This window comes from Akebia trifoliata, chromosome 1, assembly GCF_017979445.1.
Source record: "Akebia trifoliata isolate Shusen 1 chromosome 1, ASM1797944v1, whole genome shotgun sequence".
Lineage (NCBI taxonomy): Eukaryota > Viridiplantae > Streptophyta > Magnoliopsida > Ranunculales > Lardizabalaceae > Akebia > Akebia trifoliata.
In genome coordinates, this window is record NC_141375.1 from 28968524 (window position 1) to 29092773 (window position 124250).

At 34.0% G+C, this 124250-nt stretch overlaps 10 protein-coding genes and 1 long non-coding RNA gene across 13 annotated transcripts; 4 read left to right on the forward strand and 7 right to left on the reverse strand.

Annotated features, from left to right (window-relative positions):
* Positions 1-2707: 2707 nt before the first annotated feature.
* Positions 2708-6780, forward strand: LOC147411522 (isocitrate lyase-like). Its single transcript, XM_086449481.1, has 4 exons — positions 2708-2930; positions 3849-4442; positions 4853-5861; positions 6396-6780. The coding sequence occupies exons 1-4, from the start codon at positions 2901-2903 to the stop codon at positions 6488-6490; spliced, it is 1728 nt and encodes a 575-aa protein (XP_086305607.1). The 5' UTR covers positions 2708-2900; the 3' UTR covers positions 6491-6780.
* Positions 6781-16945: 10165 nt separating this feature from the next.
* On the forward strand, positions 16946-19829 carry LOC147411523 (isocitrate lyase-like). The gene is given in 4 exon segments (XM_086449494.1): positions 16946-17207; positions 17210-17637; positions 18569-19577; positions 19692-19829. Coding segments are annotated over 4 exon segments (1692 nt in total). The 5' UTR covers positions 16946-17047; the 3' UTR covers positions 19787-19829.
* Positions 19830-20359: 530 nt separating this feature from the next.
* LOC147411524 (syntaxin-132-like) lies at positions 20360-26085 on the reverse strand. Its single transcript, XM_086449507.1, has 13 exons — positions 25946-26085; positions 25384-25497; positions 23368-23424; positions 22983-23031; positions 22616-22704; positions 22444-22517; positions 22301-22343; positions 22166-22226; positions 22037-22062; positions 21871-21948; positions 21534-21614; positions 21389-21454; positions 20360-20730 (listed from the first exon to the last, which is right to left on the reverse strand). The coding sequence occupies exons 1-13, from the start codon at positions 25961-25963 to the stop codon at positions 20569-20571; spliced, it is 918 nt and encodes a 305-aa protein (XP_086305633.1). The 5' UTR covers positions 25964-26085; the 3' UTR covers positions 20360-20568.
* A 9491-nt stretch (positions 26086-35576) lies between these two features.
* LOC147411525 (putative dolichyl-diphosphooligosaccharide--protein glycosyltransferase subunit 3B) lies at positions 35577-36967 on the reverse strand. Its single transcript, XM_086449516.1, has one exon. It carries the CDS (start codon positions 36890-36892, stop codon positions 35855-35857), a length of 1038 nt encoding a protein of 345 aa, XP_086305642.1. The 5' UTR covers positions 36893-36967; the 3' UTR covers positions 35577-35854.
* A 3826-nt stretch (positions 36968-40793) lies between these two features.
* Positions 40794-44955, reverse strand: LOC147411526 (disease resistance protein At4g27190-like). Its single transcript, XM_086449517.1, has 2 exons — positions 41971-44955; positions 40794-41189 (listed from the first exon to the last, which is right to left on the reverse strand). Exons 1-2 carry the CDS (start codon positions 44903-44905, stop codon positions 41152-41154), a joined length of 2973 nt encoding a protein of 990 aa, XP_086305643.1. The 5' UTR covers positions 44906-44955; the 3' UTR covers positions 40794-41151.
* Positions 44956-53719: 8764 nt separating this feature from the next.
* LOC147411527 (putative disease resistance protein At4g27220) lies at positions 53720-56875 on the reverse strand. The gene is made up of 2 exons (XM_086453562.1): positions 54165-56875; positions 53720-54050 (listed from the first exon to the last, which is right to left on the reverse strand). Exons 1-2 carry the CDS (start codon positions 56723-56725, stop codon positions 54023-54025), a joined length of 2589 nt encoding a protein of 862 aa, XP_086309688.1. The 5' UTR covers positions 56726-56875; the 3' UTR covers positions 53720-54022.
* Positions 56876-67928: 11053 nt separating this feature from the next.
* Positions 67929-68507, forward strand: LOC147411528 (uncharacterized). Its single transcript, XM_086432239.1, has one exon. The coding sequence runs from the start codon at positions 67929-67931 to the stop codon at positions 68505-68507; it is 579 nt and encodes a 192-aa protein (XP_086288365.1).
* Positions 68508-70087: 1580 nt separating this feature from the next.
* On the forward strand, positions 70088-71475 carry LOC147411529 (early nodulin-like protein 9). The gene is made up of 2 exons (XM_086449536.1): positions 70088-70468; positions 70781-71475. The coding sequence occupies exons 1-2, from the start codon at positions 70261-70263 to the stop codon at positions 71251-71253; spliced, it is 681 nt and encodes a 226-aa protein (XP_086305662.1). The 5' UTR covers positions 70088-70260; the 3' UTR covers positions 71254-71475.
* Positions 71476-72171: 696 nt separating this feature from the next.
* Positions 72172-90508, reverse strand: LOC147411530 (protein disulfide isomerase-like 5-4). Its single transcript, XM_086449526.1, has 15 exons — positions 90293-90508; positions 87302-87392; positions 86696-86790; positions 84605-84662; positions 83072-83256; positions 82891-82948; positions 81502-81542; positions 81286-81360; positions 79151-79207; positions 75079-75145; positions 74709-74855; positions 74194-74418; positions 72744-72905; positions 72568-72645; positions 72172-72479 (listed from the first exon to the last, which is right to left on the reverse strand). Exons 1-15 carry the CDS (start codon positions 90331-90333, stop codon positions 72402-72404), a joined length of 1458 nt encoding a protein of 485 aa, XP_086305652.1. The 5' UTR covers positions 90334-90508; the 3' UTR covers positions 72172-72401.
* An 8135-nt stretch (positions 90509-98643) lies between these two features.
* On the reverse strand, positions 98644-100044 carry LOC147411531 (vascular-related unknown protein 1-like). The gene is made up of 3 exons (XM_086453684.1): positions 99663-100044; positions 99506-99571; positions 98644-98802 (listed from the first exon to the last, which is right to left on the reverse strand). The coding sequence occupies exons 1-3, from the start codon at positions 100005-100007 to the stop codon at positions 98650-98652; spliced, it is 564 nt and encodes a 187-aa protein (XP_086309810.1). The 5' UTR covers positions 100008-100044; the 3' UTR covers positions 98644-98649.
* Positions 100045-106833: 6789 nt separating this feature from the next.
* On the reverse strand, positions 106834-117511 carry LOC147411532 (uncharacterized). 3 transcript variants are annotated; one of them, XR_015180328.1, is made up of 6 exons: positions 117350-117511; positions 116142-116530; positions 115873-116040; positions 109766-109981; positions 107264-107500; positions 106834-106848 (listed from the first exon to the last, which is right to left on the reverse strand). It is a non-coding gene; the product is annotated as an uncharacterized LOC147411532 (long non-coding RNA). The 3 variants fall into 3 exon arrangements; XR_015180330.1 differs by lacking the exon at positions 106834-106848 and having other exon boundaries at positions 107157-107500; positions 115873-116010; XR_015180327.1 differs by lacking the exon at positions 106834-106848 and having other exon boundaries at positions 107157-107500.
* Between the last annotated feature and the right edge of the window lie 6739 nt (positions 117512-124250).

A 124250-nucleotide genomic window follows, 5' to 3' on the forward strand; every position in this document is an offset into this window, starting at 1 on the left:
TACCGTTTGAATTTAAGACCAATATATGGGAAGGACCGATACAATGGTATCGGCTCATGTAACATGACACATTCCATTAAAGCTAGGGTTGTAAATGGATAAATTCGAATCTGATTTGAATTCAAATTCGAAAAATCGAATATTAATCAAAATTTTTGGATATCGAATAGTTTTATATATTCAAATCCATATTAGATACGATTTAGATATTAACATTTCGAATCCGATAATATTCGATTCAAAATAATATATAATACATATTATTTTATTTGATTAATCTTTTATATAAATAATATAATATATATTATTGTATTTGATTTATTTATTATATAAATAATATAATATATAATAATTTTTTTTTAATAATGAAAAATCAATTGGATAAGGAAAGATTATGTTTTTATTTTTATTTTTTATATACAAATTATTCGAATTCTAATTGAATATTATCCGATATCCAGTACAATAATTAGATTCAAATTCGTATATAATTTTAGAACATCCGTCATATTTGAATTCCAATTCGTATATTGCTGTATTTGAACCCATAAAGCATCCATTGACAATCTTAATTAAAGCATTGCTTGTATGATTTTAGATTTTGTCTCTCAACCAGATTTTTAATTCTACCGCATCCTTCAATTAAACAATACATTTGGAAATCAAAATTGTTTATTTATTGGAAGAGCCAAGTACGAAAAATACATCCCTTATATTTTAGAGTCACAATAAACCATGTGCACATACCACATCAAACGAGTGAATTTCGAGTCAGTATATATTTTAGGGTAGAATTCAAGTTTATTTGGTGAGTGAATTTCTTAGACAAACAATATAATTATACCTACTTTTTATAATACCTCAATCAATAACATTAGATGGAACTCATCAAATAATGACGTAGATAATAAACATTAATGATTTTTAAAGCTCTGATGAGACTAAGATTACTTGGACAAGCCATTCCAAAATCCAAACTCGAAGGGAATCTGGTGACATGCTCAATGTGAAACATCAACCACATTGATTTGTTTGAGATTCCGAAGATCCAAATTGACTCATCTCAGATTTTGAGATTAATACAATTAAGTTTGTGAAAATTTGTTCAAGTCAACAAGTTTTTGTGTTTTTGATATAAATAATTAAATTTAAATTATTCATAAATAAATAATTTTAAATTGTTGACAAATCCACTTTACAAAAACTATAATTATTTAAATAATTTTAAATGGCTTGACTCATCTAAAATGAAATGAGTTGGATGAGTGAACTCACTATTGGTTGGGCGACAATAGATGAGATTTCTGATTTTATATATATGATACATACATCATTTAATGTATAAACAAAATTTCCTCTGGGCCACTGTGAGGGCATTAGAATTCCCTCACTCACCTGGTGTGTGTGTTGCACATTCCCGGGGGAGGGTCCCATATGCCTTGGTTTCGTGCTAGTTCGTGTGACCTCCCTAGTCGGACATAAGTCTGGACACCTGTTATATATATATATATACAAAAAAAAAAAACAAATGTTAAAGAGACTACCCATATTTGTATATTTAAATGAATAAAATCACTGGGATTGAATGAATCCTTAGAAGGCATATGATACAGACGTGACTAAATTGATTTAACGCCATCAATTGGTCTATAATTTTCTGCATATTGATGTACGCTTTGCAGTGCTATGTCAAGTGTTATTTCAAATTATTTTAGCATTTTAAGTTCTTTAAAATAACATGGACCCACTTATTGGATTAAGGTCATACATCAAAATATCAATGTGACATTACAAAGCCCTTGGTTTGATATTCGAAACAAAAGGGAGATTCAAATCCTATACTTTGGTTTGCGATAGAAGTAAAATTGTTAAAAAAATTAAAATCAAGATCGTTACTAAACATTTATTTTAATATTATATATATATTGTTTTTGTAATTTTAGTATAATTGTGAAAATTTTTAAGAATCCAACATCATGGGACGCCCAAATGCAACTCAGCACTTATGATACTTTTAGAAACTTGGTTTTAAACAATTGAGTATGAAGTTCATACCATACATATATATCAATGTTTAGTACGTTATCTACCAAAATTCTATTTGAAATAAAGAGCGTTGATTGGAAACTTGGCCGAGTTGATAGAATTTGATTGGGTTCCGAGGTGACTCGTTCCTGATTATGATGGAAGCAACTCTTCGAATTAACTCGCCAACTCAACTCAGTCAGTTTGAAAATGTACCGAGTCATACCAGAAACTGTTCGAGTTATTTGGTCATCTATATATTATTTTGCAGAATATACAAAATAAATATTTCTATGTATTAAAATTTAAAATTATATTTTTAATTTTAATGTATTTTTATTTGACCCAGTGACTTGATTTACATGTTTCAACTTGACTTGACCCGATGGACATTTGAGTCGAGTTTTAAAACTATGATCAGGATCACTTTGAACAATTGGTATGTAACGGTTTCAGCGTATCGACCCATAATATGGACTTGCACCGGTGAGAACTGGGGAAGTTTCAAGAAACTTCAATCTAAATATAGAAATTTTGACTACAGACCCATATAAAAAGACAAATGAGTGATAATCACACCATGGCGCACGTTAGTGTTGGAAACCCCATCATCTAAATGCCTGCAACTGCAATTCCACTCGGCAAGCTTCATTATCTGAACTCTGAAGATAATAATGAAAATAAAATAGAAAAAAAAAAAGAAGGAAAAAAAATCAATTTTATTTTTATATTTTGTTTTTTTCCTTTTGTGAGAAGATGTGAATATTATCTCCCATTTGTTATAAATTGGGTAGCTTGGTTGAAGTGTTGAACCATTGCATGAGCTTCTCCTAGTTTCAGAAAAAGCTTAATTTCCTCTTAAGGGTATTCTAGTCATGGATGCATCTTTCTCAGTACCTTCATTGGTGAGTGATCAACAGGTTTTTCTACCATTGGTTTTGTCTCTCTTACACAGAAACATTGCTGTTCAAGATACATGCATTCTATTATTTCTACGATTTTGCATGAAATGGGTTTGTAGATTATTTTATTGGGTAAATAGTGCATGGTTCATTAATCATGGATTTAACTCATTCTTATATGTTCCATGAAATGGGTTTTTGTTTTATGTTAATGGGTATCTGATTAAACATTAAAAAAACCCATGGAATTTGAGCACTTCTATGGAAAATGCATGAAAGTGGGTTTGTGATGATCAATTAAGCATTCATAGTAGTCTTCATGCACTATGGATTTGATTGATCCTGAATTGTTTTGTTAAATAGAGACGAGATTAATTATCTCATTTTATTGTGCATTTGATGAAGGTTTTGGTGATTTCACCGAAAATTTTGTCTTTTTTAGAATGATATAGAATTCTATTTATTTATTTTTATGATGAGTCGTTAAAGAAAAGGAGAATTGTTAGAGAGAAAAGCCTTTCAGTATGGTTTCTCAGGAAGTTTACAATGAAGATATATATATTTTTTAATTTGATGTGGACTTATTCTCTGTTTGGATGTGAAGCTGACCACTAAATGCCACATCATACACTATTGGTTTATTAATATATAGTGTTTGACCCACCCTCTTGGTGACCACACACCAAAAATGGGCTAAATTCACTTCAGTTTTTCATGTAGCATTTATGGTGCAACACTCACTAGACCCAAAAGATGTCCCATTTGGATCCATCAAATACCAATTATTATATAAATATATATATTTTTTGGTATGAAATAGAACAAATATTATATGGAAGCAATTTACAAGGAATGATTAAACATCTTAATTAATCAGTTCTAACTATTGCTGTAATAATTTATAATAACTGTGTCTATCAGATAATGGAAGAAGAAGGGAGGTTTGAAGCAGAAGTTGCAGAGGTTCAAGCATGGTGGGGCTCTGAGAGGTTCAAGCTAACCCATCGACCTTATACTGCCAGAGACGTGGTCTCCTTGAGAGGTAACCTTAGACAGAGTTATGGCTCAAATGAGCTTGCCAAGAAGCTATGGATGACTCTTAAGACCCACCAAGCCAATGGAACGGCTTCAAGAACCTTTGGTGCTCTAGACCCAGTTCAAGTTACTATGATGGCTAAGCACTTGGACTCCATCTATGTATCCGGCTGGCAGTGTTCGTCAACTCATACTAGCACCAATGAACCTGGGCCTGACCTTGCCGACTATCCCTATGACACCGTTCCCAATAAGGTTGAGCATCTCTTCTTTGCTCAACAATACCACGACAGGAAGCAAAGAGAGGCTCGGATGAGCATGAGCCGACAAGAGAGAGCAAGAGCACCTTATATCGACTACTTGAAGCCAATAATTGCTGATGGAGACACTGGTTTTGGTGGTGCAACTGCAACTGTTAAGCTCTGCAAGCTTTTCGTGGAGCGGGGAGCGGCTGGTGTCCATATCGAAGACCAATCTTCGGTAAAGTAGAGAAATTTAGTTTTATTAATTCTGGATGGTTTTTAATAGAGAGATGCTAGTATCCAATGGTTAGCTAATTGAAAATCTTGATAAAGGCCTCTGAAAGGTAATTTTATTATGTCTTTTAGTAGTAAAAAAGTAATTGTCTTATTATCATTGTGCAATGATATTTTGTAAATAAAATTTTGAGGTTTTATGACATTTGCAAGAATGTATTGTAACACAATAACAGTAAAATATGATTTTCGAGGTTATCTAGCATCCAACGTGAGCATTTCACCTTATAACAACCATGAGAAGGATTTGAAGAGAGGAAATTAGCAAACAATCTTGATCTAGAAAATAATCTATCAAGATATTAGTACGGTTCTCAATCTCAAAGATCCTAACATTTGTATTTTCTCTATCAGGTAACAAAGAAATGTGGACACATGGCTGGGAAAGTCCTGGTTTCGGTCAGTGAACACATCAATAGGCTAGTCGCTGCAAGGTTGCAGTTTGATATAATGGGTGTTGAAACCATCCTGGTAGCCCGTACCGATGCAGTTGCGGCCACTTTGATTCAAACCAATATTGACACCAGAGATCATCAGTTCATATTGGGTGCAACTAATCCAAATATGAAAGGGAAAAGCTTAGCTACTATTCTAGCAGAAGGTATGGCTTCCAATAAGAACGGAGCCGATCTTCAAGCAATTGAGGACAATTGGTTATCAATGGCCCAATTGAAAACCTTCTCCGAGTGTGTTATCGACACAATTAAGAAGCTTAATATAGGAGAAGATGAGAAACATAGGCGATTAAACGAGTGGACGAACTACTCTAGTTACAATAAGTGTCTCTCGAATGAGCAAGGCCGGGAAATAGCAGAGAGGTTGGGACTTAAGAACTTGTTCTGGGACTGGGATTTACCTAGAACCAGAGAAGGATTTTATAGGTTCAAAGGATCTGTAACAGCAGCTATTGTTCGTGGATGGGCTTTCGCTCCTCATACCGATCTTATATGGATGGAGACTTCAAGTCCTGATATGGTGGAGTGCACCATGTTTGCTGAAGGTGTGAAGTCGATGCATCCTGAAACCATGTTGGCTTATAATCTGTCACCTTCTTTTAATTGGGATGCATCAGGGATGAGTGATGCACAGATGATGGATTTCATCCCTTGGATTGCGAAATTGGGTTTCTGTTGGCAGTTCATAACGGTAGCTGGATTTCACGCTGATGCGCTTGTGGTTGATACTTTTGCTAAGGATTTCGCTCGGAGAGGAATGCTTGCTTATGTAGAGAGGATTCAGAGGGAGGAGAGGAACAATGGGGTCGATACTTTGGCTCATCAAAAGTGGTCTGGTGCAAATTATTATGATAGGGTGCTTAAGACTGTCCAGGGAGGCATCTCGTCTACTGCTGCCATGGGGAAAGGCAAGTTATCGCTCCTTTCATATCGATATATATATATATGGGAGCGGTTCGGCAGCGCTAAAGTTTGCCAAGTTTGGTGCCAAACATTTTTTGTAAATCACTTTTGATGGGGTTAGAAGTTTTGGAATAGGCTGATTTTTTGTGAGGATGATCTCTACGGTGAAGAGATCATCCTCACAAAAAATCAGCTTATTTTGAAACTTCTAACCCTAGTTTACAAGTTGAAGATTCGTGGACCGTCCAATTTTTGTAAATCACTTTTGATGGGGTTAGAAGTTTTGGAATAGGCTGATTTTTTATGGGGATGATCTCCTCGTCATAGAGATCATCCTCACAAAAGATGAGCTCATTCCAAAGCTTATAACCCATATTTTGAAAAATGTTTGGCACCAAACTTGGCAAACTTTAGGGCTGCTGAACCGTTCCCTATATATATATATATATATTCTTTTTTATAGAAATTTACAGTATAGATCTTGGATACATGTACGTATACATCAAAAAAATTTCGTAAAATTTTTGGCTTATTTGTAGGTGTGACTGAAGATCAATTCAAGGAAACGTGGACTCGACCCGGTATTATGGAAGTGAGCCAAGGCAGTGTGCTGGTGGCTAAGTCAAGAATCTAGGAGAGCTGTTGCCTAAGGGCAATGGTGGTTCAGGAACTTTATTTTCTATTATGTGGATCTCAGAAGAATAATGTGTGTAATAATTCCTGGTGATTGGGCTTCTTGTTTTGGCATTTTTAGCCACAAAATTGATGACTATGGCTTATTTTAAATCTGCCAAGCTCATCTAAAACTACAATGAAGAGAAATGCTATGTCTTTTCCCAGAGGTTATCTTAGTATTTGTGAAACTAAGCTATAATCAAGTGTTTGTCTTAGTTATATTATCTGATTGGCTTTGTTTGTGATGAAGTTGTTCGGTGCAGTGCAACCAATCAACCCACAACTTTTATTTTTAGCTTATACTCAATAGTAGTTTTTCCTCTACTCAGTTAAATGAACTGATTAAGAACATAAGAATAGAATAGAGAATGAATTCCGGCTCCCAATCTACTTAACAGTTGCACCACTTTAGCTAATAAGTCAACATCACTGTTTGCAATCCATAACATTCTAAAAGAGTAAGAAGAAGACTAATTAAGATGTGAGTTGAGATGGTAAGAGAGAATACCAACATACTTGAATGCAGAAATTAAAAAATCATATATATAAAAAGAAATAAAGTACACTTATGAAAAAAGTTCGGTTGTTTAATTGCAACAATGTTGATGCCCAAGCGCTTGATTTTGTTTAACTGAAGCAGCGCGCACTCAAGTTCTCATGTTAATCTTCATTTGTTCATCTGAGAGGAAACAATAAGAAAATCCCAAATATTTAATTCACAATAGAAAATTAATTTTGTATAAATTAGAAGTCCTTGAATAATAGAAGATTCCTAAACAAATGAAGTGAAAACTTCAAAAAAAAAAATGTGTGGTTGTTCATATGTTATACTTAGAACAAATCTCAATATATTTTCTTTCTTTTCTGAATTAAAATTGATGTTTCTTCCTTTCCTATATCAAGAAGTTCCATAAATTAACTAGTTAGTAGGAAAACAACATAATTCAGTTAAACACAACATATCTGACGAAAATCTTAGAAGTTATGTTCGGAGCACTGCTTGCATCACCAATTAAACTATTTTTTTCTTTATATTTAGAGTACAAGAGCTTTAGTTACTATTAATGTCTAAAATAGATTGTGTGTATAATTTTTATGAATTGAAATAAGATCAAATTAAGGATTTAATCTTACATCTCGAGGAAAAAATCTATGGCCCATTGCCACGTCAGCATAAAGTTGAGAGCAGTGTAGAACGAAGTCAGTTTAGAACAACTCTATTATCAAATTATGAAATAAAAAAATTAATTTTTTTTTTAATTATAAATTCATAAAAACGACTGCCATAAACAGTCGTTTTTTTCAACTGCCTAGAACCGTCGTTTTTTTCGATGGTCTAACGCCGTTGTTTTTTCAAGTTTTGTCCGATTTTCTTTGGCAGTTGCATTCTAATCGCGATTCCTTTTAAAACGACTGCGTAAACGACTTTAGGGGAAGTCGTTTTTGAAAAAAACGACTGTTCAAGACAATCGTTTATCCCGTAATATGACGTAGTGACAACTCTCCCTATCCTCTCTTAGTATATGGAAATAAAATCCCAAATGATGGAACCAAATCCCTTCTCAATTTTCAGTTCTGAAATTTATAATCACATTTAGGGAGTTTTTTTGTTTTGTTTTTGTTTTTGTTAGGCACATTAGGGGGAATCTCATTGTGATATCATACTATATCTAATCTCTCTTTCTTTTTTTCCATGATAGAGTAATTAAAAAGTATGCATCAATCGAAAAACAACAAATTTAGAAAAAAAACACACATACCTGATGAGATTCTTAGTAGTGATGCAAAAAGTGTTAACTACAACACCAACTAAACAATTTCCAGTGATAAAAAATTCAATGTAAGCATATAAATTTTAAAAAGGAAAGACAACAATGAAGAACAAAACAAGTACGAATAGAGTGAACCAGCAAACCAATAAAAAAAAAAAATAAATTCGCTACCTCGAGGGCTTTAGATTCATTATAAAATATATATATAAATTAAATTCAAGAGAAGTTTGAAAAAATAGAAAATTAGTTATTTTTCTTGTAGATGTCAATCAATGTGGAAACAAAAGAAAGAAAACCTTACTCTGTAACGTGGGATGATTATGTATATTAAAGGGAGAAGAAGGTTCAGAAGATGAAGAAAACACAACAGATCATCACTCTGAGATGGTAACTGGTACAGATTGGTGAGGAAGAGTGGGAGACCAATCTCTTGGTGATTTCCTTCTTCCATTTTAGGGAAGATCACCATTTCGCTATATTTTTTTGTAGAAAATTAGTATGTTTTTGGTAACATTTTTGAAGTCTGAATGGAAGCGGTCCAACTTTAAAATTCAGACTTTATAAGCTTTATTTTCATTTGTTTCGATTTAGATTTCAGACTTTAGAAATAAAACTCAGAAGTTTTGAACCAACAATGCGGGGATGCTAGATGAAACTTCTTATAATAATAAATAAACATGGATAGAGAATTATTTTGTTTTGGAAAGACCTAATTTATTAATAAGATATAAACGGAATTTATTTACTTAGGATGTTTTAAAAACAATGCTTAATTCAGGACAAAGAAGCAAAATTTTTTTTTTTCCAAAATAAGAGTATTTTTATAAAGAGAAAAGTCTTATGATGAATTTTCTTTGCATATAGGTAATAATAGATTATTTTAAAGAATAATGTTGAAGTGACCTAAAGATTGGACCTCACATTGCACACCCTGACATGAAAGTATATGGAAATCATAGATGCTCATCCTTGAGGTATGAGTGAAAAAGCATATATGTTCCTATCTTCTTTCCCGTCAAGATGTGCGATATTAAGTCTAATCTTGAGGTCACTTCAGCATGATTCTATTTTAAAACAGAGCCTTTCTACAGTGACTGAAAACAAAACCTATGTGCAGAGAAACATCAATTTTTCTCCGGTGTGTAACATTGTATCCCGAGTAAAAGCATTTATATATGTTTCTCTGCAAACTCATATACACTCACAGTGCTACTTGAGTGTTATTTCAAGTCAATTTAGTATTTTTCTTTAAAATGACACGAACCCACTTATAGGAAAAAGGTCATAAGTCGTGCATCACTGTGAAATTCCAGGCCATTAGTTTGATATTAGAATAAAAAGAGCTATTCAATTAATATTTTTAGCTATTGGTGGAGGTATGATAGGAATTATTATATTTTATTTCTGATTCAGAATCCCTCTAGGTTGGTTTGCCATAGAAGTTAAATAGGTAAAATTAGAAGTTACAGCCAAGATCTTTACTGCAGTGTGTATTATTTCAAAATTATATATATACTTTGTAAGAGTTAATTGTGAAAAATTCTATGAATCAAACATCATGTGATGTCCAAATGCAACCCATCATTTTCTTATGAGTAAGACTGATACGAGTAATAATATTTCAAATCTTACTAACGCTTGTTGAGCTCTCCTTGAGGAGGATTAAAAACATGATCAAATGCCACAGGGTTGTAGGGGACAAAATTCTACCAAATTTGAAAAAAAAAAGTTATTTTTTACCATTGAATTTTAGTTATAGTTTTAAATTTGGGAATTGGGTGGCATTTGATAGCCGTTCATTTTGAAAACCTTGGATGAAAGGCATTTGATTTGGATTATTAATCTTGATTATGGACTGTCAAAATCAGATTATAAAAATTGATTTTCAGAATCCAAAATCTCGTTTGGCTAGCATTATTTCTAAAAACTGATTTTGTGGGAAAAAAATTATCCAATTACACTTATAAATACGTTAAGTTCAAAACTTTTTGGAGTTTTGATCTTATCTACTTGGGTTAAGGAATCACCACCATTCAATGAGTTTTGTGGTGTTGGCGTAATGGACACCACAAAAGAGTTTTGAAATTCTATTTAATGACTTATGGTGACTCATATATCCAAATAATAAGGAGAAGGTCTCTTAATGAACTAGGTAAGAAGGTTCAGTTAAAGGATAAGGAAAGTATTCCACACTTTATCCTTCCCATCCATCGATGGTTACCAAAGGTATAATTATAAAATGAAGCATGAAAACTATTGTGGTTAGGGGTGTCAATGGGTCGGTTTCGGTTCGGTTCCTAAGGAACTTAGAACCACAACCAGTATATTAGTTTATTTTCGATTCTTGTCAGTTCCAAAATAAGTGGAACTAGAACAACAAAAAATCATGGGTACCCATCGGTTCCGATTCTCAAGAATCGAATGAGAAAATAAAATATTTCAAATCATTATAAAAAATTTGCCTTTCAAAAAATTAACATATTATCAACAAAATTATTAACTTAGTTATAATTTGTCATACTTAAGATACAAATTAATTATTTTTTTAAAAAAATAAAAATTTATCTTTGTTAAAAGTAATAATTTTTCAGAAGAGTAACTCATTTTAAGTTTCAATCGATAATTTATATGAAAAATTGAAAATTTTTATATAATATGCATTTATTTTTGAAATAAAAAATACCTTAAATCATCTATAGTATGAAATAAATGACAAAATAAATCGATTCCGAGTATCCACAAGTACCTTTTGGATATAACTTAACAATTCCGATTCGGTTTCAATTAAATGGGTACCCATTGACATCCCTAGTTTTGGTTAGATCCCAAGCCACACATGCAAACAAATTATCAAAATTAATCCCTTCAAAAAAATCAATTCTAACAATCAAACCCTAATTAAAATGTGTTGCAAAGCAAGTACAACTAACAACAAAGAGAGTAGAAGAATGAACACAATCACAAAGTCTTGTGTTGCCCTTACTGAATTAACAAGTCATGAATCTTCATTTTTCATAATTTAAAATTCTTTTTTCATCAAATTTCTCCACATCAAATCGAATACTCGTCATTTTTCTTGCAAAAATCTCTTACAAGCAATTTGTCAAACACCTTACATATACAATCTGAATGCTCTGATACCACTTGTTGTGATTAGATCGCAAGTAACACACGAAAATCGATTATCAAAATTAATCCTTTCTAATACCAAAACAATCAATTCCAACAACCAAACCCCAATAATATGTTGCAAAGCAAATATAAGTAACAATAAAGAGAATAGAGAAATGAATAAAATCAAAACACAAGATATATATAATTCACCCACAATGGGACTACATTCACGAGTAAATCGTCAAATAGAAATCAACTACTCAAGGAAAAAATTCTAAAAATAGAGGTTTATACTTACCTCCAATTCATCGGGGAAACCCACAAAATCTCTATACACAACTCTAGTAAGAACCCAACAAGAAATTGATCACACTCATATTATCACAAACTCGTGACTAAAATATGAAGATCACCCTAAAAAATCTTGAGCATCTAGGTTTTGCAAGAGAAGAAGAATACCAGCATAGAGATTCAACATTTTCTCACATTCTCTAACAAAGAGAAAACTTCCTTTTAGAGAAAGCCTTTTTATCCAAAATACCCTTAGAACAAACTCATCAACCCTTAGAAACAAAAGATAATTATTTTATATCATCGAATCCAACAAAAACTTTGAAGATAAAGGGGATTATAGATAAATTATGGGAAAAATCGACTATAATTCCATTTACAAAATGGAGAAATCAAGGTAATGAGCCAATCACTACCTGAAGTTTATGCTTGCTGGATTTTTTTTGTGGGCTTAGAACTTTGGTGGAAATCCACTTCGATTCTATCATTTTGAGACTCAAAGTTTTATTTTATACTTATGTGCTCCCTTAGGAGTATTTATTTGTTGGTTTGGTCCATAAGTGATGTTCATAGATTGAACAAAATCATAGGGGAACCAAGACCTTAATTACAAATATGTTGTCCATTTTGAGACTATTTTTATTGGCTTTAGAGTTAAATATAGATTCATAAGAACCTACACCTTAACTTATAGCCTTTTGGAAGTTGAGAGTGTGTACACGTATAGACTTATAAAGATAAGATCACCTTTTAGAGGGTTTACTCTCTAGTTCTTAAGCCATAAAGAAAACAAGGAAAACAATTACTTTAGGAGTTTATATTGAAAGGAATTGAAACAAAGTAAATAACAACTATACTTATGAAATTAAAAAAACTCACTATGAAGCTTATTAAGGACTTATAGGGGAGATTACCTTAAAAAGAGGGATTAATCTCCACAACACTAGCCTTTAAACTAAGAAACCCAAGGAATTACATTACTAGAAAATTAAAATGCATATAGCAAAGAAATGACTGATAGAAGATGGAAGTTAGAAGGGGAAATTATCTACAAAGCACTTCCTTTTATTCTTTTTATTGATTTTGGATCCTAAAAAGGGTGAATAATTATTTGGAAAGAATTGCAGGGTATTTGGAGGGTTTAGAAAAGGAAATTTGACAAAGTTTTAGAGCTCAAAATTGTTTCCTCTCATTTACCTTGGACAAAGGTCATATTTATAGGCTTTTGGAAGCCCTTGAGAATAAACTTGTCTAAAATCCTAAATTTCTCAATATTTTCAATAAAACCTTAAAGAATAACCTCATTTGCCATCCATCATCTTGGCCTTGATGGTCTTTTATACACCTGTGAATCTTAATAATTATGATGATAAAAGGAATAAATAGTAAAAGTTCACAAGTTTCTAGAGAATTTTATGGGAATGCTAAAATTGTCTTAAACCCTTGACTTTGGGTCAACTTGAAGAGAATTAGGCCAAATAGAATATAATTTGATGCTTTATTTTTAGATTTTCTAGTCAATACACCTAACTAAGCTTCTAACAATCTAGAGATAAGAGTATTTTTGCACATAAATTCTAGAGCATTCTTATGGTTATAGACAAAATGGTCATGACTCTTAGAATATGGTCACTTTACAGAGAATGGTAGGAAAACCTTCTTAATGGTGAGTAAGGTTGGGGGTACTAGAGTAAATCACTTTAATTGGTTTTTTAACAAAATGAGGTTATTGAGGTAATTCAACTCATGTGGGGATCAACAATTGACTTGGATTCAAAATTAGACTAGGTGAAAGATTAAAAAGTCTATGCTTTGGAGTATGGTGGGATTAATGCAAGGGTATGGAAGGGAAGAATTATGATTTTCTTGAAGAATAAGCCATTGGGAAGGGGGTTTAAGGGCTCATTTCCCGTAAGTAATCTTGTGAACACATGTGCTTTAACAAATTCAGCTGAATGGATCTTGAGTGGGCGTGTTGGAATGGAATTTTTGCCTTCTCATTGGTTCTGTGCAAAAATAGCCTGGACTATGGGTGACCCACAACCCTAAAGGGAATTCCTCTATGTTGGATTTCGAGAGCTTTCAAACTTGGATCAAGCAAATTGGGGTGTCTACAACACTTTTTGAGATTGAAAATGTGAGTGAAACAACATCTCCAAGAGCTTGAAGATACTGAGTTTTTAGAGAAAAAAAATCAAATATTTTTGTAAACAGTTGAAAAAAAGATGTCATTTAAGTCATTGATTTTCTATTAGTTTTCAATTGAATTATATGTTAAGGAGTATGTTAAAATTAAGATTACCCAAAAGTTATGATTATTTCTTTTATTTTTATTTTTAAAACTATTATTATTATTGTTGTTGTTGTTATTAATAATTATAATTATATATTAATGTTAGATATTATTATTATGATTGTTATTTTTGTTATTATTACTAGTACTATTGTTATTAGGGGAAATTATATACATATAAATCATGGGAATAAATATTTATCAAAAATGTAAATTTTTTGTCAAAAGTACTTATAGGAACCCAAAACGCCACTTCAAGTGGCACTTTGATCCATTTACTAAATTACCCCTAGAAACCACCATTTGAATTGGTTTTTTATTATTTTTTAAGAATCGTGATAATCTGATTACCCTATGTGGCAAACTCAATCGACTACCTTGACGTGACAAGTTCGGGAATCGTAGATCTGCATTCCTCAGGATACATGGTTGCACTTCCCCATAAAAAAGTGCATTTCAAGGGAATCATATTTTTTGAGGAATGCGGATCTACGGTTCTCGAACTTTTCACTTCAGGTAGTCAATTGAGTATGCCACGTGGGGTAGTTAGATTATCACAACTCATTTTTTTAATTATAAAAAATGTGGGGATCAAGAAGCGAGAAATTGCAATAGCATGTCTTTCAGATCAAGGTCATTTGTTTTGAAAAGAGTACGACTAGCCTTACTAAGTTATTAAGGATTTCACCCTTACTAAGGGTCCCTGGCTCACCTTGTGGCACCAAAAATGAGATCCTATGCTTCAAGATTGTAGAGGGAAAAATTCTATAAACTTGAAAAGAAATGTTATTTCCACCGTTGAATTTTAATTTTAAATCTTTGAGTTAAGTGGAAGTTTGTTAGCTGTCCATTTTCAAAACCTTGGATTAAGTTATTTTTAATTTATTATTATTATTATTATTATTTTTAAAATTTTTGTTATTGTTTTGGATATGAATTTTTCAATGAAATGTAGAGGGATGTGGTGTTGGAGTTGGATTGCTAATGTGGTAATCCATTTGAGCAAAACAACCCTTAGTAGACTTAAAATCTTTACTACGTTAGTAAGGAAAATGTTTCTCTTTTGAATCGGCATAATCGTGTAATGTTGCACCGAAATCAGGGTACTTTGTTTCAACAAGAGTCCGACTAGCCTTACTAAATAAGGATTTCACTCTTACTAAGGGTCTTTATGGCAAAACCTTGGGAAGGTTGCTCCCAAGGTCTTAGGTTCTAACTCTTTCTCATGCTAAATGCTACTGTCAACCCACTAACCCCACCAATAAAAAAATAAAAAAAAAACTCACCTTTGACATAAAAACAATATGATAAGATGCTTCACTTTTGTAGAGGATAAAATTATATGAACTTTCAAAAAGATTTTTTAAAAATAAAATTATTTTTAACCGTTGAATTTTAATTTTAAATTTTGGAGTTAGATGGAAGTTAGAAAGCTATCTATTTTCAAAAACTTGGATCAAGCCTAAATTTAAAATTCAATGGTTAAAAATAAAATTTTTCTTCAAAGTTCATATAATTTTATCCTCTACAACCGTGAATCATCGGATCATGTTTTTGGATGTCAAAGGTGAGTCTAAGGACCCTTAGTAAAGGTGAAATCCTTACTAACTTAGTAAGGCTAGTTGAACTCTTTCAAACTACCGAACGCGATTTAATTACGTGCCAGACTCCGGTTTTTAAAATTCAAATAAGAGACCGGTTCCCATGTAAACAGGGTGGAGGAAAGCATCGTGATAATCGAACTACCCCACGTGACACACTGAATCGACTCTCCTGACGTGACAGATTTAGAACCGTAGATCTGTACGCCTCGGGATATAGACTGACCTTCTTCATAAAAATGTGTATCGCGAGGCGTACAGATCTACCGTTTCCAAATTTATCACGTCAGGAGAGTCGAATGAATGTGCCACGTGGGATAGTAAGATTATCAGGACTCATGCCAAAATCTCTCCTTTTGAAAATTTCGTTGGATGGTGACTTACGTGGCAAGTTTTGAGGTGCCGGAGGACGGTTTCAATCCTCCATCCTGTGTGGACAATGATCTTAACTCTTCAGAAATAGCATAAATTCCTCTGAACTCTGAAGTGTATTCTAGTCATGGCGGCATCTTTCTCAGTGCCTTCATTGGTGAGTAGTGATCAACAGGTTTTTCTACCATTGTTTTGTCTCTCTTACACAGAACCATTGCTGTTGAAGATACATGCATTCTATTTTTTCTAAGAATTTTCTTGAATTGGGTTTGTAGATTATTTTATTGGGTAAATAGTGCATGGTTCATTAATCCCATTCTTATATGTTCCATGAAATGGGTTTTTGTTTTATGTTAATGGGTATCTGATTAAACATTAAAAAAAACCCATGGAATTTGAGCACTTCCATGGAAGATGCATGAAAGTGGGTTTGTGATGATCAATTAAGCATTCATAGTATTCTTCATGCACCATGGATTTGATTGATCCTGAATTGTTTTGTTAAATAGAAATGAGATTAATTATTTCATTTTATTGTGCATTTGATGAAGGTTTTGGGGATTTCACTGAAAATTTTGTCTTTTTTAGTAAGATGTAGAATTCTATTTATTTATTTTTATGATGAATCGTTAAAAGAACAGGAGAAGTGTTGGAGAGAAAAATCTGTCAGTATGGTTTCTTTTTCTCAGGAAGTTTACAATGAAAATTTTATTTTTTTAATTTGATGTCGACTTATTCTCTGTTTGGATGTGATGCTGACCACTAAAGGCCACATCATACACTATTGGTTTATTAATATATAGTGTTTGGCCCACACTCTTGGACTTACACACCAAAAATGGGCTAAATTCACTTCAGTTTTTCACGTAGCATTTATGGTGCAGCACTCACTAGACCCAAAAGATGTCCTATTTGGATCTATCAAATACCAATTATTATATAAATATATATTGTTTTTGTATGAAATAGAACAAATATTATATGGAAGCAATTTACAAGGAATGATTAAACATCTTAATTAATCAGTTCTAACTATTGCTGTAATAATTTATAATAACTGTGTCTATCAGATAATGGAAGAAGAAGGGAGGTTTGAAGCAGAAGTTGCAGAGGTTCAAGCATGGTGGGGCTCTGAGAGGTTCAAGCTAACCCATCGACCTTATACTGCCAGAGACGTGGTCTCCTTGAGAGGTAACCTTAGACAGAGTTATGGCTCAAATGAGCTTGCCAAGAAGCATGGATGACTCTTAAGACCCACCAAGCCAATGGAACGGCTTCAAGAACCTTTGGTGCTCTAGACCCAGTTCAAGTTACTATGATGGCTAAGCACTTGGACTCCATCTATGTATCCGGCTGGCAGTGTTCGTCAACTCATACTAGCACCAATGAACCTGGGCCTGACCTTGCCGACTATCCCTATGACACCGTTCCCAATAAGGTTGAGCATCTCTTCTTTGCTCAACAATACCACGACAGGAAGCAAAGAGAGGCTCGGATGAGCATGAGCCGACAAGAGAGAGCAAGAGCACCTTATATCGACTACTTGAAGCCAATAATTGCTGATGGAGACACTGGTTTTGGTGGTGCAACTGCAACTGTTAAGCTCTGCAAGCTTTTCGTGGAGCGGGGAGCGGCTGGAGTCCATATTGAAGACCAATCTTCGGTAATGTAGGGAAATTTAGTTTTATTAATTCTGGATTGTTTTTAATAGAGAGAAGCTAGTATCCAATGGTTAACAAATTAAAAATCGTGATAAATGCCTATAAAAAGTAATTTTATTCTGTCTTTTAGTAGTAAAAAGTAATTATCTTATTATCATTGTACACTGATATTTTGTAAATAACCTCTTGAGGCTTTATATGATATTTACAAGAATGTATTGTTGCACAGTAACAGTAAAATATGAGTTTGGGGGTTTCTAGCATCAACGTTAGCATTCCACCTTATAACAACTAACTATCAAGATGTAGAGAAATTTAGTTTTATTAATTCTAGACGATTTATAATAGAAAGATGCTAGTATCCAATAGTTTGCAAATTAAAAATCTTGATAAATGACTTTTTTTTTTTCTACTGTCTTTTAGTGGTAAAAACTATTATCTTACGAGTTGTTCTAAACTGACTTTGTTCAACGTGGCAGTGGTAGAGAACTATAGATTTTTTCTCGCGACACAAGGAAAGAAGATCTATGATTTTCTACCCACTGCCACATAAGCGCAGAGTTGAGCGCTGTGTCAAACAAGGTCAGTTCAGCATTTTTTTCATCTTCTTATCATTGTGCAATGATGTTTAATTTGTAACTAACTGTTTGAGGCTTTGTGATATTTAGAAGAATGTATTGTTGCACAATAACAGTAAAATACTTGCCTTTTGTTGTGGGGTATTTTTTTAAAGAGTATTTATAAATAATAATAATAATAAAAGATTTTGGAGGTTGTCTAGCATCGAATGTTGGCATTCCACCTTATAGCAACCCTGAGAAGGATTTGAACAGAGGAAACCAGCAAAGCAATCTTAATCTAGAAAATAATCTATCGAGATGTTAATACGGTTCTCAATCTCAAAGATCCTTACAATTGTATATTCTCTGCCAGGTAACAAAGAAATGTGGACACATGGCTGGGAAAGTCCTGGTTTCGGTCAGTGAACACATCAATAGGCTAGTTGCTGCAAGGTTGCAGTTCGATATAATGGGCGTTGAAACCATCCTGGTAGCCCGTACCGATGCAGTTGCAGCCACTTTGATTCAAACCAATGTTGACAGTAGAGACCATCAATTCATATTGGGTGCAACTAACCCAAATCTGAAAGGGAAAAGCTTAGCTACTATTCTAGCAGAAGGTATGGCTTCCAATAAGAACGAAACTGAACTTCAAGCAATTGAGGACAATTGGTTATCAATGGCCCAATTGAAAACCTTCTCCGAGTGTGTTATCGACACAATTAAGAAGCTTAATATAGGAGAAGATGAGAAACATAGGCGATTAAACGAGTGGACGAACTACTCTAGTTACAATAAGTGTCTCTCGAATGAGCAAGGCCGAGAAATAGCAGAGAGGTTGGGACTTAAGAACTTGTTCTGGGACTGGGATTTACCTAGAACCAGAGAAGGATTTTATAGGTTCAAAGGATCTGTAACTGCAGCTATTGTTCGTGGATGGGCGTTCGCTCCTCATACTGATCTTATATGGATGGAGACTTCAAGTCCTAATATGGTGGAGTGCACCATGTTTGCTGAAGGAGTGAAGTCAATGCATCCCGAAACCATGTTGGCTTATAATCTGTCACCTTCTTTCAATTGGGATGCATCGGGGATGAGTGATGAACAGATGATGGATTTCATCCCTCAGATTGCGAAATTGGGTTTCTGTTGGCAGTTCATAACGTTAGCTGGATTTCATGCTGATGCACTTGTGATCGATACTTTTGCAAAGGATTTCGCTCGGCGAGGCATGCTTGCTTATGTAGAGAGGATTCAAAGGGAGGAGAGGAACAATGGGGTCGATACTTTGGCTCATCAAAAGTGGTCTGGTGCAAATTATTACGATAGGGTGCTAAAAACTGTCCAGGGAGGCATCTCATCTACTGCTGCCATGGGGAAAGGCAAGTTATCACTCCATTCATCTCAATATTTCTTTTTTATTTTTAATACAAATTTGCAGTATAGATCTTGGATACATGTATGCATACATCATAAAAATGTGGGCTTATTTGCAGGTGTGACTGAAGAGCAATTCAAGGAAACATGGACTCAACCCGGTAGTACGGAAGTGAGCCAAGGCAGTGTGCTGATGGCTAAGTCAAGAATGTAGGAGAACTGTTGCCTAAGGGAAATGGTAGTTCAGGAATTTTTTTTTTTTTTTTTTCTTTTCTATTATGTGGATCTCAGTAGAATATTGTGTAATAATTTCTGGTGATCGGGCTTCTTGTTTTGGCATTTTTAGCCAGAAAACTGATGATTATGGCCTATTTTTAAATCTGCAAAGCTCATCTAGAACTACATTGAAGATAAGTGTTTTATGTTTATTTCCCAGAGATTATCTCAGTATATGTGAAACTAAGCTATAATCAAGTGTTTGTCTTAGTTTTATTACTTGATTGGCTTTGTTTGTGATGAAGTTGTTCAATGCAGTGCAACCAATCAACCCACCACTTTTTTTTTAGCTTCTACTCGGTAGTAGTTTTCCCAATACTCAGTAAAATAAACTGATTAAGAACATAAGAATAGAGCAGGGAATTCCCCCAATGTACTCTACAGTTGCACCACTCTACCTAATAAGTCGACATCTCTGTTTGCAATCATCAAAAGGCATGTTTTGAACAAAATTGAATGGCGGAACCGGACTTGTTTAACCAAATCCATTTCTTGGGGATGCGGCCTCAAATTGATACCAATTCAAACTGCCTCTAATGAGTATTCCCATCATTTGAAAGCAATTCCATTATTAAGTTTAAGTCGAACAAATTATATTTTGGTCCTTGTGTGATGAACAAGAAAGTGATACAACTTCAAAATTTATTTCCTACATAACTTTGTATGAAAAACAACGCCAAAATAAGAGAAACGAAGTCACCCAAGTTTGGCTTCTCCTTTCTATTTGCTCCATGGTTTCACAATTGATAGTACAATGATAATTGCGATTATCAGAAGGATGATGATGGCTATCATCATGCATTTCCTTGATTTCTTCTGCAAGCTCTTTGCCGTTTTTAAGGCGTCTGTACCCGATTGCACATGGTCCACTGCATTTGTCACCTATAAACAAGAGGCAGTTTGAATTTGTAAGGATAGTCCAGAGTTAGATTTACGACAAATGTGATTTTGTGTAATGTTAGAGGACTTTTTCTTTGTGTATTTGAGGTGGCATTCGGATCTAACTATTAAATTTGATGTTACACCAACCAATAGAAGAATTTGCAACTCAGAAGAGTAAATTTTAGTGGTCACTACTATTAATAAAGAATTTCTGATAATTTGTTACATTTATTAATTGATCTCCATTAAACCCCTTCACTCAATACACAACCAGGAATCGATCCTCCATTGACTCCTTGGAATCCTTTCAAGAAACTTTAGGAACCTTGGAATGCATAACATCAGATTGATTTTCAATTGAACTAGTGATTCCTAAGACTCATCCCAACCCCACTTCACGATGTGGTCAGCTGTTGGATAGCCAATCGAATATTAAATACTCAATTTCACTCCACTTAAACTTCATTTTGATTTTGGTCTGGTAATTCGAGACAAAATCCAATAAAGAATTTTGGGTTCAAATTTGGTATGCAAAAGTCATGGCAACAAAAGAGAAAGTAGATCTAAGTAATGGTGAAGCCGACTGCATTTGAGACGTCGTGAAGCTTCAATTAATGGTTCAACAAGAAAAAAAAAAGTGTAGTTCATCGAGTCAAACCTGAATTTCGATGTTGTCTAACAAGTCTCCTTGGGCCTCAACTAGAACTGCCATATCAAGGAAAATCTGAAAAAATACAAAATTGTAAATTAATCTGCAAATTTTCTAAACAAAATGTCAACCTTGATGCAGGAAAGAAATATACCTGATGCAAGTCAAGAAGCTTTTTCTCAATTTCCTTCACTGCATCATGTCTCTCCTGAATTTCTTCCACAGTATCCAGCATCTAGAACCAAAGTTCCACATTTCAAGTCTAAAAGCTAACAAAAAAACCCACAAACTAACAGAATTTTTCAATAAACCGAGTTATTTTCATCTCCAAAATCTCCTCCTCTCATCAGTAAATCCATTATGAAAAAACTTAGGAACTGGAGGTTATGAGAGGTTGCAGATTCCTTCATCACTAACTTTATGTTCAATGCTCCAAAAATTGAGAGACTTCTATAGGTTTATAATTAACATAAAATCTAACATAGGCATACCTGTCCCCTTCCCATTTCAAGAATCGCCTTGTTGAAGATTTGCTCACTGTTTCCAGTCTCTATCAGGTGGTCAATTGTCTTACAAAGTATTAAAAATAATTACCAATTAAGATGGATTCAATTATATCTTTAAAATGATATTAGCAGTTTGAAGATTCGGTCTCACCTCATCATCTGGTCTAGTCCCCGTAACTGTTCAATCATAATTGTGAAAGTCATCAACACAAAATACTGAAAAGAAGAACACTTGATTGGCCATAAACCCATAAGAAAATGTAGGTTAATGTATTTGAACCTGTGAAGACCCTTCTCTCGACCACCTCACGATAATCATCTTGAATATTTTGCCTTAGAATCTGAAACAGGGGAAAATTGTACATTAGAAGACAAGTCCAAGGCCAAAATACTAGCAAAATATTAAAGCCATTACCTGAAAATAATCCATCCGCTCCTTCAACTTCTTCTTTAAGGAACTACAAATTGGGCGAAGAATTAAAATATTTACTTGTTAATTCCAGAACATGAAATATAAAATAAATAAACTGCTATCTGACATTGGCAGTTACAACTCACGTAGTCATAGACATCCTGGATCGATCAACGCCCGACCCTTTCCCACAACCAGGCTTCTGTCGGCTGGTTAAGTTCTTGAAAAGGACAAAATAGAGTCAGCAAAACAAGTATGATCAGGTACACTTTTCACAAAATAAACTGCTATTTTGTGAACACAAGAAAAGATTAGTACATCTTTGTCTATTTCGTCTAGTTTTGCCTTTATGTTACGCGTGATCTTGATCACTTCATCAATATCTTTGGCCATTCTCTGCTTGATTGCTGAAAGGGATCTAAAAGTACTTTAGAGCTACTCTGCCAAATAAGTTAGTAGTGTGTACACACAAGGTAGAGCTATGATTTACTTATTTCGAGCAATTCTCTGCTACATTTCATGAATTCTACTGGAGATAGTAACATAAGAAACTAGTTTATGAACTCCACAAAAGAAAAATTACTTTGCCAAGTCACACTAACTTCCCTAAAATGTTAAGCCTTGGTTTATGTTGAATTTTGATTTTGAAAACCTCAAAGACAATTATAAGGAGTTGGAATCATACCTTTCATAGCAGAGGCTTTTGTAACAGACTTGGATTCCTCATTAGCATCCTGTAAATGATTTAACATTTTGAGTTTTAAAATTAAATGTGCACTAAGAAAATGAAAAATAAAATAAAAATAATTTGTTGATCTTAACGTAGCACCTATGGTTGGACATAGAAAGTACTTTCAGCTTATTACCTCAAAGACCTCTTTCATCAAGTTAAACTATGAACTACATAGCTGAGAGTTTGTACTCAGAATTTTGTAGAAGTGGAATTCACTATGGTTCCACGATCACTCAATTTGATTTTGAAGAGCCAGATCTTGATTCTGAACACCTTATTTCTAATTTCCTATATGGAAACTAAGATGACAAACATAATCATGGATGAGTGTCCATACCTGAAGGTTTTGAAGTAGCTGACTGACCTTGTCCATCTGTTTCTCAACCTCTTGTACCTAAATAGGAACAAAGAGAACAAGACTAACTGAGGAAAATGTAATTTTGTCATCCGAGTCCTTATATATCTAATGCATCAATTTCTGTTTTTTTTTTATAATCCCACAATGCAAACATCATTTGTAAAAGCAAACACTTCTATTTTGGTGATACCCTGCTTTATGTGCTAACAAGTTCATATAAATCTAAACATGATGAAGGGTAATAGTATTTCTAATAAGAAAATGATTTTATTGGTTTTCTTGAATGTTGATTAAAGGAACCCTAATAGGGTTTATGCAAAACAGTAGCAGCAAATTCTAACTGAAGATACGCTACATCTCGAACAAATCTAATCCTAGTCTTAAATCAATGTAGTCCTATCTTAATCTCTATCAAAACATGATTCAGTGTATCGTAATAGACCTTATTATTGCAAGGGGCGTGTTCGATTCAAAGTACCATCGGTAGGTAAATGAGAGACAACACCACCATCCAATCACACAAAGGCCCAACCAAAATGAGTGGGGATGACAGAGATCAGCACCTTTACCACTCCCTCGAGCTTGATTCCTAAGTGGCCACACTTAGGCCTACTGGTGAGTGGTTCCAGCCCATTGGCAGATTAACCAAGAGTGTTCAGCTGCAAGTACACCACATTACCACGTTCTTCAAAGGGAAGTACCCATTCTCCTAGATGCTTTCGAGCTCAAAACCATGTATCCACCATCTCCCTTGCTAATTTGAATGAGCAAGGAGAACGAAGCAACAAAGGAGAAGCTCAATTACATCGATCATCGTAAACTAGGTTCAGGAGCATGGCGTTTCACTTCTCTACTCTAACATCCTCAAACTTATGGTGATCAACGATCAACTAGAATTTACTGAAGTCAATAGTTTTCAAGAACACAATTGTTGATAAAGGGTTGTCAATAGCCAAGTGCATATGGTTATGAGATTATGAATGTGATTGACTTGCAATATGAGTCTCCGTTGAAATCTGCTTTGTCAAATGTGTATTGTTGATTTGGTAAATAATTGTATTGTGAGTGCCTGCCTGAGAAAAATGATGTATCCAAACGTGTAGAAGAGAAGGAGCAAATAGCTCAACCAAATGGGCCTAAGAGGGGACATGATCGGTTGAGGCTAGATCAAAATCTATTGAATTTTAATCCGATGATGAGATTAGGCTTCTATGGGTCAAGATGAGTTGATCATAAATGATTCATAGGCTCAAATAGACAGGAGGCTTATAGAATTTAGAGGCTATTTGGCCAAAAAAAAAATTAGCTTGATCAATGGGATTTAGAAGCTCAAATTGGGGAGCTTGACCATCATGGATACAGAGTCTATTTGGGAAAAAAAGTTATCTAATCCAACTAGGCTTTAAGTAATGGATTTTTTGTTCTTCTTACATAAGGGTAGGACTAAACCTGGTTTTGGACCAAAAGGGATCTAGAGCGATTAACAATAAGGGCTCTACAGAAATAGGTTTGGTGCACATCATAATGGTAGTGCTTTGTGTTAGAAGTCTTGCTGCATAGAAAAACACCACGGAAAACTTGAACAAATAAAGAAGTCTAAGATGGACATATGTCTGGCTAGTAGTGATGGTGTTGCCCGCCAGAGGACAATGTAACCAAAATCAACAATCAATAGAGCATAGGTCGTTGGATGACTTGCTCTGATAACATGATAATAAAATTGATTTTATTGGTTCTCTTGGATGTAGATTGTGGGAATTCCAATAGGGTTTATATAGAAAATGGTAGAAGCAAATCCTAACTAGAGATCAACTCTGTCTCAGACAAATATAACATATTCTTAAATCAAACTAATCCTATCTTATTCTCGATCAAAATGTCGTGCAATACTCCAAATTACAAATTTACAATGCTTTACACCTAATACTTTGACATTTCCAACTTTCAAACTTGAAACGTTGGAAGCTTATAGTAACTTAAACCAATGAGGAATACCTGCTTGAAGAAAGCTTCCATTCCCCAATCTGAGTTACTTGATTGAATTGCAATTCCCATCTCAATGTTCCTCTCTCTTGGAGGCTGATCGTTGCCTCCATCTACAAACGAATCCTACAAAAGGCAATGATTCTACAAAATTAAAAACTTCTTAGAGATTAACAAAAATAAATAAATAAATTGAAAAGTGATAACTTTAAATTGAACCAGACAACATCACTTAAACAAGGAAAATCCCATAAAACTTCAAATCAAAACAATTGCTCCACCAAAAACCCAATAGTTGAAAGTTTAAAAAAAGCTCAGAATTATCATATAAACCATAGATTCTAACATGAGTGATGAAGGTTAAAAAAAATTACTGAATGGGTTCCCTAAGAAATTCAAATCCACAAAAGCATTAAATTTGTAATTATTAATTCGAATCACCAGTTCTGCTACAAAGATGTGTATAATAAATTCAGCATAAAAATTCAATAAAAACATCTAAATGAAACGAAAAAAAAAAAATCAACTCATCATAAACAACACAAAGAGTTTTCTTGTAACAGAGGGGAGTTACCGTGAACAGGTCGTTCATCTCGATTGAATGAGAGAGAGAGAGAGAGAGAGAGAGATTTTAAAATGGTTGAACGGAGCAGAAAGCGAGTCCATTTTTGTACATATTATGATGAGTTGGCCGGCGGGAAACTTAAGAAAGACAAAACGACTAAAAACAAGAAAACTAAGGTGGGAGTTAACTTTGATATGGCATCCCAAGAATTTGACACGTGGTATTCCAGGTCAGCCTTACTTCATGCATGTTTGGTCACCTAATGTTGGGACCTGAATTAAATCCTGATTGGTGATTCTTCGTTTAAAACGAGCATGATTTAAGATGGGTTAAAATCCATCCATGGGCCATGGGCCTGGTCTAGAAGCCCATGTCTATCAATGGCTCAAAATCACCAATCTAGCCGATAGTAGTATGTAGGTCCCACCAAGATGTGGACCAAACATTCTTGGTTCATTAATCCCAAAAGTGTATCACGTGGCATTTCATGGAGGTGCTCCTACATAACGCAGAGGATTGATGCTTTGAAAAAGAAAACTGATTGGTGATTCTAGATTTCTAGTCACTTTCTAATACATGAAATTTCTAGTTTATTTAATAGACGAAAAATTAAGTAGAAATTGATTTAGATGAATTGAATATGTTCAACGAATAATTACAATCCCAACTGAAAGGAAAATTCAATTTCATGATTTTAAAGGAGTGAGCAAAGCGAAAAGAAAGAGAATGGGAACAGTGAAAGTGGACATAAAGTGGATTTTTAATAATAAAAAACTTAGCATTGGTATCTATATGATAAAACACAATAGTTTATCTTTTCTCTTATAAATTGCGAATTCATATTCATTCTTGCACGTATCTCAAGAAATAATTTTAATTTTAAATCTCTTATAGGTTTCAGATTTGTATTTTTTTTTTTTCATTTATTATTTCTAATTTTCGTATTCTATTTTCTTGGGTTTAAGCCATCGATTATAGGAATTTTTTTATAACCCAATTGTAAAGTACCAATGAATTGGCAAACTTTGGGCTTCAAAGAATTCTCATTTTGAGATTAGTGAAGTACCATTTGGTTCTTAGTGGACCTGCAAATCAAATGTCAGCCTGATTGGGAATTTATATCAATTGGATTTGAGGAGCTGATAATCCATTTCAGAAATATACCATCAGAAATTTGATGTTTTAAAATTGTGCTGTATCCAAAAGTTAAACAATTTTTAATATTTCAATCCTTTAAATCATTTGATTACTTAGGTACCGCACAAAAAATAAAAAAAATACATAAGTTGTAGTCATTAAAAAAAAGAATCGTGATAATCTGACACCCCCTCTTGACATAGACGCCCGCATCATAGAATCGAATGTTATTTGCCTTGGGATACATAAGAAAAAATTTATGATTCTGTGTATCCCAAGGCAAATGATCTACGGTTCTTTGATAGGGGTGTATGGCAAAGGGGGGCATCAGAAAATCATTATTCTTTAAAAAGAAAAAAAAAAAAAAAAAAGCAAAAATAGAAAAAACAACTAAACAGTACACTACATGTGTGATATTTTTTTTGAGTAGTAAATCTTATGACCTATGCTACCTGATTTGTAAGTTTGCGGAATTTGAATTCGCATTCATGGTTTAATAATTCATCTCAAGAATGAACTCGATGTTAAAGAGTAGATAAAGATGAGGGCATTTGAAGGTTGAAGTGATGAATAAAGTAGAATACAGAATGAAGATGGCAAATTTTAGAAAGAAAAAAATGCATGCTTTTTGATTTACAAGTTGAAGATAAAGGTATTTGATCGTTTTTAATCAATTCTTATTAATAAAAATCGAGGTAAAAAAAAAAAAGGCATGCTATCAATTTGAAATTTTAGGAGGATATCTCAAATATTTTCAACATGAGGAGTGAAATGTCAAAAATAAAAAATAAAAAAATAAAAGAAGGGTAAAAAATGATGAAATTTGATTGGTTCGCTGCATTTCAAGAACAAGAACACAATAACTAGTTCGATGTGCCTTAACAACGAAGAATTGGGTAATCCTGGTTGTGAGTGTATCTTCACCTATGTATAAGAGGTGGCCCGCATAAATTTTAGAATATTATTTTACTTAGAATAGGTGATGGCCGCCCAGCAACATACTCATTATTCAATCTTCATAATATTAATAAGTCCGTCCCCGTGTAAGTATATTTATGTTTTTATAAGTTTATAACACCATATATCATTAAAAAAGAAAATAGGATTACTACTAAACTAGGAGTCGAGTTGGACCAAAATCAAAGTTGCTTTCTTGGAAACATCATGCATTACTTTTCTTTTTTATTTGGGATATTATGAGCAGTTGGTGAACCCATTACCGAAACTTCTATTTTTTTTTTATTTTTTTCTAGGTAGGGGTCAGAACATGAACTTGGGTTCAACTGGTCTTGAACCAAGGTCACAGGATGTACACTCCACAGGCCTTACCAATTTAGTTAATTTGGCTACTTCAGCCAATTACAGAATCTAAATGAGTTCAAAACCGAGTAATAAGGTTAGCTAATAAATCCAATCAAGTTGAGTTGATTCGCTTGAGTTTTGATTTAACTATCGCAATAGCTCTCACTAGCTTCATGCCCTAATGGGGCACCAATTGAGTGAGCACCCACCATCTTCTCTCCCCACGTTGGAAGAAGACTATTTCTCTTTCCGTGTGGCCCAAGAAATGGAAATGAGAGCCAACAATCACAACGAATTCTTCTAAGATTGTAGACTGTGCGATTTAAAGAGAAATAACACGTACCTAGGAAAATCAAAGTGAATGTGAGGTGAGACCAAACTGAATGAGTCAGCAAACGAATAAAATCCCAATACATGATGAAGTCCACCGCCCATGGAATTCTCTTCTAAACAAGCTGCCCTATCTTTTGTAAATGATATAGTCCACCTCCCATTGACAACCGATTGGTGTTCAACCCAGTATGAGAATCATTGGGCTTGGTCTAATCCTCGACTCCCTGACGACATTGCCAGAATCACTGAGAGGAGGGCCATAAAGTGTGATATGTTCTTTCGAGTTTCTGCCTTTCAATTCTATTTAATTTAGAAATTTTCAGAAAAGAAATAATCGATTCCATTAAGCAACCGGGTTGGATAGATTTTTATGGAACCAATTTCAAGATACGACAGCAAAACCTCAAGATCCATTTAACTGTATTAGCAAAGCACCATTCCAGGACTAATATCCCTTCCCCAACAATCCGAACAGATCCCATACTTGAGAGTTTATGAAATTCAAATTTGATTGGATCGGGTATTACCATACCTTTTTAGGTAATATTAAAGACTTGACGGATATGATCATTCCATGTCTACTGCACAATTTTGCTTCACCAGGAGAGTTGTGGTCAGATATCAAGAACTTGGACGATAAGGATAGCTATAGTTCTGAAGCCTAAGGGACTTGCTTAGAAGATTCATAAAGGTCATACCGGGTAAATTGAGAATAAAAACAATGATGAGCAACCATCAAAACTAAGGTTTCAGAAATATCAGTAACACCATTGTTACTAAGAGAATTGTCCCCCACACATGCTTGAAAATCAAAGAAAAAATACATTGCACCCCAGGGAAACCTCCATTTCTACAGATGTCTTGGGCATCAAAATGAAAGCATGAAGTCTATTGTGTGGAACAGTCCCTGACTGCTGAACAACATGTATCAGAAAACTGCCTAGATGCTACGAAAGTAGAAGAAAGCCCAAAACAATGGAAAACAATTTACTTTTGAAGAGTATTTTGATTGGAACCTTACCAAGGTTCTTAAGTCAGCCTATATATACCCAAATAATCCAGAGAGTGCGAAGAGATAAGGCATATTATGAACAACATGACAAGTATTATTACCCCCTAATATCAAACAAGATACAGTTGGCTTTGTTTTATACGGCCAAAGAAGTCAACTTCATGGCAACCCAACACAGCAAAGCATCACTCAACTTGGCCACTTTATTTGTGGGGCTCAACCTGGTTGCACCTATCGACCCAAAATCTATGGGCACACATGACTAACTACTGTGCAAAATGGGTCGACACCATTTCGATGACTACTGCAAAAGAGCAGGCTATAGCCATCAAAGAGCATATCATCAGACACTTTGGTATACCACAGAAAGATATCTGATAATAACACATCTTCTGCCATTTAACATATAGGATAATCAATTGATACTTCAAGAAAAAGCATGGACACATGGTGTTATACTATCACAAAGGCAATGAAAAAAATTTAGGCAACTCATTAGATGACATTGCACATATGAAAAAAGGTGGGAAAAAAAAAAGTGCATGACCCCAAGAAGAATTGGCATGAACAGGTACCTTAACATGATTAGCAAACTCAACTATAGATGCTCAATAGCACCTCAACATTCTACCACCTGAGTGGTGGAGCAGTGGTTCAGTGACCTGGTTGTGTTCCCCAAGGTTGTGAGATCGAGCTTCCCCACAAGTGAGTATACCTAATATGCCTTTTTGTGGTGGCAGGCATATCCACAAGGGTAAGTTCCACTGCTAAAGGGGGTGGGGACACCCTGTTGCATTGAAAAGAAGAGCATCTCAACATTCTCATACTAGTGAATGGGCACCCAGACTATAATTCAATTCAAGATTTTGGTACGTTCCACCTGGGTAGCCATGGTGGGTGGAATCATATCTACACTCTTTGAGTATGATAAAGCAAAATCAGCTATTCCTATTTATCATATAAAGGCCATCAAACTCCTCGGTCTAGAATACAGTGACTTTAAGTAGAAGGCCAATGAGTGTCTAGACTCTAGGATCAAAAATAAGGAAAAGGGGTTGATAGGAAAAACTGATTTACAGAAGGCTTATGACCATGTGAGCTGGGAGTTCTTAGAATATATGATGGGGAGGATGGGTTTTGGCTTGAGGTGGATAAGTTGGATTATGAAATGTGTTACAACGGTTTCGTACTCGATTCTTGTCAACGGGAGCTCGGCTGATTTTTTTAGAGGGTCAAGAGGTTTGAGACAAGGGAATCCGTTATCTCCGTTTTTGTTTCTTATTGTTGCTCAAGCTTTAGGGAGGTTGTTTAGAAGAGCGGTCGATTTAGGTAAGCTCTCGGGGTTCAGGGTGAATGAAGAACAGTTGATCTCTCATCTTCAATTTGAAGATGATACCCTAGTGTTTTTGGAGCATTCTAGGGACCAAGTGAGGGTGCTTCGTGTGTTGCTGTGCTGTTTCGAAGCCATGTCAGGATTACATACTAACTTGCAAAAAAACAAACTGTTCGGAGTAGGGGAGGTAGAGGATATTCATTTGCTAGCCACTACTCTTGGTTGTGAGTATGGTACCTTGCCCACTACCTACTTAGGCTTACCGTTGGGAGGACCTTACAATAGTTCTAAAATCTGGGATGACGAGATTGAGAGGTTGGAAAGAAGGTTGAGTACGTGGAAGGCTAATTATTTGTCGAAAAGAGGGAAAGTGACCTTGATAAAAAGTACCTTAACGAGTATTCCGGTTTACTTTCTTTCTCTATTCACACTCCCAAGGTCTGTCGAAGTTAGATTGGAAAGGCTCATGAGGAACTTTCTTTGGAATGATAAGAATGATAAGAAGAAGTATCATTTGGTTAGATGGAAGACGATTTGCATGCCTAAGAAGAACGGGGGTTTGGGCATTAGGGTTCTTAGATTAACCAACAAAGCGCTTCTAGGTAAGTGGCTTTGGAGGTTTGGTGAGGAGAGGGGTAGTTTGTAGAGGAAGGTGATTAAAGCTAAATATGGGGACAGGAGTCTAGGTTGGTACAGCGGTGAGTCTAAAGTCTCGTATGGGTGTAGTGTTTGAAAAGGGATTTTGAAAGTTAGCAAGGATTTTGAGCAAGGGATTAGATTCAAAGCAGACATGGGGGACAGAATCAAATTTTGGGAAGATAGTTGGTGCGGCTCTTCGTCTCTGGCGACTAAATTCCCATCCTTATACACTTGTTCTATTAAGAATAACCATTCAATTCAGCAGTGTTTGGTTCGCAACGAGTCCGGTTACTTGGGATTTGGGGTTCAAGAGAAATTTTAATGATTGGGAGCTAACTGAGGTTACATCTTTCCTTGATCTCCTGCATACATGTCACCTCAATGAAAGCGATCAGGATAGGTGGGAATGGACTAGAGCGAAGGATTTGAGATTCTCTGTAAGGTCATTCTATAAGCAGCTCACTCCTCTTGTTGAGCGGGCCATCCCAAGTTCTATTATTTGGTCAAGGTCAGTGCCCTCAAAAATCTCCTTCTTTGTTTGGTTGGCTTCCCTTGGTAGAATTCTTACGATGAATAACTTAATTGTTCGGGGTTGGATCACTCCCAACTGTTGCCCCCTTTGCTTGTTGGAAGGGGAATCGGTTGACCATATTTTAATTCATTGTCCTTTTTCTTATCAAATTTGGTCATATTTCCTTGGTTTATTTCATATTAATTGGGTTCTTCCTCGTAAGTTTTCTTCCTTGTTGGATGAATGGACCAGTAAAATCTTTCACACCAGAAAACGTTACCTGTGGAATATGCTTCCTTCGGCTATTGCTTGGGGGATTTGGATTGAAAGAAATAACAGGGTGTTTAACAACAAGATCAGAAACTCTCATGTAGGTTTTTTAGAGATCTTGGGTTTATTATACCTATGGTCTAAGCAAAACATAGAGTTTGCAGGGACTTCTTTTGATGATTTTATTTTTAGATGGGACTCGTTATGTAATTAGTGTTTTTGTTTGTTCTTTCCTTGTTGTTCTTTTGAGGCTTTCTCGGCCTCCTTGTATTCGGTTCTCCTCTTTGCAATATATTATACTTATCAAAAAAAAAAGTAGAAGACATTCTGCCATCTTCTACCAACAAAAAACTTGGACATATGATAACATGGTAGTGTTAAAGAGTGTTCTGTGAATGTGGCTAGGACTAAGGGCATACATAAATTTTCTGAAGGCCAATTTACTAAGAAATTCAGTCCCAATGGACAGGGTCCATATATTATAAGAGGTAAAGCTGGACTGGACGTTACTACCTATCCTAACCAGACAGCACCCAAATGAACAATCTCATTATCATCAAAGCCTTATCCCAAAAATTTGGGCACAGCAGAACAGATCCTGTTACCCCATTCAATTATGCCACCCAAACAAACAATCACATAAGTAGAAATTGGCTAAAAATTTACTATCCACAGAATCTTTTGGAAGTCCGAATGATACTTTAAACAACAAAGTTAAAAAAATAAAAAATAAAAAGTAATAAAGAGTGCCAAATCAGATAAGCTAAATAACAAAACATAATTCATTATTTATTTTGATTGGTAAAACTATAAATTAATTTAAAATGGGCCAAAAATCAGTCAAAATTTTTTTTACAAAGGGCAGGGAAGACCCACATGCAAACCATTACACTAGTTGGGAAGGATCTCGCTAAGCCATCCAAGAAAGGCCTAAGAAGGAACCCTTCTACAATCTCCTTCCAGCTAAACATGAATTCATCAAACCAAGATCCCTTTAAGTCATCCAAGATTAAAGCTGTGGAATATGAGGCCTTTTAACATGGTATAGAGACTAAAAGGGATAGGACTATGTGTGGCTATGAGTAAGTAAAGTAAAGGGACAACAAAGGAGGGTTTGGTGAGATGGCCAGGCCCACACCTCAGCAAGCAGAGTACTGAGTTCGATTTCCCCCCTTGGTGACCACCCCCTGGGATTTATCCCAGTAGACCTAGACGTGTGGAAGGGGTGACATGCGTGCCCTGTGGGATTAGTAGTATGCTCTAAGTGGCCTGGATACCCAAGATATCAAAAAAAAAAAGAGTATAGGGACTCTCCATGGAGGTCCAAACCCCACAGCTTTGGTGAGAATCTATTTGTTCCACCAAAATGTTGTTGGTGAAACCGAAAAAGAAAAAAAGTGAGTGAAATATACTACTAAATTGAATTGGTCCATGAATCTAACAACAATTAGATTTTTTTTCCAATGGATTAGAATCTTGGTAAGTCTCTCTGTCAATTCAAAGATCCAATGTTTGGATTTGAAAGCCATTGGAAGGGCCAGTGGATCAGGAATCATATATAAATGAATTGAAGGCTTTTATATCTTGAGAATAATATAAGCTGTTTGGGAATAGATGAAGTAGTTGAAAAAACATAGTTATTTGAAAAAAAGACCCACCAAACCTATAACTACTGTACTGCAGGATAGAGCTACACATCGCCTAGCGAAACAAAAATCTATGCATCAAGTATATTACATATGATGAAGATGATATGTACACATCAAGAGTAATACAGTTTAGTTGACCACTTTTTCATTCAGCTTGTTTGGCATCCCTCTAAGATCTTGGAGTGCCCATGGTGGACATTACCAGCCAACATATTTTACCTAACCCCATCTGCTATTTACACCTAGAATGCAAACCTTGTACTCATAGAAGTTGGGTATTTACTTGCAGCTAACTCACTTTTCGTGTGCCATGTGGCAGACTCTTTGAACCCCACTGGACTATGGATGTTTGCCTCACCCCTTATTGGCGATTTATAGCCATTAGGTAGAGCATTTTTCATGACAAGCATTATGAAGAAAGAACATGTCCACAGGTAGTTCTCAGTGGCACACTCAAGTCAGTATTATCCAAAGCTCCAAAACATCGGATCTGTGGCAGTTTTGAACTTCAGATTCCTTCTGCAATCACTCTCATTATATTGTTGCTCCATGGAACTTGTAGGAACTCTTTGTAACAAAGACCCTCCATTTTCAAAACTTGAACCGTACTGGAAACCGAAACCTTAAGTGTTGGAACCAGTGAATAATCCCAAATCAATTTTAAATATAGAACATATTTCTTTAAACCTAGCTACTTATTTTATTTGTATGATTTTCATATTTAATGCATTATCTCAGTATAGTATACACAAAAATGAAACTGATCTAAAAATATCATCACCATAATTAATGGGTCATATCTTCCTGCTTTGCATTCCTGTCAAAGCATGTGCTCTTAAATTTTCTTCCATCTAAAATCCACTTCCTTTATTACCTTCCTCTTTCGAGATTTCAACTTTCACCAAAGTGCACCTTCTTACTGGCATATTATGTGCATTTCCAATCTAAAAGGCATTGATTTTTTATATTATTAATAAATCAAAAACTATATTAAGAAGCAAGGTTGAACAAGGAGACCGACCAAGCGAAAACAGGTACAAAGAGACTAAACAAAATTATAGACAGTAAACCCACAAAGTCTTCAAAGAAGACCCCTGTGAACTAAGGAAAAATTTTAGCCCAAAAGAATAAGAAACCAAGAATGCAGAAGACAATGGCTTGAGTCCCGAGCGATTTGCCTTCAAAATTTTACTACATTACACGTCCAACTTTTTCCTATTTTTATGCTCGTTTTAAGACGATGCAAATGCCCCCTAAGAAGAAATGTCATATTTTTGTGGTTCATATATTTCCCTCTATAACTCTCTGCATTGTTTGTATGTTTTGGATTCACTAACTCCACCATGTTTGTCAATGTCAAAGAGGATTCAAAATAGAAGCTTCAGCTTAACACACTCAAGGGGAGTCCCAACTCTCACAATCACAAAACATTGAAAAACCCAAAACACAACGTATAGCATCCAACAACTACCACAGTTTAAACAGCATAAATACTGAAAACTCATAAATGGAACCATGCGTTCATGCATTCTAAACTTACCTAGCATACATATTTCAAGCAAAATTCATACCATAATTATAAACAAATAAAAAAAAACTCAAACTATAGTACTTTTCCTTTAACAGAATTCATTCCAGTAAAGTCTAACATTCCTGAAAAGCTCGTTAAAATTACTTTCAATCCAACTCCTCACCTTGTAAGAGAGAATCACAGCAGCAATCCTATAGGACCTCAATTCCAACTCGAAGGCCAGTATCCATGAATACCATATCCCGTCTTCCAATTATCCAAATAAATAACCTTCTTCACAGCCCAAAACGAAATCAACAGCGCAAAAACCATAATCCCTCTCTGCACAGTTATGTTCCTCACCCGAACTAGTATATAAGTAACAAATGCCAACAACAACCCAACGATCGTGTACAAGAACCCCACAGCAAACCCTTCGGCTCCAAGCTGCATCCCCGATCCTTGATAAAAGAACACGATCTTCGAAGGATCATTACGATCCGCCAAAAACATCGGCATTTTCCGAATTATATTATGCATAGCGCCCGAAACACTGAAAAAATACACAAAAACTGAAAAGGCCAACCAGATATTTGAATCATGAAGCACTGTTCCCCCAGCGAGAATTCTCTTAACGAGGAACGGAGCCGATATCAACAATGCCGCAATCAGAAACCCTAATTGTTTCTTGGACACAACAGGAGGACGTTGGATGGGTCCAACGGTGAGCTTCGTCTTCGAGTCAACGAAATCGGCCATCGATTGGGCTAATCCAGAGAAATGGCTTTGGTCCATTGGATCCGAGTCTTTGAGATTATGGGTCTGAGGGCTTACAAGACGGATGTGAGGGAGAGAATTGACACCGAAGAGAGAGAAACTTGTTTGAGATTCTTTGAATTCGAGGTCACAGAAGAAGAGTTTAGTGTGTGAGGGGGTGTCTTTGTTGTTGGTGATGAAGGAGGAGGCGAGGAGATCGAATTCGAGGCGAAGATCTTGGAGATGGAGTTCTTGTTTGTTGTGGAGTTGAACTGCATCGAAGAAGATTAGGAGAGAGTAGGATCTAGGGTTTTTGGAGGTGAGGAAGCGAGTTAAGGTTCGGTCATCGAGATGGATCACGCCTGATTTCGATTGAGATTGGAGGTTTAGGAGTTCTGCGACTCGTTCAGAGTCGGAATCAGTGGAAGCTTGGAAGAGATTGAAGGAAGAAGAGATGATGAAGATGAGAAGGAGAAGGAGAGAGGGGTTTAGTGAGATTGGCATTTTTCGGAAAAGTTCTAGTTGCAGAGATGGGTTGACGAAAGAGGATGAAGAAGAAGGGATGGCTCGAGTCCGTAGACTTGTCTTCTTGGACTATTTAAAGAGGCTAGTCACGCCAATTTTACTAAGAGCACACCATAGATGTGCAAATTTTTTTTGATTAATACTAGGAGCACACCATGCTTTGGTTACTTCATATGAATTGAGGTGCACTTAGAAAAAGTTGGCGTGGCTAAATAATCTCTCACTTGTTTTTTGGCCTCCAACTACAAATACATAGAATTTCACGAGACTGACCTAATTTCTAGGGATCTTCTACAAGTCCAAAATTTGCAATCTCTAGGAATATTGTGTTGTCTGACACGTGACGTATTCCTTACCTGTTGAATATTAAAATTTTAATTAAATTGATAAAATATCAAATTAAATAAATCAAACAATTACATTAAAAAAACATAATCCTCTAGATTCAGTGAAAATATATATATATATAGAAGAAAATAGACTTTAAAAAAAAAAAAAAATTTACTCTTTAACCAAGTTTAGGAGTTACTCTTTTCATAAATATTTCAAAATGGTGGCTAATATTCAAAAAATTATCAGTTAAGATGGTTTAATATTCATTTAAAAAAAATACAAATAAACTAACATATAATTATTAAATTATCACATGTATGCTTGAGAAACAACTATCTCTGACAATTATATATATTAAAAAAAAAATCACAGAAAATCACACTCACATATAAAAATCACAACCCATAATGAGAGAGACAGAGAGTTTGAAGCCTAAAATCTTTCCTCTCTTGCAGTTTTCAAGTGGTCATTTTTTGGGTTTCAACAGTGGAGATAATGATTTAAGATGGCCTAATATTCACTTTTCAAAAAATTAAATAAATTAACATATAATTATTAAATTATCAAATATATGCTTGAAAAACATATATCTCTAATAATTACAAAAAAATTGTAGATATAAAAGAATCACTATCAATCACACTCACATATAAAAATCATGACTCACCTCTTCCCCAAATAAAAATAAGGAAAATGTTGGAATGGCACAAACGAAGATACAAAGGTGACAAAAATGATGTGGTGACGCGCACATAACCGTAGATGCTTTTTACTCGTATCTCGCGGAAAAGCATCTACGGTAATGTGCACAACACTATATTATTTTGTCACCTTTGTGTCACCCCAGCATGACTCTAAAAATAAAATGAGAGAGAGTTAAGCCTAGGACCTTTCCTCCCACCTACAATTTTAATTTGGTCATTTTTTGAAAAAAAGAAATTTAGATTTTGAAAATGGAGATGATGGTTTAAGAGAAATGGAGGGTGGGGTGGTTTTATGTATTTTATTATTATTATTTTAGCCTGAAACAATATCAAACTTAGGATGTTCCTAAATAGATCTAACATCGTAGATTATGTTTATGTTTCAACAATAGAGAAGATGATTTAAGAGAAATGGAGGGTGGGGTGATTTTAGGCAGTTAGTTGGTTTTGGGTAGTTTTTTTTTTTTTTGTTAGGAAACAATATCCACCTTATAATCTTCTCAAATAGATCTAACACTGTAGATTATATTTATGTTTCAATAATGGAGATAATGATTTAAGAGAAATGAAGGGTGGGGTGGTTTCACTTTCAAGTAGTTGGCTGGTTTTATGTAATTTATTTATTTATTTATTTGAGTAGGAAACAATATCCACCTTAGGATCTTTCCAAATAGATATGTTTATGATTAGAACAAAACCGATGTTTTGTATAATAGATTCAAATGATACATTTTGAGTCATATTAATTTTGTATAAGGGTCGTGAACTCACGTTGTGCCATCCAAAAATATGATCCAATCCCACAAGAATGTAGAAAATAAAATTTTAAAAATTATTTTTCATCGTTGAATTTTACTTTTAAATTTGGGAGTTGACTAGCTGTCATTTTCAATACTTTGGATAGAGCTTAAATAATTTAATTTTTTTTTAAATATACTTTTTTTTTAAAGCTTAAGAATAATAATAATAATATTTCTTTTTGTATTTGAATTTTAGAATTCATTGTGGATACTAAAGTGTCGAGGAATAGTTGAGATAGGAAGAGAAATATTGATTTCTCCATGGTCTCATTACAAATTTTTAGGAAACAATTTTTCAAGAAATCCCAAGAGTTTGTCTTCCTATCAAAGTGTATGATTTCCATGATTTTCTTATTTAATGCAAATAGTTAGGCTAGTGTTAATAAGGCTTGTTGGACTCACATGGTTGCCATATGCATGTTGGCAAAATAACACTAGAACACTATAACCCTTTAGTTTTTCATGGCTGAGATCAGATTTAAAAGAAATTCAATTAAAAACTATTGCCATTTATCCGTGATACATAGATCTAAATCGGTCTGCAAAAATTTATAACAACTAGATAGCATTGTGTTAGCATCAATGTATAATGGACTGTTATTAGTTCATTGAAAGTAGGGTGAATTATTATAAGAGGGTTAAATATTTTAATATTTATAAAAAAAACATCTTTTTTTTTTTTAAATTATCAAAAATGAATTAAGCCGTTAGACAGTCCCACGTTTTAAATGGATGCAAAATTGCTAGGATGCTACGTTTTAACCATTTGGAGGGTAGTTTTGGTAAATCAATGTATATTTTAAACACATTAAAAAACTGGACAGTCTGATGAGTTACTAAATCGCTGGACTCTCCAGTGACTTAATTACTTTATGATAATTTTTGAAAAAGTTTTTTTTTTTTTTTTTAAATATGAAAATATTTAACCCTCTTTTAGTAATTTACCCTTAAAACTAATATTGTCAATTTTATAGCATGTGGCATTTTTGGTGACCCACTAACCTTATGGATGTGTGGTCCATCCTTTGGTGAATCTACATACAAAAAATCAGTTTGATTGGTGATGTGCATCCATTGATAATATCATTATTTTAAGAATGATTTCTAATTGTTGGATTTAAATTCAATTTCAAGAGATTAAATCTAGTGGATACAAGTTATCAAACACTGATTTTCGATATGTAATTCACGAAGGGATCAGTGTGTGGGTCTCCCAAAATGCCATGTGACATAAAATGGGATGCCAACTGACCTTGTTTAGGAATGGCACAATGTGAAAAAATCCTATATTTGACAGCCTAAGGCTGTCGAATTTCATAAAAATTTGACAGACTAAGATGTCAAATTTTTCATTGTCAAAAATTTTTTTTTTTTCGATAGACCTAAACCGTTGAATTAATGGAGGATGGGAGAAATATGATGGCTCTAAACCGTCGAATTAGGGATCATTAATTTTTTTCAACGGCCATAGGCTGTCAAAATTTGTTTTCTAAAATTTGTGGGCTTTTGGCTTGTTAAAATTTTCTTGTCAAAAATTTCAATTTTCACATAGTGCGAGACACCTGACTGGATCCCAACTCTTTTATTAAGGGTGGAAGAGGAGTAAAAGGCCATGGTCAATGGTATACTCAGAATCATGGCGTCTTCCACAGGAGAGCAATATAATCTGAACTTACTGACTCCTTTCTCCAAGAAAAGGAGCTAAGGAAGGCAGGAAATCAGTGACACAAAAGGCTAAATGATTGTGTTGTTTTACATTGCTTAAAGAAAAGAATAAAAACAGGATGACAATTTTATTTATATGTAGGAAACATAATTGAGGTTGAGGTGGATGTCCCCAATTGATCATTATCGAGCTGATAATATGGAACATTAGTGAATATCCTTGCACAGAAATATAAAGGGGTAGCAGTAGTCCTTCATAGTAATAACATGTGATGAATAGTGTACAAAATCAAGTGTGAGAAACAATGATAATAAAGAAAAAAGAAAATACATAAAATCAGAAATAAGCGAGCGCACAAGACAAAATTTACGTGGTTCGACAAGATTGCCTACGTCCACGAAGGGTGATGATATCCTTTCACTATTTCCATGAAATCCAGGATTACAATATTTGAATTGCACTTCTTAAAAAAAAAAAAAAAAAAACTAAAATCCATCATAGAAATCCTAATACAAAGTTGGTTTTGAATTTAATTATAGTCTACACACAGTCCATCTGCCAATATAATACCACTGACATAATACAAACCACAAACATAATAAGTAGCTTTTACATACCAAATATTAACAGATAAATTATTTAAATGCTTTGATGTAGAGCCAAAAGTGCATGGTTTGCTAAATTATCTTCCATTCTACAGATGCCAAAGAAAGGGCAGCCACCGAAGTCATTGTATCAGCTTGCAGTCCATTGAGCTCTAAAGAGTTGTGTTGCTGTGAGATAGTGTTCAAGGCACAATGGAGTTAATTTTAGATCCAATTAACATGTAGTGTGTGACGGCGATGCAAAATGTATGTTACGCAAGGACTATTTCAATGGGTTGGGGTGGCTGGCTCTAAAATTATGACACATCCGATTTGGTTACAAGTGCTAACACAAGGCCCAGAGTGGAATCTAAGCAACCTTTTTTGTTAAAATAAAAAAAATGTCTATTATTTTGGTTGGTTGGGTGCAGGTGCATCCAAGTGACTAAATAGGAGTAAATGAATAATTTTATATTAAAAAGTTTTATAATCATTTTTTAATGTGCCATCTCAGTGAGGTGGTGAAGTTTATGTGTCGTAATAACTGATATGCGATCAAAAAAATTAACCCCTTCTTCATACATAAACCTGTAACAAAAATACGACCAAGTTGCCACAAAATCAATAGAAATAACTTTTTACAAAAAAACATAAACAATAGGATAATTAATTTTAGGGGTATTTAGAAAACAAATATCATTTTTAAAATTCGAAACCATAGTTTTAAAATTCGAAAACTCAACTTGATTCATACATCTATTGAGTTTTGTATGCGAGCCACCTCAAAATCCAATGGAATGGAGTCGTCTCAGCCAAGTTTCGAGGTGACTAGATGAGTTTTAAAACTACGATTAAAACCGACGGAGAACTGAACCCTGCATGTTGTTGAAGCAATATAACCGACATATAAATACTAGCTATCATTTTTTCCTATTTATTGTCGTGATAGAGATAGTATTAGAGGTCGTACCTTCAAATTTGGATTGTAGTCTTGATCTGATGCTATCTGAGTCGTCGTCATCCGCCCACTCTAATCCTTTTAACCATTCTTCTTCACAACCGAAGTAGTGCAACTCAGGTGCGGTATGAGGGCCAAAGGGGAGTCTCTTCAGTTTAGGGCATTCATATATTTCAATGATTCCCAAGGAAGGAAAATCAAAAAGCATGTACCCTGACCCTCCTCTTCCTCCTCCTCCTGAGTAGAAGCATGTTAGTTCTGATAGAGAACCTAACCGCAGTGTCTGTAACTGAGGAAATAAAGTCTTGCACATCTTCAACTCTTCTTCTTCTTCTTTAATCTCTTCTTCCTCTTTCTCGTCATCCTTTGAAATTAGCTCTTTCATGCTCTTGCAATTCCACACTTCTAAAGTATTAAGTTTATGGAGCCCTCCTGCTAAATTCAATGTGAAGAGATTCTTCAACTTGTCGCACTCTTCGATCTCCAACTCTTGGAGGTTAGTAAATGCGGCACATAGTGCTGGAACCTTCTTCTTTTCAAAGTTAATGACATATTTCATTTGGTAACAGCTTCTAAGACAAAGATGTACCAAACAATTGGAACCTACAAGATTTACATCCAACTGTTCAAGACTTTCAACATCCTTGCATTCCTCTAACTGTACCTCCTCTGTTCTTTCCAACAGTACCTTTACCCAATTCGCCAAATTTGGACTTGAAATACCACAAAGCTTCATTTTCTTTCTCACGTCAGTAGAAGAAGGGTTCGACGACACTTGTCCCACTTGAATGTCAAATCTATTTAATTTTCTCCAAGGGCCACCTTCCATATCTTGAAATAAACATTCCCCTCTTTTAGACTCCGCTTTTAGATCTGTCAAACGATTTAACGATGCCATCTCAGCAAAGCTAGCTATTTTTCTGGAGCCATTTTCTTCAATATCATCCCATCTAGAAAATCCATTTCTCATGTGCAGTATTTCTAAACGAGTTAATTTTGATATCACCCCGAACGGTATCCTTTCAAGTCTTCGCATCCTTTTCAGATTTAAAAACTTCAAATTGGTAAGTCGGCATAATTCCAATGGCAACTCACGGATCATCACACAGTTTTGCAGGTTAAGTATTTCAAGTTTTTCCAGCCCTCCAACTAGAGATACATCTTGTAATCTCTTGCAATGTTCCATACATAATGTCCTTAGGTTTGTGAGGCACGACAACGATAGTGGCAAGGATTTAATCCCAGTATAGCTTAGATCCAGAACTCGAAGAGAGGGCATCCATGTGAAGAAATTGTCTGGGATATCCTTCAGATATATATTTCCCTGTAATAACAAAGTTTGGAGTTTGGGACGTTTTAACTCATCAGGGAGCATCCTAATGTTATTGTACATCAGTGAAATTCTCTTATATTCTTCATTGCCTTCAGACTCTGGCCACTCTTCTAACTGTACTCCAGCCCTTACAAAAAAACCATGCCCATCTTTCATTGCAATATACATGGCAGCATCTCTTACAACATCATGCATTTTCACCTCCTCCTGTTCATCATCACCATCCAATAACAAGCCAGAATCTTTTAATCTATGGGCAAAAAATATTCCTTTATTTGATGCATCTTCCAATGTTCCTTCCACTTTCAAGAAATCTTCCCCAAAACCGTACCAAAATAGCCTTTCCAAATCAATGTCATGATCTTCAGGGAATAAACAACAAAACAAAAAGTATAACCTGATACGCAGATCCCCTTCTAGAAAGTCATAACTAAATCGTAAAGATGAAATCACTGACGAGTACTCCTCAAACTCTTCCAGTTCAGTCGGTACTGAACTTTGTAATTTCCTCAGTGCTTCTCTCCATATAATTTTGTTATCAATCTTTTTCAATGACAATCCCACTGTCACAATGGCCAATGGCAAGCCTTTGCACTCTCTCATGACCATCTTCGCATCATGTTGCAATGTGGGTGAATCAACTACTTCTCCTGCTTTCGCTTTGAAGAGAGCCCACGAATCCTCATCAGACAATAATTCCATTTTAATGTCCCTGTTTGTATCCATTTGGATGCAAACACTTCTCTTCCGAGAGGTCAAGACAATTTTGCAACCCTTATGTTCTGTTTCACTAGGGATCCCCACTTGGGATACGTCTAATTTCTCCCACAGATCGTCTAATATTATAAGAATTGTTTTCTCCTGCTTCAACCTATGTGACAAATCGTAAGCCCTATCAAAAAGACTATCCTCATCCCTAAGCGTCAAGCCCAGCCTCTTAGCAATATCATCTTGGATTCTTTTCAAGGCTGGGTATTTGGATACAATTACGAATATCACCTTCGCAAAGATTTTCTTTTCTACAAGTTCATTGTTTAGTATATACATTAGAGTAGTTTTACCCACTCCCCCCATTCCATACACCCCTATGGCTCTAATATTTTTTTCTTCAAGTAACTTCAAAAGCTGATCCTTTGCCTTTTCTATGGGTTCAAGGCCCACGACATAATCACCAGGTATTGGTATGACACTTGGAGGAGGCAAAACATGTGACACCGTACTAAACTCTCCTTTTTCTCGGTGTTCCTTAACCATCGCTTCCATTTCCACTGCTTTTTTACTCGTCCTATAACGAGAGCACCAATCAGGACACAATCCCTTGACCCACCTCTTGTTCTCACTCACTTCTCTACTTATTTCTTTCACAACATCTTCAATCTCATTTGCTTGTTTGAGCCACCGGGTTACCTCTTCATAGGGTTCTTCTAATTTCCAATGGGATTCTTCTACACGATTTTGCACAGTTTTCTTCTTTGCTTCTAAATCTTCCAAGTGGTTTCTAAGGTTTTTAACATTTTTTTTGTAATTGACCAAATAATTGATTTGACGCCCAATGCAACCCAATAAATGTTTCCCCACTTCAGTTACAATTGAAGTTAAAATTTCCATGGCCATTTTGGTGAAACAAATTTTTATCTATGTATCGTAGAGGCAAAATTATGTAAGCCAACGAAGAAAGAATGTCTACCTGTTCTTCCTTGATTCAATTATTGATTACTAATTGCCAGTAGACGAATTCGAATAAAGAACATTAATTTGGAAGAGAACCTGTGGCCAAGAAAAGTAAAAGAAAAACATATCAATTAAATGTCATTGGTAATTGGCTGGGAGGAACGCTTGCAAGTGATGCCTTATAGAAGACCATATATTATAAATCTCTTTTCCCAGTTAACTACTACATTTAAATTAAAATATTGTATTATTTGACTGGTATATGTTATAAGGCATTGTTTGATAAATTTTGGATAACTGCAGAGGACATCAAATTTAAACACCTGATAAGTAGAAGGACTGTCTTATTTATAGTCTACCAACAACATGTACAAAGATTGGGTAGAATCCATTAATCACGAAAAGAGAAAACGGATATTAAACTTCATTGTGTTGGAATGTAAAGAATTGACATTTTTATTCAGAATTATATAAACAAAACTACAGAATGGTCTTCTTTATAAGTGTTAATATAATGGGAATGATTGCACAGAAGGGTACCATTAGCGAAGACTAGCAAATTTGAATTCTTATTTCTTAAGTTCATGCTAAAAAAAAAATCAGAATTCTTAAGAAATCAATATAATGGGACTGGTGGTTCAATATGATTTTCTTTGATAAAATTCTTTATTGATCAAACTTCGATAGAATAGGTTTAATGTTTTTCTTCTTTTATGAAAATAAATCTACTTGAATAAAATATTCTTGATCTCTATTTATAATCTATCAAAATGACAATTGAAAGTCTGTTTAAAAGATTACGAAAATTACTTCACCCTAAACATGAGAAAATACAAACAAAAAGATTATTTGATCCAAGAAATTATAGTTTCCAAAGTGCTAATCAGACATATTTATAAAAATAAGCTAATATATGAAAATCAGTCCAATTAATGGTTCGGTTCATAGAAATTTCTAATAATCATTCACAATATTTAACAGGGTAGAAGAGGAAAAGCTATAAAATTAAAAAGTATTCTTGAAAGGTCAAAGAATAGAAAAAACAATAAAATTAAAGAGCTGATATTGGCACCCCAACCTTTAGTTGTTACACCCCACTTAAAATAAATCAATCAATGGTGAGAATATGTAAAAGTTGGACTGCCAATAGAAACTCATTTGTGTGTGTGTGCGTTAAATTTCTAATTGCTAGATTTAAGATTTTATGAGTCTAATCCTAATTGTAAATAACTATCGAGGTTGTTTGAATGTGTTATATGCTGTATAATATTTGATAATAACTTGAACCAAACTTTTGTAAGGTTCGAATGGTGTGTTTTATGCTTTAAGTAGGGAGTGGTAAATAATTTACGAAATGGGTGTAGTAAGTAAAAGTTGTGGTGCCAATAGAAGTTGTCTAAAGTTATCCTATAGATATTTTTATATGGTGGGTAAACATTGAGACAAAGGGGAGGGGACTACCTCCTTTATAAGTTTGGGTTAAGGAGTAGTTGAGAAAAGGCACTTGAGGTGGAGGGGTTTTGTTGGAAAAAGGGGGGAGAGGAAAGACAACAAAGTTGGATGGGTCTTGGAGGCATATTCATGGAAATGAGGAGAAAATGAAATAAAGTGCAGAGAGTTATCCACATGATTTGTGGGGGAGATTAACTAATCCCAACCCTACTTATGAGGAGGATAATAAACATTAGGAAGAGGGTAAAAGAGGAAAGCCAATAAAATTGTAAAAATATTATTGGAAAATGAGTAATAGGGTAAAGGGAATAAAGTTTGAGATGTATTGTCGAAAAGGGTAGAAGAGAAAATGCAATAAAGTTAATGAGGTATCCTTGAAAAGAGACGAGAGAAAACATAATAAAATTAAAATTACTCCTTGAAATACGTGCAAAATTGAATATGAACCACTCGTTGTGAGGGATAAGCATTGGGGGAAAACAACCATTTTGTTTTATTATACATACTAGAGTTTGATTGTGCCTCATCTTTTTTTGTGTTAAGGAGGTAAAAGAGGAAAAAATATAAAGTTAAAGGGGTATTATTAAAATTAATTTTTGGGGTTAAGGTAAAAGAGGAAAATAATAAAATTGAAAATATAGTAAGAAAGAAGGAAAAGAAGAAAGACAATAAAGTTGAAGGATCAAATATTAAAGAAGGGTAGAAAAAAGAAAGAAAGAAAATAAAGTAAGGGGTATGTTTGAAAAAAAAAAGAGAAAAGATAAATAGATAAAACATGTCCTTGACATATATTATTTATGTGATATAAATCTTGAAACAAAGAGAATGTGATCTTATGTTTTATTATATAGATTTATACTAAAGTTTTCCAATGCATCATTATCTTTAGGTTAAGGGATAAAAGAAGAAAAATAATAAAATTAAAGAGGTATTACTAAAAAAGGTTGAATATGTAATTTTCAAGCATCTTCAACCTACATGGGCTGTAATGTCTTCCTAAAATATGAAATTTAATTTACTTGCATTTTTGGTCAATTTGCACTGTAAGAAAAAAGATTGTAAGTTAAAAATTTGGAAATAGATAGAGATTACTGCTTCCTTCGTCAAATACTTTAAAGTAAGTTCTAAAACAATTAAAATGTGGGCAATACTTATTATTATTTCGGAAAATTAATTACACTGCTCTAACGATGATTACAATCTAAGATGATACAATAATTGAATCTATTCAAACTACAGGGAGAGGAGGCCTCTGATGCACATTTTCCTCAAATACATTGATTTAGGTGATTTTTGAATAAAATTTTAAATATAAAAAAGAAATTATAAATGGTGTAAAATTCTTAAATATAAAAGAAATTGGTGTTATTTTAAAAAGCTGAAACAACCATTTTACTTTTCTCGGCTTTAATTTTAACAATATAATAATTCAAGTTATTAAGAATTTTAAAATAGAGCAATTATAAATTTCTAAATTGAATGGAATTGGAATATCTCAACAGAGCTGAATTATGGATTTAAATTAAGGAAATTTTAAAAGATATATAGAAAAGAAAAACATTTGTTCAAAGATGTTAGAGGGAGAACATTTGTAGTGGTTTCTATCTTTTAAAACAGAAGATTATGAAGAACGTATTTTCTTATTTAGTTACAATAAAGATTACTTTACCCTTTTAACCTATTATGACAAAGACTACTTTACCCTTTGACAATACAGTCTCATACCAACTTAATTTCCTACTACACAACTTGATCAATATTTAGAAAATAACACCACATATCTCTTATTTATTAAAGTGAAGAAATATATAATCCTTATAACTATTTTACTTTTATCGTCTAATTTCATCCAAATTTGTGAAAAAACACTCTATATAGCTTCCAATGTACTTCCATATCATTTCATTAATAAGGTCATAACGAACATTTTTATATAAAGTATGTAACAGTGTAGAACCAAAAAGTTCAATAAACATTAGCAACCATTATAAGTTTTTATTTTTATTTTTTATTATTAGTATTATTATTCAACACTAGTTATTAGTTTGGCTTACATGTGCAAGACATGTGTACTATTAAAAAAAAAATGACTTAAAACCACTTGATTTTATTTTTCCAATTATCTTCAACCTCTTGGAGATGAAAATGATTCTAGTGACGACAATAGTAATGGTCATGGTGGTGATAATCATGACTATAATGAAGACAATGATGATAGTAATAATGAAGAATAGAGGAAAGCATTGAGATATTTTTCTAGTAGTCTATAAGAGAAGACCAACGTCAGGGGGCATGTCATCAATTTGAAAATGTAAGAAAACTATGATGATGAGGATGAGGAGTTGATTCAAGCCATTAGTGCTATAATTTAAGAAATGTCCCTTTAGGTTCTACTGAATATTTGAGATAAATACTACATTTTCAAAATGGGGACACGTCTCATGACCTCAATCTTTGAAGATTATTGAAAGATAACTTTACAAATTAAATCATTGATTGATGATGATAATGATGATATTAAAGATCATAATGATGATTATGATAATGACAATGATGATGATAGCTAGTGATAAAGATGATGAGGCCATTCTTTAATAGTCTATAAGAGAATACCAAGGTCAAGGGGTAATGTCATTAGTTAAAAATATAAGATGGTCTCTCAAATATTCACAAAACCGTACACCATGCATGTAATAATTTCGAAAACCTAAGCGTTCTTGGTGGTAAAATAATTAATCAAAAAAAGTAAGGAGGTATCTCAAATATCCACAAAAAATAGTAGGGGGCATGTAATTAGTATGAGAAGATGAGAGTAATTGTTGATTAAAAAAAATTATTTGGCTGAGGTAAGGTATTCATTGATAAAATAAAAAATAAAAAATAAAATTTTGATAAAGGTTAAGAGGAATCTCAAATATTCAGAAAAATAGAGAGAAAGTGTGAAAACAAAAAGGCATTCAACACGTTGATTGAAAAAAATAATTATTTTTCAATTGGTGGATTTAATAAAACCCGTCCAAGTCCATCGGATTCCTTTAACTTGTGCTACAAATAAATATTTTCCAATGATTTAATATTTACGATTACCTGGTTAGACATCTTTTCTCAGTCATGGATGAGATCACGTCATCTTAGATGCGAAAAAATTGTTTAACTCGATTTACCATTATTTATTAATATATATTTATATACAAATAATTATTTTTTTAAATAAAATAAAATAGATTATAAGATTGGTAGTCAAAAGACCATAAATATTTAAATTATAGAAGAATTTATTATTGTATTCAATAAATATAAAATCCTAGTTGACTCAGCTGAATTTTATTGACTCGGTCAAGATTTTCAAAACATTATCTGAGTCATCTCGTTCATCAAAGTGTGAAACAGTTTTCATTAAAAAAAATTCTGGCCAATGACAATACCGAGATAACTCGGTGAGTCATCTTATTCACCTATAAGATTTGAGACCATGATGATATCAGGGCCATGTAATCAATTTTAAAACACAAAAGGAACCAAAAACCAAAATGTAGAGATAACACTATATCTCTTCCCTAATTATTTTAATATAAGATAAACACTATAACTGGAAATCTTCTTATCCACCATATTTTATATAAAAAATTATAATATTTTTATTATAAATATATATATTAAAAGGTGATTCTTCCCAAATGTTGTCTAGTTTGATAAAACTCTTCTAATTTAATAAGTATAATTATAAATCAAGTTAAATGATTTATCTCATTCAAGATAGGCGATTCAGCCAATCTACTTAGAACCAGTGGAAGATAAGATGAAATAGAATATCAAATTTTAAAACCATGAGTGATGATAATAACAATGATGATGGTAGTACTTAATGGGTTGGATATGAGTATATTAATATCTAGATCTGAATTTTTTATGTGGATCCGATTAAGATCCCATTAGATAAAATCATGTCCAACCATTTTTCCTTCTCTAAATCCAAATCTTATCCGATCAAATTACTTGATTCGGGTTGTATAATATTGGACTGTTAAACATTTTTTTAACTATATTTCTTTTCTAATTTCTATACTATTCTATTTTATCATATAATTCTTTTATTTTATAAGAATGAATTCTTATATTAAAATAATAGGGAAAAGATATTTTGAGCAACATAAAATATATCATTCGGATCTAGAAGTATATAAGATGGATCTGTAACTAACCCAAATCCAACACGGATCAAGGGATATCAACCTATATTCGACCCATTTTTATCCTGGTATATTCTAAGGATCCAAACTCACTAAATTCGAATTTGGATCACTCCAATTTCAAATAAAATCAAACTCATTTTATGCCCTTGGTGATAGTGATGACGAAGAAGAGGACTCCTCTAAGGTCTTTAACCATTCATCTATAAAGGAAGACCATGGTAAGGGGGCATGTAATTAGATAATAAAATCAATGATGGTGATAGTGGTGACGATGGTAACAAAGATTGTGATGTAGATGAGGAGACTAGTGATGATGATAACACCGGTGATAGTAATAGTGATAATGATAATGATAATGATGATGATGATGATGATGCTAATGATAATAAAACCATGATGGTGATGATGCTATGATGAGAAGGAGAACGAGAATGAGGGCATTGAAGTCATTTTTTGGGCTAGCCACAAGGGGCATGTTTGTCGTTACAACAATTATTTCTGCCATTTTAATAGTATAATAATGATGATTTTTATTTTAAAATTTAATAAATCAATTCAACCATACACTTATAATTCACAAAAAACCTCATAAGCAACGTCATTACTTACAATTGATCTAAGTGAAAATAATTATAAAATGAAAAACAAAGATAATGAAAAAATTTCCATACCTTCAATTTTCAGAAAAGCTGATTGCTATCTCTTAAAACAAAGAAGAAAGATTCAAACTTGTTTGAACTCAATGATGAAAATGAGCGTTTTGAGTGCATATAAATCTGGTGAGAAGGAAGCACTAAAGGTAAATTTGATTCATACCTTGCTTGGAACTTTTCTCTGGACTTCTAAAAAAATTGTTTTATATGTAAATAAAAGTATCTAAATGATTTATTATTGTAAAGATCTATTGCACGTATAGAGTTTTATCAAAAGTTAACATACACATTAATAATTATGGTATTATTCTTAAAAATGGAAATAGAATAATGAATAAATAAGATTGGTTGGAACAGGGTATTTTATCAATTTTGTAGATTTAGACAATTTAAAAAATAGTTTGGATTCTTTTCCTCAATGCAATGGTAAAGTGGCATCTCATGCCTTGCTTAACATAGTATTTCTCTTTACTTCATATCTGGCTTTAAGGGACAATGTCATTCTGTTTGAACCACACCTTTATTTTGCAAGGCAAGCAAGTAAAGAATATTAAAAGAAGTATTTACAGAGAGATTAAGAGGTATAAATATAACCCACTAAAGATTTACATATCAGGAATCCAAAATTAGGGAAGTTTATGAGCTCTCGTACTTATTTATGTATATACATATACGAAAACACAACTGTGGTTCCCACTCTAAATACCTATAGTAGAGTGGGTCCACACTTTCCCAGTTTATGACTCCAACTGATCCCTTACTAGGCCCTTTCTCCACCATCACCCAAAGAACTCGAACAAGCTCAATCAACATTTAGCTTAATATGAGCCTCCCTTGGAGGGTTCCAACAAATCTTCAATAGCTACAAATTGATGTCTAATTTTTGCAGTTGGTATGGATAGTCAATCTCAAATAATTGTTATCTGCATTAGGGGGCTGAATTGAGGCCATTTTGGTTACTTGCCTTGTCACATGTTCAGTGCCTTATGATTTGTCACTAGGGGCATCTATTTGCATACATCAAAATAGCTCATTGAACTCACTTTAAATGATTTAAAAAGAAACATAAAAAAAAGTCTAATTACCTTTTTACCCTTTTGTGTTTACTCAATACACCCACCACAATCTAAAAAAAAAACCACTTCTAAATACTACACCGTCATAATGTGGCTGATGTGGCAAGGGCACAGAACCATAGATCTTTTTCTTAGGGATACACAAGAAAAAAGATCAACAGTTCCCTGCCCTTGTAGTTTCTAATTTGGGTAGAGGCAGGGAACGTCTTGAAAAGAGTGACCTAGACCACACCTCAATCCAGTTAATCTATTTTTTCTTATTATTATAGATTTTGTTTCACATCAAGTTAAAAGCCATTTTTTCAAGAAAAATCGATGTATTTTTCCAATTAAATTGCATTACTTCCCAACAAACTTAGTTGTGGTACCTTCATAGCTTGTTCCCTGGTTGATCATTAGCACAGGAAACTAGACCATGCTTCACTTCAGGTGCCCCGTTCCTGTTCCTAACCAAGGTCAGGTGGCATCCAATTTTATATCACGTGGTATTCTTGGTGACCCCCAACTGTATGGATATGTGGTCCATTCTTTGGTGAATCTACACACAAAAGATAAGTTTGATTGGTGATGTGTATCCATTGATAATATCATTGTCTTAAGAATGATTTCAAATCATTGGATTTAAATTCTATTTCAAGAGATTAGATCTAGTGGATACAAATTATCAAACACTGATTTTTGGTATGTACTTCACCAAGGGATGGACCACACATCCATATAGTCACTGTGTGGGTCCCCAAAAATGCCATGTGGCATAAAATGGGATGCCACCTGACCTTAGTTAGGAATGGGACACCTGACTGGATCCCCTACTCTTTTGTATTAAGGGTGGAAGAGGAGTAAGAGGCCATGTCAATGGTACACTAAGAAAAGGAGCTAATGCACGCAGGAAATCAGTGACACAAAAGGCTAAATGGTTGTGTGGTTTTACATTGCTTAAAGAAAAGAATAAAGAGTAGTGCTGGGGTGACACAAACGGAGACACAAAGGTGACAAAATGATGTGGTGTTGCGCACATTACTGTAGATGCTTTACGAGTAAGAAGCATCTATGGTTATGCGCGCCCCACCACATCATTTTTGTCACTTTTGTGTCTCCATTTGTATCATTCCAGCATTTTCGAAGAATAAAAAAAGGATGGCAATTTTATTTATATGTAGGAAACATAGTTGAGGTTGAGGTAGATGTCCTCAATTGATCATCATCGAGTTGATAATCTGGAAAATTAGTGAATATCCCTGCACAGAAATATAAAGGGGTAGTAGTAGTCCATCATACCAATAACATGTGATGAATAGTGTACAAAATCGAGTACGAGAAACAATGATAATAAAGAAAAAAAAAAAGAAAAAAACACAAAATCAGAAACAAGAGAGCGCACGAGACAAAATTTATGTGGTTCAGCAAGATTGCCTACGTCCACTAGGGGTGATGATATCCTTTCACTATTACCATGAAATCCAGGGTTACAATAATTGAATTGCACTTCTTTAAAATAAAAAAACTAAATTCCCTCATAGAAATCCTAATACAAAGCTGGTTTTGAATTTAATGATCTACAGTTCTGTGATGGAAACGTAAGGAGGTATTTGTCGGAGGGGAGCATCATATTATCATAGTTCATTTATATATTGAAAAAGAAAAGAAAGTATTTTACCTGTGAGAAAAAACCAATCTCCTTTGTTGTCACCTGAATCGCTGTATTGGACTATTTCTGTTTTCAAGAGTTTAATTTGGTAAGGTGGAGAAAGAGAGAATAAAAAGAAATTGAAATTGTTAATTATATATATGAGTGATAGATAGATAGATAGAGTATTAGAGGTCGTACCTGCAAATGGATTGTAGTCTTGATCTGATGCTATCTGAGTCGTCGTCGTCATCCGGCCACTCTAACCCTTTTAACCATTCCTCTTCACACCGGAATGTTTTCAAATTAGGTGCGGTATGAGGGCCAAAGGGGAGTCTCTTCAGTTTTGGGCATTCATAAATACAAATGGTTACCAATGAAGGAAAATCAAAAAGCATGTTCCCTGACCCTCCTCCTCGTCCTGAGTAGAAGCATGTTAGTTCTGACAGAAAATATAACTCTAGTTTCCGTAACTGAGGAAATAAAGTCTTGCACATCTTCAACTCTTCTTCTTTAATCTCTTCTTCCTCTTTCTCGTCATCCTTTGAAATTAGCTCTTTCATGCTCTTGCAATTCCACACGTGTAAAGAATGAAGTTTGTGGAGCCCTCCTGCTAAATTCAATGTGAAGAGATTCTTCAACTTGTCGCAGCCATAGATGTACAACATTTGGAGGTTAGCAAATGCGGCACGTAGTGCTGGAACCTTCTTCTTTTCAAAGTTAAAGACACATTTCATTTGGTGACAATTTATAAGAGAAAGACGTACCAAACAATTGGACCCCACAAGATTTACATCCAACTGTTCAAGACTTTCAACATCCTTGCATCCCTCTAACTCTACCTCCTCTGTTCTTTCCAACAGTACCTTAACCCAATTCGCCATATTTGGACTCCAAATACCAAGCTTCATTTTCTTTCCCACGTCAGAAAAATAATTATAATTCAATGCCCGCACAACTCCCACTTGAATGTCAAATCTATTTAATTTTCTCCAAGAACCGCCAGACATATCTTGAAATAAACATTCCCCTCTTTTAGACTCCACTTTTAGATCTGTCAAACGATTTATCGATGCCATCTCAGCAAAGCTAGCTATTTTCCCGGTAACATTTTCTTGATCAATGTCATCCCATCTAGAAAATCCATTTTTCATGTGCAGTATTTCTAAACGAGTTAATTTTGATATCACCCCAAAAGGTATCCTTTCAAGTCTTTGCATCCAGCTCAGGTCCAACAACTTCAAATTGGTAAGTCGGCATAATTCCAATGGCAACTCACGGATCATCACACAACCATTCAGGTTAAGTATTTCAAGTTTTTCCAGCCCTCCAAGTAGAGATACATCTTGTAATCTCTCGCAATATTCCATACATAATGTCCTTAGGTTAGTGAGGCACGACAACGATAGTGGCAAGGATTTAATCCCAGTATAGCTTAGATCCAGAACTCGAAGAGAGGGCATCCATGTGAAGAAATTATCTGGGATATCCTCCAGACATCTATTTCCCTGTAATAACAAAGTTTGGAGTTTGGGACATTTTAACTCATCAGGGAGCACCCAAATGTTATTGTACATCAGTGAAATTCTCTTATATTCTTCATTGTCTTCAGACTCTGGCCACTCTTCTAACTGTAGTCCAGCCCTTACAAAAAAACCATGCCCATCTTTCATTGCAATATACATGGCAGCATCTCTTACAACATCATGCATTTTCACTTGCCACTGTTTATAAGCGCCATTCAATAACAAGCCAGAATCTTTTAGTCTATGGGCAAAAAATTTTCCTTTATTTGTTGCTTCTTCCAATGTTCCATCCACTTTCAAGAAATCTTCCCCAAAACCGTACCAAAATAGCCTTTCCAAATCAATGTCATGATCTTCAGGGAATAAACAACACAACAAAAAGTATAACCTGATAGGCAGATCCCCTTCTAGAAAGTCATAACTTAATCGTAAAGATGAAATCACTGACGAGTACTCAATCTCTTCCAGTTCAGTCGGTTCTGGAGTTTGTATTCTCCTCAGTGCATCTTGCCATATACTGTAGTTATCCTTCTTTTTCAATGACAATCCTACTATCACAATTGCCAATGGCAAGCCTTTGCACTCTCTCATGACCATCTTCGCAACATGTTGCAAGTGGGGAGAATCAACTACTTCACCTGCTTTCAATTTAAAGAGAGCCCACGATTCCTCTTCAGACAATAATTTCATTTCAATGTTCCTATTTGTATCTATTTTGGTGCAAACACTTTCCTTTCGAGATGTCACGACAATTTTGCAACCCTTAGGGATCCCCACTTCGGATACCTCTAATCTCTCCCACACGTCGTCCAATATAATAAGAACTGTTTCCTCCCGCCTCAACCTCTCTGACAAATCGTGAGCCCTTTCAGAAAGAGAATCCTCATGATTTAACTTCAAGCCTAGCCTCTTAGAAATCTCATCTTGAATTCTACTCAAGTTCGGGTTCTTGGATACAGTTACAAATATCACCTTCGCAAAGGTTTTCTTTTCTTCAAGTTCATTGTTTAGTATTTTCATTAGAGTAGTTTTCCCCACTCCCCCCATTCCATACACCCCTATGGCTCTAATATTTTTTTCTTCAAGTAACTTCAAAAGCTGATCCTTTGCCTTTTCTATGGGTTTAAGGCCCATGACATAATCACCGGGCATTGGTATGACACTTGGAGGAGGCAAAACATGCGACACCATACTAAACTCTCCTTTTTCTCTGTGCTCCTTAACCATCCCTTCCATTTCCACTGCTTTTTTACTCGTCCTATAACGAGAACACCAATCAGGACACAATCCCTTGACCCACCTCTTGTTCTCACTTACTTCTCTACTTATTTCTTCCACAACATCTTCAATCTCAGTTGCTCGTTTGAGCCACCGGCTTACCTCTTCATAGGGTTCTTCTAATTTCCAATGGGATTCTTCTACACGATTTTGCACAGTTTTCTTCTTTGCTTCTAAATCTTCTAAGTGGTTGCTAAGGTTTTTAACATTTTTTTTGTAATTGACCAAATAAATGTTTCCCCACTTCAATTACAATTGAAGCTAAAAAGTCCATGGCTATTTTCGTGAAACAAATTTTTATCTATGTATCGTAGAGGCAACAAGTATGACAATAGTGTACTAGCTATCAGATAGCAAAATTATGTGCGCCAACGAAGAAAGAATGTCTACCTGTTCTTCCTTGATTCAATTATTGATTACTAATTGCCAGTAGATGAATTCGAATAAAGAACATTAATTTGGAAGACAACCTGTAGCCAAGAAAAGTAAAAGAAAAACATATCAATTAAATGTCATTGGTAATTGGCTGGGAGGAACGCTTGCAAGTGATGCCTTATAGAAGACCATATATTATAAATCTCTTTTCCCAGTTAGCTAATACATTTAAATTAAAATATTGTATTATTTGACTGGTATATGTTAAAAGGCATTGTTTGATAAATTTTGGATAACTGCAGAGGACATCAAATTTAAACACCTGATAAGTAGAAGGACCGTCTTATTTATAGTCTACCAACAACATGTACAAGAATGGGTAGAATCCATTAATCACGAAAAGAGAAAACGGATATTAAACTTCATTGTGTTGGAATGTAAAGAATTGACATTTTTATTCAGAATTATATAAACAAAACTACAGAATGGTCTTCTTTATAAGTGTTAATATAATGGGAATGATTGCACAGAAGGGTACCATTAGCGAAGACTAGCAAATTTGAATTCTTATTTCTTAAGTTCATGCTAAAAAAAAAATCAGAATTCTCAAGAAATCAATTTAATGGGACTGGTGGTTCAATATGATTTTCTTTGATAAAATTCTTTATTGATCAAACTTCGATAGAATAGGTTTAATGTTTTTCTTCTTTTATGAAAATAAATCTACTTGAATAAAATATTCTTGATCTCTATTTATAATCTATCAAAATGACAATTGAAAGTCTGTTTAAAAGATTACGAAATTTACTTCACCCTAAACATGAGAAAATACAAACAAACAGATTATTTGATCCAAGAAATTATAGTTTCCAAAGTGCTAATCAGACATATTTATAAAAATAAACTAATATATGAAAATCAGTCCAATTAATGGTTTGGTTCATAGAAATTTCTAATAATCACTCACAATATTTAACAGGGTAGAAGAGGAAAAATAATAAAGTTAAAAGGTATTCTTGAAAGGTCAAAGAATAGAAAAAACAATAAAATTAAAGAGCTGATATTGGCACCCCAACCTTTAGTTGTTACACCCCACTTAAAATAAATCAATCTATGGTGAGAATATGTAAAAGTTGGACTGCCAATAGAAACTCATTTGTGTGTGTGTGCGCGTTAAATTTCTAATTGCTAGATTTAAGATTTTATGAGTCTAATCCTAATTGTAAATAACTATTGAAGTTGTTATCTTCCAACAAAAAAACTATGGAAGTTGTTTGAATGTGTTATATGCTTTGTAATGTTTGGTAATAATTTGAACCAAACTTTTGTAATGTTCGAATGGTGTGTTTTAAGCTTTAATTAGGGAGTGGTAAATAATTTACAAAATGGGAGTAGTAAGTAAAAGTTGGAGTGCCAATAGAAGTTGTCTAAAATTATCCTAGAGATATTTTTATATGGTGGATAAACATTGAGACAAAGGGGAGGGGGACTACCTCCTTTATAAATTTGGGCTAAGGAGTAGTTGAGAAAGGCAATTAAGGTGGAGGGATTTTGTTGGAAAAGGGGGGAGAGGAAAGATAACAAAGTTGGATGGGTATAGGAGGCATATTCATGGAAATGAGGAGAAAATGAAAGAAAGTGCGGAGAGTTATCCACATGATTTGTGGGGAGATTAACTAATCCCAACCCTACTTATGAGGAGGATAATAAACATTAGGAAGAGGGTAAAAGAGGAAAGCTAATAAAATTGTAAAAATATTATTGGAAAATGAGTAATAGGGTAAAGGGAATAAAGTTTGAGATGTATTGTCGAAAATGGTAGAAGAGAAAATGCAATAAAATTAATGGGATATTTTTGAAAAGAGATGAGAGAAAACATAATAAAATTGAAATTATTCATTGAAGTACGTGCAAAATTGAATTTGAACCACTTGTTCTAAGAGATAAGCATTGGGGGAAAACAACTATTTTGTTTTATTATATATACTAGAGTTTGATTGGCCCCAGCCTTTTTTGTGTTAAGGTGGTAAAAAAGGAAAAAATATAAAGTTAGAGAAGTATTATTAAAAATAATCTTTGGAATTAAGGTAAAAGAGGAAAAATAATAAAATTGAAAAGATAGTAAGAAACAAGGAGAAGAAGAAAGACAATAAAATTGAAAGGTCAATATTGAAGAAGGATAGAAAGAAGAAAGAAAGAAAATAAAGTTAGGGGTATGTTTGAAAAAAAAAAGAGAAAAGATAAATAGATAAAACATGTCCTTGACATATATTATTTATGTGATATAAATCTTGAAACAAAGAGAATGTGATCTTATGCTTTATTATATAGATTTATACTAAAGTTTTCCAATGCATCATCATCTTTAGGTTAAGGGATAAAAGAAGAAAAATAATAAAATTAAAGAGGTATTACTAAAAAAGGTTGAATATGTAATTTTCAAGCATCTTCAACCTACATGGGCTGTAATGTCTTCCTAAAATATGAAATTTAATTTACTTGCATTTTTGGTCAATTTGCACTGTAAGAAAAAAGATTGTAAGTTAAAAATTTGGAAATAGATAGAGATTACTGCTTCCTTCGTTAAATGCTTTAAAGTAAGTTCTAAAACAATTAAAATGTGGGCAATACTTATTATTAGTTCGAAAAATTAATTACACTGCTCCAACGATGATTACAATCTAAGATGATACAATAGTTATTTGTTGAATCTATTCAAACTACAGGGAGAGGAGGCCTCTGATGCACATTTTCCTCAAATACATTGATTTAGGTGATTTTTGAATAAAATTTTAAATATAAAAAAGAAATTATAAATGGTGTAAAATTCTTATTAAATATAAAAGAAATTGGTGTTGTTTAAAAAAGCTGAAACAACCATTTTACTTTTCTCGGCTTTAATTTTAACAATATAATAATTCAAATTATTAAGAATTTTAAAATAGAGCAATTATAAATTTCTAAATTGAATGGAATTGGAATATCTTAACAGAGCTCAATTATGGATTTAAATTAAGGAAATTTTAAAAGATATAAAGAAAAAGAAAAAACATTTGTTCAAAGATGTTAGAGGGAGAACATTTAGTGCTTCCTGTTTATCTATCTTTTAAAACAGAAGATTATGAAGAACATATTTTCTTATTTAGTTACAATAAAGATTACTTTACCCTTTTAACCTATTATGACAAAGACTACTTTATCCTTTGACAATGCAGTCTCATACCAACTTAATTTCCTACTATACAACTTGATCAATATTTAGAAAATAACACCACATATCTCTTATTTATTAAAGTGAAGAAATAAATAACCCTCATAACTATTTTACTTTAATCATCTAATTTCATCGATACCATGATTATTTCCAAAATAACCTCTTATAGCAACGTAATTTTTCCCACAATTTCATCCAAATTTGTGAAAAAGCACTCTATATAGCTTCTAATATACTTCCATATCATTTCATTAATAAGGTCATAACCAACATTCTTATATAAAGTAGGTATACAGACCACATCCATCAATATTATTGGAGGAGTTTCCAAATGGCAGCATATATCTATGCAACAATGTAGAACCAAAAAGTTCAGTAAACATTTGCAACCACTGTAAGTGTTTTATTATTATTATTATTACATGTGCAAGACACGTGTACTAATAAAAAAATGACTTAAAACAACTTGATTTAATCTTTCCAATCATCTTCAACCTCTTGGAGATGATAATGATTCTAGTAATGGTCATGGTGTTGATAATGATGACTATAACGAAGACAATGATGATGGTATAATGAAGAATAGAGGAAAGCATTGAGATCATTTTCTAGTAGTCTATAAGAGAGGACCAAGGTCAGGGGGCATGTCATCAATTTGAAAATGTAAGAAAACTATGATGATGCTGATGATGATGTTAGAGATGATGAGGATGAGGAGGTGATTCAAGCCATTAGTGCTATATTTTAAGAAATGTCCTTCTAGGTTCTAATGAATATTTGAGATAAATACTACATTTGCAAAATGGGGACACGTCTCATGACCTCAATCTTTGAAGATTATTGAAAAATAACTTTACAAATTAAATCATTGATTGATGATGATAATAAAATAATGATGATGATATTGAAGACCATACTGATGATAATGATAATGATGATAATAGCTAGTGATAATGATGATGAGACTATTCTTTAATAGTCTATAAGAGAATACCAAGGTCAAGGGGTAATGTCATTAGTTAAAAATATAAGATGGTCTCTCATAAATTAACAAAACGGTAGACCATGCATGTAATAATTTTGAAAATTTAAGCGTTCTTGTTGGTAAAATAATTAATTAAATAAAGTAAGGAGGTATCTCAAAAACAAAAATTAGTAGGGGCCATATAATTAGTATGAGAAGATGAGAGTAATTGTTGATTAAAAAAAATTATTTGGCTGAGGTAAGGTGCTCACTGATAAAAAAAAATAAAAAATAAAAAATAAATTTTTAATAAAGGTAAGGAGGAATCTCAAATATTCGGAAAAGTAGAGAGTGTGAAAACAAAAAGGCGTTCAACACGATGATTGAAAAAAATAATTATTTTTCAATTGGTGGATTTACTAAAAGCCATCCAAGTCCATCGGGTTCCTTTAACTTGTGATAAAAATAAATATTTTGCAATGATTTAATATTTACGATTACGTGGTTTGACATCTTTTTACAGTCATGGATGAGATCGTGTTGTCTTAGATGAGAAAAATTATTTAACTCGATTTACCATTATTTATAAATATATATTTATATACAAATAATTATTTTTTTGAATAAAATAAAATAGATTCTAAGATTGTTAGTCAAAAGACCATAAATATTTAAATTATAGAAGAATTTATTATTGTATTCAATAAATATAAAATCCTAGTTGACTCAGCTGAATTTTATTGACTCGGTCAAAATTTTCAAAACATTGTCTGAGTCATCTCGTTTATCAAAGTGCGAAATAGTTTTCATTAAAAAAATTTCTCACTAATAACGATACCGAGATGACTCGATGAGTCATCTTATTCACCAATAAGAATTGAGACCATGATCATATTGGGGCCAGGTAATCAATTTTAAAACATAAACGGAACCCAAACAAAAATGTAGAGAACATTAGGCGCTAAGATGGACACCTTGACAAAATAGATTAGTCAACATGAAGCATGCAGGACATTCTTCCTACATGTTGTCTAATTTGATAATCGAGATGGTTTGTCACCTTTAGGTGGAGTCAATAAAACTCGTCCAAGTCAACCGGATTTCTTTTAACTTTAATAAATAAATAAATATTAATCATTTAATGTTGATTTTCAAATAAAAACATGATTCTATGGCTGGAAATCTTTTTATCCACCATATTTTATATAAAAAATTATAATATTTTTATTATAAATATATATATTAAAAGGCGATTCTTCCCAAATGTTGTCTAGTTTGATAAAACTCGTCTAATTTAATAAGTATAAGTATAAATCAAGTTAAATGATTTATCTCATTCAAAATGGACGAGTCAGCCAAATCTACTTAGAATCAGTGGAAGATGAGATGAAATAGAATATCAAGTTTTAAGACTATGACTGATGATAATAACAATGATGATAGTAGTACTTAAAATGGGTTGGATATGAGTATATCAATATCTAGATCCGAATTTTTTATGTGGACCCGATTTAGATCCCATTAGATAAAACCATGTCCAACCATTTTTCCTTCTCTAAATCCAGATCTTATCCGATCAAATTACTTGATTCGGATTGGATAATATTGGACCGTTAAACATTTTTTTAACTATATTTCTTTTCTAATTTATGTACTATTCTATTTTACCATATAATTCTTTTATTTTATAAGAATGAATTCTTATATTAAAATAATAGGAAAAAGATATTTTGAACAACATAAAATATAATTTTCAAAGCAATATATCATTAAGATCTAGAAGGATATAAGATGAATCTGTAACCAATCCAAATCCAACTCGGATCAAGGGATATCAACATATTCGACCCATTTTTATCTTGGTATATTCCAAAGATTCAAACCCACTAAATTCGAATATGGATCACTCGGATTTCAGATAAAATCCAACCCATTTTGTGCCCTCGGTGATGGTGATGACGAAGAAGATGAGGACAAGGTCTTTTACCATTAATCTATAAAGAAAGACCATGGTCAAGGGGGTATGTAATTAGTTTGAAAAATATAAGGAGATGATATTAATATTGATGATGCATTGATGCTAGTGATGATGATAAAGCCAATGATGGTGATGGTGGTGACGATGGTAATAAAGATTGTGATGTAGATGAGGATGCTAGTGACAATGATAACATCAGTGATAGTGATAGTATGATGATGATGACGATGCTAATGATAATAAAATCATGATGGTGATGATGCTACGATAAGAAGGAGAATGAGAACGAGGGCATTGAAGTCATTTTTTGGGCTAGCCGCAAGGGGCATGTTTGTTGTTACGACAATTATTTCTGTCATTTTAATGGTATAATAATAATGATCTTTAATTTAAACTTTAATAAATCAATTCAACCATACACTTATAATTCACGAAAAATCTTATAAGCAACATCATTACTTACAATTGATCGAAACGGAAATAATTATAAAATGAAAAACAAAGATAAAGGAAAATTTTCCATACCTTCAATTTTCAGAAAAGCTGATTGCTATCTCTTGAAACGAAGAAGAAAGATTCAAACTTGTTTGAACTCAATGATGAGAATGAGCGTTTTGGGTGCATATAACTCTGGTGAGAAGGAAGCACTAAAGCTAAATTTGATTCATACCTTGCTTGGAACTTTTCTCTGGACTTCTAAAGCAAGATTTGAATTACCGACCTTTTATGGTTATAACAATTGAAAGTATGTCTAAATAATATGCGATATACATAAAGGATAAGAGTCGAGCTGGAGTGACCTCAAGCTGAACCTCATATCCCACTTCTTGACGTGAAAGTGTATGAAAACCATAGATGCATTTCATTGAGATACGAGTGAAAAAACATCTATGGATCATATCCACTTTCACATCAAGAAGTACGATATGTGGTTCCAGCTTGAGGTCACTCCAGCACGACTCATATATAAATGATGCCACACTGACATCTTATAAATGTAAATAGTAAGAAAATTATTATTATATTATTTTTTAACCTTAAAAAAACTAAGTTCTAAAGGTATTATAAAAAATAAAAATAAAAATTATTTTATATGTAAATAAATTATCTAAATGATTTATTATTGTAAAGATCTATGGCACATATAGTTTTATCAAAAGTTAACATACACATTAATAATTTTGGTATTATTCTTAAAAGTGGAAATAGAATAATGAATAAATATGATTGGTTGGAACAGGGTATTTTAACAATTTTGTAGATTTAGACAATTTAAAAAACAGTTTGAATTCTTTCCCTTAATGCAATGGTAAAGTGGCATCTCATGCCTTGCTTAACTCCTCTTTTGTCCATAGTATTTCACTTTACTTTTTATCTGGCTTTAAGGGACAATATCATTCTGTTTGAACCTGACCTTTATTTTGCATGGCAAGCAAGTAAAGAATATTAAAAGAAGTATTTTCAGATAGATCAAAGGGTATACCTATAACCCACTAAAGATTTACCAATCAGAGAATCAGAAATTGGGGAAGTTTATGAGCTCTCCTACTTATTTACATATATACATATAGGGTAGCGTTCAATGGCCAACAGTTTGGCAAACATTTTGGCAAACACATTTTTCAAAACATGGGTTAGAGATCTTGGAATGGGCTGCTTTTTGGTGAGGATGATCTCTACGGTGAGGAAATCATCATCACCAAAAATCAGCCCATTCCAAAACTTCTAACCCCATCAAAAATGGTTTACAAAAAATGGACGGTTCACGATTTTTCAACTTGTAAACTGGGACTAGAAGTTTTGGAATGAGCTGATTTTTGGTGAGGATGATCTCCTCACCGTAGAGATCATCCTCACCAAAAATCAGCCCATTCCAAGACCTCTAACCCATGTTTTGAAAAAATGTTTGCCAAAATGTTTGCCAAACTGTTGGCCATTGAACGGGACCCATACATATAATAAAACACAGCGGTGGCTCCCACTCCAAGTACCTATAGTGGAGTAGGTCCACACTTCCCCAATTTATGACTCCAAATGATCCCTTACTAGGCCCTTTCTCCACCATAACCCAAATAACTCGAACAAGCTCAAGCTACATTTACTTTAATACAAGCCTCCCTTGGAGGGTTCCAACAAATCTTCAATAGCTACAAATTGACGTCTAATTTTTGCAGTTGGTATGGATGGTCAATCTCAAATAATTGTTATCTGCCTTAGGGTGCTGAATTGAGGCCAATTCTACTGGCCATTTTGGTTACTTGCCTTGTCAAATGTTGAGTGCTTTATGATTTGTCACCAGACACGTCTATTTGCACACATCAAAATGGCTCATTGAACCCGCTTTAAATGATTTTTTTTTAAAGATTAATTACCTTTTTGTGTTTACTCAATGCACCCACCAAGACCTACTAAACAAAAAAAACAACTTATTCTTCTTCTCTCTCTCTCTCTCTCTCTCTCTCTCTCTCTCTTCATATTCATCTCTTTTGAGTTCTGTGAGAAGTTGAATCAATAAAGATTAGGGTTTAGGTTTTTATTCATCAAGTTATCTTATTTCTTTGAAATTTCTTTTATATTTTTTGCATTTAATCACCAATGAAGATGAAAAAATCATTATTTAAGTCTCTAAAACGATGATTTTGGATCTAAGAGCTCAAAGAATTTTGACAAATTTTATTTGGTAGGTTAAGACATAACTTGTTTTAGCAAATTCGGAAGGTGTATCTACGGAATATTACCAAGTAGATTTTGTAGGTACCTACCAAACAAAACTTCCTACTAAATATTACAAAACTTATTCTGTAGGTACTTATTGAACATCATAAAATATATCCGGTAGGTACCTAAAGAACATTACTTTCTCATGTAAATAGCTTCAACTCTATATAAAAAAATAAGTAAGATCAAAGCTTAAAATCTCATTGAAATCTTTCTAGATGCAAAGAAGAAGAAGAAGAAATGAGAGAGAGAGAGAAGAAGAAGAAGAAGAAGAAAAAAAAATTCATTTGGTACCTATAAGGTGGGTGTAATGAGAATTAGACAAAAAATAAATGAACTAGGTATGTGCAATTAGACATTTTATCTTTTAGGTGGGTATCACGAGTAAGTGAGTACAATAAGTCATTTTGGCATCGGCTAATAGAGCTATCTTTTGCCACTAGAACATATTAAGTACTAAGTTTTTACATACATCTTCAAAATATTTGAAAAAAAATCTTGAAAATGACTTTTTATTCTTTCGAAATGGAATCAACAAAACTCGATTGGAAAGTCGAAAATTCAATTTTTTTTAGACGAAAATATTAGGTTTAAATAGTTAAGGTAGTTTCAACATTTTAATCGTAAGAAGCGTGGCATGGAGAGTAGGGTTCATGGACTAATTAGAAAGAAAAGTTTTACTAAATAGACAATTAAGAGGAGCCCTAAAACTTAGGGACTAATTAGAAGGAAATCCCTCCATCAAGGTCTTTCAAGTAATTTTTACTATATCTTATGTACTATAGTCCATACATCTAAACTTAGGATTTCAAAAAATTAACCAATTTTGAACTTGTTTTTGGCCAAGTCAAAACTGCAAAGAAGTCTCTCCAAGTCCGTTCTTTTTTACTCACCGATTCAACTTAGATTCAACCAAATCTTAAAAACATGGTGTTAAAATTTAGACATGACCCTCCACATTTTGGTTAGTATAAGAAATAGCCCTTTGTTTTTAAACTGAGAAGATGCCCCCCTTACTAGGGTTTTGTCTTAGAAACAAGAAGAAATGACCAAAAAGCCCTTGTCATCAACCTCTAGCCATAAGCCCATATAACCCTTAATGTTTCTCTTAGAAAATGCCATCTTCAAACTGTTAAAATGAGGTTTTCGAATATAAAAAAAAAGATAAATCTATATAACAAAATACAATGATGGATTCACTTTTTTGTCTCAATCTTTGTACCCTCACAAAGAAAATATCACAAGAATTCTTCTCTCTTCTCCGATTTTTCTAGTACACTCCATTTTTATTGTCTTTCATTTTTATTCCGTTTTCAAAAAAATCATTTTTATCACCCTTTTCAAAAATATTTTTTATCGCCTTTCCTCTTTTCCCCCTTTCTTTAATAATACCCCTCTTAAACTCTAGTTAATAAATAAAGAAGAAAATCATATATAAACGTCAGAGGCATATAACACAAGCCCACACATGTCAGCGGCTGAGACTGTTATGGAAGGGGAAAAAAAAAAGAAATAAATTGGTCTATACATATGTAAGACAAAATAAGGAATTATAATGACTTCGGTTAAACCATCCCCTAGGCTCAAACAAACAAACACTACATCCACAAAATCCTGAATCAAAATAGATACCTTTAAGCGTCCAATAACACAAACCATTCCCCTTAATACAATGTTATATGATCCATCCTAAAACCATAATTCACCTACAAACAATCCCCAGGTCCACTTTATTCTTCATCTTCAACAACAACCTGGTTATGTAGCTCGATCAAGTCGCTCCGGGTTCAATCAGATTCTAGAATTGTGACTTGATCTTGCACCCAGTGGTGCGGTCGGCCTATTTACTTGTTAAGAAATTCTGAGAATTCTACTCTCAATCCTAAAATAACTACATTCCCAACAACCCAAGATGGTGTCAACTGGTAAAAAATCTCACACAGGCCTCAAAATTTGTTGTGCAGTTACTGCACTTGTATTGGTTATTTTCTTAATAGTTTTGGTAGTTATGCTCCTCACCATCTTAAAGCCTAAACAACCCAAAGTCATTGCACAACCAATTATCCTCAAAGAAATAAAAGTCGAAATTTTCCCTGCTCTAAAGCTAAATGCGTCATTAGCACTTGTGGTTACAGTTAACAATCGAAATTATGGAAGCTTCAAGTATGTGGACACTAAGGCTTATATTAAATACCGTGGGGAGGTCGTAGTGGAAACTCCTATTGAGGGCAACATGATACCCGCTCGTCGGAAGCACAATATTAGCGCTACTATAGAAATTATTGGTGATAAGTTGACATCGAATCATTATTTTTGGGATGATTATGATTCGGGGATTTTGAATTTTACATCGTTGACTACCTTGCATGGAAAAGTAAGCGTGTTTAAGATCTTGAAGATGCATGCAAATGCTCATTGTATTTGTGACATCTCTGTGTTTGTTCAATCTCGGACGGTGGATTCTATATGCAAATCATATATTAAGTTGTGAGAATTTGTATTTTTATTAAATTTTTCATGAGTTAATGTAAATTATAGGCATTTGAATGGGAAATTGTTCCTGTCAAAATCATCATTTTGTTACTGATCCATTCACCCACTTGTATGTGTACTGGTAACAGTTATTTGAGTAGTTTTATCAAGCAAATAAATGTGTATCCTGTTAATCAAATCCTGATCCATAATTCCATACGACCCGATAAATCATCGAGTTGCATTTGGTAAGCCTTATACACATAATATATCTGGTGTGATATATTTATTGAACCTATTATTGATTAGTCACCAGGAAAAGTACCACACACTTGTGTTGTGTAAATGTCTTGTATTTTGTTAGCGGTATGCTTAGTTGCAAGGGTGCAGAGCCCCTGCCCCGAGTTTTGTAGGATTATGAAAAAGGCATTTATGTTGAATAATTTATCAAAACGGTACAGTTTTCAAAATTAATTATCAAAACGGTAAATTGTAGCATTTAATTTTGAAAACGGTAATTTTACCATTTTTGAAATTAATATTTTTTACCAAAACGGAAAAAACAGTAAAATGTAAATTTTTTTTACCGAAAATACCCTTTTTTGTTTTACATATGTATTTACCATTTTAACCTTAGAAATAAATTAAAATCCAACTAAATCTTTCTTTTCTTTTTAATCTTCCCAACACTAAATAGAAATATGAAAGAGGAGAGGATTTTTTCATAATTTTAGTCGAAAAATAAAAAAGGGTATTTTCGATAAATAAAAAAAAATTCTATTTTACTGTTTTTACCGTTTTGATAAAAAATATCAATTTTGAAAATGGTAAATTACCGTTTTCGGAATTAATTGCTACAGTTTACCGCTTTGGTAAATAATCGAAATGTGGTGCATGTTTTGGTAAATTTGCCTAAGAATTTTCTAATTTTAGGGAGAGACACATTTTAGCAACTCCGGATTTTATAAATAGAGATATCTAAGACTATAAAACTTACACACAAAAAATAGTGATTGTTCTTGATCTAATTTTTGAAAGTAGGCACACTGCCAAACCACATTAATCCTTGGGTTTTGTGCAGTTTTTGTCCTCTTAGTTGTTTTGTTATTTTTCACATCTCATACCTAAATTGGGTGGTGCAGGCAGGGCAATTTTGATATTTCGTGTTGAGAGAAGTCTTGGGAGATCCCTTGTGAAATCTTTCTAAAATGTTCATCAATCGCTTTCATCTCATCTGTGGAGAATCATGTAGATTTTATTGTGTTTTCCTTTCTTCTTCTTTTTTTCTCTTTTTTTTATTATTACTTTCGTGGTTTCATTTTAGTTTGTCGTTCACAATACCCAATAAACCCGAATTTGTAGTACCAAAGCCCTGATTCATTTTGGTCGGGTTTTTTGGTTTATCAGATTCAATCTCCATTTATCTGACCTGATGCACAAGGCATGAATATTATTAACATGTCCAAGAAAAGTATCTCAAAGACTTGTAATTGAAAAAGATTGAAAGTAGATGCAAAAGCACACCAGAACAACCCCAGCCGACTTCATGAAATGGCTATATACTTTGCGCTAGAAACTAAGGAAAGAAGGAAGAATAACAAAAAGAAATAAAAGCTTCACTATCACAAATTTTAAAGTTCATGTAGAGAGGCCTACAAAAACCTCAAACATGGTCCTCTTCATGTCACCTCTTCAACTTCAACCAACCTGAAATCCTCTGTATACTAGAAACATCCCATTTTCTGATCACAACACCCATTTGTTCTACTCAAATGGCCTACACCATCTTAAGCTCACAACAACATAACAAGGCATTACATGTCTTGGTGTTTTTCAGTCTTGTATTGCTGATGCAAAGAGTTGGTGCAACTGAATTCAAAGTTGGAGGCTCAAAGGGGTGGGCTGTTCCAAGTGACTCTAATGCACTCAGCTACAACCAATGGGCAGAATCGAATCGATTTCAAATCGGAGACTCTCTATGTAAGTTGATAACCTAATTACATCATAATCAACATCATTTTTAACCAAATTTGATCAATGCTTATATAGCACATATGTTCAAAAATATGGATCATAGCCAACTTGTTGGATGGGACAGCCATTGGAACAATCCTAACCGTCTGTTAGGTCTAACCATACTAATTACCATTACATTTTCTTGTTTCAACATTGGTTATAACCAATAATTATGTCCATTAATTGAATATTTTTAACCGATCTTTTATTCTGAATTAGACTTTAGTTATCTTTAAATAATCACATTTTGGTTGAATCTTTTATTTATGTTCGCAGTGTTCGTCTACCAGCCAGACAAAGATTCGGTACTTCAAGTAAACAAGGAAGACTACACCAACTGCAAGACAGAAGCACCCATTCAAGTTTTCAAGGATGGAAAGACTTCAATTAAGTTCAAACAATCTGGTCCTCATTACTTTATTAGTGGAAACAAAGAGAACTGTCTCAAAAACCAGAAAATGGTTGTTATAGTCTTGGCAGACAGAAGCAACCAGTCTTCGAATTCAAACCAGACAAGTTTGGCGTCTCCTCCACCTTCAGGTTCACATGATATCATCCCATCTCCAGCTCCTATTGGGATGGAGTCTCCTCCTCCTTTCGGCGCTATTGAGATCGTCCCATCACCAGCTCCTTCTGGTGAGGAGTCTCCTTCACCACCACCATCTCCAAATGGAGCATCTTTCATGTTTGTGAGCTTCATCACTTCTGTTGGAGCTCTTGTTGGTTCTTCAATTACCTTAGTCCTTTAACTTGCATGAGTTATTACCAAGGCTTGCATGAGAATTTAAATATAATTTTTTTTTCCCCATCTTCACCTCAGAGGATTTAGTGAGGTTAAATGATGGCTTGGTTTGTTACATTTGTTGGATAATAAGCTTTGGCAATCACATTTATTACTTCGGTTGATGTATTCTTGGATGTAGATATAACAATACAGTTAATGAATAAGTGTGGTATTATTCGTGGTGTGATTCTCTGGCTCTTCTCTTTGCCTTTATTCTAATCAGTTTATTAGATCTTTCCATTTTGATTTAATAGATAATAATAATCTATGGGGATCCTCCTTAGCTCTGCTTTCTGGGCAGAAGCACACACCAGGTCCATGCAAGGTGGCCTTACCATTTCAAATGTTGCGACAAAACCTTTTGATTTTGACTGAAATCAAAATCAAACATGTACCCCAACATATTAAAAAAAAATTCTCATAATGTTTTTAAATATTTCAAAAGTTTTGATCAAAACCATTTTAATTTTTCTCCTAATAAAAAATATTACATTTCATATTCTTGGAACGTTCTAAATATTTCCAAATGTTTCAATCAAAACCATTTCAATTCTTCTCCTTACCAAAATATTACATTGAAAGAAGATTTTAAACCTTGGGGGATTTCTTACATGATTTTTATATATGGAGGAGCATAATCCCAATGATGAGGATTTCTTAAAATACTTTGGTTTCCAAAGTCTTCAATGCTTCAGGAATGCTCATTCTGATTCTTGTCTTACCTTCTAAACCCACCAATAATGAGTAACAATATAGCTATAAATAGAATAATACCCTAAACCAAAGGTCCACTGCCCACATCAACACATCTGGAGCTTGTCAAAATGTAGTAAGCATTGGCCTTTAGCCATATAGCATTGTTTCCTTGAACTAAATTCCTTCATTATTGAGATCAGACTCCATTAAATCATTCCTGTACCAACTGGAGTTTGGTTTCAATTAAATTCCTGATCATTCATTGGTCGGCCTAAAAAATGAGAGGGGTGCTACAATAATCTCAGAAGAAACATCACCCTAAGTACAGGGATGAGAGAAATTTGAGATTTTCCCCTTTTTCGTTTTGGTTTAAAAAAAAAAAATTAATATTCTTCTTACATTAAATTTACTATTCTATCAAAAGTTTTTGCCCAATTCAACTTTCTTCATTAATCTCATCGTGTTGTGCAGCACTGAGTCCAATATCCCAGCAACCTGAAATCCACAGGAAGAAGAAATATTCAGAACCATTACTTATAAACCATAACTAACTAGAACAGACAAGATTAGAGAATGTGCCAACCGTGAAAACACCCCCAATAATAGCGCAGACATTTGTGATGAAGTGAGAGAAGGACCTTGAATTTTCTGTCACTAGGACCTGATTTCAGAATAAAAGGAGTTAAAAAAAATGGATAGAAAAAAAAAAAAAAAACACACTTCTCCAACCCATGAAATGCTGAATGTATAGATGCTAACCTGCATAGGAGAGAGCTCAAAATGAAATTTAACAGCAGGAATATGTACACTCTGGACCAAACTACTGTGGGCTGTGTACTCGTACTCCTCAACTGATTTATGTTCCCAGCTAGATCTTCTGGAAATTACTTCAGTCTTCACTATTTGAAGGTAGTGCTCAATCTGTGAATTCAAGTACAGAAAGTTGTGAGTCAAATTACTGATCTTATTCGGTCATATATTATCTCATCAAATCTTTCTTCTTCCAAAAAAAAAAAAAAAAAAGGGTTGGCTGAATGTATCCTGTTTCGCCATTCAATTCTGTCTAAAACTGTGTCTTAGATCCACTTAAAGGCCTGAAACATCAAAATAATGGTCACATACCAAAGAAATTCCAGATGACACCACTAGGAAGAAAATGACTTGAGCATTTCTCAATCCCAAGGGCCTTTAACTGTTTCAATAGAGTGTGGCTGTAAGCATCTAAATGACATCAAGAACCTGGCCAACAAATTTCTAGGGTATTATTAAACAAAAGTGCCCTAGTTGGTACTCTCTTTTTTTCTTGTCTTTCTTCTCTTTACTTATGTCAATATTTACCCCACAAAAGCTTTTAAAATTGACTCCAACTAGAAGGCTACCCTAGAATTCAGACAAGGACTCAGTTACATGCTATGAAGGTATAAGTCCACCAAGTCTTTGATTAGAGAGGTTTCTGCATGAAAAAGGATTCAAAACGTTTACCAAATAGTTTGCAAATTTATGCCTCATTCATAGCTTCAGAAAAGAAAAACCGAGGGACCACCATAAGAACATCAAAAGAATGAGAACTCTAAAATTAATTCAATGGTTTTCATAATGAAACCTATTCTTTCCATAATGGCACTCAAGAAAATTCAATGAGTCCCTTCTTTACTTCTTTTTTTTCTAATTGATTAAAATATCAAAGCGGGGTTTTGATCCCAGGTCTGTGGTATTACCACACAGTCTTTACCACCTCACAGAGGTGGCAACTTCTGAAGGAGTATCTATTTCAATTTCCTAGACTCCTTACATCAGGATAGGAGGATTGGAAGAAGCCCCTGCTCCCTAGTTATACTGTACATGTCATAGATTCAATGAATCTTTTGAGTCTAACAATTGATCTACCTACAACATTTCTCTGGATCGTTCATCACACTTTTGCATGACGAACCAAAAGAATGGGATGGAGCAGATGGTAAGGCTCATCCAGAATAGTTTGTTTCTGTTCTGGAAGGATCTTCTAGGTTGTATCTGCCATGCCATGATGGTTCCAACCATCCTGCACGTGACTTCCAGTGACATGAAAAGCTTGGGGAGGGAAATAAAATAAGCTTCTTTTCATCTTCCACTCAAGAGACAACTTACCATTCCCAAAGTATAAAGAGTCTATCAACCACATCCCAGGAAAGCAAGCATGGATCAAGAGAGATAAGGTCCCTAAACTTACGGTAACATTTGCATTTGCATCACCATGGTGATTAATGTATTCCCGACCATTCAACCGATCAATGCTTCCACCAAGATATGGTGTCACTCGCTTCACTTCAGCCAACAACCTCTGGGGAATCTTCTTACCGAATGAAAGATGGGAAATGACATGAGACACATTCACTTGAGAAGCGTCAAAAGAGTGGGCTCCTGAGTGGGCTGAGATGACAAGATTGCCTGGAACCTGCACCATACCATACAAGGGCAGTTCAAACTGAGATCCTAAAATTCTCATCCATGTAAATATTTAGAACATTTGCAGCCACTTTCCAAACAGTTCAAATGATAACGGGTTGCTGGGATGAAGGAAAATATATCACAGGATTCAAAAAGATAATTTATCAATAAAATCCTATATAAATAAATGAAAGGTGAAATTAGACTAGTTATAATCATATTGTTACGGGAGAACATTACTTTTTAACTTCATCACACATTGTGACCTACAATCTATAAATAAAACAAGTTTTTTACCTTCTTAACTCGCACAAAACCTTCTATTCTACACCCTCCTGACAGTGGTGCAGGCCTCTTAGCATTTTCTGTTATATTGTCAGATTTGTTCTCCAAGGCAAGGTTATGAGACTCCATTGGAACAGGTGCAACCAAAGCTTCCATTGTCTGCAATTGAGAATTTAGATCAAGCAGTGGTACAGTCCAAAAGAAGATGATTATGCTACCCCAGAGCTTATTATTAGTTACTGGTTTTGAAATATCACATGTATATATATTTTTCTACAGTCTCCAGTAACTGTAGTCTATGGATTGAACCTGTGCAGAAAACAATCCAACACTTGGAACAGAATACGGAGTACTGCTAATCAAACAAAAGATGTATGCATACCGCAACTAGGCTATCTGTATCTCGATCTCCATAGTAGGATTCATGATCGTGGTGTCCATGAACATCCCTGTGTTGGACAGACAGAAACTATTAAGACGGCCAGTTATTGAATAATAAAACCAGAGAACTAAGTCAAGAACAGAAATGCATTATGAAGGACCTTCACACTTGTGACTACTAAATCAAATCAAATTAAAAGGATAACAGTTAAAACATCACGATGATCCCACCGAAAACTAAATGAGAAGACCCATTAAGAATCTAGAAAATATCAACAACATACTCTCAGTCTACATCTTTTTAAATATATGTAAGTGCATTTATATTCTCTCTTCTTTTGAGATAGATGAATGATAGTCACATCAAGGCAAGGAAATCTCCTCCACTTTATCCACCTAGGTTTGATTCTATGGTTTACATACTATTGTATCCCATAAGACTAGTAATTATATACAATTGTGTCCAAGCATCCTTCTAACTTGGGATTTTTTCTTACAAATAAAGAAAATTTATTGAAAAAGGCCATGGTTGGGGACTTGGGATGACCATCCCCGAAATGAAAAGTATAAGCAAAAGAAGGAGAAAAAAAAAAAAAAAGGAAGGGTCATTGAAGATCAAGCACCAATAAAATAAGAGCCCAAAGAATCCATGATGATCTCAAAACACGAGCTCTCCTTAACCTCAAACAACCTCACGTTCCTTTCCTTCCACACACCCCAATGCACAACAAAAGGGATGATGTTTGACAATTACCTCTCGAATGCTAAAAAGCCATTTCCCATTGGGGGCCAGCTCTCAAAAACCACCCAAATGGTCTTCGGAATGCACCCCAATACACCAAACAAACCAAGAAAATGAGACCAAACTCTCGAGGCCAGCACACAATGCAGAATTTTCCCCATCCTTTTTGCACATACTACAGAAATTTTCCGAGATAATTCCCCCTTAGCACATTATTCATAGCAAGAAGTTCCCCTTTAACCGCCGCCCAGATGAAGAGAGAGATCTTGGACAGGACTGAAGGACCCCACCCTCTACTGCTAGAAAGCTCTCGAAATATATGATGGGGACATCAAATCTTGAAGAGTAGATTTTAATTTTTATTTAGATTTATGTTTTTTGGCTTTAATTTTATGTTTTTTGGGCTTATTTTCATGTTTTATTGACTCATGGTCTTAGTATAATATTTAGGGACAGTTTAGTAACTTTAGTTTGTTTTTTATTTAAGTTTATTAAGGTGGTTGGAAAATTAAGAGAGAGAAAGTTACGAAAAGTAGTTTATTTATTTGATATTTTACTTTGACTAGGATTCTTGATTTATTTTCTTTATATAAATTGTATTAGGGGTTTTTTATGAATATAAATAAAGATTTTGATGAAGAAAGAATGTGTTTCTTTCATTGAGTGAAGTGAGTTCTCCACCATTCTTGGTGTAATTTCAAGAAACCCTTGGTGTGATTCCAAGGTTCTATCTTTCTATCAATTTCTCTCTTTTTTCTTCTGATCTTTATTTTTCTTTTTTATTCTTTTATTTTTCTTGATGTTCTTTTAGTTCTTTGTTATTAAATCATTTTCTTGATTCTTAAAACCCCTTTCTTGATTCTTGAAACCTAAAAACCTCAACCTTTAATCATTACCCTATAAACTTTAACCTTTAATCCCTTACCCTATAAACCCTTAACCTTTAACCCTTTTCATCTATCCCGTCATAATTGCGGTAAAAAAAAAATTTACTTTTGGATTTACCCTATCCTAACCCGAATCGTAAAACCAATCTCAAATCCTTAATCCTTACCCAAAGTCCTAAACATAATTCTCTGAACCCCAAATTTTCTTGTCTCCCATCGCTATCCTACATCAGGTTGATAGACAAGGAATGGTAAAACGAACAAACCGAAAATAATCCCTTCTTCTCAAGCACCCAAACTCTAGTGTCCCCACCCTCCAGGTTGATGACCATTGAGTCTGACATGCTGGCTAATTTTGAAATGGACTCCAACTCCCATTCTTTGAAGGCGCTCTCATAAAGTCAAAATCCCACACCACCCTTGACTTTACTGGGCCAAGAAATCAGGAATTGGGACCCCTTTTTTTAAACAAACTTGGGAATTGGTCATTAAGAGAGAAGGGACAGCACCAACGATCTTTCCAAAAACAAAATAATGGAGCCACTGCCAACCCTAAACCTTACCTAGTCTTGAAAGAAAGAGTGAACCTTCTGAAAGGAAAAGCGCACACGACGACTCTCCCAACCGAATGATTTCTCACCAAAGTTAGCCACAATCACCCTCCTCTATAAGCTAAAGGTATCATACCCAAACCTCCACAACCACTTTCTTAATAAATCCTGATTCATCTATCTAAGGTTACCAAATCCAAAACAATCATTCTTTTTAGGCTTGCAAATGCATTAAAATTTCCAAATCCCTTCTTTTTTTTATAAGTTTAATTAACTTCAACGTTCCTAATCCCCTGAACAACTTCTTTAATTTAACCTCTACGCTCCTGGGGATCAAGAACAATGAGAAGAAGTAAATCAGAAAGCTAGACAAGGTGCTTTTAATTGGGGTCAACTTACCCCCTTTTGACAAGTATCGAGCTTTCCACAATAACAATCTCCTACTCACCCTTTCCAAAATCGGGTCCCAAATGTCTTTACTATTACATGGGGCACCCAATGACAACCCTAGGTATGAAGAGAAAACCCCAAATTGACATCCTAAAGTCACCCCAAGCACCTCAATGTTGTCCACATTCCCAACTACAAACACCTTTCTTTTAGAAAAATTCATAAGGATACTGGGTCAAAGTATCGTCCGACAAACTAAAAATATGAAACTATTGGACCCCTCCCTTAACCACAAAGCCAGAGACATCCTTATTCACCACTGCCTTAGACACCATCCTTTCAAGAGCCTCCCATAATGAGGAACAGGAAGGGGGATACTGGGTCTCCTTGCCTTAGTTGGACTCTTGATTCATGATTTTTGCTTCCAGCTAACTTCTTCCATTAGAGTCGCACTTTGAAATTGGGCTCTAAGGTTGACTCCTGAAGCCCTTTTCTCAACTGACAAGGGGCTCACGTCTTCCTTCCTGTCAATTGCCTTCAGCTACTTGAGAATATAACCTTTCCTCAACTCTACTTTGCCAAATGTCTCTGAATTCCAAAGCTTCAGCTTGTCCTTAATCGCTTTTGTTTTTAAACGAAAAATGACACCTGGTTTACCAGAAGAACATAGCTCACTCCACCACTTCTAAATCATTTCCACAAACTACTTCTGACATTTGTACTACTTCCAAGTTGCAATAACTGCTTCTGACAGTGCTGCCAGCACTAAGGTCAATTAGAATCACGCTAGGATGCTCCATCAAATAGATTTCTCCTTGGGATTTAAAACCTTAATTTAATCATCAGTTAGTTTTATAAATCACCATAGCAGATATAAATGAATCATGACTATATACAGGGAAATTTCTTTCATGATATAGAGGAAAGATTGAATACCTCCAGCTAGGAGAATGATTTTCTAAAATTTTAAAGAAACAAGGGAACAGGTACTAGGTCAGTATTTTTTTTCTTTTTTTTCATTTCTTTCTTTTTTCCTTTTTAATGAACCATTCACAGCCTGCAGGCACATGCATGTCAGGTGATACAAACATACTCTCTTTCTCCATTTCTAAGTTGCAATCCAGTAAACATAGATAGTGATGTGGGGACAGGCCATAAAAGAATGAAAATTACTTAAGTTCTTCTGATTCTAAATGAGAACCAAGGTCAGTAGGGAGCAAATACCAAACAACAAGAAATTTAAAGAATGAAAACTCTTTTCTGATAGGTAATTTGAGATTTATCGTAGATAATCTAAATTTTATATGATATCAATATGAACTTTTCTTTTGACAAGTCGTTATATAATATGAACATTTTATACAGTATGAACATGTGCATGACATTACTACAAAATGTTCTACTGTTTACATAGACAATCCAATGGCCTTTAAATTATTAAAGTGGTAAAGAGAAGTGCAGGAAAAAGAACAAAATTTTCAAGAAAGAGAAAGTGCTATTTACCTGACATCACTTCCTTTACGAAAAATCCGAATGGAGGGATACCCCTGGATATGATTCCTGCACATCCATCATAAATTCATGTTAACCTCCACAAACAAGAAGAGAGACAAATGCAAACATATTGTTTGAGGAAAGGGCCAAAAAAGTCAAAGTAAACAGAAACCATTATGAAAAAGGTTCACAATATTTCAATCTCTAGACATATGCAGGAAGAAATAATTTTAGATTCTTTTAGTAATAAAGAATAAACAAACTTTCCTCGCTAAGGAAAGTTTACTGACCCCACCATTGAATTTTAATTTCAAATTTGGGAGTTCGGTGGCCATCCATTTTCAATGCCTTGGATCAAACCCCAAAAGGTTCTTTTTTTTTTTTTAATTTGAATTTTTCTGTGAAATCTAGAGGGTTGTGATGTTGGATGTCCAATGTGATAATCCGTTTGGGCCCAATGACCCTTAGTAAGATTTGAAATCTTAGTAAGCCAGGCTAGCCTTACTCTAAAGAATATCATATGAGAGAATGATTTTATGTTTCTTTCAGGTCACAATATTCCATTCTCAAATGGCACACAAGTATCAGCCTACGTCCCAAGTTTATTTCTGACCACTAATAGTTATCACATAATAGTTTTCCCACTAATGCACAAAAAAAGATTCTTTGCAGTGGTTAAAAACAAGCAATAAGCCAGCCACGCTAATGGCTCGTATGACACATATCAGAGATTCAAGGCCAATTAGCTTGGTTGGGTCACTATAAAATTTTTTGTCCTAGTTGTTGGCATGCAGGTAGAAAGAATTCATCAGCTTGATAATTGATCCTCATCAAGGGCTTTCATCAAAGGGAGACAAATTTCAGATAGTGCCCTAATGACTGTGCTGATTTTACAAATAGATCGATTGCTCCAAATAGAGCTATCCATGGGCAGGTTCAAGCCAGGCCTGGGTGAACCCTAACCCATCTTAAAGAGGCAGACTCTATCTTAGATAAGCCATATACCCCTATTGGGCCTAAGTTAACTAAGCCCTAACCCGGCCCTAACAAGTTCGGGTCAAATAAAAATGTCTAAAAATTAGGGGTGTCATAAAGAATAAAAATGTCAGTGGATAGTCGAAAATCCAACCCGAATTTGATTCACATTCAAAAAACTGGATATTATCTGAAAATTTCGTACATCAGATTCAGATAAATTTTTATATTTGACTGGTTTTTGGATAGTACTGCATCCGTTCGGATAATATCTTAATCCAAAATATTATATAAAATAGAGTCAGGTAAGCATATTGAGATTTTTCTTCTCTGGCAGCTACCTCAGCCACCTATATACTTTTCTTTTTTCGGTTTCATCAATAAATTCTTTTACCAATAAAAAAAAATGGTAATGTTCTCAAGGTCAGCACAAATTTGGAAGAGGATGGGAGAATGATCTGAACGTATGGAGGGAAGATGAATGACTTTATCTTCAGGGTATAGTCCTCTCCGCTACCCATTAACAAAAGTTTTATCCCATATCTCTCTGATATTCCTCATGCTTGGTTGTTCCTTGGTCCAAGCAGAGCATAGGTTCAATAACCAAGCTTGGAAAAGAGAATGAGAATCTCGTTCAGTAAGATGCTGGGGTTTTGGTCTTTCTACGTTTCAAGTGCCACTCCTTTGGTTAGTACTCCAAATTTATTTCTTGTTGGTTCGAAGTAATGCTCCTAGGTGTAAGCACCGCGAGGTGTGAAGCGATCTCATACCAAACGAAACGACTTTCACTTTCCATAACCAAAATGAAGTCGAACCTATTCCTGCAATTGCGGTTTTTCTTCTAGGACTCGCTACCTCTTTAGTTGCCGCCCCCTACTCGCTAAGATAGTCCCAATTTTATCCATATCCATGAGACCAGTGTTGTTTAGAATATCATGCTGCAAGGATATTTAGAAGATAGACAAAAGACCACCCAAAGATCAATCACAGGCCACAAAGCCTGGTTTCATATATTCAAGAACTGCAAGTAAATTGAGAAACACAAACATTGCATGAATGGGAAAACGGATGAAATTTCAGATCACTCCTTATTAACAACAGAATAAGACACAAAATAAAAATCTGAGCTAATTCAGTTACAGACGAATACAAACTGATCTATAGAATACCTTCTGCACAATTCACTCTCTTCAGTGCAATCAACCTTGGCTAGGAGAATACGCCCATCCAGTTCTGGATCATATCTGAAATATGAAATTCCATGAGAGTCTCGTATAAAATTCCACCAAATTAAAGCAAGTGAATCGATAAAGTAGAAGTGTATAATTTAGCATATTCATTTTTGAGATACAAATAATAATAATAATAGATGAAATCAGAAATACCTTTCTCTTATTATTTTAGCTGTCTTCTCCCATGAAGGTTTCTGAAACATAGAAACAAATTTGAGGCAAACCAGAAAAAACAAAAAACAAAAAAAGAATCAATGTTCACAATAGTATAATGTAAAATATATATATAGTTTCTAGAAGGAAATTTGGTTTACTAAGAAACGTATTATTTTTAAGCACGTATGAGTATGAGTGATTGGATACAAAACAATCAATTCAAACCTGTTGAGGTTTAATTGACTAGGTAAGTTGAGCCAATAGCTCAATCTATTAACTAAAAGAGCCACTTCCATTACGTTGAGGGGTTGATCCTACCTCACACACCAATGAAAAATGTGGAACATAAGACAGTTAAACCTGTGTGTGTTTCAACATCCTTGAGATAAAAACTAAATATCATAGACAACGAATTATTGCAAGTAGATCATAAAAAGTACAACTTTTCAAACAAAAACATGAAATGGAATCTAACTCATGTTAAAGTCTTGTCACTGTTAAACATCAAATACTTAATTTGTGTACAGGAGCGAAACTGAGGCACTAAGACCTTCAGCAGAGTCTAGGTGGTTTATTGACATTCCATGTGCAAGCCCAACTAAGGCATACTGGTGTGGAACTAATTGATCTTCTCTCTGGTAAGTAAGGATAACTCTAGGGTTAACCTTTTTACCTTGGAATTCCTTCCTTGAATCAGATTAGAGGTGTTATGGGCCAGTATGTAAAGATCGACTGGGACATTAAGAACTGGAGAGTGTAGCAGGATAGGAGAGTGACGACGAGGATTCAGTACAAAGGGTTTTGTCTAAGATTTCGGTTTAGGAACTGAAAATAAGGGGTTTCATGGGATGTCAGGGACCACATGAGCAGCACAGGAAGATGGACAGGTCTGAATTAGTTGGGAATTGGTGTTAGAAGCAGTGTACATGATAACAAGATTGAACGATCAGGTTAATAGTGCTGAGATTTGAAGCAAATAAGAAAATGAGGGAGATAAAAAAGAGGGATATGACTACTCGTGATCTATAACAAATTTAAGTGGACTGGACTTCATGTTTAAGTGGGATCTTGTATGTGCTGAATGGTATTTGCTATTTTTTCCTCCTTTATTTACTTTCTGCTGTGTAAACAAATTTTCATCTTCATATATCCAAAAAACAAATACAATGAAGCAAATTTCAAACAAAGCAACAGCCATGTAAGAAGTAAAGAATAAAGAAATTAACTTATCAGTTAAACAACTACAGTACAGGAAAGTTTGTCTAGGGAAAGTTCTTGTTTGCTAATGTGAACACAGGTTAGCTGTTCCAGTTAAGCAACATATTAGTGTCTTAAAGCAGAGAAATTTTTAACACACGATGAAGACTAAATACATAGAACTATTACCAAGCGATTACTCCAGGAGCACCAAGGAGCAAAAAAATTGACAACCAAAATTGGATACCTGCAAAAGAGATTATCATTGCAAATCAAATAGAGGCATCAGTTCCACGGAATTCAGCTCACAGAAAGGAAGACATCCATACTATACAATCACAGGTTTGAAACTCAGACTCAATCAACTTACTGATGTGCAAATCTGTCAAAACCATCAGCAGTTAGTGAAACAGAGCCTTCACCATATTCTCCATCAACCTCATCTCCATGTTTAATAGCTTTCAGAACTGGTCCGGAATGAAACTCAGAACCAGTTGGTTTTAGATTGTGATCTATGGAAAACTTACGGATTGTTTTCGTTATATTCAACCTGTTCTGCAGACAAAAGAACTTGGATTCAGGTTATGGCTCACATTGAATTCAATAGAAAAAATTGAAGTACATAGATAACCTTTAGTGAACAAGAGTTTCAAAAGATGGTCAGAAAACCAAAAAGAAACTAATGATATATCAAGCAGATGTATCTAAAATAAAATTTTCAAAATGAAGTGATTACTGAGAGAGAGGTGAGAGTTTTGTGGAGTACTTACTAAATCTTAGTCGTATACCCCTTTGTCCTTTTTTTCCTAGATTGATGGATGCAGGATGTGTGGTTATTGTAGCAGAAACTACATATGGTAACCATTGGGGAATAGAGGATATAATGTGCAAATTCATGGACCTCCTTATGTGGTTGAAGATCTTAAAACACATGTAGGTATTTCAAAAGAGAGTAATAACAAAGGAAAACACTTTAGGTTGCATTAACATCGATAAATAAATTTGCAGTCAGTTAATATGGCCACTATTACAAGTTTTTCTATGTGACAAGGACATGAACATAAGTGACAGCATCCAACACAGGTGCAAGGTGTCTAGCATGGTGCCATTGAGCAGCCCAAAATGCTAACGCATTTTTTTACATTATTATAATATTATATCTTATCTAAAGAAAATATGAAAGATGAAAACATCAAAGATGTGGGTGACACAGCAAATTTCTAAAAAGTTGTCCTTGTTACATAGGAACATACGAAAAGTAAAAGAAAATCTTGGTACGCACCATACATAATAAAAGTAGTTTTAACATACCAAATTGTGTTTATTTTTAAGAATTTGAATATTTAGTGTATGGAAGATGAAAACATCAACCTTCTTGCAGAAGTCATTTTCTATAGGATCATTAAAATAAAGGTAAAACTACCTTACTTGCAAGGATATGTGCCAGGTGTAATAGTGTATTAATGTGTCTGACACAGCAAATTTCTAAATGGTTGTCCTTGTTACATAGGACTTTTCTACTAGAAGCAAAAGGAACATACGAAAGGTTAAAAAAAACTTATCCATGTACCATACATTTATCCAATAACTTAATTAGTATGGGTAGATGCATAAGAGGTCAGACCATCAAACTATTGTAGTTATTCTTAGCAACTTAATAAGGTCATTCATGGAGAATGGGATACACCAGGACTCTTTTGCCCAGAAATGAGTACCAGTGACATATTGCAAGGAAAGTGGAGGTTTTTTTTATACAACTATTTCCCCTTTTTAACTTCCGTATGCAGTTGCAAGCCTTTGGAGCATCTAAAAATGCTCAAAGAATTCAGAAACAAAAAAACTATATGTTCATCACTATTTCATAAACATCTATAATGATATATGCTGGATAACGAAAACTTACGGTGCCCAACACATCGTTCACGTCAACTGAGGCAAATTCACATGAGAGTGCTGGAAAACTACAACCAAAAATTTGTCGGTCAGATTACAAAAACAATAAAGGAATTCAGTTAATGTAGCAGAATAATATTGAAAAATGTTGAAGTCAGAAAATTTGATTGAAAAACCGCACACATTATTACTTTACAAGTGACATCACTTGGAAGACTCTTTTTAGAACAATGAATAGACAGAACTTCAAACCTTGAAGTGGGTCCATTTTAAGTTCAAGGGAGGAATTCCCAGCTTTATATTCCATATCTTTGAAAAAAGAGTTACCAATCTCAACTTTTAGAAGATTTGTGGGTGGAGAGTGGGCGGCTCAGGATTTTGGGTTTCCTAGAGCATTCAATGATTGGGAGACGGAAGAGGTCAGGAGATTAATTGATGGAACTTCGATGCTCATGGCGGATGAGAGAATGTGGATGGCGAACAAGGAAGGAAGGTTTTAGTGCAGTCTTTCTACCATTCTTTGTGTGGTAATGGAGAGGTCTCTTTTCCGCATGTTGCTATTTGGGGACCAAAAGTGCCAAGGAAAGTAGTGTTCTTTACTTAGACCATGGCACTAGGTAGGATCCAAGCGGTAGATTTTTTTATGCGGCGAGGAATGTGCAGGGTGAGTTTGTTGTGCTTAAGTAATGGGGAATCTTTGGATCATCTTCTCATCCATTGCAGGTTCACACATGATATTTCAGTTCATTTTTTCAAGTTTTTCGGTGTATCAACTTGCTTGCCAAGAGCAATCCGGGATCTATTCACTTCTTGGCCCTCCCTTTGAAACTCGTTCCTTGGTGCAAAGAGGTTGTTGCGGAGCATTAATCCATTCGCAATTTGTTGGGGGGTGTGGATAGAGAGGAATAGACATACTTTTAAGGGTAAATCGAAAGATTGCAAGGATAAAATTATGTCTATTTTGGGTCTTATTTTCTTCTGGTCAAAAATTTATAAGGAATTTAGGAGTGTATTTTTTAAGGATTTTATTTGCAATTGGGATGGGGTTTGTTGTATTTCTACTGAGTAGTTCCTCTCTGTAAGGTCTTAGCTTGGTTGGTCATCGCGGCCGACCTCACCTTTTCTATTAAAGAAATACTACTTATCAAAAAAAAAAAAAAAAGTTTAAAGTCCACTATTTAAACAATATGAATGCCACGTCAGCTGTATTCTCTGTTATTTTTTCCTCATGTATAAGGCACTGCTTCTAATAGAGAATTAGCTCCACATTATATGATATTACCTAGGCCTTCCATATCAGTAATAACTAACTCATATCTGATCAATTTATTCAAGTTCCTAATCAAACATATAGAACTAGAACAGGGAGATGTGCTAACTAGGGTGCTTAGAATATAAATCACTGTATTGTGAAAAGAAAATTCTAGGTCAACATGGTAAAAATAAAAGTCACTATCATTTATTTCCCAGTATTGTCAGATACTAGGAAATTCACTATTCATTTATCCTCCAAATTTTACCACTTTTTTGCTGGATTGCATCATTATAATGTGTTGAACGATCAGAATGATCTGACCATCCATGATGACCTTACCATGATCCATTGTGATCCACAAATCACAACTAGATCATGGCTCGCCCTACAATGATCTCGAGGTGGATCTTGAGAGCATCCAAAACTTTAAATCTTGCATCCAATTCATCGTGATTTAAACATCCCTAATTTCAAAATACTAGTATAATGTTTAGGTGAGTCTGTGCATATCTGTATTTTGGGAAAAAGGAAAAAAATAAATAAAAAAGAATAACGAATAGAAGATGAATCATCGCCAACATGAGGGAACTAAGATTAATTAATTTAATGTTAGAAGTAAAATCTACACAGGCATAGTCACATAAGACATCCATATGTAAAATCAAAGCTTCTAGTGTTGCAAGCCAGAAAATATAAAACACACATGACGCACAGTAAAATACATAATGATGTAGATGATGATACTGATGACAGCAGATAAAAAGAGATCACAACTGAAAGGTTTCAATCTTCACATGCTAGAAGAAACAAAAATCATCAGATGTCACTGATTCCATATAGCTGTACCTGATATTTAATTCAATTCGTAAGAACTCCCCATCCAAACTCTTATCGACTACAACAGATGTAGATGTAGTCACAGTCAAATAGTCACTCAGTTCCTGGAAAACAGAAAGCATAATTTACTTCCAGAAATCACCACCATCATCTATGCATTCCAAGCTTTGATGTCGACAATATGAATTCTAGTTTGTGTTTCAACTCCATCTTGAGCCATGTAAGAATCAACCAAATGACTTGGAAAGAAAAACAGCCTCATTACGTATATCTTGAATAATCATAAAAAAAAAAAATACCAGGGAGCAATGTGAAAAGTTTGGGTGAAAAACAGGGGTAGATAAACTTTAAATATAAATATAAATATATATATATATTTACATTTAAAGTTTATCTACCCCTGTTTATATATATATATATATAGAGAGAGAGAGAGAGAGAGATAAATAAATGGAGACGACAACAGGATTCAGTTTCTCGGATAAACAATGTAATATGCCAGTAAACCATTGGATCAAAGTTGAGTCCAATATAACAGAGAATGTTCTCCAACATATAATAAAAAATAAAAATAAAAACCTTATCTCAAATATAATATAAGCAAAGAAACAATACCATTCCAAATAAAAACATCATTGACAGGGCTGCTACAATGGATAATCCTGCACCGGATAGTGAGGCTTCTGTCAAATCTCTGGGAATTTTCCTGTAGAGGAAAAAAGGATGTGTGAGACACAAATATACAACTTATGTCAAATTATAGAGTTATGACCCACAAGGAACAAATTATTTTAATAAACATATAAAATAATGGAGTGCCTAATAAGACCACCAATATACAGGGGTCTGGCAGGTCAATTTTTAGAAGATTTAGTGCAGACTGGCTTAATACTTGGGTTTCCAAGAAATAAGGTGGTTAGTAAAACAAGGTCATAGGTATTAGATAGAGAGAAAGTTTACTAGGAATCCAACAAAACCAGCAGAACAACGATTACATTAGTTCTGAAGAAATTGGACTAATCAAGATTTGGTCTGGAATTGATTTGCATCATAGTGATGCCAATATGCATAACCCCACCAAGGAGTTGAATGTTGTCCCTTTCCTCCACTTCCCTGTTTGTGGCATTTTGTGAATAACCAATCAACTGGAACCTCTCCTTTTTTTAACCTCTTAGACTTCTCCTATACTTCCCTTCCTTCTAGAAATTGGGCAACTCAATTGTTTTTTTCTGTTTGCAACTCAATTGTTTTCAGACGTGATTGTATGAACTAGGAAATTATGTTTGGGATGAAGAAACCATTTTGGTATATACCTTTCAAAAAAAAAAGAAACCATTTTGGTAAATGAAGAAACTTTTTAAGTACCGAATTCGTGTATTACGTATGCCATTTTGAACATGTATGAATAAATAATTAATGTAACCAACTAATCAAGACATGGATGATTGTGTGGGTATTTCTATGGATGCACTAATATATTTGGAACATATCAAGAAATAGATACCGAACCAATCATAATTCATTTGTACTACTAAATGAATATTATATGCAAATTTTTATTAGTGAATACTACTATTTTACAAAAAAATTCTACAAGCAATTTATAATTTTCTTTTTACTGTCTTTGTTCATATCTTGCATCTATATCACCACAACCTCATTGATCACTCCATCCCTCCGATGAATGCTCATCTCTCAGTTGACCCAAAATGTCTTCTCCCTACAATAAAAGATCCTCCACTGTCAAAGATTTCAGATATCAACCTCCCAATATTCCTTGTTAACAGCTTGAAAATTTCATGTTGTCCACATCGTCTGATCTTGAAGAACAACCTTGCAAGAGGCCACTGAGCTGACCTTATTTTTGTTCAAGGATACCAATCTTGGTGTTATCCACACACCAAGAGGATAACGATCATGCCCAAGAACATTTGTTAATCTTGAATCCTAGAAGTTCATTGCAAGCATCATCAATGGAAAGGCCCAACATTTGCTGATCCTCAAGATCTAAGAATCTCATGGATCATTAAGATCACTCTCCTGGTGCATTGAAAATACAATCACACATACACCAGATCATCATTGCATGACCTCATCATTTCTGGCCTCATTTTTTGTCTCGTCAAAAAAAACAATATAAAAATTATTAAACAAAAAAATAAAGGCAATGCATACAAGACGGTAAGCCTGATACCCATTATCGCAAGGCCTTTCATCAGACTAATCTTCTTTTGGGCCACACCCTTGCAAGTTTTAAGTGATAGAACCCATCTACTTTCTCCCTATTCACTTCTCTTTCCTAAATTTATCCTTTTTGGTTCATTGATACCCTGTCTCGTCATGGCCCAAAAGAGGTCTCATATGGCTCATACCTAATTGGCTGAGAGCAACTTGATAAATCCCTCTAATTTGACCCTCTAAATCTTTTAAGACCAAACTCACTTTGCCCATAGAGGCCAAAGCTCCTTCTAAGGCCCAATTGAGAATATGACCAATGATCAAGCCCATGATAGAGCTCACATTGAGCTCCTTTATTGGTAAATAGGAGATTATTTGATCAATAGATTATTTTTGGATTAATATTTATCTGGTTTCAATCTAAGCCTAAACTGATCTTAGTCCTATTGAGGCCTATCTAAGTTGAGCATATGATTCCTCGTCTTCTACATATATGGGCATATCATCCAATAACTCTCTCAGACAGTAATTGTGAGGAATTCTTCATTTTAATCAACGACATACAATTGGCAACAAGATTTATCAACATATATCATCATAAGGCAATGCAACAGTGCTTGTGAACACAATTTTTTTTTTTTTTGTATTCTATCTTTTAGGGTCAACCAAGGGACCTTCGTAACCCATCCCATCTGAATTACCCAAAAGTTTGGGGAGGGAAAAGACCTGAATACAGAGCACATGGGAAATGAGAAGCAAGAATCAGAATACTGGTCATTACATCAAGACGCAGTCATTGTGTTTGCAGGTCTACATAGAAACTTTGTTTCCAACACTAATAAATAAAAACAGTCATAAACAAGTCCAGACAAATGAGAAGGGTAAGATTCCGCATATCCAACAAATCTAGGATACCTAAACGAAATGTATATCACTATCAAGTAAATCTGTGACACTTCTCACAACACTATCCATCGAGTCCTTTTTAATTAAAGTTGGCCAATGTTTGTAATTCACCATCTATGCAAGGGTGGCTAATGAAACCAAAACCAAAGGAGCTCAATCAAAAAAAAAAAAAAGATTCAGAAAAACTACTATATCACGAATTCATACATATCGAATTTAACAATGACATTACGAATACAAGAATTCGTCCAAATTAAAATGAAATTTTGTGCTAGAAAAGAAAAATTAAACACTCTAAATACAACAACAAATCGAAGTAATAGAGAAATCTAGATAAGAAGAAACAGTAGCAAATATTAACCATTATATATTTCCAATTATTCGATATATCAGATCTAAGAACTAAACAACCAAGCATAAGGTCATTTCCAGAAGATTAATCAAAAACCAAACGAACAAGTTTCAGTTTTACATAAATATTAGAAAACAGAGATGAATTTGAGAGGAAAATCTAGATCTGACCTGTAAAAATCGACTGATTTGATCTTACTACTGGAAATCATGGTTGCGCAGAGAGGGAGGAAGAGAAACAGAGCTCAAATTCTACACGTCTAGTGCATAGGAAATCGATTTAGAGAGAGATCCCAAATCTCGAGTTGCTTTTCCACTTTATATGGAGAACGAAGAGATCTCTGTTCTCTAAAATGGCCCCGCGAATGAAGACAGTGCAGGTTGATAGTCGAACAGCATAATGAGGACTAGTCTAAAGCGGTCATGGATCCATGGGCCCACATGATGTATCACTTGGACCAAAATTGGAAGAATTGTGGGCCCTAATGAGAATGTGCCACGTGGCATTCTTATGAGCTCACAGACCATTTAGCCCACCCTTCTATAGACCTAAACAGTTAAAGATGAGCCCTGTTTTTTCGTTGTGCATGAAAAATTGGGTCCCCCAAAAACTGATAGAAATTAGGCTAAGATCCACAAGGTAAGAGAATCCACCGTATATATTTTCTCATCCAGCAAGAGTTTTTCTTTTTTTTTTTTTTCTTTTTTTTATGAAAAGGAAATAGAAATTGATTTTATTTTCCAAATAGTTGAAAAATTATATATATATATATATTATTAAAAAAATAACTAGATATCATATAGACAGTGGATTGAGCCCATATCTAGACTTTGTCCAATTCATAGACTATGGTCTCATCCAAGGACTAGTTCAGGGGCACGTGCAACACCCACACATCATAGGCACCAAGTAAATGAGGGTGCGCCCTCACGGGTGCCCCTGAAAACTAATACTTATACTGGATATGTATCAAACTCACAACCTACAGGCATTAATCACTTATCGATCCGAAATTGCCATTGAGACAACCTCTCAAATAAAATTATCCACTTCTACCCATGATAAAATCTCAAATGACATGAGCCAACTAAGTTAAATGCCTTCAATCTATTCAAAGTAGCTCCTATATAAAGAAATCTTCTTGTGTCAAAGTGGTATGTTATGTACCATAAAAGATACAGATAGATTTATACATAGATTGGAGAAATTTACTTGACATAACTCGCTTCAAAATCTCACCTTTACTCAATTTCCTGCCAAATGATAAAAATAAAATTTTGAATGCAACTTATATATGGGTGAAATGGTCAGTTATTTAACCTTCATAAGAAGGGTAAAAGGGTAAACTTGCAAAGATGATTGTACCGAGGATACCCATTTTGGTAAAAATATATAAATACCAAAAACGGTACATGACTTTTGACAAATAATTCAAAAACATGGCTGAGCCAGTATTTTGACATCATATGTGAGTGGTTTGGCACTTTTTCCTACCATGTGCATCTCAATGTAAGAGAGGGAGTGACTCCTACATCATGGACTTTATTTTGGGCTTAATTTTTTGGAAAGCCCAGGCCAAATGGAACAATGGGTGTTAGTTCGTTGACCCACAAGACAAGTCATCCCCCACGAATGGGAGACGCACATAACTAGAGTTTGCTTGTGCCACCGGCATGGGCATCTTCTTTGACATTAAGAGAGTAAAAGATTAAAAATAATAAAGTTGAAGGAGTATTGTTGAAAATGAGGAAAAGAGGAAAGATAATAAAGTTGGATGAGTATCATTGGAGAATGAAAAGAAAAAGTGGAAGCAATAAAATTGAAAATTATCATTGAGATGCGTGCAAAATTGAATCTGATTCAATAATATCTCTCTTTATGTGGAGATAAACACTAGGATTACAACTTTTGTGTTTTATTAAATCGTTAGATAGTTTATAGCTTTCTCCGTTAATCTAATCTCAAACTAGTTTTGAAAGAGTTGTGATAAACTGACGCTCTCTAACGTGGTAATGTATAAAATCATAAATCTTTTTCTTCAAGATACACAAGGAAAAAAGATCTAGAATTTTGTTCACATGCCACATCAAAGAGCATACAAAGAATGCCAATTTATCAATAGTCTTTTGAAAAACTTCTTGGCAACCTTTCGTGAATTTTTAATCTGGTGTAGCTCTAATCTCAACCAAAATTAACAAAGTCCTTTTATCTTATTGGTTTGTGTTTGAAAAGAGTTTTTCCAACTTATAACATATAAAATTGATTTTTTTAAATCAAATTACAATTTGGCAAATATCTGAGACATGTTTCCATTCTTGCAGGAAGCTAAAAACGATCAGGGGCAAAAACTGGCTCAAAATTCATGACAGTCAAATGAGATGTAAAATTATGTGATTTTCTAACAATAATACCTCTAAAATAGCACACATGATGCTAATGGGACTTTAAATTAATGTCCAAAAAGACCAAATTCTCTTATATTATCTTTATGTTTAGAAAAGTTATTTTCCAAAAACCACCTCGATCTCACTAAACATAATATTGCAATCATAGTCTCCAATCAAATTAGGATGCACGAAAGGTGATCAAAACAGTATCTTCATGTTTGGTGCCAGCTCCCAAGGTCTATGTGGCTGTGATCTTTCTTTGAAATTGATCAAAGTTTTGATCTTTAAGAGGGGTAGGTGTATTTGCTTTGATTAGTCACTGTTGTGATGGAATATGTCTCATGATAAAAATTATTTTATGAAGTGAAAGAACCTTAGAGGCCTATGCTATAGGGATCATACATATGTAGGCTTCAATTGACATATTAGCAATAATTGGTTGGGCCAAATGATTGATTTCAGGCCATGCCTCGTGCTTCCTTCCTACCTTCAACTTTCTCTTGGGGCCAAGATTTTGGTTTCCAATAAAGTGGGTAAACATTGACACCCCTAAACTCATGTATCATGGTTTGCACTTGAAATTTGACTAAAATATGTCCCCTATCACAATCACCATATTCCAATGATTAATACTCAATTATGAAAATGATGAAATCTAGTAACTTGAAGCCAGTTAATAAAGTTGAATGTTTATATATCCAAAAGATTCACTTATGAGCTATTGGATTCAAAATGTATTTTGCAAAACAATATATGAATGGACATCAACCCTTTTTTTTTTTTTTTTAAATGTATTTAGTGATACAATAAATTTGTGTATATTTCAGGCCATTACCTTTCTCTATAAATAATATATCAGTTGGATGGCCTAGATGATTTATTCACCAAAAAATTTTCCCATGACTCGTGATGGTTTTGATATGTGGCAAGGCACAAAATCATAGTTTTGTTTCATCGGGATACATAAAAAAAAGATGTGCGGTTATGTGCCCTTGCCACGCTAGCTGCGTACCCAATCTCAGGCATTCATCATTATTCTTTTCCTGTAATTAATGCACAAATCGTTCCTTACGGCAAGGGGGAGAATGGACCATATTTATTTTGTATTCTAAGGTTACTGTTGGTCGGTTAGCCTCTATATATTGCATCACAAGAACCTGACACGTGTTAATTTTTTCTTTTTTGAGAGGGGGGGTTGATATATTCTCTCCCATTTAGCCCTTAATATGTTTATATTTGTATGTATAATATAATATGATCAGGATTTTTATTGGCCCACATGTTTGTCAATCAAGTGTATCCAAACTATGGGTCATCTCTCCACTTGGTTGAATAAAGCCTAAAATAATGTTAATGTGATTTCATGTCATCTGATCCATCGATTCAACTCTTGTGGGTGATGACCATATGCACCAAATGACGTCACTTCACTTTGACTTGAAAAAAAATTTTAAATATAAAAATAAAAATTATATAATCTAACCGAGAAGTGGTGTGGCTACAGTGTGACCTTCGCATTTCTAATTTTTCTAATTTTTATCATCCCAACACAACAAAGCACTTCATGGTAAAACACAAAATTTCTAGGCAATTGCCACACTTATGATAGAACTAATTTTCTCAATTTTTTTCTAATACTAATTAAATTAAGAATAATGTGGATTAACTGTTGTACCATAAGTTAATATTTGTACAAATGTGCCACAATATATGATTTTTTAAAAGTTTATCATGTTGGATGCTTTGACACGGACGCACGTAACATCTCAAGGTAACTTTGGTTTTAAGGCACAAGAATGGGAATTGTTACCAGAAAGACGAAGCACAACATTGTTGTCACATGGAGAAGGGGGGGATAAGTAAAACCCTAATTGTTGGGGAAGATGAAGGCAATAAGAGGAGGGTAGTTTTCATAAAGGAGACGAACAATTATAGTAAATGTCAGTTTGTTGATTCGTTCAACGAATAGATGTGCTTCCCCCTAACTAAGGAAGTTGGAAGCGGGTATAAGTCGCTTTTGATTTTTGCCAATTTATGTGGGAAGTACTTCTCAATTGTTTCACCAAATGCTTATTTTACCACCAAAAACACTTTCGAGGACTAAATATGCAAGAAGTCCTTTCCAAACATTATCTAAGGCTTTCTACTTTTGGGATAATCGATATAGTGACGGTCTTAGGACCATCTTAAGGAGAAAAACCTTTAAAAAATCAAGTCTTTCAAAGGGGGGGAAACCCCTCATTATGTTTTCAATACATCATTTAAAAAATAAATAAAAAATCCAACAATCCAAAATTCTCCCATATTTTTATAATTTAAGAGAATCTTAAACTCACCTTAGTTTTTGGAAATTAAAGAAAGTACCTTTTATGAGAGAAATTACTACTACTTCATTTTATTTATATATTTAAATAAATAAATATTTTAAAATTAAGAAAAATAATTCTTGTGCACTGCTTTACCTTGAGGAGTGAGTGACATGTTTTGAGAACAATAAAAAATATTTATATTATTAAATCAAGAGAGGAATAAGATAATTTTAGTAAATGTGTATACTACTACAATGTAGTCTATATCATATATATCATGGGTGCATGTTTGTATCAGCCTGCATTTAATTCATTTTCCAATTTTTTAACTCAATTTATTATTGGATCTGAACTTTGGGAAGTTGGGTTGGAATTAGGGTGGTCAATACTTCATTTTTGAATTAAATTGGGCTTGATCTAAGGTCCAATCTGACTAGAATCAGATCAGATCCTGAGCCAAATTGATATTAATTGATTGTGTCTCATTGGATCTCAATACTTGAACTCAAATGACAATTGGATCATATCTGGTAATAAGGATTTGGTCTTCTCTCGTGTGTTCAAAATTGGATAGTCTCCTAATTTATACTCTCTTGCATGTTGGGAACTTACTTGCTTCGAAAATATATTATTTGTCAAATCTAGAACTTAACTAATAAAGACATCAATCGTTGATTCAAAATCAATCCGATAGGGGTTATCAATATGGATCCTTATAAAAACCAAATCCTTGTTCTGAAGAACTGAATTATATTTCAAGTATGAAATGATCGATTAACAATCATAGTTGGAACTTTACTCTCCATTTCCTTCGCTCAATAGATAGTAAAGTCACTCGAGTTCAAAGGAAATGTGCATGTTTCTCTCTCTCCCCTCTTGTATTTAAGCACCAATAATTCGTAATTTTTCGTCAATGGATTGGATTAGACCCGAAATTTGATTCATTCAAATTCGATAACTTTGGATTTGGATTCCAACCGATAACAATCCGATCCAATACAATTCTAATATAATAGGTTATGGGATCAGTTATTGATCAAAATGTCCCAATCCGATAGGGACCCAAAATGATAAAAATGCTCAAGTATATTAATATATGAAGTTCATTTAAAGTTTGTAATATAAATTGGATCAGGTTTGGATCTTAATATTGAGATCCAATAAAAACTAATCCGATGAATATCGGATCAGTTCTGGGTCCTATCTGATCCATATCAAATTGATCCAAAATCAGCCCCAATTCAAACCGGACCCAATCCATTGACATCACTAAATTGTTTAGCCATTGGTTCAAACTTCAAACCAGTTTTTTCATCATGGGCTTCGATGGGTAAAAAATTGATTGAATTAAACAAGTAAACTTCACCAATCAGCATGGTGGCCCCAAAGAGTGACAATCAGGAGTAATATTGCTACTTAACTCCTGGAGTACAGGGTCCCACTTCTTTGCACAAAAGTAATGCTCTTGCAAATTTATAAACAACTGGCAATTAAAAATAAACAAATACATAAATAGTGAAGCAAGAGAGAAGAAAATATCTAGAAAATTTGTAATCGAAAAGGTGTCAACGATGTGGGGAAAATAAAGGAGAGGACTCCTACCGAATGTCTTTAAAGATTAAATCAAGTAATGGACTTTTGTACTTACCTGCCCTAATGTCTAAGCACATGGAGGGGTCTCCATTCTAAGCCGACTCTGTATATTTTAAATTATAGGCCCACAACAGAGTAGATGAATTTATTTATTTATTGATCTACTCTCCTTTTTTATTGATATTTTGTTGTTGTTTTTCAGTTATGGGTAGAAGGAATTTGTATCCTTAGGTTATGATTCTCATACCAACTTTAATTTTTTGAAAATTAAATAACAAATAGCATATCTACATAGATATTCCAAGTAGAAAATTTGATTAATTTATTGATTTTTTTTATATTGGGGAACAAGAATAAACATATAAGTAAACCTTGATTCATGTACATTAGAATTTTTATATCATCTACTGTTGCGGCTAATCCCCGCGGGTATAATTTTAATTACTGGAACACTTCGAAATATAGTTACTTTCATAAATTAAAAACCACACACACACACACACACACACACAGTTGATTCAGTAATTGTTTTTGCAAATTAATATTTTTACCCGTTTTCGTAAAAACCCCTAAAATTAATCTAATCACATGATCTCAAGTCATAGAAGAAAGGTTTATCCACAATGGGACTAATCCAGGAATAATTCTTAATCACTTACTGTTTCACAAATCCTGAGTATTGCTTCGGTTTCTCGGATCTTGAAAGAAGAAAAAGAACAAGAGAGCTTGTAGAGAATATCACTAAACCAAGAAACAAATTTTGGCAATTTTTTCTACTTAATCTCTACTGGACCATGTTCACACTACTACTTTATCGCTTTTATAAAAGTTAAATCAAATTAATTTTGTTCTTATATAAGAAACTACCCCTCATAAAGAGACAAGATCAAAAGGTATAAAATGATGATTTTATACCACAAAACCCAAAATGACTGAAATTTAGGTTGACATTTGTGTTTGTTGTATGACATATGTAATGTGTTTGGTAACAAGTTTTATTTTGTCCCGCAAGAGATCATTCCAATTTAAATGGTGAAAGTGAAAACCAATTTTATCCGAGTCGTGAAATAAAACATTTTTTTCATGAAATGGGTTGCTTCATTCCGGAAGGTAATTAGTTGCATTGCTTTGGTTTTTTCTTATATTTTTCCTTGGCAATATCAATGACACCAAGTGAAAATTTGTAATTTTCAAAGATCACTGTTAAGTTAATCATAGTTAGATCTATTCATTTTTCCAACCCACTAAATTTACATTTGGTTTACTAAAACTTTTGATCATTCTCGTATTCCATAGTTTTTTTTCGTAACAAAATTCATTTCTGGTATAGATTTGTTCCTGTTTTAGTCAAGGTCACGGGATCAACCCAATCTTCAGGAAGAAGAAGACAAGGAAATCCCTTGTAGGTAGATTTCTACCATGTCAAAGTCATAAATTTCATAGTTAGAAATTTATGAATTTTTCTAGACTAACTTCCAAGAAGTGACGCGGTTGATGATGCATATGCACAGAATCATAGATCTTTTTCTTCGTGATACACAAAGAAAAGATCTATGGTTCGGTGCATTGCCACATCAACTATCATTCTCTTTTTTCTGTTATTTTCCAGGCGGCTTTGGACACAATGGAATAAAAGAATAGGATTTGTTTAGCCCGTTCATCCAAAAGATTTGAGATACAATTTAGTAGTTGTCATATTTATTGAAAATTTACATTATGTTACCACAACTAGTTTTTTATGTGAAAATTTTACCTATAGTTTGTGATACTCAGCTCGAAGTTATCGTCAAGTAGAGGCTGATAAATTCATGGTTTCTTAGGAAAAAGAAAAGTATTTCACTCACAGAGTAAATTATCACCATCAAAATTGATCTTATTTCAAAATTTTAAATCAGTTGAACGAATTTTGTTCTTTGATTCAATTTGATCTCTTTTTCTTTTTTATTTTTTTTATTTTTTTTATTTTATCTTTTCATCTTTTTATTTATATTATCTAATTATTATTTTGTTCTCTATTTAAAAGAAATCTCAACTAACTCGCTCTTAAAGAAAATACATTAATTCATTAAGTTCATAATGAATATCAACTGCGCGCTTTTTAATTATTGGTCAAATGGTTGTTGTAATTGGTGATGAAAAAGACAGGTCTAATCCCAAATATTGGACAGCATGCATTAATACATATGAGAGAGAGAGAGAGAGAGAGAGAATTAAGCTTATATTGATGGAAAAAAAAAATTATCCAAGAAAGTTCACTAGCATGGACAAAGGAACCAAGCAAAGTCCCCTTTTCTTGAGTTCTTCACACTCATTTTCTCTCCCATTAAAACCCATTTGATCTCTCTCATCTGTCTGCAGTTCTGAACATTGGCCAGAAGCAATTTTCTTGTCCTACAAAGTTCAGAATCAAATGAAACTTGGTTAGGTATATATTTCCTATATAAAACCATTCAATATCTACATTCTACATTAAAATTAAAAAAAAAAAAAGGATATTTACAAAAAATAGTGACCAGCTTTTGACAAATTTACTATTCAAGCTCACAGTTCATTTTTAATTACCAGAACGTGAACAATAACGAATTCAGCGGTTTTAAAGTGACTATTGGAATAAAACCGCCGAATTGATTACCGTTCTGATTTTTTTTTTTTTTATTAATGAAAATGGAATCATTCATGTTTTGGTAATTAAAACGAACAGTTAGCCGGAATTGTAAATAACTTATTTTCATCTCACGAAATGGTAATTCACCCTAAAAAATTAGTTATGTTTGATTGTGCAGGAAAACTGATCTTTTTTTTTTTTTAAGAAAAAAAAATTATATGCTGGTCATGAATCATAATTGCACATTTTGTGGGGACAATATTATTCCATCCCATTTCTTGTCAGGATGGGAAACTCCTAATGCCATTCTTGGCGATAACACCTAATAAAGTTAAGAGTCTTCTCTCTTAGTTGCAATCAGAAACCACAAACATTTTTGGGAGGAAATTCATTTTCTCATGGTCATTGTCGTAGAAAATTGATTTTTCTGATAAAATACTTTCTCTGCATACATACACAAAAGCTTAAGAAAAAAAAAATGAAATTTACCTGAGAACTAGCATTATTATCATCTCTCTTTCTTGGGTTCATATCCGACAGTCTAAATTCACTAATCTGTTGAAAAAAAAAAAAAAATTTAAATATCATTTTTAATTAAACGCACATCAAATTAATATCAAAGAAGGAAATATTTTTTTTTTCTAACCTTGGGACTATTAACTGGAGAACTAGCTGTGTCTTCCAAAGCATCATCATGAGAAACTCCAATGGTTCTCCTCTTCTTGGAACTTAATTTCTTAGAGCTCTTCCCCATTCCCACCATCGACCCGACAACATGATCGTTGTTATCGGAAAGCTTCCATGCAGCACAAGAAGCAGCATCAGAAACAAAAGATGATCTCTCAAAACCAGAAGAACAAGAACTATGCTCTCTATTATTTATGAAAAAATCTTCAAAATAAGTAGTCCAACCACTCGTTTCAGGGGAATCATGAGTTCTTCCATTAGAAAAGAGAGATTGGTTCTTAGATGAATTAGTGGTGTTCTCCATGAATCAATAACAAGAGTTCTATAGGTTTAGAGAGACTTCACCATAGATAGAGATATATATAACCGAAAGAGAGTTAAAGAAAAAGGAAGGCCATGAATTAGAATCTTGGTGTGGGCCAGAGGGTGTAGGAGAAGTTAAGCACAGACGTTACAACAAGGGAGAGAGAGAGAGAACGTGCAAGAAGAAAATAATCCAAGAGCCGACTTTGACCTTTTCCTTTCTTTTTGGCCGAAAATGGGATTATCACTCAAAAAACTTACTTTTGAGTAATGGCATATTTGTCACTAACAATCTTTTATTCCTTTCTAATTTCAAAGCCTCATGATTTCAAAATTCGATGAGAATGGAGAAAAAACCAATTTTTAGGGAGTAGAAAAGATTTCCCTGTATTATTCAAAAATATTTTTCATTACTGATTTCATGCAAAAAATTCTCACGTAAAAATCAATCTAAGATTTCATAAAATACTAGGCGATCAATTAAACGAACCCACATGTATTGAAGGCATTTTCAATAATGTACAAAACTACCCATGTTAAATTTCGTGCAACCAACAATTAAAATGGGATTCAATAAGGCATTCCCAAACTGACTATTTTTTATGCTTTTCTAAACTTAGATTTGGGTTGTCAATGGATTGGGTCTAGATCGGATCAATACTGATTGGGTACTACATTGATCGATAAGGAGTGGATTGACTTGGAATTGACCCAATAAGCATCGAAACGATGGATTGAACTATTATCTAAGTGGGTTATATTGAATCTCAATATTAAGGTCTAAATCTGATCTAATAAAAACTGGATTGTGTTTGGATAGGTTCAAAGCTAATTTGATACACAAAATCTAAATAAACTTCATTTATTTAAGTAGAATATATAAATTTATATACTTCTTTCATTTTATCGGATGGGGTCCCTATTAGTTGGGACATGATTGATCTAAAACCAATCCAATAATTTATCTGAACGGTATCCCAATCCTCAACCTACACCCAAATTTATCGGATGGATGTAATTCAATCCATTAAAAGCCCTAGCTTAGATAGATAGAAAATACTTGTTTTCTAATTTCTAGGGATCCGTTTTACGTGGGAATTCGTTTTTATGTGCTCCCATCACAGCATTGTGGGAGGATGCTTCTAGAGATTCTTGAGAGAATGGATCTCTAGAAATTTGTTACTGATCTCTAGGAATTATATATTTTTCCTTACACATTAGCCATATTATTGATGGAGAACCTCACCTTTTTTCCTTTTTGGTTGTTAGGTGAGCACTTGAGCCCACGATTACAAAGTTGCTCTCCAGTTAGAGATGATTAATTAGGTTATGTGTATGTTCTGTACAACTACGTGGCACTCAGGTAGACTCTCACACTAAAAACCAGATTCATAGCTATTGCACTGGAGCATTTTCTATCATGGTCCACCACACAAAATTTTTAACCCAACGATCAGTATCACGAGTGAGACTCGCTTTCTTTATTTGATAGGTTTCGCTCTTATAACACCAAATGGAAACTCTTTCAGCCAATAAACTTCACCTACCCCTTAACAACTCAATTTTCCTCTTATTACGCATAAAAATGTGTGTAAAATGATATTTAAAAAAAAATGTGAATTTCAAGTGTGTGATAGTGCATTTTTCCATCTAAAGTGATTTTTGTCTTGTATATGAAAATGGAATATGATTCTCGCTTGACAATGTTTCTTGTAATTGCAATTACCAACAAAATTAAGGGTATATTCGATTGCAAAGAATTATGTTTCCAAGGGATTATAAATTTCTTGAAAAAAAAATTAATGGAAAAAAGGAGGTCGTGGAAAAATAAATTTCGTTTATTGTACCAAGGAAAATAAAATTAAAAATAGAAAAGAAAATGAGAGAGAGAGAGAGAGAGAGAGAGAAATATCTATAATTCTATGCACATGTCACCTCAGTTGAGTATGTCTTTTTAGTAATTTTATCTGGACTCAAATTGTTATTTTCATATTTTTTCATGGTTCTCATCCCAAATTAAAAATCAATCTATGATGACTTATTACTTGTTTGAGACTCTCCATCAAACTAACAATTAAGATAGAAAACAGTGATTCAAAAAACAATCCGAAGAAAATTTATTTATCTTAAAAAGAAATCAAGTACGATTTTTAGGAAATTCGTGTTTTTCTTGGAAGATATAATCTCTTAGTCAAGAGAAAGAAATGACTTTTAATGCCAATGATAAAAGCAAAGAAATTAGAGATATGTATAAAAATATGATCAACTTTCGACGAATTTAAACTTACTGTTCATTTTAATTATCAAAACGAAAACCGTAACAAATTCAGTGGTTTAGAGTGATTATCTCGCTAAAAATAATACAGGTGACTGAGATAAGAGTATTTGATTGCCACGTCATTCTGCCCATCAATGAAACTTGAAACCGTATTCAGGCCTCAATCATTGGGCGGAAGTTAAAAAAATATAAATTAATGAATGAGCAGGGTGGCTGATGAGCCATGACGTCACCTCTGTAGTGCTTCTTTCACGGTAGACTTTTTATTTTTTATTTTTTTTAATTATGGGCTTTGTCAACCATTTAAAAATTAGAGTTAGGCCCATAATGAAAAATCTACAATAAATACCGACAAAGGAATCGCCAATCATGGTTACAGGGTGTGTTACGTGGCAAGTTTGGTCTTCACAAACACGTCAATCATTTACTACTTAACCACACGATTCGGGCTCACTGTTCATTTTAATTATCAAAACGTGAAAGGTAATGACTTCAGCTGTTTTAAAGTGACTATTTGGTGACAATATTGCAGGTTTAAAGTGATTATTTCGTGACAATAGCGAAATCTGTGAGATAATTATTTTAAACCTGAGAAATTTGACACTTTGAACATCTCAATTTGTTGCCTTTCACATTCTAGTAATTAGAATGAACCGTGAGTTGGAATCTGAAATTCATAAAAAGTTGATCACGTTTTTGTAAATTTTAATTTGTTAGAAAAATGAAAGGTTTCAACAAAAGCTGACAATAATGTTGAATAGGTTAAAATAAGAATTTATTATGAAGTTTGAAGACTTTTATGAGAATGAATTTTTGAAAGAAAAATCAAAAGAAATTTATTAAAATTAATTATTATTTATTAAAAAATAATGATTTTTAAATTTTTTTTAAAGAGTAACAAATCGAGGGTTTAACTGTTTGGTGTGAGATTGTCGAGTTTACCCTTCTTAAAACATGCCCTTGAATAGGTTTTCACATGCTTTTGACTTTTAATATATTTTCAATTTTACCCCTCTCAAAATTGCATTCCCTTGAACAACATGTTGTCACAAAACATTCTGGTCAAGGACATGTTTTCAGTTTAAAAAATGTATAGGCTTATGTTCAACAATTATACCAATGGCTCTTTATTAAACTTATTGTCCAACAACCTTTTTTCAATTCAAACGGTCATTTTTTCACGGATAAATTGAGGGATTGAGGTTGCTCTTCCTCAATCGCTCAATTTTGATGATCTTACTCTCTTTAATTTGTATTCTCTTTTGTATTTTTCTTACTCTCTTAATTTTGTAATTGTTAGTATCTTTTTTTTTTTTATTCGTAAGCAAAGATCAAATTTCTGAAACAGCTCTCTTAATTTTATTTTCTGAAATGGTTGTTTGTACTTTTCATACATCATGTTTTAATTGTTATTCACAGTCACATGCACAAGAGGACAGCCACATGCATAAAGATTGAAAACATCCACTTATAATGCATAGTTGGGTTAAATATGAGAGTATTTTCGAGATTTTTTTTTTAAACATCCACTATGCCTGATTGGGGTAGGTATGGGGGTATTTTTAAGATTTTTTTTTTAAAAAAAAAAAAAAAAAAATCCATTTCTAGTGCATAGTTGGACATGAGTGAAGGGAATTTTCAATATTTAGTTATTTTTTCTTAAAACATCCAATTCGATTGAATGCTTTTGTAAACATCTACTTCTTAGGCATGGTTGTTATCTTTTAAAAAAAAATGTTAAAAATCGTTTTTTTTTAAAATAATTTTTCCAAAAATCAAAGGTTCTTGATTATAGGTTGAATTAAAGAAGATGGAGGCCAATAGGGTATCTCACACAGACCCTCAAATATATTGTACCTCAAATATTCACCAAAATTCCTAGGACTGTGTCTAAATCACCCTTATTCTAATTTGAAGGACTTTTTTTTTTCTCTTTTTTGAAGGGTCCAGATCTATAGACCCATGGAATGAGAATTCATATGTTGGCTCAAGTATTTATATGTTCTCTCACAATCTCGAATGTGCATACACAAAATCTAACCATTAGAATAAATCTTAGAGATATGCAATGTATTCTTGAGATACATCTCTTATCCCAACTCTTGGATGTCATGTTTACGCAATCGGGATTTGAGTGAACATTCTTGTTCAATGGGTAAACTGATCCCGACCCTTTGTTAAATAGTTCAATTTGTTACTTAGTTTGCTATTGTTATCATGCAAATTTGAGGCTTGATAAGTGGTAAAAGAGGCTTTGTCATCTTCAATTTGGTGGGAATACAATCTTGAATGGGCTTAATTTCCCTAACTTTCACACAAATTGACGTGACTTTTATAATCTTACACACAAATGACAATCTTAGGGAAAAAAAAGCTTTAAAGTGGGTAGGCTACTTCAAAATTTAGAAGAAATCATCTCCATTGAATTACATGTGGCACTTCCAAAGAGGTATTCTAAATTTTAGTGGAAATGTAAGTGCGTGAAATAAATTCAAAATGCCACGTGTGACTTTTAACGAGAAGGGCTCCTTCAAAATTTTGAAGCGGTCTGTCCGCTTCAAAGTCAGACTCCAATCTTAGCCCATAGGATTTTTTTTTATTTTTTGACTTTTTATTGGTAAAGTACTAGTGGTTAGTAAAGTGAAGTTGGGTTAAGGGGGGCTTGAATGTAAGATGTGGGAAGAACACTCCACATGTCTTAGTTAAATTGGCATTTCACCCGTACGGATACGGATTGGTTCTTGGTACAATATATTTGGATTTAGTTATTTTCCATAATCCCAAAATCTCAATTCAAAGTCTATGTGCAACTTCTATGTAGGGGGTGTCGAACTCTTATGGAAGTTAAAAGTGAACAGGGCTGAGATATTCCCATCATGATCTTTCCATGTTCATTTTCAAGCACCAAATTTCACCACTTGTCTCCATTGTAGGAGCCTTTGTTTAGGACAAGAAGTGACGGGTGATGTCCATCTATGTCTCGCATGACCTGACCTTTGCCTTGTTTTTATTTAAACATCTTAACTGTCATTTTGTAACCTAGCTTCAATGTCTTCTAGTGATCCTCGTTTAAAGGTTTATATCCCCCTAAAACATATCTTCCCTCTTACCCCTTTTAAATTACAAAACAAACCCATCTTATCGCTTTGATATTTTTGGTTTGAGAAGTTATATTATAGTTGAAGAAGGGTTTATATGACCATGTATTTCATTTGGTGAAACCTACACCCTTTAACACATTTTTTTTAGTGAAAATCAACCAAAACAATGAAGGGATAGTGATTCACATTTACAATGCCTTAAAGTAACGAGTCTAGGCCACTACTTTCATTGTTGTAAATCATGGTTTAAATTTTGTACAATATCAGAATCTCTTGATATAGACTGTCTTGTTGTTTTCTCTTGACCAAGACAATACATTGAAGATGAGATTCTAAACCATGGTAGAAATATTGATTTTGGGATCAAATTAACTGATTGCTTTAAGGATGGTATATAGACAAAACTATGAATTTGATTGTGATCAGACATCACCTTGAGATTTGTTTTGTGGAGGTATGAACAAATCTCGTGCAAAATAATCTGTAAAGAGTAGGGAAAAGTGGTATTGGGACGTATCCAAGTCCACCTATCTTCACAACATTGGAAATACCTTCATTACAGGTTGATTTGCTGGTCGGGATAGCAGACTAGAAACGTAACTCACAACGTAAATCCTGGAAACAGTTAATCATAGATCCCTAAAATTAAAAATTAAAAAAAGGATCAAAGAGAAAGGTAATAAGAGTCGGATCATGTGACCGCAGTGACTAGTTCCATCAATTCCCACCCTAAAAGTAGGGTTTAAAAGGGGTCAGATTTTATCGGATTTAGTTTCTTCAAACATATCCAACTTAAAATATGGGTTGGATATAGGTTGACGTCCTTTGATCCAAGTAGAATATGAATCCATCCCTCTATCCACCTATATCCAAATGATATATTATTAATATTATATTTTTCAAATTATCTTTCATCAACCATCAAGTGTTGGGTGTACTGGTCAATGCCTCTTTTAAAAAATGGAGAGGTCTTGAGTTTAAATTATCTTTTGACCCCACTTTTAAGAATTTTCCTTAAAATCAGTTGAAATTATCCGACCAGCTCAACCTGAATTAATTAATTCAATCAGATCGGATCCTGATTTGGGTTTACTGAAAGCAAAAATGTTCAGATTCGGGTGCAAATCTAGATAATAATAATTAATAAATAAAAAATCTAGATATGGATATATGCATATAACCCGACCCATTTTAAACCCTACCCAAAAGGGTGTGAGAGTACCCTACCATAATTAAAAAAAGAGTATGATTTTCTGAGTTATATATCCCGAGGAAATCTATGGTTCTAACACATGCACGTCAGGAGAGTATGGGGGAGTGTGTTAGAGGGAGAGGGAGAGGGAGAGGGAGAGGGTGAGGGTGAGGGTGGGGGAGGAGTCAGAAAATCACAATTGGACGTCTCCATAAATATGCGCAGTTGAGTATCCCAAGGAAAATATATATGGTTCTAGCACATGCCACACCTGGAGAGTATGGGGGAGTATGCCAGAGGGGGTTTATACACAAATAAGAGATTCATATAATATCTTAAAGAGAGTTGATTTGATAACTCAACTCTGACATAATAACTCAAAAACTCACTGACGTGGCATGTGCAAGAATCATGTTTTATGGGGACTGCGGTTGTGTATCCTGAGAAAAAAAAACTACGGTTCTGAACATGCCACATCAGTGAGTTTTTGAGTTAGTCTGTCAGAGTTGAGTTACAAAATCATTAAACTAACTTAAATGTTGATGAAGAAACAATCAGGAAAAGTAAAATAACAGTATGTGAGCATCAACACAGTCAATAGGCTTTTTATTACTGGTGAATGTACATGAGAAACGTGCAAATAAATGGTAAATGTACAATTATACACTAAAGTACAGAGTACATACAATCGTAACAAACTATTCATATATGGTAAGCTGATATCGTTTTTCCCAAAACAGGAACGACATACATGATAAGGTAGCTTCATTGTTGGCCATCAAATCCAAGTGCATCATTACCTTTAGAAGGGTAGGGGTACACCATCACGGACTACTGATTTCAAAAAAAAAAAAAAAGTTTAAGATACCTGTGATTCCTGTTGCATGTAATTTGGACTGCATCCCAGTGGAGGAGAATGTGTCCTATGCATCCAAACAAGAAAGGATCTCCAATCAATCACCATCATTATTTAACATGACTAGCTTCCAACAGAATACTAATGAAACAAACACAACATGATCACAGGTTCTCATTGCAATTTTTTTTTTTTTTTTTTTTTTTGCCACTAAAAATTAAGGACCATTCAAGACTATAAAGTGAACTGAGATTGTCTTTTATGGGCTTTGTTGGGTTCGAACTTTCCACATCTGTACTCTACATGTTGTTTCAAATGGATAGAATCACAGTTTTAAAACTCATATATTTGACTCAAAAATCAGCTCAACTCAATTGGACTTTAAGGTGACATAGGTCCAAACTCGATGGAACTTAATTGATGATTCAACTTGGCAGATCAACAAGTCGACTGGAAAATGCACCAAGTTGGGTAAAAAAATTGACCCAGTTATTTTGTGGAGTTTCTTAATATTTTTAAAGGTTGAAAATGATATTCTTAATATTTATAAAACTAATATATTTTTGAAAACTCGACTCAATGGACATTCAAGTTGAATTTTAAAACCATGGAAAGAATCATCTGATTGAGACACATTTTAGCCACCTAAAGTTGTCCAATGTCCAGGATGCTTTTACTTCTTCTTCTTCCTAACCTTTTTTCTAAACAAATTTTTTATCTTTTATTTTGAAGAGGATGGTCTACATCAACAAAAGAAGAAAAAATTAGAAAAAAAAAGGCCATCCACTACTCTCCACGTAGGCGCTATAAAGTAAACAAAGCCCAACCCACAGCCAGGTGTCTCTGGTCCCTCATGTATGTTGAATGTATATATGCAATTTCCATTAAATTGGACCACCACCCCAATCAAATTACCTTTTATTGGCTTTTTCCTTGGATTGCTAAAAAATTGTCTACTAATAATCATACAATTTTGTTTTCAAAAAAATCCAATAGAAGAGCATGATTGAGAATGATCTTGCACCCAACGTGGAATTGTCGCATATATTGACCATATGTGGTGCTAAAATAGACAAAAATCTAGTCTCTTGTAGTGGGATGGAGCACCTACTTAGAGGATTATTTAAAAAAAAAAAAAAATCTGGTATGATGTGAAGATAATCACGTCTCTTTAGCCATTAAAGATAAGTGAGTATGGTGTTGAGATCATAATAGATGATTTTCTGTTAGATTTTTATATGTTCTTCAACAATCTCCAACTTCTAGTGTGTAGGAGCTCAAACTCCCTCAAAAGTTGCTTTCTTCATTTGGATGTATATAGTTTAGTGTCGTGCAAATCTGAAAAGGGTAACAGTTGATCACTTGCTTCTTCATTATAGATTTGGAGAAGAGAAAAAGTGTGGAGTATATTCCTTTTCTATCTTTAGTATGTCTTCGAACATGCCTAGAAGTGTGGTGAGCCTTTTAGTTTGTTGGAGATTTAACAGTTTTCCCTCCAACGGGTAAGTTAAATGGTCCTTACTTTTATAGCCTGGCTTTTGGAGCTTTCAGAAAGAGAGGTATGGTCGTGTTTTTTGTGGGTAAGTAGCAAAACATCGAAAAGGTAGCCTTTAATATTAATGTTCTTTTGTACCAATGTAAGCCACTCCTTCTCTAATAATATTTGTATTTAGGTGGAAGAACTTGTATATATGACCCTTGATAGCTTTTTATTGTTTGTTTTATTTGAAAATATAAATTCTCGTGGTGTTTCCCTAGTTTTGTGCTTCTATTATTCAAATGTCGGTGATCCCAAAGCATTTACCAACAGAGGGGTTCTTTCGAAATCTAACTCCTTTTGTCGTATGTTGCGCCATCTGGAAGGAGATGAAAGGTAGAATTTTTTAAGTGAGCATTTCTTCTAGGAGGTTATCACTATTATAATGATTTTTTTTTTGCAAGGTGTTTTGTAGAATTTAGGGAGTCTTTTTTGATGATTTCTTGTTTAGTGAGTTTTTGGGACGTTAACATCTTCCAATACTTTTCTTTCCTAATAATACCGTTAGTAGTTTTGGCTTTCAATGAAAAAGGTAAGATGATTTTGGTACTTGTATATGTCTTTTATCTCTCTTGGGGGTTTCCCCCTTTTTAATCCATTTACTCAAATAACTATGGAAGATAAATAAATATATAATACTTCATCAGAATAATGAATCTCAACAGTAACATAAATAACTCAAATCAGACAGAATTTGATTGAAGTTTGATGTACATTGTTTAATAACAAAATAATTGTGTTCATGAATTACTAAATTTTGACTCTATCTAAGCATAAATTGTACAAGAGACATACCTTATGGTCAAGCTCTGACAGTCAACCAAAATAATAATGCCAACCAACAGCAATCCCAGTAACTAATATGACTTTCACAATTAGTTTAGGACCTAATAAGGGAGATAACAATGGTGGTGATTTGGGAGGTTATTGTGGTCTTCATCTTAGCTTGGTGGACAGGAGCAGACGAAGTGGACTGGCCCTCGTGGCAACTGCAAGTAGAGTATCAACAACCTACGCACCGAAACAAAGAGATACAAGCAGTAACTAACGAAGAAAACATCAACTTAAGCAAGGGAATCAACAGTCTTTGTGTTGTACAATGTAACTAGGTTAACATGTAGCATATAATCGGGGAGGCATGGGCTTAGACCCATAGCTCAGTTGGTTTGACACATTGCAAAAAAACTTTGAGGTCGTGGGTTCAAGTCCAACTTACCAATAAAAAAAACATTATCAGGGAGGCATACATTTTATGGAACACTCAAAGTAGATCAATCGAAAGCATCAAACAGATGGGATGTTCTCAACCGGCTCATCCATGTCACATGGATTCTTCTAAAAGAGAAAAATACCTATGTCGAACACATGTTGTATTTTGACTCTCCATGGATTTTTTTTAATTCTCTCTCCCTATTTGCAACATTCACCCGATATTTTGAGTTCTACCTTTTCTTTACTTAAATTCTCCGTTACCAAAGAAAATGAATTACATAAATGTGTTTATTTATCTTGTTTAATAAGTATGAATGTATGACAGTATGATATGTCAAATAATATCCAACCTAAAATATACTGTCAACTCCACATATTGATTTTTTGGGGGCTTCTGCCGTAGCAAACACTCCACACCCGTGTCAAAGTCTGACACCTGACCCATATAGTTGCAACATAGCATCGATTCGTCAATTTTTTTTAATGGTTCACATTATTTTATCCAATTACCTATGAAGTGTTATAGATCAAATGGTAAGAATCATTAGGTTGCAAAAATTTTTGGCACGTGAGCCCTCTTCTAAGGGGGAACTATCAGATAGTAGACCACCTGCATGCCTGCCACCAAAAAGCTGAGCAATAGTAGATTGCAGCTATGATGCACATGATAGGGGCCTCTGAATTCCACGCAAAAAAAATTGGTTCTCAAGAACTCTCTAAGAACTGTTAGAACATTCTGTAAAATGATAGAAAGACAGTATTTAACAAATCAATTTAAAAATAAAAAAATAGAAAAAAGAAAAGAAAATTAGAACCTTCAAATTGAACCAAGCCTCTCATTCTCACTAAGTGATCGAGATGACACAAGGAATTGGCTAAGGTCAACTGGAATCCCAACATTGTTCAAAACCTCAGATTTTACATATAGAACTTTTAAAAAGAAAAAGAAATAACTGATGATAAGTTCCACTAAGCAAAATTCAGAATCAACCAAGTTTTTGAAATATCATCCATTTAAGTTGATTCAAATAAGTTTCAAATTTGAAGAACAAAAGACCAATTCCTGAATCAATTTGGAGTTTCTGAGCATCTACTAGCAGAGAAACAAGGATATCTATTTTCTTTCACTCATCCAAATAAACAACAACAAAGGAACAGGAAAGTAAATTGCTCAGCAAACATTAAATGTCAGGGCCATTTAAAGAAAGCTTACTTTCCAGCATTTTCCATTAGCAGTCTTTGTTATAATCAAAGACATGGAAATAAATTAAACGAAGATAAAACCTGAGTTTGTGGACCTTACTGGTAATAAAATATTCTGCCAGATAGAGGAATAGAAAGGAAGGAAGATTAGTCAAGATCGGATATTTTTGGAATGTCGTCTTATAGTCTAAGAGCAGTCGACTCCAGATGCTTGGGGTAAGGCTTATTATATATTTATACTGTAAACATAAATTCTCCCAATAGAAAAGAATGTGGCATATAACATTTCTATGTATATGTCATTGGTTTACAGAGCCTAGTTTGCTTTTCTACGCTGTCAGCAAGTTATCCATTTAAGAATCTTTTAGGAAACAAAGAAAATTCAACAGCTGCTTCATGCAACATAATCTATACAAAGACACACAGTAAATTGAATTAATAGCAACAAGGTAGGCTTGATAAGAAGGAAAAAAACTCTGATAGGAAATAAACTAGGCAATAGGATGATTAGTAACACACCCTAACTTACCTTTGTGAAGTGCAATAGGTAAGTGAGAGTCATAAATAGAAGGAATAGGTGTAAGAGTAGAAGAGGGTATACCTGAGTCCAAGGAGGAGGTTGGTAAGTCCGGAGACAGGTAAGGACGATGAGAATAGACCTTAAGTGGCGGCAAAGATGAAGATGAATCCTGCAAAGGAGATGAAGGTGGAGAGAAAACTAGAGAGAGTAGCACTATAGAAGAAGGATCTTGCAACGATGATGTAGTACGAAAAAAAATGAACATTTTCAAAAAATATAACATTCAAAGAATGAATTACACGATGAGAAAGAGGATCATAACTACGATACCCCTTTGATATAGATGAGTAACTCAAGAAAACACAACGAATGACGTCATCTAATTTCGTTTGATGAGGAGTCCTATCCTGAACATAACAAATACATCCAAAGACTAGTATAATGATGAAGAGAGTGCTATCAAGTCGAAGAACATGAAAAGACACTTGTCCCCCTAAAGTGCGACTCGGAACGCGATTAAGGAGAAAGACCACAGTGAGGACTACCAGATTCCAATATAACTTGGAAACATGCATACCTCGAAGAAAACAATAGACAATGTTCATGAGGTGACGACTCTTGCATTTTGTCACCCGATTCTGTTCAAAAGTATAGGGACAAGTCAACTCATGAAGTATACCACACTCATGAAGGTGGGATCGAATCCCATCAGAAATGTATTCCCCTCCGTTATCAGACCTAAGAGAATTAACTGTGATGTTGTATTGGGTTTAAATCAATTAACAAAAATGTAGAGCACCTCAAAACGAAAACACATCAAGTAAACCCAAGTACAATGAAAATAGTCATCAATAAATATAACATAATATCTATGACCATTAAAAGCAGTAATAAGGGGAAGACACATATCAGAATGAACTAAATCAAATAATTTATAAAATCGATGCATGTGAGGAATATAAGAGGTACATGTGCATTTAGAAATCTCACAGATAGAGCACTGAAATTTGTGTCCACTACAGGAAGTTGTTAAAGTAGGAAATAAAAAATATAAGTGCCGAAAATTGACATGTCCTAAGTGAACATGTCAAAAATCTAAAGTTTGAGAAGAAAAAATATGGCTCTCAAAGAGTGGAAGCACGGAAGTAGAAACAACAGTAGGTTGGGATCCAAATAGGTACAACCCATCTCTCAAACCCCTTGCCAAAAATCCTCCTCGAAGTCAGGTTCTGAAAAATACGGTAAGTAGGAAAAAAGGTTACGAAGCAGTTTAGAGATTTGATAATACTACTTACAAACAAAAAGTTAATAGATAGATTAGGAACATAAAGCACAGAGTCAAGAGAAAAACTTGAAGATAAGGGGATGGTACCCTTGTTGTAGATAGGATTAAGGGACCCATAAACAAGACGAACCTCCTTATGGGTAACAGGAAAAATAGAAGAAGTAAAATGGCCAGACTCACTAGTCATATAATCAGAGGCACCAAAATCAGTTACCCAAGTCAGAGGAGTAGAGTCAAACTGAATAACATGGAATGCAGAAGATGTACCTGGGGGCGTGGTAACTAATACCACAGTCGAGGTTGAGTGAGTATGAACATGAATCCGATCCCATACAAGAGCAGCAAGCTGAGTCTGAAATTGTTTATAAATCAATAGTACCAAGGGAAGCAAGAATAAAGTAGGAGGAACTGATGATGACTCCATAGTTGCAGTACAGGGAGCAGATTGTCCCAAAGAAGATCGCAACAAATAGAGATAAAACTGAAAGTAGTAGGACTTTTCATGGCCAATCTTCCCACAATAGCTACAAATAAGGCCACTTCCTCTATCACGGTCACGGCCTCCACGACCTCGACTATCAAATCCCTGAGGATGACAGTCAGAAAATCTCAAATTGACTACTTGAGCCATCTGATCTATAGCTGGAGCAGAGATAATCCCAGGGACCTAAGTCTGAAAGGGAACTATACGACGACAACACTAATCACTATCAATGATCGCAAATATCTTGAATAAAGAGGGTAAAGGTGTGGTGTAAAGGATTTGTGTTCGAAATGCCCTGAACTCTGAAAGTAAATCCATGAGAAACTGGAATGTCTGATGTCTAGTAATCCGCGTAACCACATACCTAGCTGCCTCTACAGACAACTCAGACATAGACTCATAGTGAGAGAGCTCCTCCAAACGAGACTGAAGGAATGCAAAGTAATCAGCTACACTTTGAGTCCCTTGGGTAGCCCAGGCAATGTCTCAATAAAGTTTGTAGATCATCGAATCATTTCGAGCATGCGCATATGTTTAAGTGAGAGCTGACCACAACGAAGAGACTGTCTCATGATATATGAACATGGTGTAGATGCGCTGCTCCATGGAGGTAAAAATCCATCCAAGGATAGTGCAGTTGTCAATTTCTCATCGTTCAATTTTTGGATCAGTAAGAAATGACTTAATAAAGTCTAACTGACCGAGACCAAGACTGAAAGTTCCAACCATCTAATAGGGTACTAGTAATGCGTTGGGCTAAGAGGTTTGCTCCAAGACTGATGTTGGAGTCCTTGGTTTCTTGATGCCATGTCATTGGTTTTCTACAAATAAAGTGATCTAAACTTTGGTTTGAAAGGAGGTCACTATTGTCCCAGACACAAGAAAAAAAAAAAAAAGCTTTCTTATTGCTGTATTATGTTGTCGTGGGTTAGAAAAATAGTTAGTTACCATCGTAGGTCACCCAAATAGGTTGGCTGCGATCACAAGGCTTCACGTAGCCCCTAGTTCCTGTCGCAGGCACCTGCACAGCGAGCTACTGCCGTCGTAGATCACAAATAGAATAACATGTTGTTGTCGCAGGTCTAACAAATATGTTATTGCTACTACTATCGTAGGGCACACACACAACACTTCTGTTGTTGTTGCAGGTCTAGAAAACCAAATTTCTATTACTACTACTGTCGTAGATCACAAAAATAGCAATCTGTTGTTGTCGCAGGTCCAAAAAAGAAGTCTATTGTTATTATTGCTGTCGTAGGGCACCCACACAACACTTTTGTTGTTGTTGCAGGTCCAGGGAACCAAAATACACTATTGTTACTATTATTGTAGGATACACAAACAGTAATCAGCTGTCGCCGCAAGTCCAAAATGCCACTCTCATGTATCCCAACAGCCACACCAATCTTTATAGCACCCTGTGGCTGTTGTAGGTCCCCAAAAAATTCTATAGGATAGTAAGGGTAGAAAAAGAAGGACCCTATCAAAGAGCAAAAAAATACAGAGCGTAGAATTGCAGCATGTGAAGAAACTAAGAAAAGAATCATATCACAACATGCGATAAAGAAGTATGAATTAGGAAAATAAAATAAACCCCCGAAGGGGAAGACCTTTTAACGAAGCTTCGTCTAGGTTATTAAGTCTCAAGATCCAGAGATGTTGGGAATGAAGGAGAAGAAGAAAGAGGAGAAGAGAATGGATTCAAGGTCCCAAGATGAATCGAAGAGAAGAACTCAAAGAGAATTTGGGACGTCCTCTATACCTCTGATACCAAGAAGAATTTGAGAAAGTGATTCTCAAGTCTCATTAATGAGAGCTTGATATATATAACCTAAAATGTGAATAGATATAAATGCCCTTACATAGAATTAAAATAAGCGACTAAAGAAACTACATTATTTCCAATAATCCCTTAACTATATTCTACGTCTTTCTCTTCTTCTTCCTCTTTTTTATATAAATCCTAAATGCAACGTTTATTCTATAAATAAATAAAAAGGCAACATAAAATTTTAACAAAAGGGTCATCATATATAAAGTAACAAAATGAATGAAGGCAAAAAAAAAAAAAAAAGACTAGTTGTTCAGATAAATGGTTTTGGAGATTGGGTGGTTTAGTTATCAGTATAAGTTGAGAGGAATGTACTGAGCTAAAAACTCTCCATCTAAGCAAAATGCATTAAAAATGACTAGAATACCTTCACTCTTGCATTAGGGAGATCTTCTGATCGAGTTGTGCCATCCTCACAATGCTACCCACCGGTCCAAGTAGAGCCAATGACTACGTAGCATAGGGAGTCCCAACAATCACGAGTACTGCCCAAGTCCTTCAGAGCCTCATTTCCAATCACAAAAATCAAGCACAACTAAGAGACAAAAGCCAAATATTCAAAACAAAATATTAAAAAAAAAAAAAAAAATCCAACTTTTCGAAAAAGTAGATTGATGAGTCTTCGTGCAAGCATACCAACTTATAAATAGCCTTATGGAAGAGATGATGATGGCAGCCATAGATCTTCGTTGAAGGAGCTCTGCTTTCAAAATGGAAATGAGCAAAGGACCTTGAGATCAGGTAATGGTCTCAATACTAATTCCTTAGAGAGCTCTTCATCTCCATTTGATCCAATGAAATAAAAATACATTAGCAACACGTATAACAAAATCAATCCTAGGAATGCCATCAATAGCTTCGATGGAGAGTGTGATAATATTATAAATAGGTTTAAATAGTAGCGTTGTTATTGGATTGCCATGACCCGCTCATGAACTTGAACACTCCTACTATATCATTGTTAGTCATTCATCTTCAACTATTTTGAGCTTTCATGGAGTCTAATACGCCATCGCCCCACGTAACTGTAACATAATTAATAATTTCATAAGTTAATCAAATTCTAGGATTTTAAAAATAAAAACGCATATTACGACCCCATTATTCAAAAAAATGGAATAACATGTGTTTCTTAATCCATCCATTTAATTTATTATTACACGAATCTTTGTATAATATTGCTAAAAAAATCAGCAAATAGAGAAATAAATATCCAAAAGAAAAATTACTTCCTATGGGTTCATTTTTTTTAAAGAAAAAAATCATAAATAGGAAAAGAAGCATCCCAAAAAAACATTTTTGAACTCGTTTGTTAATTTGTAAAATAATCCAAAAATCAACATATGAGAAAAGGCAAAGATTTATTTTTTCCGGATCCCTAATTCTAAACAAGAATTAGATTACAATTTATTCAGAATTTATTTATTCTCTTGTGGTGATATTCAACAAAGTAAACAGTCATAAATACTAGATTTTTCATGAAAGAAGAGAACCAAACAAGAGGATAAAATCGAAATGTAAACAAATTTCAAGTAAGAATATTTGTACCTGGAAAAAGTTTTTCCAAGGAACTTTTTTGTTCAAGCAAATGGTTTTGACGTTTGAGTTATAGAAAAATTATGAGAGAGCAAGATGGTAGGATTTACATCTATTTTATTTTGATGAGAAATCGAATTTTCATGTAATTTCTTACCTAGAATTCCAATAATACACTTCAATCTGTATATCACAATCTGAAAAAATCTAGGTCTCATTTACTATCTGATGATAAAAGTGAGACACTTTTGGGAAATTTTCTGGAGAGAATAAAGAATAGTTGTTAAAATTGGATGAGTTGGGAGTACCTGGAACGATGTTAGATCGAAGATGAGTATCTGCAAGAATGAGATAATGGTCTTTGTTCTTCATGTTCTTTCTACCACCATTGAAGGTCTCGACAGGAGACAGAATTAATTTTAAAAAAAAAATTAGTTTGCTCCATAAGCGGAGCAGCCATTCTAATTAGTGATTAGTAACCAATTACGTGGCCTGGAAAGTGTAATTCAAAGTCGATTAGAGGAATGAAAAGTTGAAAACCCTTTAATATGACCACATGACCATCCCGCTTCAAAATTTCGGTACAACCCGTCCTCTTTGGATTACACGTGGTATTTCCAAAGATAACGCCAATGTTAATATTAAAAAAAAAATTAAAATGTACCACGTGTCTTGTTATGAAAAGGATTCCTCCAAACTTTTGAAGCAGCACGGCTTCAGAGTCGGATTCACAATGTTAACAAAGATTATATATTTTAATAAGGGGCGGACCACCGGACATATGTAAAAAACAATGGTTTTTCAAAATATGGGTTAGAGGTTTATGACTGAGCTGATTTTTTTGTGAAGATGGTCTATATGATGAGAATATCATTCTCACAAAAAATCAGCTCAATCTAAAACTTGTAACTATATCAAAAGTGATTTATAAATTATTGGTAAAAAATGGACAATCCAAATTCTAAATCATTTTTTATGGGATTAGAAGTTTCGGATTGATTGATTTTTTTTATAAAGATAATCTTCTCACCATCCTCATAAAAAAAATAGTTCAATCCAAAACTTTTAACTCATATTTTGAAAATTTATTATTATTACATTGTGTTTTACATATGTCCCATGAATTGTCCCCTTTTAATAATATCATAAAAATAAATAAATAAATAAAAAAGAGGGAGACGATTGAACAGGGCTTAAAATGGGTCAGGTTCATTTCGGATCTAAGTACATCCATATCCAAATAAAAAAAACTTATTTGAATTCGAATCCATATTTGAATTTGACTTGGATCCTATTAGCTAAAATTTTATCTAATCAATTTTGCTTTCATTAAATTTGGATCCGAATCTAACCTGATCTAAGCCTATTATAATTCTTTTATTTCATAAGAATTCATGTTATATTAAAGTAGTAGAAATTTTTTTTTTTGAAAAATATAAAATATACTTTTCAAAAAAATACATTATCCAACTCTAAGTGGGTGTAGGAATGGATCCAAATCAAACTAAGACCAAGAGTCATCAATTCATATTTGACCTCATTTTTATTCGGGTCTACCTCAAGAGTCTAAAATCGTTAAATTCAGATTTGGATCACTCATATTTCGAATAAAATCTGACCAATTTTATGCCCTAAGAGTGAAAAGGACATCCAAAGTATAAGGGTCCACCTTAGCTCAAAGGCAATGGCCTAGGGATGCTTAATGGCTCTTGGACCCAAATCAAAAAAAAAAAAAAAAAAAAAAACTTTGTTATTATAATGATAAGAAGAAGAGCAGAGGTGATTCAACACCAAAATTCGAGTACCTATAGATTCCCCCACTTTTATATTTAAATTTAACAAGATTGGGGTTGTTTTGGTATTTTATTTTTATTTTTAAAAACCCCAAAAAAATTGCAACCCATGACTGTATAATCACGTTGTTAGATTTTAAAAAATACAAAAGTATTTTTTTTTTTTACTATGTAATTTTCAAAATCCTTTTAATTAATATTTTAAAATACAACTAAACCTTTCCACAAGACGTAGAAGACGAGATTCAATTAGTTTACCCTAAGGATGACGATATTAAATATGATTGATTTCTCGAAGAAAACCCAAGGATATTTTAAAGTGAAAGATAACGGCCTTTGAGACATTTTTATGTTAATCTCTTAGAGAAGACATGGAGGGGTATGTTTATATCACCCAAAGGTAAACAATTACTGTAATTGGAATCTTAAATACTTATTTGAAACAATATAATGGAGTTGCATTAAATGGGCAGGTTCTTGCTCATAATCATTATATAATGAGAGAAAAGGTGAGCATTATTGGCCTAAATTGACAATACTTAAATTCCAACATACCCTAATAATACAATGGAGTTTCATTAAATGGCCATTCTCTAGCTCGTAATCATTATAATGAGAGAAAAGGTGAGCATTGTTGGGCCAAATTGACAATATTTAAATTTCAACAGACCCTAATACAATAGAATTTCATTAAATGAGCATTTTCTTGCTCTTGCTCATAACCATTAAAATGAGAGAAAAAGGTGACAATATTTAAATTCCAGAAGATCCCCTTAGAGATGTATTAAATATGTAATCGACTCTCTATCTTAAGGAATCTTTATCCTCACCGTGTGATTTATAAAGGCGATTTGTTTTATTTTATCATAAAAATTCTTTTTAAAGTTATAAATTATTAAATAATGGTCTTGTCTACATTGGGTTCCACAATATATTATCTTTAACCTTAGTTATACCTAATTAAGGTTGTCGATGGGTAACCAATTATTTGATGAATCAAAAATCAATTAATCAATTTTGGATCTATCATTATAGATTTAAATAAAAAAATTTATTTGATTATGAGTAATCATTTTAGTAATCTAATAAGAATCAAGTCTCCTTTGAGTACCCCAATAATAATGAAGACGTATTTCAGTTCGGTTCTAAGTAATCATTTTATTCACAAGAACGTTAATAATCTAATTAAATGTTAATACAAGAAATAAATATACATTAAATAAAAATCAGAATCTAAGGAAAATGTGAAGTCTTTAATATTTCTTTACATAGATATCTATTTACATTTCCTAGTCATTCTCAATTTCACCACATCATAAATTTTTTTTTTTTCAGAAATTTGATTTTATTGCAGAATTCATGGTTGGTGTCAAGTAAATGTGAGGAATTACAAGTTAGCTTTTTTAGAGAGTTATTATTGCCACATCAACTTTTACTAATGCCACAGCAATTGCATGCAATTCTTTGGTGATTTGGATAGGATTTTGTGTGGCATTAGTAAAAGTTGGTGTGGCAATAACGGCTCTCTTCCTTAATTAAAAAATAATTATTCATCTTATCAAGTATGCATCCGATATTTGTAGGTTGGTTGGTACTGAATTGTACCTACTATTGGGCTATGACTTGGATTTCAAGACAAAGTGGGTACAGAACTTTGTCTGGCCCATTACCTAAGCCCATTAACAATATTTTACATTGGTGGGGTCCACCGTCATCGTAGTGCTTTTTTTTACTTGTTTTCCTACAACAAGTGACAACGCGCGCGGTAAGAAAAAGACCCAAGGTCAACGTTTCTGTCTTGAAACGGAAAACACTGAAGACACATCATTATTCATTTAATGACCTACACAATGTGTGCAAGCTAAAAACGACTTTGAAAATTTCAACCTTTCTTCACTTCTTTTAAGTAAGAGCATCTTCATTGACCAATCGAATTAATTTTTTTTTAAACTTTTAATGTCATAATACTTAATTGGACGTTTAACCTATCCAATAGAAATAAGATAGGAAAATGTTGGTTTAGAAAATTTTTTAGGAAAATGTTGAAGTGACAGCCATCATTCAACATTGAACTGACATGGATGTGTGCAAGAAAGCGTATATGCTTTTCCTTGAGATAAGAGTGAGAAACATCTTTCTACGATTCTCTGCAAGGCTCCATGTCAGTTTAGTATCGAATGTAGTGTCATGTACAGTCACTCTAGCACAACTCAATAAAATAATAACACTTAAAATTATCATGTTAATTAGCCCATCATTCAACATTGAGTTGACATGGAGGTGTGCAAGAAAACATATATAAGAGAGTGAAAAGCATCTTTTTATGATTCTTTGCAAATCTCCATGTCAGCTTAGCATCGAATGTAGTGCAATGTACAGTTACTCTAGCACAACTCAATAAAATAATAATATTTAAGATTATCATGTTAGTTGATGTGGAAATGTAGATGCGTCCTAATAATATGACTCGCCAGGTGGCATACTCAATTGACTCCTTGATGTGGGCAAGTTCAGGAATCGTAAATCTGTATGCCTTGGAATACATGGCTCCTTCGGGATATACTTTTTATGGGGAAGTGAACTCATGTATCCCGAGACATACAAATCTACGATTCTCGAATTTGTCACATCAGGGAGTCAATTGAAGTATGCCACTTGGTGAGTTATATTATCACAACTCGATGTAGATAAGTACTTACACACGGTTTTCTATGTTGGTAAAGTCAATAATGTGGTTTCTAATTGGCATTCACCCCATGATAAAGTGTACAAATAGTACATTTTTGTAAGTGCAAAATTTTTTTCTCACACAAAAGTAAGTTTGGGATTTTGCAGGATCCAAGATGACCAATCCCATAAAATCTAATAAGGGTAGTTTTATAAATCGGGGTTGCCCCCAATGCATAAGGGTTTGTATGATCAGTTCATTTAAGACTGTAAAATCCTGGATTGACTTTTTTGCAAGCAATTTTTTTTTTCGTACGTGGTGCCTTGTGTTAGATAAGATGCCCTGAGGGCATAATGTACTATCAGAGTTTGTTTGCCACATGGCATACTAGGGGTGAAGCCATGATTTTCTTGTAGTGAGGGCAAACTATATAATTATTGGTACAAAGGGAGGTGAGAGGGTGAGGGCAAATGAGGTGGGAGTGGGTGCGAATGAGACACCTAATTAGTTGAAAATACAAGAGTGTCTCAAAGTTCTATGGGGGTCGATTGCCCCCATTGTCTTCTTACTAGCTCCTCCCTTGTGGCGTACCAACAATGCTAGGAGTATGAATGAATAATACATTATGCATTAAGCTCTTAACTAAAGGAGTAGCTTGACTCCTCACGAGGATGACATGTATCGAAAATCATGTCACAAGGTGAAATGGAGACAAATCACCGAATAATGACAGAAGAAAAAGGGATTAGAGAAAACATAGTAAAGAAAGTAAATAACAAATAAAAAAATACAAAAATTTACGTGAATTTGAGAATAATACTTACTTCCATGTCTATATTCAATCTTCTCCACTTGAGATCAAAGAAGAATAATACAAGAAGAAAGCACTCGAATTTTAATTCCAAATCCAAATCTTTGAACCTTTGTATACCCCTCTCCTTGTATCTCGTAAATAAAATATCCTAATTATTTAAACTCATCCCAAATATTTTTATTTCTAGGATTAGAAAAAAGAAATTTATCATAGTCATTAGATTCAAAAAGAGAGAGATTCTAATCTTTGAACAAGATTGAAATCCACGCCCAATATAGATTTCAAGTGAGAAGGTATTCCTAGGAATTCCCAATAGATGGGTCCTAAAGCCCATGGTTGTCCTCCCATACATATTACTGATAAGTGTTTTGAGATCTGAATTAGTGTGTATTCTGGTAAAGGAGGTATGCAAAAGCCTAGGGATCACTATTTTGCACAGTAGAAGTGTCAGCATTATTGACACCATCCTTAACTAGTTTCTAGGTTGACACTATGACAAAAAAAGGAGGCAAGCCTCGAACAATGATGTTTCTTATCTACCTATTGTCACCTTGAATGGTGCCTACTATTTCAAACAAGAAGGGGTCTTATGGATGAGACATAACTCAAGATATATTCAAGAGCTCCATTACCCTGTTGAAATTCATTTGGTCCCCTCATATTCAACAAACACTCTCACACTTCTTCTCTACCATTTGACCTCACCCTTCTGGTTTTACGTTCCACCAGTCTCATCTTTGTCTCTTCCTCAACAAGAAAACGTCTTTATGATCACAAGTTCAACATAATAAGCATTGGATCCTTAGCAACCTTTGAATTTGTTCACATGCATAAATCCTTATCAAATTTTTCGTTCGTTCTATGAACATATGTAAATTAGAATTTGCTCGTGCCTACGACGCAATATGTAGCAACTACAATTTTGTATAATATAAAGAGAGTGAGTCAATCGTTGTATTTTATTATATAGACTAGAGTTTGCCCGTGCCTAAAGCATGAGCATCCTCTTTGGGGGTTAAGGGAGTAAAAAAGAAAAAATAATAAAATTAGAGAGATATTATTAAAAAATTATTTGGGATTAAAGGGGTAAAAGATGATAATATTAAAGTTAGAGGTGTATTATTTAAAAGGAAGAGGGAGGGGGAGAAAATAAAATAAAGTTGAAGAAAAAAAAGAAGAAAAATAATAAAGTAGGGTTGTGTGGATTTTACTTCTTTGTTCATATATTTATACCCTACAAAAACGTTGTAGAGTGGTATTCACTGTTGTATTTTATCATATAAATTATTAGTTGGAAACTATGAGTCAAACATTTATAAAATTTTTTCTTAACTTTGAATCTTTATACCATGTTAAATTATACTAGAGTGAGACCTATTATTATATTTTATTATATAGATTATAAGTTAGACACCACACGTCAAACATTATTTTACATTATAAAAATCCTTCTTAAATGTATAGGGTTGGACGAGTCCTACTACATTCATTGGAGATTATAATTAATCATTTTCAAAATTTCAATAAAACTTTATAGGTGGACAGCAGAAAAGGACAATTGACCCATTTTCTAGCTTTTGAAACAACTGTCAACGTTCAATATTCCACAACGTTGACTAATTGTTAAGCAAAGACTATATTAGAAAAAGAAAAGGAGGTCAAAATAATTAAACACATTTTCCAGGTAGCGATAACGAAGACAAAGACAACTCCAAAGCAAGAGAATCCTGTGGGTTAAAATAGGCGATATGGGACCCACCAATATAGCCGTGACGACAGCGGAGAATCTCCGTAGTGTTTGTGGACAGCATTTCGGGCGGTATGTGACCACTGGGTTGTAACGGCCGATATTTGAGGCTGAAATCAAGAGAGAGAGCGTAGGTGAGTTAAGGATAGTATATTTTTGTAGGAAAATATATTCTGAAGACGAGCGA

Bases quoted from the DNA above. Each gene is read 5' to 3' on its own strand.
- LOC147411530 (XM_086449526.1), bottom strand. From the start codon at position 90,333: ATGATTTCCAGTAGTAAGATCAAATCAGTCGATTTTTACAG. The intron at 81,361-81,501 runs GTATTTCTGATT...TTCATATTTCAG, and splicing joins GCTAAAATAATAAGAGAAAG to ATATGATCCAGAACTGGATG. The intron at 72,480-72,567 runs GTTGGCACATTC...TGTGGATTTCAG, and splicing joins TTATTGGGGGTGTTTTCACG to GTTGCTGGGATATTGGACTC.
- LOC147411525 (XM_086449516.1), bottom strand. From the start codon at position 36,892: ATGCCAATCTCACTAAACCCCTCTCTCCTTCTCCTTCTCATCTTCATC.
- LOC147411527 (XM_086453562.1), bottom strand. From the start codon at position 56,725: ATGGAAGGGATGGTTAAGGAGCACAGAGAAAAAGGAGAGTTTAGTATG. The intron at 54,051-54,164 runs GTACGACCTCTA...TCTTGAAAACAG, and splicing joins AGACTACAATCCATTTGCAG to AAATAGTCCAATACAGCGAT.
- LOC147411528 (XM_086432239.1), top strand. From the start codon at position 67,929: ATGGTGTCAACTGGTAAAAAATCTCACACAGGCCTCAAAATTTGTTGT.
- LOC147411529 (XM_086449536.1), top strand. From the start codon at position 70,261: ATGGCCTACACCATCTTAAGCTCACAACAACATAACAAGGCATTACAT. The intron at 70,469-70,780 runs GTAAGTTGATAA...TTATGTTCGCAG, and splicing joins TCAAATCGGAGACTCTCTAT to TGTTCGTCTACCAGCCAGAC.
- LOC147411522 (XM_086449481.1), top strand. From the start codon at position 2,901: ATGGATGCATCTTTCTCAGTACCTTCATTG. The intron at 2,931-3,848 runs GTGAGTGATCAA...TGTGTCTATCAG, and splicing joins CTTTCTCAGTACCTTCATTG to ATAATGGAAGAAGAAGGGAG. The intron at 5,862-6,395 runs GCAAGTTATCGC...GCTTATTTGTAG, and splicing joins TACTGCTGCCATGGGGAAAG to GTGTGACTGAAGATCAATTC.
- LOC147411531 (XM_086453684.1), bottom strand. From the start codon at position 100,007: ATGGAGAACACCACTAATTCATCTAAGAACCAATCTCTCTTTTCTAAT. The intron at 99,572-99,662 runs GTTAGAAAAAAA...TTTTTTCAACAG, and splicing joins CTCCAGTTAATAGTCCCAAG to ATTAGTGAATTTAGACTGTC. The intron at 98,803-99,505 runs GTAAATTTCATT...TGAACTTTGTAG, and splicing joins ATAATAATGCTAGTTCTCAG to GACAAGAAAATTGCTTCTGG.
- LOC147411524 (XM_086449507.1), bottom strand. The intron at 21,949-22,036 runs GTGAGACCGAAT...ATACTTTGTAAG, and splicing joins GGACTAGACCAGATGATGAG to ACAATTGACCACCTGATAGA. The intron at 20,731-21,388 runs GTTTGACTCGAT...TCTTGTTTATAG, and splicing joins TAGACAACATCGAAATTCAG to GTGACAAATGCAGTGGACCA.
- LOC147411526 (XM_086449517.1), bottom strand. From the start codon at position 44,905: ATGGCCATGGAAATTTTAACTTCAATTGTAACTGAAGTGGGGAAACAT. The intron at 41,190-41,970 runs GTACGACCTCTA...ACTATCTCACAG, and splicing joins ACTACAATCCAAATTTGAAG to CAACACAACTCTTTAGAGCT.